The following is a 140,209-nucleotide window of genomic DNA, read 5'->3' on the forward strand; positions in this document are numbered from 1 at the left end:
ATGTCACGGGTAGCTTGCCAGGTTTTGCCACTCGGGTGAGATACTCTTGGTAGCTTGCCGGGCTCTCCGAGAGGGGCGGAAGATTCGAACCCGGCTCGGCCAGGCTGGCTGCGCGCAAGGCAAATGCCCTACTGCTGTGCTATCACAACAGCGGGTAGGGCGTTTGCCATTGGCATGGCCACAAAAATAATAAACAATAAAAGTTTAAAAACATAATATTGTCTATATGAAATAATAGATAATATCAGTTTACATGGGACTTTCACAAAAGGACACATTGAAAGACTGGACAAAAAGAGAAAGGAAAAAGAGACTGGACAAAAGTGGCCTGTAAGTTGATCGGATAAGGAATTGAGATAAAGTGTTCTGGGACTCATATTTGGGGATAGGGACAAAATATGGAAAAATTTAGATTTCATCAAATGAGAAAATATCAAGGGTAGAAAAAAAAGCTGAAAATACAGCAAATCCTCATGAGGGGAAAAGTGAAATTAGAAAAAGTAAATCTTAATGTTTAAAAAAAAATCAAGAAAGGAAATTCACATAGAAGACAAGACAGCAAAAATTTTTTAAAAACAGATGTTAGAAACAAATTCACATTTACCAATAACTGCAATTCTATTAACTCTTGAGTCAAAAGATGGAGAATTAGGTTTTCCAATATGGTTGCATTCTACTTATAAGTAGCATATCTAGAAGTCAAGAGAGATAATATTGTGGGCAAGGTTCTTGCCTTGCACACAACCAACCCAGGTTCGATCCCCAACTCTGCATATAGTCCCCCAAGCCTGCCAGAAGTGTTCTCTGAGCACAGAGCCAGGAGTAAACCTTGAGTGCAGCCTTGTGGACAGCACTGAGTCCACCATTAAGTAAAAAAGAAAGTGGAGTTATCTAGATTGTTATATATACAAAACATATACTTTCTGACAAAGGACATTAGAAATAAAGAGAATATACAGCAGTAAAAAGACAGTTTGAATATTGTAGAACTATGTGTATTTATAATAGTTTCAAAATACATAAAACAAAAGAGTGAAAGAAATAATGAATCTATCCATCATATTGGGAGGTTGCAACAAATGTGTCTACGTATTTATGCAAAACAACACAATCAGCTTGCTAGAAGAAGGAAGTTATAGTCAAGAAAATAAAATGAAACATATTGAACCATAAAGCAAATTTCAACAAATGTTTTAAAGTTTCATATAGATTACATTTTCTAAACATGGTACAAAAATGAAATATAAAACAAATGGGACTGGAGCAATAGTACCTCAGGTAGGGCATTTGTCTTGCATGCACCGACCCTGGTTCAACTCACGGCATCCCATATGGTCCCCAAGCACATCCAGGAGTAATTCCCGAGTCCAGAGCCAGGAGTATCACTGAGTGTGACCCAAAAAGCGAAATAAGTAAATAAATAACAAAGGAGTATATTTTAAATGCCCATATACTTTGAAAATTAAAATATCTGTACATTTCTAATAAGGCATTAACAAAGAGAAAACTATAAAATAATTTTTAGTTATAACTGCAGGGTATAATCTCCATATCAAAATTTTTGGATTACTGTAAAGAATTAATGCACCAAGAAAAACCCAAAAACCTAAGATTTTTGGGCTTAGAATATAAGAGTAGAAAGTAATGAAATAAAAATAAAGACATTCTAAAGAAGATTGACAAACCAAAGGTTAGTTTTTTATTAAGACTAATGGTACAGATCTTTATTAAGACTGATTTCTTTTTCTTCAAAGAGAAAACAAATAATTTTGGGTATAAAATAAGACAAAAAAGATTATAAACATTAAAGGTAAGAGAATACTACAAGCAAATTAATGTGATTAAATTGGAAAACTTGGAATGGATAACTTACCAAAATTGATCAAGAAAACAGAAAGTCTAAATATTCACAAAGTCATCAAATAAATTACATTAGTAGCTTAAAATCCACCCCCTAAACCCAAGGCCCAGATGGTTTAAAAGCAAAACTCGACTAAACTTTCAAGGAACAAATAATTCCATCTTCTATAAATCCTCTTCCAAAAATGATTTAGAAAAATAGACTCTTCTGCAACTCATTCCAAGAGAAAACAAGAGACCAAAAAAAAAAAAAAACTCTCCTTTTTTTTTTTCATTCAAAAGACCAGAACTGTCTTTTGACTGAGAAAGGAAAATTCCAGGCAATCTCACCCTCAAACATGAATGCAAAAATTCTAAAAGAATATATTCGCAAACTTAATCTTGTGATACATAAAAATATTCATCATGACTAAGTTGGACTTACTCCAGAGACTTTAGTATAGTTTCAACATAAGAAACCCTATATCATTGACTATATTAAGAGTTTGATGATCTAAAACAGATATAGAAAAAGCAAATGATAAACCTCAATACTCATTCATAACTTTTTAATGTGTTAACTAAGTAAGAATAGAAGGAAACTCACTTGAGCTGACAAAAATAATCTATCAAAAAATTACAGCAAAGAGGCTGAGCTGGGGTGATGGCTCAGTGGCAAGTATTATTCTCAATGGTCAAAGCCAATTTAAATTCACTTAAGGGCAGAAGAGAAAACACAAGGTGAAAGTGCTCGCCTTGAATGCTACTGATCACCTGCATTGTTTGTTTTTAAACCACCCAGTGATACTCAGGGGTTACTTCCAGTTCTGCACTCAGGATCACTCCTGATGGTGCTCAGGGGGCCATAGGGCACAGCCTGCAAGGCTAGCACCCTACCCGGTGCACTATCTCCCCAGCCCCTTTTATTTAAGATTGTACCAGAGGCAGTACCCGATGCAAAAGAAGACAATAATAAGATTAATTAATGGCATAAGTATTTCAGGAAAGAAAGGAGTTATTTACAAGCAACTATACTGAAGTTCCTGTTATTATTTATAAACAACATATCACTTCTGGTAAAACCAAGTGTATAAAATCCTTATAAATAAAAAATATTAGCAATTTTTCAATATGTCCAAAAGTTCACTAAAACCATGTCTGGAAAACCAAAGAAAGCACAAGAATGATGTATCACTAGAATATCAATAAAGAGACAGAAATCCACTACATGGCCTGATCTTGTACTTTTCCACTTCCAGAACTATGAGAAAATAAATTTGTTAATCATACCACACATTCTCTGGTATTTGTTATAGAAGTCTTAGCTGACTACAAACATGGAGGCCAGAAGGCGTAAAGATGATTCATTTAAAGTGCTTAAAGATAAAACCAGTCAACAAAGAATTCCATAGCCAACAAAACTATTCTTGAAAAACGAAAGAAAGGGGCAGAGAGATAGCACAGAGGGTAGGGCACTTGCTTTGCACACAGCTAAGGGAGGTTTGATCCCCAGATCCCCATATGCTTCCCCAAGCCCTGCCAGAAGTGATCCTTGAGCTCAGAGGCAGGAGTAAGCCCTGAGCAGAGTTGGGTATGGCAAGAAAGGGACAGGCCTGGCTTGGTGGGCAAGGCAAGGCCAGACGAGGCGAAGTGAAAGAAAGTTTGACTTCTGGCATAACCGTGTGAGGAGTTCCACTGACCAGCACCCCAATGAAAAGGGTAAAAATCATTGTTACAACAGGCATTTAAAGCCTCTGACACTGAAGCTGGAGCTATCTTGCAGAGGTCAAAGTACGCATGCAGCCAACCCAGGTTTGACTCTGACACCACAAATGGTCTGTTGAGCTCCCCAAGGAGTGGGCCTTGAGTGGGGAGCCAAGAATAGCCTCGGGGGGGGATGGGTGAGAGCCCTCCCCACCCCAAGGGACCCAGCTCCGGCAGCCTAAAACCTCCACAGTCCAACTGCCGCCATGCTCAAGGCCGTTCCCCACGCACTCGGATCGAACCTCACATATGAGTAAACATATTCCTGGACTGCACAGCCTCAAAAGCGGCCTGTGCAAAGACATCATAAAACACTCCCTACCCATTCTCCATAATTACCACACCATATTTGATGGGGTTCAGATAGTAGGTAACAAATCATAGAGGGAAATATATATATATATGCATATATACATACTTTCAGATATGTATACCAAAGCTCACACCACCCAAGCTTTAACAACATGTTAGTGATATCCTGTAGAACGTCTTAATGGTTCCTGCCAAAATAGGACAATCTTCACAGTTTCCTATATGAACATTTTTTGTAAGCATGTTCAGCAGTTCTTCATAACAGACAATATGAAATATATTACTTTGGTTATGTTTTGTGACAGGGATTGGGGTTTGGGATGGAAACATCCTGAATTTGGTGGAAGGAATATGTGATTATGGTGGGATTGGTGTTTAAATATTGAGTGTAATCAAAGGCAAAGGCAAATAGCAAATGAAGAGACATATGTTTAAAAATCTATCACAAATTTTGGTAAGAAAGGCAAGAATGTGTAGTTTAAGCCATAACCATCCCATTCCTCCTTCTACCAACTCAGGGAGGTGGTACTTCCAGAAAGCTGCCAAGAAGGATCCCTTTTCCTGAGCTCTCCATTAAAGAACTTTCTCTGAGGAACGTCAGCAGAATTTCAGCATTTATCATTCTCCCCACAACTGCCAATTACTGGTTCTATCGCCAGTCTCCTCCTTGATGGGAGATTGGATTTCCTTCCTACCCAGTCCATGCTCTGCCTGAGTGCAAAATCCTGAAAACAAAGGGTCAGCGATTGGCCTCATCCCCTCTTCTGTGCCAGAGAAGGTGGGTCACACTGCTGCCGCCACCCTCCCAGTATGATTACTCAGCTTTCGGAGTGAGGTAGAACTTAGGAGAGTGTGTTGTTACCCCACCCACAAGTCTAGATCCCTGTGGGGAAGACTTTGTCTGGCAGGCTGTAAAACAGACACCACCTAAGGGAGCTGACTTTATCTTCCATCAGCCAGGGAGAAGTTCAAGACTAAGGGTTTGTCAAGAACATTAAAGGTCTTGATAAAAATAGTACAGGAACTGCTTTTCTTTAATAAACGTCCCCTCCTGGCCCCAAGGGATCAAGCCCCTGCAGCCAAAAACCTCCAGAACTCAACCACCACCATGCTCACGACTGTTCTCCACAGGCTCAGGCCGAGCCTCACCCACGAGTGAACCCTTTCCTGGACCACACGGCCGTATTTGGATGGAATTCAAAGTAGGAGGCAACCAACCTTAAAGGGAAATACTATATTATTTTGGTTCTGCTTTGGGCAGGGATTGGGTTTTGTGATGGAAACACTTGAAATATGGTGGTGGGAAGGTGTGATGTTGGTGGGATTGGTGTTTGAATATTGACTGTAATCAAATACTGTGAACTACTTTATAAAATAAAAAATACATTTTTTTTAAAAAAGAAGCATCAAGAACAGTACAGACTTGAGGGGGGGTGGGGAAGCATTGGGAAGGAAGATCCGTGGATTTTTATAGAGATGCAGGCTGGAGCGATAGCACAGTGGTAGGGCGTTTGCCTTGCAAGCAGCCAACATGGCCGACCCGAGTTCGATTCCTCCGCCCCTCTCGGAGAGCCGGGCAAGCTGCCGAGAGTATTCGATATGCCAGACACAGTAACAACAAAGTCTCCAATGGAGACGTTACTGGGCCCGCTCGAGCAAATTGATGATCAACGGGAGGGCCTTTACCTTTTTACCTTACAGTCTGGACTATAGTCTGGCTAGTGTGTATGAGAGAACCGCAGAGTCTCAGGGCTGGAAGGAACCTTTATGGGGTCAGCACGAATAGCAAACACAAACCTAGAAATTATTCCTGCAAAAGTGCCCTGTCTAATTTATAGAACAAGTCATGCCTCGAGGCATTGTAAATGAAAGAGCAACAGCAGCTAGTAGAGTTTAAGCACTAGATATAATCTGAGAAAGAGATAAAGAGAGCCTTACCAATACCATTGACAACTATGGGCACATCCAAGTTGCGTCTCCCTGAGGAATAACATAAGAGGCTTAAAACTGTTTAGGAATGAGTAAGGGAGCTAGCTCAAAGGTCTAGAGAACATGCCAAGCACACACAAGATCCTGAGTTGAATCCCCAGCACTGCAAAGCCTTCCAAACACAGCTGAGTACAGCCCTGGCGGACTCCAACCTGACTGAGGAGAACCAAAATAAAATATACAAAAAGCAAAATAAAAAAATTAAGAAAATAGATATCTTTAAAATAACAGAGCCATTGGGGTCAGCTAATAGACAGATAAGTATTTACCACAGATCTCAAATGTACAGAGCCATGTGTTAGATAACCCCCAAACACACACAGAGAGAGAGAGAGAGAGAGAGAGAGAAATAATCCAGTTACCATTAATCTTTTAAATAACAGATTTTAAAATAACAAGCCCTGGGGTATGAGGAACACCAGTACCCAGAACTACTATGATGTATTACCTAAAATGTACAACAAAAATTTATGAAACATGCAAGAACCAGAAAAACATGAACAATACACCATGAAAAACAAACAAGCAAGGCAACAGAAACTGTTTTTGGAAAATGGCCAGATAAAGGATTTTTAGAAAAAGTCTTTGCCCCAAACAACCACCAAAAAATCAACATGAGCCCTGAGATATGGGAGAGGCAGTAGCACTGAGCACTGTCCTCCCGTTGTTCATCAATTTACTCAAGCAGGCACCAGTAACGTCTCCATTGTGAGACTTGTTGTTACTGGTTTTGGAATACTGCATACACCACGGGGAGTTTGCCAGGCTCTGCCATGCGGGCGGGATATGCTGGATAGCTTCCCAGGCTCTCAGAGAGGGGCGGAGGAATCGAACCAGGTCAGCCAAGTGCAAGGCAAATGCCCGACCCGCTGTGCTATTGCTCCCCCAGGCATGGCCCACCCATTGCCTCACACGGACACATAAATTTAAAAAAAAACCATTATGTGTTCAAAATTGGAGTGAAATGAGTTGACGAGAGTGCAGGGCTTTTGCACAGACTCCTATTCAATTCCCAGCATTGCAAGTGGTCACCAGGAGTAACCCAAGCACCCCTGTGACTCAACCCCCCCCCCAATATAATAATAACCCCTCAGAATGAAGGGAAAATGAAGACATTCAGAGGAGCAAAAGTAAGATGTTACCAGCAGAACTTACTTACATTATTTAACTAAAAGAAATTCTTCAGACTGAATTAAAAGGACACCAGATAATAACTCTTATTTCATAAAGAAATAACAGTAAAGATAATGACAGAAGCATATGTATATGCATGTATAACTATATTTGTTTTATTTTTGTGCTCTCTAAACTGATTTAAAATTGCACATAAAGAAAGAATTATGGGGCGGTGCAGAGGGCAGTTAGACTAGACAAGGGACCACGATAACAATAATAGTTGGAAGTGATCACTCTGGTGACTAGAACTGAGTGTTAAAAGTAGGTAAAGGGAGAACCTTTGAGTACCTGTACTTCAAACCACAATGCTTAAAAGGAAAGAAGAGAGAAGAGAGAGGAGAGAGAGAGAGAGAGGAGAGAGAGAGAGAGAGAGAGAGAGAGAGAGAGAAGTGACTACTATCGGGGCAGGTGGGAGAGGGGGAAGCAGGAGGGTAACTGGGGACACTGGTGGCGGGAAATGTACACTGGTGAAGGGACGAGTATTGGAACATTATATGACTGAAACCCAATCGTGAACAACTTGTAACTTTATCTCATGGTGATTCAGTTAAAAAATAAATTTTTAAAAGAGAAATAAAATAATGTGAAAACAAAAAAGGAATAATTATGTATCTATATTGATAGCCACATAATGCTTAATGACACAATTTGTACCAAAAAAATAGCACAAAGGAGAGAGGATAAATGGAATAATGTAGCATACTGATTCTAAATATTGATATAAGTCCATGTAATATAGCCTGTTAATGGAATAAAGGACAAAAATCATATAGTCATCTTTGTTTCCCCTTTTTTTAAAAAAATTTGATTGAGTCACCATGAGATAGATACAAGCTTGGGTTACAATCACAGAATGATCAAACACCCATCCCTCCACCAGTGCACATTCCCCACCACCAATATCCCCGGTATACCCCCCTTTCCCACCCTCCCCCTGCCTCCATGGCAGACATGATTCCCCATATTCTCCCTCTATTTGGGGGCATTATGTTTTGCAGTACAAACACTGAGAGGTTATCATGTTTGGCCTTAATCTACTTTCAGCACACATCTCCCAGCCCGACCAGTTCCTCAAGCCGTCATTTTCTTAGTGATCCCTTCTCTATTCCAGCTGCCTTCTCCCCCTTGCTTATGAGGCAGGCTTCCAGCTGTGGAGCAATTTTCCTGTCCCGTGTATCTACTATCCTTAGGTGTCAGCCTAAGTCACATGATAAAGCCCCAGGTTTGATCCCCAGCACTACCTGTTTCCAGAGCTTGGCTGGGGTGTGGTCCTGGTCTCCCCAGCACAGCAGCATAAGGCCCAAACATTTAACCATCAGGCCTGGAGGCAGCCAGGCCAAGGATCACCAGCAGTGACTCCCAGGCTCCCATGCCACTGGGGAACCGCAGCCCCCAAAATACACAACAAATTAGTAATGGAAGGGAATTTCTTTAACCTAACATCCATGAAAAACTATCTAATATCTTTATTAGTAAAAATATGAAGAAATTGGACTCTCATACATACTGGAATGCCAAGTGACTCCTCTACTTTGGAAAATTTTGGCAGTAACCAAAAAAGTTAGACGTAGAATACAGGAACAGAATTCAGTGGTAGGGTATGTGTTTTGAATGTGTAAGACCCTGGGTTTGATCTCTGACACAAAAAAATATCAAGCTGAACACGCACTTATCATTAAACCTTGCAACTGCACTATTAATTACAGTCATAATGGTATTTTTGTCTTTAATAACTAGGCTGCCATTTCTTAGCAGTGGGTATATGGGTACTGCAAGGAAGCTATAGGTGAAGACCTGTAAATGGGGCACCAGGAAAGGAAGGTAGAGGGCCACTGAGCAGGACATGGGAGCCACTGGTCAAAAGGAAGGAGAAAAAATAAGGAGGCCACAGGGGAAAGAGGTTGAAACACTGGTGCAGACTTCGGACTAAGTGAATAGGCTTACTCTCCAGGTCTGTCATTACTCACTGACATTGCGCAATTACAAAATTTCCTAACCATTTGTTTCTCGGAACACAGCCTATCATTAAGCAACACATGACTGCATATTCTCAACAGAATTTAGCACGTGTATATGAAACAGATGCACCAATATTTACTGCAGCATTATTCTCAATACCAAAAAAGTGGAAACCACCAAAAATGCCCATCAACTGAAAAATGAATAAAACTTGGCCTGATCATACAATGGGCTATTACTTAACAATGGAAAAGAGTGAAGTCCTAACATGTGCTGCAACAGAGATAAACCCTTACAACATGCCAAGCAAGGGGCCAGAGAAATAATACAGTGGGGAAGGTGCTGGCCTTGCACATAGCTGACCCAGGTTCAGCCCCCAGCACTCCATACAGTCCCCTAAGCACTACTAGGAGTAGTCCCTAAGCATCGAGCTTGGGGCAAGCTGAACACTGCTAGGTGGGACTCCAAAACAAAACAAAACAAAACAAAACAAAAACCATGATCATGCCAAGTGAAAGAAACCAAAGTCCATATTCTGTAATGGGCAAATGCACAGACAGAAAACAGACTGGGGCTTTTCATGGTTATTAAAGGCAAGGGAATGACTGGCCAGCAATAAGGTATGAGTTTCATTTTCTAGGTGATGAAAATGTTCTGGGTATGTATTGATAGTCGTGCAATGTGGCTATATGATATAGATCCTATAATCCTACAATTATATATATATATATGACAAAGGACTCAGGATGTGACTTGTTAAAAAGTACATGCTTTGTCTTTAAGGATGATACAGCACTGACCATGCAAGTGGAAGCAAACATAAACAAATGGGACTACATCAAACTAAGAAGCTTCTGCACTTCAAAAAAAGTGACCAAATTACAGAAAGAGCCCACTGAATGGTAAAGAATATTTACCCAATACCCATCTAATAAGGGATTAATATCCAGGATATACAAGACACTAGTAGAATTGTACCAAAAAAAAAAAACCCTCCAACCCTATCAAAAAATGGGGAGAAGAAAGCCAAAAGGCACATGAAAAATGCTCCATCGCTAGTCATCAGGGAGATGCAAATCAAAACAACAATGAGATATCATCTCACACCACAGAGATTGGCACACATTCAAAAGAACAAAAGCAACCAGTGCTGGCATGGATGTGGGGAAAAGGAATGATCTTTAAATGTTGGTGGGAATTCCCACTAGTCCAGCCTTTCTGGAAAACACTATGGACAGTCCTTCAAAAACTAGAAATTGAGCTTCCATATGACCCCACAATACCACTTCTGGGAAATATCCCAAGGATGCAAAAAAAGCACTGTAGAAATGACATCTGTACCTATATGTTCATTGCAGCACTGTTCACAATAGCTAAAATCTGAAAACAACCCAAGTGCCCTAGAATAGATGACTGGTTAAAGAAACTTTGGTACAACTACACAATGGAATACTATGCAGCTGTTAATTGAGATGAAGTCGTGAAATTTGCTTATAAATGGATAGACATGGAGAGTATCATGCTAAGTGAAATGAGTCAGAAAGAGAGGGACACAGAAGGACTACATTCATTTGTGGAGTATAAAACAACAACATGAGGCTGACACCTAAGGATAGCAGATACACGGGACAGGAATATTGCTCCATAGCTGGACGCCTGCCTCATGAGCAAGGGGGAGAAGGCAGCTGGAATAGAGAAGGGATCACTAAGGAAATGATGGCTTGAGGAACCAGTCGAGATGGGAGATGTATGCTGAAAGTAGATAATGGACCAAACATGATAACCTCTCAGGGTCTGCATTGAAACCATAATGCCCGAAAGTAGAGAGAGATTATGGCGAATCATGTCTGCCATGGAGGCAGGGGGAGGGTGGGAAAGGGGGGGACGGGTATACCGGGGATATTGGTGGTGGGGAATGTGCACTGGTGGAGGGATGGGTTTTGATCATTGTGTGATTGCAACCCAAACGTGAAAGCTTGTAACTATCTCACAGTGATTTGGTAAAATTTTAAAAAAAGTACATGCTTTGCATGCATAAGATCTGGGTTCTTGTTCTGGAAAGAGGAGTGGAGAGTTGTGGAGAGGAGAGGTGAAGAGGGAAGGGGAGTGGAGGGGCGTGGAGGAGAAAGGAGAAGAGGGAAGAGGAGAGGAGAGGAGGGGGAAGGAGAGGAAAGGGGAAACTCATAAAAAGAGGAAAAAGTGTAAAAGATAAACATATACAAAAACAGTTGGCTTCATTACTACTAGAGAAAATGCAAACAAACAAAAAGGAGATCAAAACTTCCCACCTGGCAGGCACAGAGACTTCAGAAGTCTGACAATACCAAATTCAAGCAAGGCTGTTAGTTCAGCTGCAACTTGGACTGCTGAATCTAGCAACAACTGCTGCAACTTCCTAAGGCAATTTAGCTCTGTCTTCTAATAGCAAGCATGTGTGAGCCTAAGGAGCCAGGGACTTCCCCACACTGTAGACTGACCCTTGAACCACACAGGTGAGCAGCTCAGGTCCACTGATAAGCCGATTATGGAGCACCCAAAACCCCTGTCGCTGGTTAACTCCTCAGTTATACAACTCAAGGAGATCAAAGGCCGCTCTGAGGAACACAGACTGCTTAGGTGTCTGCAGTAGTAAGGCTGGTGGGAGGCAGGGGTAGTGTCCCAAAACCAGTCCTCCAGACTGCAATTAAATCTGGGAGGACCCAAGCTGCAAACAAATTTTTTACTGAGTCTCTAATATGTTCCACATTCAACATCTATAAAGATATTCTGGGGGTGGGGAAGCAGTGGGGTAGACGGGCAGCTCAGTGGTAGAGCTCCCGCCTTGCATGTATGAGGCCTCAAGTTCCATTTCTGGCATTGCCCTGCCTTGCTGAGTGCTGTCTCAGTAATGCAAACTGGGATCCCCAGAATCACAAGTGTGATGACGGCAGTGAGAGCAACAACAGAGAGAAGGGAGAAGTCGTCATACAGATGCTGGGAAGGCAGCAAGCTTGATGGTGCAACTACCTTTATCTTTCCAAATCCCCCTGAAAGATCAACATACGGAGCAGCCAGGATTGCGAAACAAGTGCCCACGTGCAATGATGAGGACAGAGGAGGTGATGCTGAAACCCAAGTGGGCGCACGCACCTGCCATCCCCAAAACCCTGCAGCCACAGGAAGAGGCAACCGCCATGCAGACCTTCTGAAGAACGAACATCTGAAGAACCAAAAGGCACTGCACGGAGATATCACCAGAGTGCAGCAAGGAGGGTGCACATTGAGCGTAGGGGTCAGTCTGAACCCCTCACAGGGAAATACCAAAGTGAGTCTAACAGGTTCTGCAAAGACTGTGCCCCTAAACCCTTAGAACGGAGCAGCCCTGACTCTCATCAGGACAAACTCCCACCTGAGGAAAGACCATTCATGCACGTGGAAAACAGAAAAGAAACCAAGAGAACCCAGATAAAGGTGGGGTGCAGAGCAGAGGCAGATGTCCCCCGTGAGAAGCGATCATTCCCTAACACTCAACAAAGATCAGAAAGGAGTGCTAGCAAGGGGAGACCAGAACAAATCACAACTTCTCTCAGAGGTTCAAGAAGTCCAACATTGGGGGTATGGTGCTGCCAGCAGGTCAATCTGTACCTGTGAGTTGAGTGCATCAGCAGCCTGATGGCACCGTCAGACTTTCAGATACCCCAAAATTGCTGCTGTGCCTTTGGCCAGACTCCAAAAACTTGGGACAAAGTTTATCAAGAAAGTAAACGGCCAAAAGTTAGGTATGTGGGAGACACACCCACAAACCACCTCCGGCTCAGCTATATAATTGGAGGCATGGCCCCTCTGGTTCCTGATCAAAATGCGTCTGGGCCCCACAGTAGGTTACTGTTGCCGGGCCACCCCAGGGGGGAAAGGGTGCTGTCCCTCCACCTGCTCCCCCTTGGAGGCATGGGCCTCATGGGATGGGTATGGAGCCAGACCTTTTCCTCCCACCCCAACGAGACCCCAAGTCGCCACCAACGAACGGTCTCTCTGGCTCCTGATCAAGCCATTTAATGGCCATGATCCCAGAGACTCAGGAACAAATCACGGAACCCAGTGGCTTTTGGCAGAAATGCGTCCAGTCCCTGCAATAGGTTACTGGTGCTGGGCCACCACAGGTGGAAATAGGTTTTGTGCCCTGGCCTGTTCCCCCTGGCGACCCAGTGGCCGCCATCCTCTGGAGACCACTGGACAGTCAGGTTTGGGCCTGCAGTGATGAGACACACGGGGCCTCACGGGATGGGGGTAGAGCTGGCCCTTTCCTCCCCGTTCCAATGAGACCCCGAGTCGCCACCTACAAACGGCCTTTCTGGCTCCTGATCAAGCTGCTTAATGGCTATGATCCAAGAGACTCAGGAACAAAATTCGGAACCCAGCAGGTTTGGGTAGAAATCCCTCCAGATTTAATTGTTAAAATGTCAGAATTTCAAAATCACGTGGCCACTACTGCAGCCGCGTGACATCATATGTTATTCATAACCAGCATTAGAAAACAGATTGTCTACTGTTGCCTTTTCAGCAGATCTGAGTGTTGGGGTAAAATCCCAAATAATAATGGTGGATCTGGTGTCAAAATATTGAATGTGATCAAAGTAGAGAGAGAGTAATGTGGAAATCATCTGCCCCACAGGTAGGGGGAGGGTTTGGGATGGGAATATACTAGGTTTTTTTTGGGGTGGAGAATGGGCACTGGTGAAGGTATGAGTGTTTCATTGTATGACCGAGACTTAAACTGAAAGCTTTGTAACTGATCTCACGGTGATTCAATAAATACAACTTTAAAAAATGAAAAATAAAATAAGGTGGAGTTCATGCACAATTCAATCAGCTAATCAGTGGCTGAATAAATAGCAGTACTCCTATATTGAAAAAAAATCCAACATTATGCCAATCAAAGGATAAATAGATAAGAAGAGATAAGAAGATATCAAGAGATAAGATGATAAGAGGAGCCTCAGAGAAAGAGAGAGAGAGAGAGAGAGAGAGAGAGAGAGAGAGAGAGAGAGAGAGAACCAGAATCAAGATGCTTGCTGTTCATGTGGCCAACCCTGGTTAAATCTCTGGCCCTCATAAAGTCTCCCAAGCATTTCCAGAAGTATTGATACCTGAGCTCAGAGCTAGGAGTAAGCCTTGAGCCCCATTAGATGTGTCCTAAGCCCTCCTGGCCAAATAAAAAGTAATTAAAAGTATGTATCAGGGCTAGGGAGAGAGTACAGGGTTACTAAGGTATGTGTATTGCATGCTCCCACCAAGGTGGGGGCCCCAATCCACACTCCCACTGCCAGCATCAGCAGGGATAGCCCTGCTGGCCTCCCAGCACCACCAGGCAGAGCCCTGCCTCCTTGTCCAAAGCCCAGGCCATGGCATTGTCACTCACAAGACTCCTCTCTGTACTCCCCAGAAGGTGATTGCAGGCGACAGATGACTGGCCGCCACCTTGCCTCACAGTCCGGTGGGCAGAGCGTGCTTCATTTTCATGCATTTATTCCTTGAGCCACCAACATCCACAGAGGGGGCTGACTGCAAGGGTGGGCAACAGACTGGGGGTGCGGGCACCTCCACGCTTCCTGCTCTTCCTCCTCCTCCTCCTCCTCCTCCTCCTCCTCCTCCTCCTGCTCCTCCTCCTCTTCCTCCTCCTCTTCCTCCTGCTCCTCCTACTCCTGCTCCTCCTCCTGCTCCTCCTCCTCCTCCTCCTCCTCCTCCTTCTCCTCCTCCTCCATGTGGCCTTCGCAAACTAGCCCTACAAAGTGTTGGTCTCAGGGAGGGGGTGCCTTGATGGACAGGGTAAGGCCCCTGGGCTACCTCCCTGCCTGAGAGGATTAAGAGCAACGTACGGACGGCAGGGCTCCCTCCTGGGAGGACTGATGGCACCAAAATGCCAATACAGCCCTGCATAATCGGATCACCAGCCGACCAACACACACAGGAAGGAAAGATGAAAGAAACCATTGGAATTTCATAGCACAGAGCATGGTGAGAGCCGAGAGCCATCGGCCCAGACAGAGGAAACACCATTTCCCACCTCTGGAACCTCAAGGCTGAGGAAGGAAGGTGCACCTCGGTAGTTCTCCCTGCAGACAGTCTGCTTCCGAGTCTCTCTGTGTGGGTGAGGCTCAGGGGAGCTGCGAGCCCAGACACCTGAAGGGGTCCTTCTCCACCCCAGTAGTACTGAGGATGCCCCTCCCAAATGCAAGTGTGTCCAAGGGCCTCCTGGAAGGAGGTTTGGGCTCCTGGGAGATACTGGAGGTCAGCTCCCACCCTCGATGCTTCAGGCTAAATGTCAGAGGTGGTTCCAGGGGGCAGCATGGGTCTTTGGGGCTGCAGGCTGTGGGCCTTCACCTGTCCCCGACAATCACTTTTGTTTATGTAATGTGGCTAGCAGGGGTGCCGCTGCAAGCTCGCCCAGAGCTGCCTCCCATCCCTTCTCCCTGCGATCCCGGGCGAGCGGCCCAGGCGGTGGCAGCGATTCTACTCTCTCCTTCCTCCCTCTGTCCTTCTGTCACGCCTCCCTCCTGCTCCTACCTCGCCCCGCTCTCCTCTCGGTGCCCCGCTCTGGCGTTAGCAGAGTTTACAGAATGTGGAGGATTTTTCCACTGCTAAATGCCAGATTGCCAAACACAAAAACCAGCATCTGGGCTTTGACAAACAAGGACTGAATCTCGGGCATGGAGACCCACTTGGCTGTGTGGTGAAATTACCAGACTCTCAGGGTGCAACTAAGACCTTCAGAGCTGACTTGCATCTCGCTTTCCCGTGATGGGGATTGCACAGAATAAGGATTTTTCTCCCTCTGAACAGGGGTTTGGGGTGTGTGTGTGTAGGGGGGTGGGATTCCCAGGAGTCTGCCATGATTCAAGAATTGCAGCTTGAGCTTCTCTGGGACTGTCAGGCTTCATTCCTGGGCAGCTAGGTCTCCAGCAGAGCACGTGCACATCCACCTGGTGACAGAAGCCAGCCCTCGTTGCCCCGTGCATTGACTAGACACCTGAATATCTATTTTCATTTTTTTTTTCATTTCATCATCCTGTTATTCGTCGATTGCCTCGAGCAGGCCCCAGTAACGTCTCTTTCATCCTGGCCCTGAGATTATATTCAAGGCTATTTAGGAGAATGAGACCCTTCATTGTTACTGGTATCTGGCATATTTGGTACGCCACGGGGAGTTTGCCAGACTCTGCCCTGTGGGCAGGCTATATTCGATAGCCTGCAAGTTTTTCCAAAGTAGTAATGAGACAATAAGATGTCATAAAAAAAAAAGTTCTGATAAGATGTCGCGCGGCCGCAAATGCGGCCGCGCGGTTCCGGAATCTGGATTTTATAGTCTCTGAGTCTTGGCCGCTGATGGGATTACACGGCGCCAGGGGGCCAGGTGGTGGGTGTGACTCCCGCCTACTGGAATTTGGAGGATCTGGGTGGAAGATGCTCGACTCCAATTCGAGTAGGCTTGGAGGTCTCGGCCCCGGAACCCGCGTGGCTTTGTCCCTCTGCCAGTACCTTCATGTGTGCGGAGAGTGGTCTCAGCATGGTGGTGGCTGGTCCTGGAGGTCTTCGGCTGCCGGAGCCCTGGTCGGGGCGGGGAGGAAAGCTCAACCCGCTCCCCTCCAAGGCTCCGGGGAGGAACACCCAACTCGGGGGCAGAAGACTGCACTATTCTCGTCCGGAATCTGGATTTTATAGTCTCTGAATATCTATTTTTAAATTATTAAATTATTTTATTTAAATAATTTATTAAATTTAATAAATTATTTAAATTATTAAATATATTAAAATCCTGAATATCTATTTTTAAATAAATTTAAATGTCATTTTTGCAATGCCAGGTATTGAACCCAGGGCTTCACATAGGCAAGGCCGGTGCTCTATCACTGAGCTAGATTTCTGACCTAGACAGGAGAATATTTAATCTGGTAACACCATACCCTCAGCAGCAGCAGCAGCAATGTGACATAGTCACCCTGAGCCTAACGTTATTGATAAGGAAAACAGAAGCCAAGTAAATCTGAGAGTCCTATAAACATGAGCCTCTGCCCTTAGAACTGTATCACCAGGCCCAAGGATGTCCTTCGCCCCAAAGACCTCAACGAGTCACTTGATAGGTGTAATAATAATAATAATATATGTTCATATGTCTGTTTGGGGGCCACTCCTGGAAGTACGCAGGGATTACTCCTGGCTCTGTGCTCAGGGATCATTCCTACTCGTGCTCAGGAGACCATATGTGGTGCTGGGAGTAGAACTTGGGTCTGGTGCAGGCAAACCCAGTGCCCGACTTACCATTAGCTCTTACTTAGCACTCCAGCCTCACGGTTAGTCTAATAATTGATTTAGGCAAATATTGTCAAATTACTTCTGCCCTGGAGCGATAGCACAGCGGTAGGGCATTCGCCTTACAAGCGGCCAACATGGCCGACCCGAGTTCGATTCCTCCGCCCCTCTCGGAGAGCCCGGCAAGCTACCGGGAGTATTCGATATGCCAGACACAGTAACAACAAAGTCTCCAATGGAGACGTTACTGGGCCCGCTCGAGCAAATCGACGATCTACGGGAGGGCCTTTACCTTTACCTTACTTCTGCCCTGAACATACCGTCCCATGTTTTTTTCCGGTTGTTATTACAAGGGAAAATCTATATACATTAGATTGTGTTCATTTTGTACACCAGATAGCTGTTTCCAATCATTACAGCTAAAATATTTGTATGTTTGAAATAAATACAACAGAGTAGATAGAAAGAAATACACAAAGGTATTTGGCTACAGAATCTTATCATTGATAATTTTCTAAAGGATTTAACCTATAATTTCTCAAATTAATTTAAATTTAAATATTGCTTAGGGCCAGAGTGGTAGTACCTTACATATAGTCAACCCGAGTTCGATCCCCAGTACCCCATATGGTCCTGCAAGCACAACCAGAAGTAATTCCTTGGTGCAGATTCAGGAGTAACCCCTGAGCATCACTGGGTATGTGTCCCAGTCACCAAAAATAAATAAATATTGCTTAGTAGCATGATGTAAAAACCCTCTAAAATTTTGAGCTTCTACTCAGAACAGTGGCCAGAGACCTAAGACAGATTGGTGTTTCTGAGCTGTAAGGAAGAGACTGAGTATCTCTGGTCTAGGATGTACAGAAGGTCAGGTAAATGTCTCCTTCTGTACCAAAAGCCCAGTGCATCCTCATTAAGCCTGAGAACTCTTGCGGATTCCTCCTCAGGCTGCCTTCAACAAGGCAGATGCACTTGTTTGCCTCTTCTTCCTAAATGCTTAAAGATCAGTAATATGGCCAAGTCTAAAACCTCTTCAGATACATGCATACATACATAATATAAATTATCTACCGTGCATAAAATCATTAGAAAAGAACGACATAATAACTATCAGCTGACATTTTATTTAATGTGACAGCCTTCATCTCAGTGCAAAGTGACCTTAACTGTTTCCAAATGCCTTCCTTAGTTTTACTGCCAAAATCCCACACAGAAAGGAGAATTTTCTAGGGTCACACGCCTCAGAGGGATTGCTTTGGGGACATGCACAGCTTCTGGGGGCTTTGGAAAATGTCTCAGTAACTGCTTTATGGGGATGCCTCCTCCTAGGATCTGCCATTTCCTCTTCCTGTACCAACTCCTCATAGCAGGAACCACGTTTTCCCTGTCTTTTGCATCGCACCTCCGTACCTAGCCAACTCAAATCAGCAAATCCATTTTAAACAGGGGCTGCCTAGTCAATACCAAGTCAGGGCATAGACAGAATAGAAGAGCAGGAGAAATTGTAAACTTCCTGCTAGAGACACAGATAATCTCATTAGGCGATTTGGGCCCAGACTGAGTTATCTGGATATTACTGCTGGTATCTGAATTTCTTAATGTAAGTTCCAGAAAGCCCAGGAACTTTCAGAGGAGCAGATGATGTAAAAGCAAATAGGAAAAGCAAATCTATCCACTCATACATAAATAAAGAGGCCTGTGCATTGATCAGGTCCTGAGAAGGTTGGGCTGCGGCTATGAATAAGACCCCAAGCTCAGGGAGAGCCCTGTCTGGTTGGGGGAAATCTACCTCTGAAAAAGCTGGGGTGCAGGCAGGCATGAACCTCAGTAGTAGAGCACCTGCCTTGCATGCATGATGCTGAGAGTCTGAAACCCATCACCACCCCACATTGCTGAGTGTCATCCTGCAGATACCATAAAGAGAACTTTAAAAAAAAAAAAAGAAAAAAGAAAAGGAGGTAAGGGGGGTGAAAAAGTTAAAAAACAAACAACAAAAAAAGCCAGAGACTGGAGAAATGGGCACTTGCCTTGCATGCAGCTAACCCCAGCACCACATATGGTTCCCCAAATACTCCTAGGAGTGGTCCCTGAGCACAGAGTAACATTGAGAGCAGGGCCAGGAGTAATAGATGTGGCCCCAAAACAACAAAAGTGATGCCTGTTATGTTGTAGCTTAGCATACTCTAACTGCTCTAAGAGACTTTCCAGGGCCTAGTGAGGACCCCAGGAGACAGAATTGAGTGTCCCAACCATGAGGTGGTTGGAAGAAGGTCAGAAGGATCTCAGAGTGCTGATCCTGACTGGATCTCCCGAGGTGAATGCCGGTCTGGAGGAGAGGGAATGGAACATTCCAGAACAGAGCAAGAAACCTGAGGTATGTGTACAGAGAGAAAAAGTGAGGTAAGGGCTGGGAGGAAGTGCAAAAGAAAGATTGGTCGTGTGGCCAGAGTTCCCAAGGCCTGGCAAAGGGTGCACTGCATCCCACAGGAAATAAGGGCCTTTCCATGGTTTTAAATGAAGAAGGACATATTCATATTTTCATTCATCTTCCTTTTCTCAGGGAGCTTGGGGGAGGGGGTTTGGGGTCATACCTGACAGTACTCAGGGGCTACTCCTGACTCTAGGTTCAAGGATCATTCCTGTTGATGCTCGGGGGACCATATGCAGTGCCAATGATCAAAACAGGGTCAACAGCATACAAGACAAGGACCATACCCATTGCAGTATCTCTCTGGCCCTGGGTTTGCAAATTTTTACTTATTTTTGTTTTGTTTTGTTGCCCGCATGGCAAAGCCTGGCAAGCTACCCATGATGTATTAAATGTGCCAAACACAGTAACAAGTCTCACAATGTTACTGGGCCCGCTCAAGCAAATCGATGAATAACGGGAGGACAGTGATACAGTGATACAGATTTGTTGTTTGGGAGCCATGCCTGGTGGTGCTCAGGGCTCATTCCTAGTGCTCAGGGGGATCATATGCAGTATTTGGGACTAAATCCTGTTCAGCTACCTGCAAGCAGGTATCTTACCCCTTGCACTCTCTCCAGCCTCAAGATGTGCTTTTTTTTTTGCTTTTAGGGTCTCATACCCAGCGATGCTCAGGGGTTACTCCTGGCTCTGTGCTCAGGAATCACTCCTGGTGGTGCTTGGGGGACCATATGGGATGCTGGGGATTGAACCTGGGTCGGCCGCGTGCGAGGCAACTGCCCTATGCTCCGCCCCAGTCCCAGATGTGAATTTTTGAAAGCTCAGTCTCTCAACAAACATGACGACTGCACTTGGAGGACCGAAGCCTGCAGGTCAGGATAGCGAATGGGAGGGAGACTCGGTGGTCAACAGGAGAAGAGACAGGGCCCAAAGGGGGGCAGGAGCTTTGCCAGGAGAAGGGAAGGCATTCTTGACATTAGGATTCCAGAAATGAGTTGTCTCTGTGAGGAGCAGTGAGAGGAGAAGGAGCTCTATGTGACCAGGGTCAGGAAGATTTCTTTTCGCGCATTCCTCACAAAGTGAGCGTGAGCATGGGTAAAGCGAGTGCAGGCACGAATGCAGTGAGTGTGAGTGTGTGGGGAGGGAGTGTGAGCATGAGTGAAATGAGCACAAGTGTGGGGAAAGCCAGTGTGAACATGAGTTCCGATCAGGTGCTGCCCCCGCAACTCCGTGGCACCAGAAAGGTCAGGCCAAAAGACGGTTAAAGCAGTTGCAGTGGGGCCAGTTATTACTACTCGTAATTTTTAAAAATTTGGTCCAAAGTAAAGATATTTTAATTCTGGGGGTTGGCTCTCACTCAACTCTCCACTTCCGTGAAATGATCCTTTTAGACTCAAGCTGTGAGGCTCTGGTGTCCTGCCTTGGTGATTTGTTTAGGCAAATCGGTATCATGTGCACAAACTTGCAGTTACAGAGATGAGAGAAATGGCATGATTCTTCCATTTCTGAAGTTGAATTCCAAGTCCCATTCTGACTAAAATTTATGTATTGAATTATTGATTGGGTGTGGAGCGATAGCACAGCGGGAGGGCGTCTGCCTTGCACGCAGCCAACATGGCCGACCCGAGTTCGATTCCTCCGCCCCTCTCGGAGAGCCCGGCAAGCTACCAAGAGTATTCGATATGCCAGACACAGTAACAACAAAGTCTCCAATGGAGACGTTACTGGGCCCGCTCGAGCAAACCGATGATCAACGGGAGGGCCTTTACCTTATTATTGATGGTCGGATTGGAGGGGGGTGCCACGCCCAGGGATACTCAGGTGCTACGCCTCGCTTCATGCTCAGAAGGCTACTTCGTGCTCACGGGCTACTCCTGACTCGGCTGCTCAGGAAACCATGTGGACTGGAAAAGAACCCAGGGGCTCGCAATTGCCAGGCAAGTGCTCTACAATGGAAACCAGCTCCCAGGCCTCAGGCTTGGAGTTTTTACTAAGTCATTACTAAGCTCTATGAAGTCATCACTCAGTCATTATTAAGTCATTACTTAGCTCTTGACTGAGCTAAGCTTTACTTCCAAAGCTCAGGACACCGTTTCCAGAATTGCCTTTTCACCAGTGAAAGGACAGCTCCAAGGCCTTCCTTCCATGGAACAGAAAATTTTCTTACGCCAGTAGACTGGGAAGGGACAATCCCTTCAGTGGAACAAAGGAAGAGGCATGCCCTACATGGGCCTGGAAGCTTTAAACATAGAAGCGATTCAAACTCACTGCCACCTTTCCATTTCAATTAAAAATAATAATAATAATCTAGGTTGGAGAGATACAACTTTCCTTGCACACAGCCAACCCCAATTCAATCCCCAACACTGCACAGGACCCCCTGAGCACTGCCAGGAGTGATCTCTGAGAATTGAACTAGGAGTAAAACCCTGAGCACCACCAGGTGTGACCCAAAACACCCTCCCCCCACCACTGTGCACACAGTTACACACACACACACACACACACACACACACACACACACACACACACACACCCTTTGCAAATAAGCAGGGGAATTTTTTGCATTTGTTTTATTTTTTAATTAGTTTTTTTTACTTTCTTTTTTTTTAATTTTTATTAGTGAAACACCATGAGGTACAGCTGTAGATTTACAAATTTTTGTGCTTGGGTTTCAATTATACAATGATCAAGTACCCATCCCTCCACCAGTGCCCATTTTCAACCACCACGGGTCCCAGTATCCCTCCCACCCCCCCATCCCCCATCCCACCCTACCTCTGTGGCAGGGCGTTCCCTTTTGTTCTCTCTCTCCTTTTGGGTGTTGTGGTTTGCAAGAGAGGCATCGAGTGGCAATCATGTTCTGTCTATAGTCTACTTTCAGCATGCTTCTCCCACCCTGGGAGGATCCTCCCAACACCCTTTATTTGGTGCTGCCTTCTCTATCTGAGCTGCCTTTTCCCCTAGCATGTGCGGCTGGCCTCCAAGCCATGAAGCAAACCTCCTGGTACTAGTCTCGGCCACTCTTGGGTGTTAGTCTCCTATTTTGTTACTTTATGTTCCCCAGATGAATGCAATCTTTCTATGTCTATCTCTCTCTTTCTAACTCATTTCACTTTGCCTTTGTTTTAGAAACAAGTAAGATGGTGCCAGTCTCACTGACTAAAGTTCGCCAATGATGCAATTGTGCATTGACTTTAGAAATCAGTCCACAAGGTAGGCACTGCAGTCACACGATCACTTTTGAGCAGCAGCACATCGTCTCAATCCATCCAGCACATGGAGGACTGGACCCTCCGTTGAAGGACCCCAAGGCTGGTCTGACAGGACAACCAACCTACCCCGGCACCAGACTACAGCTGAGCCCTTGGCACCAGGAGTCCTGGAGGGTCAGGCAGACTCTGCTGACACCTGCTGGTGGCCAGGCTGAGAGCAGCTTTCTCCCTGTACCGCACGGGCCAGTGCCTGGAAGAGAATCAGCTGAAGCCATCTTGGCAGAGGTGTTGCATTGCCCTTGTGTTGGGGGAACAGCTGCTGTCGGAGATGCACGGTGAACAGTCTGGCGCCCGTCAGCACCCCATAGACTCCTTAGGCTAGAACTTCCAACAAAAAATAAAACCTGCCTTTAGAAGATTTTTCTTTCCAGAGATTCTATTTTTTTTTCTCTTTTTGGGGTTACACCTGGCGATGCACAGGGGCTACTCCTGGTTCATGTCATGCATTCAGAAATTACTCCTGGCAGTGCTCGGGGACCATATGGGATGCTGGGAATCGAACTCAGGTTGGCTGCGTGCAAGGCAAACACCCTACCAACTGTGCTATCACTCCAGCCCCCGAGATTCTATTTTTTAAAATAACCTCTGGATCCATTTATTATATCAAGCCTTCCCCTTTAACTTTTTTGGGGGAAGGGAACTAGAAGGGTTTGGGCTTGGGGGCCACACTCATAAGGCTTACTCCTGGCTCTGTGCTCTGTATTCCTGGAAAGGTTCAGGGGGCCATATGCAGTGCCAGTGGGGATCAAACCCAGATTGGCTGCAGGCAAGGCAAGTGTCCTACCCACTGTTCTACCTCTCTGCTCCCCACTTCTACCAAGTTATGTCTGGAGAGTAGACAAAGGGCTATGCCCTGTCTTTCAAAAAGGAAACACATTGTTCTGCTGTTGGGCGTTGCTAGTTGACTTCCAGATGGGGAAAAGGGACACACATAGGAAATATCAGATGAGCAATGAGGCTGAGTGAGGGTTAGCAGCACCCAAGGGAATGCGAAGGGAAGGATGCTTGAGAATAAAATAGGAGTCCTTCCTGGGGTCCCCAGAATATGACCAGGCTGTGCTGCTGGAACTGGCAGGTGAAGGAGAGAGAACTGGCAAAGGGGTAAGAGAGGCAAGGCCCAAGGGCTCACATGGAGGAGGGAGGACAACCTCCAAGAGGACAAAGAGTCTTTCTCCATCAAATAGCTGTGTGACAGTTCTCCTCCAGCGGAGGATGTGTGGGTGCCCAGTGTGGGAAGACCCAGAGCCCGGTCTTCCTGTTGACGTCCAGGCGCCATCTGGAAGTCCGTGTTCTTACCCCCACCAACTGTGGGAGAAACGAGCCTCCGAGAGGCTGCGCGGGCCCAAGGTCACAGCGCCTGCGAGCATCAGGGCCTGCGTGTCCCCCCACCCAGCGCTGCTGTCGGATTCCAAGCCGGCTCTCTCCTCCGCGTCACGCTTGCCGAAAGCAAACACAGAAAGATAAATAATTCCAATACATGCAAAAGTGCACCATTTGCCTTTTTCGGTTTGTATAATTTAAATGTCACCACAAGTTCGCTTCTAGGTCACTTTTAAAACAAGCAACTTTGCTTTAAGGCAACGAGGGAGGGGGGGTGGGTGAGGGTGGGAATCCTGCAGCAATCTGTACAGGGGTAGATGCCCCCGGTTCAGTTTTCTACTCAGGAGGGACAGTTCAGACAGAAACAGACGATAATCTAGGGCACTTACCTTGCCTATAGTGAAGAATCACCGCCGCCTTTTATCCCAGCTGGTAAAAAGCCCTCCTAGAGGTACCAACTAGCCTCCGGGCATGCACGGCAGCTGCACAGAGCGTCCGCTGCATGAATATGCAGGTGCACAAACTCCCAGGTGCTCACCCGCAGCCGCAGACTATTACCAAGACTTCTTTTGGGGTTTTGGTTGTTTTTTGGTTTTTCAGTTTTTTGTTTTGTTTAAGGGCTACACCCGGCAGTGCTCAGGGCTGACTCCTGGCTCTGTGTTCAGCGCCAATTCCTTCGTTACCTTCTCAACTCCTGGGCTGCCAGGCCATAGAACAAGTGCCCGGTCCAGTGGTCATCAGTGCATTTATCTGAATAACTATTCGCTAAGTTAAAAAGCTTCTAGCACTGAACCCATCAATAGGATTGATAAGCTTCAAGGAATGGTAAGGTTTTGCTTTCAAAATTCAGGGAACAGAGAGATAGCACAGTGGGTAGGGCATTTGCCTTGCATGTGGCTGACCAGTGTCCGTTCCCTGGCACTTTGTATAGTCCTTTGAGACCTCAAAAACAAGGAATGATTCCTGAGTGCAGAGTAAAAAGTAATCCTTGAGCACTGTCATGAGTGCCCTTCCCACCCAAAAAACAATTTTAAAAAGAACCCCAAATTTTCAAATAGAAGTTACAAAACATGCATTTGCTCTAAAAAAAAAAATTAGACCAGCCTACTAAGGACCAGGAGCCACTGTATATACTGAGGACTTATTAAAAGTAGAAGACAGAGAGAAGATTGAAGTTCACAGGCTGGAGAGATAGCACAAGGGTCTAGGTGCCTGCCTTGTACACAGCCAACCCTGGTTTAATAATCCCTGGCAGTGTGTCTGGTCCTCTGAGTACTGCCAGGACTGATCTCTGATCACCCGAACAAGAATCGGCCCTGAGCACCACCAGGGACCCCAAACTAAACCAAAACAACAAACAAAAAAACCCATTAAATCCAGTAGAGCCTGGTGTAGCTCAGTACATGTTTTACTTGCATAAGGCCCCACAAAACCCCAAATAGACGAATGAGAAATGCAGACTTTTTTTTTTACAGAGGGTGGCTTTTTTGCCAACAGAAATGAGGTGACAACACACATGAAATATCTGAGAGAGGGGCTGGAGCAATAGCACAGCGGGGAGGGCGTTTGCCTTGCACGTGGCTGACCCGGGTTCTATTCCCAGCATCCCATATGGTCCCCTGAGCACCGCCAGGAGTAATTCCTGAGTGAATGAGCCAGGAGTAGCCCCTGTGCATCACCAGGTGTGACCCAAAAACCAAAAAATACAAAAAACAAGAAATATCTGAGAGAAAAGGTGTTGCAAGAAGAGGGAAGAGCAAGATGAAAGCCTTTTGGCAGGGATAGCACATGCCAGGAGAGGACACTGCCCAGGCAGGGCCAAGGTGACCCCACAGAGGTAGGGGGAGGGGAGGGCCACTTGGGACCTTGTGAGGCTCAGAGGGAAAGTGGCTTTTCTCAAAGTGGTACATTCAGTAGGAGCATGGCAGGACCAGACTTGTGTTCTAGAAGAATCACTCTGACAGCCGGGTGGAGATTTGTCTTGGGCAGGAACGGGACAGGGAGCCCGGCTAGGTGACTGCACTAGTTCAGGCAAGTTGGGAGGATGCCTCAGAACAGGGATAAGTCTGTTCGATGCTAGACAGACTTGGTGAGCGAACAAGACCAGCAGGCCTTGATGTAGAGTATAAAGAGTGAAAGAAAAAGCCCCACGACCCTACAGTTTTTGCTCAGACCAAAGGACAGATAGAGTTCTTTGTATTGGAGGATGGGTTTGGGGAGAGAACTCGGTGGCTTGGCTTCTAATGTGTTCAAGTCCGTAACACCTTGTAAGCAATACCTGTTAGCTGCCTTAATGGAAATGTGGAGAGGCCACTTGGAGTCGGGCACACCTCTTAGCACACTTCATGCATGCTGCACGTTTTATATATTGAACTGTTCTGCCAACCCTGCACCCAGCCTATCTATGGCATCATTTCTCCAATGAAGATTCAGGTGATGGTTAGCATTTCTTTGCGGCATTTTCTTTTGTGGACGTCTTAGGGTATACACAGTGGTACTCAGTAGCTCAGTGCTCGGGGATGGCTCCTGACAAAGCCTTATTTGGTGCTGGGGATTGAAGCTGAGCACCAGATTCCCTGATCCTATCTCTCCAACCCCTAAAGTGTTCCTAATTAAGGTAAACACATTGTGTCTTAAGACACGATGTAATAGACTAGAGTCGCATTGGAAGTAACAGGCTACAGTCGCATTTCTCAGCCGGGGACCATATGGCCCCCAATTGACCCCTGGATATACCGAGGGGGTCAGAAGTGAAAAATCACGTAAGTAGAGGCTTGGTACAAAACTAGGGAGTCATAGTAGGACATGAGGGAGGGCACAGGAAGAAAACAAAGTCAAAAGGGGCTACAGTCAGAAAATTTTGGTAAACACTGGCTACAGCATAGCACAAATACACTCAGTGAAAATGTGGGGTGGCCAAGAAGCAGTGTGGGAGATGAAGCACATGCCTAGCAGTGCCAGGCCCCGGGTTTGGTCCTTCGCACTGCTGGGTGTGGCCCTGTTGGTACCGAAGTACCACATCATCAGATGGAGCACAGCAGGACTGAGCATCACCGTCAGTGACCCTAGAACTCCAGCACCACTGCACGTGGCTTCCGTTAAAAGGAAAATCAGTGCTTGCTTTTCCAGCTCGGGTTCTCTCTTGAACATTAATCTTGCTTGCTTGTCTCTTTGCTTGCTTTTTTCCACTCTGGAGGCTGCGTTCTCTCTTAAACATGTACTTGCTCTCTTTCTCTCATGTCTTTCCAGTAAGTTTTGTTCAATAAAAACTATCTGCAAAGGAAGGAAGGAAGGAAGGAAGGGAGGGAGGGAGGGAGGGAGGGAGGGAGGGAGGGAGGGAGGGAGGGAGGGAGGGAGGGAGGGGAGGGAGGGAGGGAGGAAGGGAGGAAGGGAGGAAGGGAGGGAGGGAGGGAGGGAGGGAGGGAGGGAGGGAGGAAGGGAGAGAGGGAGGGAAAATGGAGGGAGGGAGGGATCAGTAAACTGTTGGTCCAGAGGAGATGAAGAATGCTGGAGCAGGCACACAAGGGGGCAGATGGGTAGCAGAGGATGGAAGCAGGGAGCCCTGGGATGTGGTTAGCCACTGGCAGTGCTTATGGGAGCAGTGGCCACGGCCCAGCCTTTGGTTCCAACAAGGCCTTCCAGTTGTTCAGTGACTGGGAATTTGTCACTACAGAATCATCTCAGGAGCACTGGGGAGCCGCAGATCGTCAGCAGTGAGGGGAGGAGGCGCAGTGGCTGCAGCTGTCTGGAACAGGGGTACAAGGAGGTCAATATCAAGTCTATGACTAAGCCCGAAGCTGGGGGGCATGCGGAGGCCAGAATGGGCGATGGGGTTCCTGGCCTCTCTGGCTCTCCTTTCCCGACAAGTGAGAATGGCAGAAGCAGCCCCGTAATCTTAGCCTATTGCCACATCATCTTGACCTTTGGCCAGAGAGCGAGTACTGGTCCACGCAGATGAGGTGCGGTGTCTTGCATGAGGCTCAGTTCAAACTCCAGCACCACATATGGTGTATGATTCCTCAATCCCCTCTAGGAGAGATCCCTGTGTGCAAAGCCAATTGTAAGCCCCGAGTACTTGCAGGCCGTGGCCCCCAAACCAAATGAGATAAATAAATAAGAATCGGAGCCCTTCTATATCATTAATCATCAGGGAGATGCAGATCAAAACCACAATGAGATACCATCTCACACCTCAGAGACTGGCCCACATTCAAAAGAACAAAAGCAACCAATGCTGGCGCGGATGTGGCGAGAAAGGGACACTCCTTCACTGTTGGTGGGAATGCCGACTGGTTCAGCCCTTTTGGAAAACAGTATGGACGTTCCTCAAAAAATTAGAAATTGAGCTCCCATTTGACCCAGCAATACCACTCCTGGGAATATATCCCAGAGAGGCAAAAATGTATAGTCAAAGTGACATCTGCACTTCTTTGTTCATTGCAGCACTCTTTACAATAGCCAGAAACTGGAAGAAACCTGAATGCCCAAGAACAGATGACTGGTTAAAGAAACTTTGGTACATCTACACAATGGAGTACTACGTAGCTGTTGGAAAAGATGAAGTCATGAAATTTACATACAAGTGGTACAACATGGAAAGTATCATGCTAAGCGAAATGAGTCAGAAAGAGAGGGATAGACATAAAAAGATTGCATTCATCTGGGGGATATAAAGTAACAAAATATGAGATTAATACCCAAGAATAGCTGAGATCAGCACCAGGAGGATTACTCCATAACTTAGAGACCAGCCGGGTATCCTAGAGGAAAGGGCAGCTCAGATAGAGAAGGGAACACCAAATAAAGGGTGTTTGGAGGATCCTCCCAGGAGGGGAGATGCATGTAGACTATGGAGTGAACATGTTTGCCACTCACAGCCTCTTTTGCAGACCACAACACCCAAAAGGAGAGAGAGAACACAGGGGATTGCCCTGCCACAGAGACAGGGGGGATGGGGGGATGGGGGTGGGAGGGATATTATCCATGGTGGTGGAAAATGGGCACTGGTGGAGGGATGGGTATCTGATCATTGTATAATCAAACCCAAGCACAAAAATGTGTAAATCTACAACTGTACCTCATGGTGTTTCACTAATAAAAAAATAAAAATAAGAAAAAAAAAGAATCAGAGCCTTGAGGCAGCGAGGTGAGATTCACCAGCCAAAGTTCCATTCCTGGCACAGCATGATCCCCAGAACCCACCAGTTGTGAGCCCCAAGGACAGAGCCAGAGTAGTCTCCAATTCCACCCCTAATTCCCCCTCACTCAAAAAAAAATCAGAATCAGGAACCAGAAATAGTATAGCAGGTAGGGCACTTATCTTGCACATGACTGACCCAGGTTTGACCCCTCCAGTGTCCCATATGGTCCCTGGAGCCTGCCAGAATTGAATTCTGAGTGCAGAGCCAGAAGTCACCCCTAAGCACCACTGGGTGTGGCCCCAGATAAAAAAACTAAAACAAAAAATCAGGACCTTAAGAATACTAGAGTACTCTGACCAGTCTGGGAAGAGCTCATGGGGGCGCACACCTTGCACTGCACAAGAACCTCAGTTCCATCCCTGCTGCCACATGCCTTCACACCCCCAAGACACTCCCAGTATCCTGAGCACCAGCAAGATGGCCCAGATGGCCCTCAACACCTCTCACCTGGTCCAAGCACTGAGTCTCTGAAAAGCCAGCTGCAGTGTAAGGACTGAGCCTGTCCTTCAAGCTCTCCTTCCACGAGTGGACTAGCACCAACCGCTGCCCTGGCTTCCTCTGTGAACCCTCGAGACGAGTGTTTTCCACCTTCTACTGACCCCGACCCCAGCTGACCTTGGCTATTTGGGCCCTCGTTGAGAAACACTCTTCTAGAGCGCTGGGAGAACAGGTACATGGTCATAGAAGCCGAGAGCATCTTGACAAAAACCTTTATGGGCAGACAGGGAAACTGAGTCCCAGAGCAAAGACAGGGTCTTTCCATGGGTGTTCAGCTAGGATGAGAGCCCAGATCTTCTTTACACGAAGGAACGACTTCCAGCTTGGAGCTCAGATTCTCTACAAATAAGAGAAACAAACGCCAGATTGTCTGCCAAGGCTCCTTCAGCACTTCTTGGGAGGATGGGGAAAAAGAAAAAAGAGTGCTCGGTTCATTGCTTCGATTACTCGTGACAATGACGTGACCAGGGCTGGTGTTTTTCCTACAAATTGAACTTGGTAGGAATGAGGTAAAAAAAACTGAAAGCTTTCAGTTTCACAGGCATCTTCCCAACCCCTAGACTTGCCTCCACTGACTTCTCATCTTATCATCTGAGAGCCGAAGGCATTTTCTCCATCTTCGGGGTCCCAGATGAGTGATATCTCCATGAGATATTTCTGCAAGGTGCCCACAGCCCACAGGAGGGTTACAGCATAAGCCCACAGCCTCAACCCACATCCCAGAGGCTCCTCTGCTGCATGTCATCAGGGTGTCTCGCTGACCAGTGTTTGAAAAATGAGTCTCCGGAAGTCATTATGCAAAGTCGAGAGTCCCATTATAACCAGAAACACTTTGGGGATGGGGAGACGGGTCTCTGTTCTGAGTCATGAGTAAATTCATTTTCTTTGATGCAAAGAAATGACAGAAGCTGTGTTCTCGTCCCCCGAGCCCTCAGTTCCTATACCTGCAGGAACTGTGGTATATGGGTGCTGGAGGGAGGTGATGGTGACAGGGGTTCAAGCTGTGGAGTCAGTAGGGGAAATCACTACTTTTCAAGTCTAGGAGATCCAGAAGCCACTGTCCTCTTTTCTTTTTGGTTTTGCTCACACCTCACTGTGCTCAGGACTTACTCCTTCCTAGCTCTGCTTAGGGATCACTTTTGGTGATGTTCAGGGAACCCTACGCGGAGCCAGGGATTGAACAGCGGTCAGCCACGAGCAAAGCAAGTGCCCTAATCTCTATATTATGCCTCCAGCCCAAGCCACGGTCTTGAGGGTGGAGTTCAAAATAGGAACATCAGAAGAAAGAGAATACGGAGGTTAAAGTGAACGCCTTGCATGCTGACAACCCTGGTTCAATCCCCAGGACCACCCTGACACATCCCTGGGTGCAGCCCTGAGGGGCAGCCATCATCACAAGGTGTGGTCCTGAAAGCATCCAACACCACTGGGGTGATCTTGGTAATTCCCACACCGCAGAAATCCCACTAAACCTGCCGCCCACTTGGCTGAGTATCACTGGGAGCTTTAAAGGGAAAAAGCTTTTTTTAGTGGTTTTCTCTTCTATAACATCACTGTGAATTCCCTGACAAGCACTTCCTTCTGTAGGCAGCAACGGATTTTTTGGAGGCAGATTCTAAGTGAAAAGACTGGGTCAACAAAAGATGCACATTTGCTATTTCAGTAGATAACACACCAAATTGCTTGTCTGAGTGACTAAACATGAATTCAATCTCCTATTGGCAGTAGCCCTGCTCTTTTGGCCAACTTGGATGAAAATGGTACTTTCTTGAGTCTCCTTTATGATCTTTTCAAGTTCATAAGCCATGTATGTTTCCTTCCTAATGAATCTTTTCTCTATAATACCTGTCAATTTTTCTGTTGTATGTTTATCCATTTTTTTCCCACAGGAGTTCATCAACCCATAGGTGTTCTTTATAGATTCTGGAAATTAATCCTTTGCTTACTTTGTAAGTGTGAGTAGATTTTTCCCAGTCTTTGCTAGCCTTTCATCCTTTGCCTGTGTAATTTTTTAAAATTCAAATTGTGGTATTTGTACTTTGGTCTTAAAAGGTCTTCTCAATGCTGTTCATAAATATATATATTTTCAAATGTACTCATTCTCTTCTTTTTCGTGGTTAGCAAAAATTCTTCAGAAAATGTAGTGAATGGAGAAGCACAGCCCATGGTTCTTACCTTTATTATACAGTAAGTTTTCATGTATACCAAAGCTTCCATCTATGACCATGTATTATCTCTCCAGTTATGTCTTTTCCTCTAATTGTAACACTTCATAGATTTTGTGCACACTTCATTTTAATTTCATTATCAAGTACTCCTGAAACCTTTAGTAGTTTTCAAACATTGTCAGCTAAAGTGAATGTTTTACTTTCCTTTCCAATAGCTGTGGATTTTATTACTTTCATTTTCTTATTACACTGACTACAGGAAAAGTGGCAGATAATTCTGAACAGTCGTGGGAAGAGGGTGATCCTTGTCCTGTGTCTACTAGGTTTGCTTAGACATTTTTGCTAAGTTTGGATGGGAGATATAGTACAGTTGGTAAGGCATTTGCCTTGTTCTTGGTCCCCAGCACTACATATGGTCCGCCAAACCCTGCAAGGAGTAATCTCTGAGCAGAGAGCTACGCGTAAGCCCTGAACACAGCCAGGTGGGTTATCCACCCCTCATCTCCTAGTCCATCTGCTAGGTTATCTCTCTATTCCCAGGTTAAGGGAATTACATGCTATTCATAGCTTTTATTCATTTATGCGGTTGAATATCATTAAATGCTATTTTGACAGTTATCAAGATAAACATGATTTCCTTCTCCTTGAATCCATAGATTTTGGAATTAAACTGACACCACTTTCTATAGCTTTGAACTAGTTTTCCATTCCTAGAAAAGACCCTTTTTAGTTGTGTTTCTACATCTTAGAGCACAGCGGGTAGGGTGTTTGCTTTGCATGCGGTGACCCGGGTTCGATTCCTCCACTCCTCTCGAAGAGCCTGGCAAGCTACTGAGAGTATCCTGCTCACACAGCAGAGCCTGGCAAGCTCCCTGTGTTGTATTCGATATGCCAAAAACAGTAACAACAAGTCTCACAATAGAGACATTACTGGTGCCCTTTTGAGCAAACTGATGAACAACGGGAGGACAGTGCTACAGTGCTACAGATTTATGTCTGCATTTATTTAATTTTAAAAGCACAAGTAACTTTATAATAAAGAAAACTTCCACTAAAAAAGGAGCTACATGTTGCATTATTTCTTAAACAAAAAAAATATAAAGATATGCTTAAAGTTAGTTTAAAAAGAAAATCTTGCCTGTAAATGAAATGTTTGCAAAATGAACAAATGCAACGTGCTCTAAACTGTTCTACTTACTAAATTCTCTAAGTGGGATAATGTTAGCAAGGAATCAATGACCCCATTGTCAAAGTTTGGTTAATAGTTTTCTGTTTTGGGTTTTGGACTACATCCAGTGGTGCTCAGGGCTTACTCCTAGCTCTGCACTCAGGGATCACTCCTGGCAGGCTCGGGGTACCATATGGGGTGCAAGGGATGGAATCAGGTCAGCTGAGTGCAAGGCCAGTGCCTTACCTGTTGTGCTATCACTGCAGTCCCCTACTATTATACTTAAATTATTTATGCATCTTGACCCATTCATCAAGACAAAACACATGCTTTACTCCTTATTAACGCCCCAGGAGTCTGGATTATTTGTGCATTCAGTATTTTGCTTAATGGCTAAAACAATTAAAAAATAATAGAATTCTTATTTTAAAGAAAATTCTAGTAATCTTTCAACATAGCAAAGCACCTTCTGACTAAGCTAATTGAGCTTTCCAAGTTGACTTTTCAGAAATAATAAGTTTCCTTGAGTTAGTCAATATATATTCCTCACAGAAACTAATCTATCCCAGGGCAATTTTAAGGATTCCAGGAGTACTTCTAGAGGTAACCAACATCTCTACAAGTTCTAATTTGATATGATGGCTTTGAGGTCCCCTTGAAACCACAACTATTCACGTGCTGGGAGTCAGTGTTATTATAAACCAAAATTATTATTATTATTATTATTAAGTAATCCATAACTTAGATTTATTTTCATTGAAAAATATTTTTTTCCAAAAGAAAAAATATGCTGTTATCTTCTCTTCTAATGAGTTTGGTTTCATAACAGATTATTCCTAAAGTCATATAACATCTTGGGTGAGAGGGGGAATAATAATTGAGCAATGATACCAATGTAAGTTGGAAAATGGATAGAAAAAAAGAAGAAACTCTCTTTTTTTGCAGGAGGGAAGACATTCAGTGATGCTGAGGGATTAGCCTGTCTGGGCACTTAGGGATCACACCTGGCAGTGCTTAAGGGGCCATGTGGAATGTCAGGGATCAAACCTGGTTTAGTCATATGCAAGGCAAATGCCCTACCCCTCTGCTATCTCTCAAGCCTGCCCCAATAAGAAACTCTTTTACATCAGAAAAACCAGCCTAATATATACACATTTCAGTGTCATATGAGGGGGGCATCACTGTGATAATGATGGCACTGATGGCTGTAAGACACTGTCATAAAGGCCAAGGATGTGATTCAGTGTTAGAGCAAGTGTGCAGCATATGTGACGCCCCAAGTTCGGCCCTGAGCACTTCCAGATGTGACCCTTGTTAAAAGCAAACAAAAGTCCTCTTACACTCTTTAGCTGTAAAAGATAGTAAGTCTGGTCAATAATTTCATAGAAATTATTCAAATAAATATATATATTTTTAAAGACCCATTTTGTTTTTCAGCCACACCTCGAGATGCTCAGGGGTTACTCCTGGTCCTATGCTCAAGGGAACTGTATGTGGTACCAGGGATTGAACTGGGGTCAGCTGCCTGCAAAGCAAGTGCCTCTACCATGTTATCTCCTTAAACCCACATAGTCTTCTAAAAACACACACCATGCAAGTCTCCAAAATCACCCTGGATTTCCGAAAAATAGTTACAAACTATAAAGAACCAACATTCCCTGATAATTTTTTTTATTAACTTTCTTTCATTAAATTCAGGGGTTGGAGAGATAGCACAGTGGGCAGGGCATTTGCCTTGCACACGGCTGACCGGGTTTGATTCCCAGCATCCCATATGGTCCCCCAAGCACTGTCAGGAATAATTCCTGAGTGCAGAGCCAGGAGTAACCCCTGAGCATCGCTGGGTGTGACCCCAAAAGATAAATAAATAAATAAAAATAAATTCAGGGGCTGGAGTGATAGCACAGCAAGTAGAGCACTTGACCGTACGTGCAGCCGGCCTGGGTTCAATCCCCACCATCCCGTATGATCCTCAAGCACTACCAGGAGTGATCTCTAAATTCAGAAACTGGGGCAATCCCTGAGCATTGCTGGGTACGGTCCCAAAACAAAACAAAACCCAAAAAAACCACACAAATTCAAATAATACTTTACAACCAAAAGACAGAGAGAAAGAGAAGAGGGGTGGGGGGTCGGGGGAGATCTGTAAAGGGAAAACACCATAGACTGTAATTCAAATAGCAGAATTTGGGATTAATTTTGTAAATTTATTTGTCAATCTCAAAAACTCACAGTGGAATAAGGAGCTTAGTACAGGTATGCAAAAGGGAAACCCGTGAGGTTTTCACCAGGATGAACTGGGATTAGCTTTGTAGTTCCTGTAATCTTCTTCACAGAAGAATGCAATTTCAGTTTCATTGGCTATAAGAGAAAAGCAGAAAATGGGAAAATTATAATTTAAAACTTACAAAACTAGGTTTTAAACAAGTAAGGAAATCCCAATTATTCCGATTCAGTGCTTCAGATGCCTCAAATGAAAAAGATGAGTTACTTGTTGGGTTTTACATTTTTTATCAATAAGAAGTACAAGTTGGAGATAACATGAGTCTAGAATTCAAATAAATTAAAGGTGAAATGAAAATTAGGAAAAACAAGAGCAAACAAAAGAATCGGGTTTTCAGGAAATCATAAAACCACTCATTTATAGTCTCCATAACTATCTTAGAAAAAGACAATCTCTTTTTTTTTCCAGATTTGCTATTCAGTTACTGAAGGCAGACGAAAAACTCCTCCCCCCACCCTGAAATTAGCCTGTAGGTATAATAATTTAATACTTAGAGGATCAGTAGAATATTTTACAGATCACTTTACATTCTCCCTCATGACCCATCAAAATATGTGTCTGAAGAAGTTAATTTTTTGCCTGCTTATGATTAATTCATGAGGCTTCAACAATATGCAAAGTGAAAGACACAAATTGGCTTCTACTGCAATACCTTCAAATACCTCTAATTATTCACAGGGGATCCGGCATAGCTAAAGGACCCACAAAGGTTCAGAGCAGTCACCATTCTTTCAACCTAGCAGGTCAAGGACTCTGTCTTCTAAAACAATAAGTCAGCAACATTATTAATTCAGGCTGGAGACAAATCTGATGGAAAGCCTTCCAATTATTAAACATGCAATTCTTTAAGGTGTTGCGCCAACAAGTTCCACATTCATTTTTTAAAATTAAACCAGAAGTTAATACAGTCTGCTTAGCTTTTACAGAAAGAGCAAAAGGGCCTTCAGAATCCCGACAAGAAAACAGACAAGATTATTTGTAATGAATACTGAGCACTCAATTAACATATCCTCTTAAAAACAGACAAGTAAAACTCTTCAAGCCAAATAAATAGGATAAGGAAGGATGACAAGGATTACCACGCTCTCTTCACAACTCTCATCTCATCACTGGAATTTATCACAAAAGAATGGAATTAAAGAGCTTAGCGTGACATTTCATTACAGATGTTTCTGCTGGTATTAAAAATATCAAATTAAATGTTTCTCAATCTTAAGTTATATTTGTTCATTACAGAAAAACAGAAAACTACTGAAAGAAAATGAAGTCAGCACAGTCCGAGGCCCTTATTCCAGCCCTATTGTATCTTCAAGATTAAATAAAGATGAATCTTGATGAAAACCAGCTTGTGAATTTTTGGCAGAATAAACCGGGGGCTTGGGGGTGGGGGTCAGGCAGGGAGTTCTCTGCAGAGAAACTGGGAAATCGATAAGGGAGATGTAAACAAAAGCGCCCTGGACAAAAGGTAAATTCAAGTACAGTTACGTTTTACAAGAAAATGGCATTTCAAAGAATGGGTGAGATGCACCACACTGGGTATCAGTAAAAAGTTTTGTTCTGCTTATTTTAGAAATAAATAAAAGGAGGGTCCTCAAAAAATGCAATATTCAAAGGTAAAAACATTTTGAAACCCATCTTCTTAGAATTTCCTTTGGAAAGGAAAGAAAGCCCCGCAGGCAGACCTGTATCATTTGCAAATGATTCTAGTCATCTTCCTAATGGATGATGAGAGCAAACGCACCAGCTCTTAATAATCACAGAGCAAAGTCTTATCTACGATATGCTATTTACATACAGAACTTCACATAGTGCTTTGCCCACACAGCATTTAACTGGGTACAGGCAAACTGTAATTACAATCTTCACTTCCAGCCGTTGACATTTCTCTGTATCCCTTCAGAGAAACTAATACATCGTACAGCGCTTCAGAATAGTACTAACAGGTTCTGAATAAGCTGATGTAAAAGACTGACAAAGCATTTTTGTCTTGCCACTAGGTTCCCTTGGGCCTAACTAACTTATAGATGAATCCATTATTTATATAAAGAATTTATGCCACCTCTCATAAAACAGCTAAAATGAGATGATCTGGGGTCAAGATTTAATTCTTCCTCTCCTAATGAAAGGACTTTTGTTTCTAGAATAACAAATAGATTACACTTGAATACTTCTGATTGATAAAGCTGGTAAAAAAAAAAGCATTGTTTTCCCTGATATTTACATGGTGGAAAAAGTAATACTAATTAATAGTTTCTCAAAAGATTCTTTGACATAAAACGGATTTTAAGGTTTAGTAATGTGATCCCAAAATAGATATAAAGCGTTTTTTTTAATCTATAAAGCTCTGTTGAAAATGTTTGAGAAAGATTTCATGTACTTATCCTGTAAATTCACTGGCCAATTAAAGTAAAAATGAATCACAAAAGATGCTCAAGGACCTCTACATAATCACCCTTTCCACTATTATCCACATTCTTGTTTCCCAAATTCTACTTAAAATGGCTCCGGAAGAACCCTCAGGAAGTCTGCTGCGTGCCAGTCCCCCAGGGCACCTGATTTTAAATTAAATGTGCTGCGGGCGGTGCACGCGGATACAGAGTGCCTCGGCATGTGAATCCGAAATGAATGTGCAATCTAAAATCCAATAAATACACCGGTTCATCCCTTCGTCTCACTATCAAATGAAATCAAGTAAGAACCCTTCGAGTACATCTGTGGATCATTGTAATGCTGCCTTTCAAGCCTGATGATATGAATACAAGTTGGGACATTCAAATTTTGGATATGACGCTAATAATTTTGTGTTTCTGCACACATACCTTTTGAGAAAAGAAGGGCTTTAAATGAAAGAATCTAAGAAAAACTAACGTTAAATATAAAATATCCAGAAAAATTAAATGCAAGGTCCTGAAACTCTCAACTGACTCAACAGCAATAAACTTATCAACATTTTGTTGCAGTTTCTAAGTCCCTAGCCCCAGACGCTCTGGGTATGAAAGCAGTACCAAGGCACAGGCACGGCTGCCTGAGAACAGAGCAAACCCTGTACACTGTGTGCTACAATGAGTTAATGAGCAGGACAGGCTGTGCTGTAATGATAATTGCAGGTATGAGCCCAGCCAAACTGCACATGAAGGGGCAGGGCCTGGTTTCACAGCCATCCGAGATCTAAAGGACAAAGTTTCACTGTCCCTCCCGTTTAAGGACCTTCCTTCCAAATTCCACAAAACCTAATCGACAAGCCATTCATGATCAGGCTCCCTACCGAGTTACATTTCTCAGCTTTCAGGGAAGGAGGGCAGTAACCCAGAGTCAAATAAATGCCTGGTTACTGTGCGGAGAGCCGGCAAGCTACCGAGAGTATCCCGCCCGCACAGCAGAGCCTGGCAAGCTCCCCGTGGCGTATTCGATATGCCAAAAACAGTAACAACAAGTCTCACAATACAGACGTTGCTGGTGCCCGCTCAAGCTAATTGATGAAATAAATGGGAGGACAGTGCTACTCTGCATTTAATTTAATTTTCTACTTGTTTCAAACATCCGCTTTTAGATTAGCTGGAAGATTTCAGTGTAATGTGTGAAGAAATTAGCGGTGGGGGGAATCTATCCTCTGATAAGACTGTTCTCACGCCTGAGGTTACCAGGATGTGGAGGGGAGGATGGAAACGGAGGGATCACCTCCCTTGTTCTCCCCTGAGCTCTGGAATGCCAAAGTCCCTGGGGAACCCCTGTATCTGCTTCACTGAACCTAATTAAGGCCATGAGGATGTCAGTCTGCAGGACAATCCTCTAAACAAGCCGTGCAGGAAGAAAACCTGTTGCTGCCCTCAGACGCCACCTCCCCACCCCAAAGAGGAACAGAAAGGGCCCCAAATCACCAGGCAACAGAACTCAAACAGGCTCCGGATAAAGAAGAGGTCGGAGAACATCACCACCGTAGCTGTGTGAAGGAGAGGGCTGGCGACAGGACTCCGGATGCCGGTGACAGGCAGAACAGAGAGGAAACTAACCACAAGAGATCAGGTCCAGGTGGCACCCGAACTCTTCCCAGGTGGCTGGACGCCCACCGCGTCTAATATGAAAAATATTTTCAGGCAAACGTGACTGGTGTCAGGAGAGTTATCCTGGCACAATTTCTTTCCTAAACCGGGGGGAATTCAACAGAGAGAGAACCACAGGATGTAGCAAAACAAAAGAGGGGAAAACTAATACCCACCCCACAGAATGCTAAGGGGCCAGTGCATTACTGAAGGGAATTCATTTGTCAAGCTACAACTGTTAGCAACAAGGTAAGAATTTGTTCTAAGCAACAGTTCCTGTTAAAGCCGCCTTCTTTCTTCCTTTGGCAAGGCAAACCTTCTTCACTTATGTATCCTAGCACTAAGTCCACAAGCAAAAACTTCCCCTGCTGTCAGGCAGGGAATATACAATTGGGATCTGCAATGCAGATAAAAGGCCCAAGTAGGAATTGGGGAGTTTCTCTGGGAGAAAGAGAAATCATCAAACAAGTTTGTTACCCTAGTTTCTCCTGCACAGCTTTTCTTTGCCTTTCATGAATTTTGTCGAAAAGTCATAATGATAAATTTGTTACACTGGCATGATTCCCATGGCAACTGGCCGTGATGGACAAGGCACAGCTCTACAGCAGGATCAGTGGTAAAAAAGGAAGCGTGAAGGCTTAGAATTTTTTTTGGGGGTCAAACCCAGCAATGCACAAGGGTTACTCCTGGCTTTGCACTCAGAAATCACTCCTGGCGGTACTCGGGAGACCATATGGGATGCTGGGAATTGAACCCAGGTCAGCCGCATGCAAGGCAAACGCCCTACCTGCCGTGCTATCACTCCAGTCCCAGAATTTTTCTTATACTTCTTAAAATCCTAACCAAACATAAGCACCAAGGCAGGGGAAGTTCCCCAGAAAAATCACACACTTCAAGGGTTATTTTCTCAACTCGACTTCCACTTAAAGATTTTTCACTGCTTTTCAGCATTATCTGGTGCTTTTTTTCCCCCCAGAGCCCAGCAACAAGGCTCCAGGAAAGGAGGGGACAGCACAGGTGAGGGACACCCCCCACCCCAATCCATCATCCATTCACTCTCCTTCCACCCCCATGCACAAATACCTGAAATCACCCATGACCCAGGCTGCATGCTTTCGGAGCAGGAGGGCACTGTGAAACCCTTAAATCATTCCTCACAGTGAAGGAGAGTGGGCAGGGCTCGATTCTGATCAAAGACAGATTCCAACGAGCAAAAGCGACACAGAGGGATTTGGTTCCCGTACTTACAAGTGGCTCACTACATACATCTGAAATTAATGACAAAGGACAACTGAACCTTTCAAAAAATTCAAGGCATCTGTCAACTTCCCTCTCCAGAAATGGTTTCCAAATAAGAATTTCTGACAATGTTTATACACATTGCTCCCGGTAATAGTAAGTACATTCTTTTATTCAATCTGCATAACCCTTTAAAATAGACTTTATTATTTGTTTTGTTTTACAGAAATCAGGCCAGAGGATAGTACACCAGGTAGGGAGGGCATGTGCCTTGCAGGTGGCTGACCCAGGTTCAATCCTGGCATCCCATATAACCCCCCAAGCACCGCAAGGAGTGATTTCTGAGTGCAGAGCCAGGAGTGATCCCTAAGTATCACCTAGTGTGACCCAAAAAGAAAAAAGCAAAAAGTTGTTTTACAGAAATCAAGATAGAAGTTCAGAGAAGCTTAAACAGTTTACAGAAGATCACACAGGAAGTAAGTTTCAAGAGCCAAGTCTTTAAAATCGGCTTCTTAATTTACCAGTTATCTACATAAGCTATCGCACAAAATTTTAGACTAGAAGAAAGGGGGAAATGGGGAATCAGCATGGACACCCAGAGAAATCACTTCTACACTTTTGGTCGATGCTCTTTCCTCTACACACCTGCAGGCATGCACTTAGGAAGAGACACATTTAAAAACAATGGTAAATCACACAGCACACTCGACTTGCAGTCACTGAATAGTTACACACAGGGAGATGAAGCCCACCTGCTCTGTGGAAGAGCACCGCGCCCACAGGAAGGGGGACAGCCGAGGACACACATGCCTGTGGGCCAGGTAGCAGACAAGACAGAGAGTTGCGTAGGTCAGAGGCCCACAGAAAGCTAGGGGCTAAAGAGGAGTAGCACACGAGGGTCCATCTCTGGCACCCAAAGACAGGCTCCGACAGAGCGAGCAGTGTCAGGCCGGGAGGGCCACAGACTCCGCTGCCTCCTAACTGAACCGCCAACAACAGGGAGGCTCAATGTGCAGGAACATTTCTCTCTGTCCTAAGAAACGAACGATTTTTCACCAAATTTCAGCTATTTCGTTGATGGGAAGAATTTCTTGTTTCTTTTTCATGTCCATGAAAAGAGGTCTTTATAAAGTCAGGCCAGTAACTGCCTGTCATATGTGCTCAAACTATTTTTTTTTCATAGTTTACTGGTGCTCATTTAACTCTGTTAGTTTTCTGGGTGGCCCAATTGATCACTTCTCCCTGCTTTACGGCTGCTGCCTGTAAGATCTCGTTTAGAAGGTTCTTCTCAAGATTATGACACCACCGAGCTAAATTTAGCTTATCACATGGTCACATGTTAACATTTAACCCAGCTAGAACTGAATTTGGAATGAAGACTGAGATAGGATTTTAAGTTATTAACCAGAAGGCTTCAACAAACAGGCCAGACACCATTTCCTGGTGAACTCACTCTTTCTATGCTTGTTTGAGATATCCAAACTTTTATTAGATAGTAAAATCTTACCTTTTGTGTTGAGTTTGTTTTGAAATTTCTCAGTCTTTTCTATAGAGGTGACTGTCAATTCTCAGGTCAGGAAAGCCTGTTAGATTCATTATAACTAAGCCCTAACAACCAGTATACCTTCTCAGTGCCTTATGCTAAAAATGATACAATGTCTTTTTTTTTCTTTTTGGGTCACACCCAGCAATGCACTACTCCTGGCTTTGCACTCAGGAATTACCCTAGCAGTGCTCATACGGGATGCTGGGAATCGAACCTGGGTTGGCCATGTGCAAGGCAAATGCCCTACCCACTGTTCTACCACTCCAGCCCTGATACAGTATCTTTTGACGAGTTAAATCCCAAATAAAAAAGAGTGTTTTAAATAATAACCATCAACCCTATGCATTCATGGAAAGACACTAAATCTAGCACATAGTGTAGATAACAGAAAACATGTCTGAAATTTCGTACCATCCTACTTAAGACCCTATTTAAATTGGAAATTTTGCCAAAAACTCGCTTTAGCCACGTGTGCCGTTCAAAGCAAAAGCCTGATGTACAAGCTGAAAATAGCACAACGGAACATCCGTCATGAAATATCTCAAGCTTCCTCACAGGGCTCTCCTCTCCCAGTACACATAAATAATGGTCAAGTTCACGGTGATTTGTGATATTTCATTCGTCACAGACCACAAAGGACAGTCAGTCACAATACTTCCACTCTCCCGTAGCCCGCTTCAAATCTCCCCTCTGTTTGCCAGAGGAGCCTTGAGTGTGCATATCAGCAGAATTAGAGTGACATCTAATGGTCACAAAACACGTCACACAGCATTTCTTCACAATAGAACGACACGCATATTCCAGGCCGAAGGGCTAAGGCGGGCAATTTGTCAGCGGCACACACTAAGCTCCTACTTGAAATTCCATGACTAGGTCGGCCCCGAATGATCCTGGATGATGGTCGGAAACCACGCTGCATGTTAGACAAACAACATCTCACTTCATTATTCCATATTAGTTCTCCCAGGCTCGTTTCTCTCAAACCATCAGTTCAAACGCTGCTGATAACAGTAAGTAGGTTATTAAGGAAGTAATAACCTGTCAATCACTTAACATAACCCTCAGCAGAATTCTGAGCATACCTCCTGCAAAAGAACTATTTGCATTCTGCACACTTGGAGAGCAGGTATCTGCTGCCCTCGGTTGGATGATCTGAATGTACATCACTCTCATCTTCCTCCTCTGAATAATTAGCAGGTACCGCCAAGTGCCTGGGGGAGCACAGGGTTCGCACGAGCAATCCCAGCAGCCCCGGCCAGGTAGCCCAGACAGGCCAGGAGAGCAGGAGCCCTCTCAGCAGTACTCGGCTTTCTTGCTCACCGATTCCAGCGGCTTTCAGGGTGCTGTCTTCTTTCAGCAGGAGCCTGTCGTCATCCTCCAAACTCAACACAAGTTCGTTTGTCTAGAAAGCAAGAAAATTTGTATGTCATCCAGCTTTTGTAGTGTGTGTGAGTGTGTGTGTGTGTGTGAGAGAGAGAGAGAGAGAGAGAGAGAGAGAGAGAATTGAAACTCGGAGCCTCACGCATGCAAGGCAAGGGAGTATGTTATCTCCTGCTGAGCCCCATCCCCAGCCCTCAGTTCCTCAGTTCTTTCCTGTGACTCCGATTAAGAAAGGTTCCTCTGAGACAGGCCACAGTTCCTTCGGGTTGGAGTTCTAATCTAAGTCACATACTGCCCCACTGTCCTAAGGACGGACTTGGACAGAGACTGAGCACCTGCTGAGTTCACGCCCAATACAGGCCCGAAGAGCTCAGAGCTCCATCTGAAAAGTCAGGCTCCGCCCTGCTGAGCTGCGTGTTCTCTGCCCTAACCGCAAAATTGCAGCTTCCTCGGCTATCACAAAGGAGAGCGCAAGGGCGCCTTTTCCATTGGTGTGTCAGGGTGACAGAAGAGGAAGCACATGAAACTCCCAACACTGCTAGTGTTTACAGTTCTCTGTGTGTGTAGTCGGGGTGGGGGATGGGGTCCTCAGTATCGTCTCACCTCTTTCTCACGGTAACCCAGCAGGAATCAGAGGCTGAGATGCAGACCCAGACACTGTGGAACTAAGGTTGAAGCTCTGGCTCATCTGATGTTTAATTTCGTTGTTTGTTGGAGCCCTTCCCAGGAGGGCTTGGGAAGATCAAAGCAGGGGCCACTACATGCAAGGCCTGTGCGCTACTGCGGGAGTCACATCCCTGGCCCCCCAGTCTGACTTCGGAGAGTGGGAAGCTTGCCTCAAATGTCCAGCGTCTGCATCTTTAAAGAACCTTGCCCTACCTGGCAAATGCACTGTCTCATGCCCTACTGAAACAAGAACATCTCTGGGGAACTTCAGGTCGGGGAAGTTGAGTTTGTCCTCCGCTATGCGACAATTCAATTAAACAGCATACATTTAGGAGAAAATTCTGAGTGGGTGTCTATCCCCACATAGCACATGCTGGTGACCTCTAAAGCTGGGCACAGAAGAGCATGCAACCATTTAGCCACAAAATGCCGATCTTTGAACTATAGCTAGAACTGGAGAGAGAGAATGGGGCTAAGGTACTTGCCTTGCATGCCACCAGCCTTAGTTCAATCCCAGGCACTGAATATGGTCCCGCAAAGATAGCTCTCTCTCTCTCCAGCCCCACAAAGATTTTTTTATTTTTTTTTTGGGGGGGGGATGAATACCCAGTAGTGCTCAGGGCTTACTCCTGACTCTGAGCTCAGGGATCACTCCAGGCAGTGCTCGGAGGACCGTAAAGGATGCTGGCATCAAACTCGGGTCAGCCGCACCTGGATGGGAAAGGTGATAGGCTGGGCCCGTGAAGCTTCTAGGACAGAATGCAGAAGAGGAAAGAGCCGCAAGTGGAAGAGGCATAAATGGGGGCATGTCGGTGCATTGTTCTGGAGTTTTGATATTGTATTTGCAAAAACACATGGGCTCCTTTCCTGATAAAAGGCGAAGAGGACTCTTGACTCATTCCTAGGAGATACAGTCTGCATCGAACTAGAACTATTATGGGTTGGAAGAAAGCTTGTATAAAGTCAAATTCCCAAAATATTCAAAGTGGCTTAATTTATTTTAAGAATCCTTCCTTAAATAAATACATTGCTCAAGGCTGGAGGGTCAGGAAGCTTGCCTTGCATTTGGTCAACCCTGGTTCAATCCCCAGCACTACATGTGATACTCTGAGCACCACCAGGGGTCACTATGGAGCAAAGAACCTACTACAAAGGGGTAAGAGTTGGGTTGTTTAACGGAGAAGGCCAGAGAAGAGGATTTATGGCGCCATTATAATGGAAGTAAATTTGTTTTTGCACTAAGACAACCAACAGTGACTACTTGCTGCATGATACTGTATAGAACATATATATGAAGCTTACCTTTGATTTATGTGCTTGATGAATAATCTTTAGTTTATCTGAAAGAAAAAAAAACAAGTTGTCTTTTTAAAACCATTTCTAATGTTTTTAATGAGAGAGGGCAGTGGTTATGAAACTGCAAATTTTAAGTTAAAACCAGGCTCAAAACCTAGGATCCACTATAGCAAGGGAAACGACTCAGAGTGCTGGAACACCACCTTGCTCACAAGAGTCCCAGATTTGATTCCTGGCTGTGTATAGTGGGAATTCCCCACCCCCAGCACCCCCAAAATCTAGTGAACATTAAACAAAATTAAAATACTCTGTAGATTAAACATCAAGATATCACTGTATAAAGACATCATGAAACCTTGGTCTGTGACACACCTAACTAACCATTGGAGTACTCACCTTCATCCCCTCCTCCCTGTCTCTACCACACTGGCCCCACCCAAAGTTTCCAGAACGCCCAAGATAGGCTTTCTGGAGTATCAATGGGGCAGATAGTCTGGAGAATCACAGGAACTACTGTGGACAGGGAGGGAAAGAGGGGGATCAAAGGGGGTGAGAGAGGAGGAAAGGGAAGGAGGGAGAGAGGGAGGGAGAGGGAGAGGGAGAGGGAGAGGGAGAGATATCTTGGACAGAGAAAAATGACCAGACCCAAATCAAAAGGGACATGGGGAGGCCAACCCCCTTTTCCAAAACTGGAAGCCAAGGACATGTGGGCACAGAGGCAAGTCTCCTTTCCGGGGCACCCCTTACCTTGCCCCCAACTCTCAAGTGTCCTCTTACAATAAAGCCTTTAGTGTATCCCCTCAGCCAAATTCTTTTTTTTTTGCTTGTTTTTGTTTTTATTTTTGTATTCAGGCCACTCCTACTAATGCTCAGGGGATACTCCTGGCTCTGCGCTCAGATATTACTCCTGGTGGTGCTCAAGGGACCATATGGGACCATTTGACTTGGCATCGAACCCAGGCTGGCTGCACGCAAGGCAGTCTACCCACGGTACTATCTCATGAGCCCCTACCATTTAAATTCTTTACCTAGGTTTGAACAAAGATCTTGCCTTTGAGTGCCAAGAGGGTCCTCATCCTTCTACCCCACCACTACCATCAAAATATACTACTATGTCTATGTGCCCTAATCTGATGTCAACTTGGTAAGTTTTTGTTTTGTTTTGCTTTTTGGCTTTGCACTCAGATCACTCCTGGCAGTCCATGCGCAAGATAGGCACCCCAATCACCGTACCATCTTTCTAACTGGCTGAACCAGATTCAACTCCAGAAACTCCATATGGTCTTCCAAACCCATCAGGAGTGAGCCCTGAGTTTAGAACCAGGAGTGAGCCCTGGAAATCTTTCTGAATATGCCCCCCAAAACCAGATTGTCAAATAATATAAAAAATATTAAATTGACTTAAACATTAGTCAAAGCATGTGTAAATCCAAATGTGCACATGCACACACACACACACACACACACACACACACACACCCCTCAGAATAGATTCAGTGGAAGGAGGCCAGTCATCCCACAGCCGAGCTACTACTCACTGTTTAAAAAAAATTTCATTTGAGTAAATCTGAGATATAACTGACTTTATTAAATGATCTGTGAATCTCAAAACATCTCAGATGGCAAGTAGAAAGACACTCCCATGGAATGTGGGTGGGACAAGATTATTTTAGGTCCTGCAAGTTTAGCTTCTTTTGGAAAAGGTAGATTGATTTTTATCAGGAAGATTACCTCACAAGTTCTGAGCAGGAAATTCCAGACTAATTGGTTCAGAATGCCACCCTGAGGCCTGGGAGATAGTGTGTACAGTTGAACATGGTAGCCTGGCGAGCAGCTGACCAGGTGAGATACCCAGCACCTACCTCCCACACTGCACACGGTTACCCCAGCACCACCAGAGTGATCCTGAGCACAGAGCCAGGTGTAAGCCCTGAACACTGTTGGATGTGGCCCCAAAACCAAATACACAAAACGAAAGAGGCAGAATCTGCAGTGATGTTGCATATGAAGTCTGGGTTTGATGATAAGGAGCTTGGTACAAATGACTCGGGTTGGGCGGCTAAGTCTCCCCTTTTGAACTTCACTCTTAGAATTCAAACACTACCAAGGATCCCTGGTGACCTGTGAGCAGGGCTGCTTATATCCAGAAAAGGGCACCATCTGCTTCTTTGGGGTTCAAATATTGCACAAGATCACACCACTGGATGTGTGATATTCAACAATTTCTTCTTCACACTTTATTCTTTTAGTCTTAAAGTCAGGTCATGCTATAAATTCCCAGTTAGGAATTTCTCCACATTGAGGAAAATTCTAACTCCGCCAACATCAGCTTTTAATGATGTAACAGACATCATACAATCAATTTGATGTCAGAAGTTTCCAACGCTTCCCTCAGTTTTACTTATCCTAAAATGTATTTCCACCATGTCACTTGATTCAGTGAAAAATTCCAATATTGAAATGAAATGAAGGGATTTATATTTTAAAAGAGTCCTTGATTTAGCTATATTCTAATAAAACAGAATAGGGTGCCTAACACAGTTAAGGGAGACTCTGAATTACACATTAGTCATCTTTCAATTATCAACTGTAATTTTTAGCACAAGATCATTCAGTTACCGAAGGTAATTTAAGGTAGGATCTCAGCCAACCTCATACAGCTTTATGAGATGAATTAGCAGCCCCACCCTGCCAACAACCACCATTTACTGTGTACACTGCAGGGAAATAAAATCTGACATTCTGATTAAAAAATAGGTATCTGGCATGAGGATCATTTCCTAAGAGGGGATTTGAAGGTTGGGTGAAGGTTGTGCTTTTGTAAGAGACACAGGTGTCAAAGAAAGGGCTCCTCTCTGAAATTTTGCTTAAGACCTGACCTCCTGAACTCTTATCCATGGAGATGGTAATTACTTAAAGTATGCCAGGCCTAGTTTCTGGGCCTTCCCTGGTGATGGGTCCCCACTTTGGGCTCCTTTGTCTTTGTTGTTGCTGTTATGTTTTGGGGAAACACCCAGCAGTGCTCAAGGCATATTCTTGCTGTGCCACTTAGGGATCACCCCTGGCTCAGGGGACCCTCTGTAGTGCCAGGCAAGTACCTGAACCCCTTACTATCTCTTGGGTCCCTGGCTCATTTATTTTAGAAGTGATTTCATTGATGGCTGAGGCCATTTTGGTGAGTTACCCAGTTTTATCGCTGGAGCGATAGCACAGCGGGTAGGGCGTTCGCCTTACAAGCGGCCAACATGGCCGACCCGAGTTCGATTCCTCCGCCCCTCTCGGAGAGCCCGGCAAGCTACCGAGAGTATTCGATATGCCAGACACAGTAACAACAAAGTCTCCAATGGAGACGTTACTGGGCCCGCTCGAGCAAATCGGCGATCAACGGGAGGGCCTTTACCTTCACCTTTACCTTTACCCAGTTTTATAGTTTCTCTCATGTACAGTAGGGGTAAACATTTTACTATTAAACTTTCTCTCTCTCTCTTTCTCTCTCTCTCTCTCTCTCTCTCTCTCTCTCTCTCTCTCTCTCTCTCTCTCTGTGTGTGTGTGTATGTATCTTTTTTCTTTACAATCTGTTTGAAGCTATTTGCCTGCCATCAAAATATCTAGAGAGGTAGAAAGAAATTCCTCCTAAGCCCCCTTCCCACTCCTCCATATGCACACTGAGTAAGTGATTTAAAAATAAGAAAGCGTCCGGGCCAGAGTGATAGTACAGCGGGTAGGGCGTTTGCCTTGCACGTGGCCAACCTGGGTTCGAACCCGGCATCCCATATGGTCTCCCAAGCACCGCCGGGTGTAATTCCTGAGTGCAGAGCCAGGAGGAACCCCCGAGCATCACTGGTGTGACCCAAAAAGAAAAAAAAAACTCTTGTGCTTTAGAAACACCCAACTTGGTGAGGGAAAATCAATAATGGGTACGGGTACCAATAAAATTCAAGGAGCGGCTCTGAAAAAATCTGGCAGCAAGAAGTAGCACTTTGCATTAAGATCAGGGCGGTGGAGAGATGGACAGAAAGTGAAATCAGACTCAGAGCCCTTGCCCCTCTGGGGCGTCCAGCATGCTCTTCTTCCATGGAGCAGGGAGGAAGGGCTAAGTACAGGTGAAAAAGTAACACTTTGGCTTCTTTGCTGAACGAAGCAGCAGACTGTTAATGGGTCCAACATCAGAGTTTATCAAAACCTCTGGTGATTCTCGAATTTCTTTAGAGATAAATGTGTTCATTTATTTATTCTGCCAACTCATCTGAATAGTAAAGGAAGAAAGACTAGGACACAGGATAAGGTGGCATGATATAAAAGGTCCATTATCTACCACCATGATGATCAGCACCCACATATTCTTATGCTCTGGGTGGGGGGTTGGGAGGAGGCACACCTAGGGGTGCTCAGGGCTTCCTCTTGCTCTATGCTCAGGAATCTATCTTGGCATCTTTCAGGGGACCCTCTGTGGTGCTGGGACTAAATTTGGGCTGACTGTGTGCAAGTGCCTTAATCTTTGTACTATCTTCTCTGACCCTAGCTGATGCTTTTATTAATTAAAATGTATAGTTCAAAATAAGTTACATAACACTTGTTTGAACACACACATATACACACACCATGCAAGGAAGGAAACATGTAAATATTCTCATTTAAGTGACATCTGCAGGCTAATTCAAGTTTAAGGTTATTTCAAGTCATTGTACTTTGAAAGCGTGAACTAACATGTTTCATATTTACTTAATCATTTTTAACCATTCTCTTATTTAATATTGAGTATGCAAACTTTTTTTTAATTTTTATTAGTGAGACACCATGAGGTATAGTTGTAGACTTATAAATTTTGTGCTTGGGTTTCAATTATACAATAATCAAATACCCACCCCTCCACCAGTGCTAGTATGCAAACTTTTTATGTCCAATAAGTCTAAGTATTTTCCACTTGGTGCCTCCAATTTCTCATACACCCCTTATAACCTCACAGTTAGTCACCAGATATTAAAATGCAGACACACGATGAAGATTGTGATTTCCAAGTATTTTAGGTCATAAGTTGTTCTGCCAAATGAGAACAGAATTAAAAACCACTCCAAGAATTGATCTAAGCTAATCAAAAATTTATGCTCTGAAATGTCTGTACCAAGTAACAGAGATATTTATTGGGTTCAGCATAATTTCAAATAAAGTCTCAAATTCAAAGTTTGGTATCACTTAACTTTAGATTAATAAGTATATGATCTTTACACTGAAAAGTAAAACTAAGTTTTGCTATGTAACATGCTTAAACTTCTGCTTATTTCAATTTCTAATTATATTTAAATTTTTTTTTTAATCTTAGGCACCATAGTTTACAATACTGCTAATGGTAGGAGTCCACATATAACACATTCCAGTACCACATCCTCCACTACAGTTTCCTTTTCCCTCCACCATTGTCCCAGAGTAATTATTTTTTAACTCCCTGTCTTTAATAACTTTTACTTATCTTTTTACTTGGCAATGAAATTTATTTATTTAACAAAATACAGGATTCCTGCTTCTAAATAAACTTCCAAATTTGTTAAAACTCAACAGTTAAAAAAATTTGTTTAAGGGGCAGGGGATCTAATCAGATACGTCTTCAAAGAAGACACACAGATGCTGAATAGGCAGTGAAAAGACCATGATTATCTTTTTTTTTTTTTTGCTTTTTGGGTCACACCCGGTGATGCTCAGGGGTTACTCCTGGCTCATGCACTCAAGAATTGCTCCTGGCGGTGCTCAGGGGACCATATGGGGTGCTGGGAATCGAACCTGTGTCGGTCATGTTGGCTGCGTGCAAGGCAAACGCCCTACCCGCTGTGCTATCGCTCCAGCCCCAACCATGATTCTCTTTTAACTTTTAGGGAAACACAAATCAAAACAAGAAGGAGGTATCACCTCACCCCAGAGAGAATGGCTCTTTTCCAAAAGACAAGAAACAAGTGTGGGAGAGGATGAGGAGAGAAGGGAATCCACGTATACTCGGAGTCGGGATGCACGCTGGTGCCCCCATTATGGAAAGCAGTAGAGAGATTCTCCAAAATTAAAACTAGAAACCCCATACAATCCAGCTGTCCCATTTTTGCTACTTACAAAAACAATACAAAGGCACTGGTTCCAAGAGATACACGTATTGTGTCTGCATATGTGTACCCTCCTTGTAGCACTAAACATAGCCAAGAACTGGAGGCAACCCAAGTACCCACTCACTGTTGAATGGATAAAGACACAACACAGGGACACAATGGAATGCCGTTCACTTATAAAAATCCAGGGAATCCTGAGTTCACTTATGAAAGCACAGGGAATCCTGCTAGTCGCAATAACATGAACCCAATGCCTACAGAGTATTATCCTAGTGAAAAAGGCCAGACTGAGGACCGAAGCTGTATGATTTCACTCCTGTGAAGGAAACAAGTAAAGAGATGAATTACAGAAAACAAAATTACAGAAAAAAATTTCGGAGGTTAGACAGATTGTACAGCAAATAGGGCCCTTGCCTTGAATGTGGCCGACCCAGATTCAATCCCCGGCATCCCATATGGTCCCCTGAACCCACCAGGAGTGATTCCTGACTAAAAAGTCAGGAGTAACCCCTGAGCACCACTGGGGGTGGCCCCAAAAACATAAAATAAAGTAGCACTGTACTGTAGCACTGTCCTCCAGCTGTTCATCGATTTGCTCGAACGGGCCCAGTAACGTCTCCATTGTGAGACTTATTGTTACTGTGTGTGGCATATCCAATATGTCATGGGTAGCTTGCCAGGCTTTGCCGTGCGGGCAAGATACTCTCGGAAGCTTGACGGGCTATCCAAGAGGGGTGGAGGAATCGAACCCGGGTCACCCAGGTTGGTCACGTGCAAGGCAAACGCCCTACCCGCTGTGCTATCGTTTCAGCCCAAAATAAAATAAAACAGCTGCTGTTTACCGAAGGTGAAGAGGAAAGAAAGGTGGGTGGGTGAAGTGGAGAAGGAGGCCAGATGAATTACAGTGGACCACAGATCACACTGTTGCTTGTCATTTTAATGTCATTTATATGCATGTTGGTTTTCATTGACACACACCTGAAACTTGCATAACATTATCAAGCAGTTTCAACTTTAATAGAGCTAATAAAAATAAAATTAAAATTCACAGCAACAGTAAACCATAGACTATATTAACTTTTTTTGGAAGAGGCTAACAAAACTGTTTACCGTATTTATAACTTCTGAATGGAGGTGGCAGGCTGGTCCTTACAGGCACATCTAGAAGAGAGAGATTATTCTTATTATAAAATATTCAAACAGACACACACTACACGAATACAGAACAAACAGAATCTTTTGATTCTGTTCTACACATCCAGATGTGATACATGCTCCCTGGTGGCCTAGAGGTTAGGATTCGGCGCTCTCTAGGACAATGTCATACTCTGTTACGAGGACATTCTGGGGGTCAGAAGGATGGCACAGGGCCCAGGACATGTGTTGCAAGCACAGTCCCCTGCACTGTGACATGTCTCGGAGTGATCCTAAAGGCTCCACTGTTTGTGAGTGTTTGTGACTGGCAGCCCTACTGGTGGGGATCACTGTCCCACAGGAATTTCCAAGTTCCACAACCACAAGGGGTGATCCTTGATGAGCACCACAACTAAATGTGTGAGCACTAGAGCCCATGATGTGTGTGTGATCCCGTCATTGGAACAATAGGGAAGGGAAGGAAAGGGAGGGAAGGGAAGGGAAGGGGAGGGGAGGGGAGGGGAGGGGAAGGGAAGGGAAGGGAAGGGAAGGGAAGGGAAGGGAAGGGAAGGGAAGGGAAGGGAAGGGAAGGGAAGGGAAGGGAAGGGAAGGGAAGGGAAAAGAGGAAGGGTGGGGCAAGAGGGAGGAAAGCGGCGAGAGTGCAGGAGATAGGAGAGGAAGGGAAGGGGAGGGAAAGAGGAGAGAAAATAAAAATAGACCATCCAAATCTAAGGATGGTCTATTGGTAACCCCCAAACTTGGTACATATGGACGGTAAGATGTTGAGCTGTGACAAGATATAAATCTGAGGACTCTGCGGGTTATTATTGGTCAGCAGTAGTGAAACAAAAAAGATCTAGAACAATCATACTACTCGAAATAACCTATAAGTCCACACAATTGGTGGGGAGAGATAAGGTAAGGTAAAGGTAAAGGCCCTCCCGTTGATCGTCGATTTGCTCGAGCAGGCCCAGTAACGTCTCCATTGGAGACTTTGTTGTTACTGTGTCTGGCATATCGAATACTCTCGGTAGCTTGCCGGGCTCTCCGAGAGGGGCGGAGGAATCGAACTCGGGTCGGCCATGTTGGCCGCTTGTAAGGTGAACACCCTACCCGCTGTGCTATCGCTCCAGCCCTTTGTTGTTACTGTGTTTGGCATATCGAATACTCTCGGTAGCTTGCCGGGCTCAGAGAAGAGTAAAAAAATGCTTCAAATAGTGTTTCAGGGGGGCAATAGAATAGCACAGGGCCTCTAAGCCCTGCCCTGCAAGCACATGGTTACAAGCTCAAACCCCTGGTGTTCCACATGCCTGGGGTACGCTCCTGGCAAACATGCTGTCTGAGCCTGGCAGCTCTCCTGACCATGAGCCTCAAGCCCAGTTTCCAGCCATGCCATGGTCAGGTGTATATAAGCACTACAACAGGGGGTGCAAGGTCTGGTGGGCACCATCACTAAACAAGATTTGCAAGTGCCAGTACCAGGAAGTGTGACTTCTTGTGAGCACTGTAGTGGCCCTGGTAAGCACCACAACCATAACTCATGTGCCTCAACCAAGACTGGGTCCCCTGGCAAATACGTCTATAAGCACCACCATGCAAGCAATGCAGAACAGTGAACCCCACAGACGAGCAAACAAGCACCACAACCTGAGGAACAACCTCTGCTCTCATCACAAACTCAACAACAACAGTGGGAAGGGCAAGGGCAAACGGAATAAAAGAAAAAAAATCAGTCAAATAAAATCAAATAAGATACTACTTCTATTTAAAAAAAAAAGTGTTCCAAACAACAGTATTCATTTGGCTTTCTCATTTTTTTAAACTGTTATTATTTTGCTATCGCTCCAGCACAGCGGGTAGGGCGTCTGCCTTGCACGCAGCCAACATGGCCGACCCAAGTTCGATTCCTCCGCCCCTCTCGGAGACCCCGGCAAGCTACCGAGAGTATCTCGCCTGCACGGCAGAGCCTGGCAAGCTCCCCGTGACGTCTTCGATATGCCAGACACAGTAACAACAAAGTCTCCAATGGAGACGTTACTGGGCCCGCTCGAGCAAATCGATGATCAACGGGAGGGCGTTTACTTTACTATTATTTTGGGTTTGGGGCCACACCCAGCTCTGGCTCAGGGCTGACTTCTGGCTCTGTGCTCAAGGATTGCTCCTGGCAGAGCTCAGGGGATCACATGGGGTGCCAGGAATGGTACCTGGGTTAGCCATGTGCAAAGCAAGCACCCTACCCACTGTACTATCTCTCCAGCACTCACTGGCTTTTTTTTTCTTTTTGGGTCACACCCAGCGATGCACAGGGGTTACTCCTAGCTCTGCACTCAGGAATTACTCCCGGTGGTGCTCAGGGGACCATATGGGATGCTGGGAATCGAACCTGGGTTGGCCACATGCAAGGCAAATGCTCTACCTGCTGTGCTATCACTCCAGCCTCTCACTGACTTTTTTAATAAAAGCCACAGTCAATGGTGCCAGGGATGGAACTCAGGGTCATACGTATGCAAGGTGTATATTCTAGTACTTAGCCATATCTCCAGCTTTATTCTTTCAACAGTTCTGGCAGGAGTGTGGAGAGAAAGGAAACTTTATACACTGTTGGTGGAAATAGAAATTGACTTACCTTCTTATGGAAAACAATATACAGACAGTTCCCTAGACATCAAAAATAGATCTAACAGATAGCCAACAATTCCACTACCAGGTAACTGCTAGAAGAACATACATGCCAACTCAAAAAGACAAGTATGGGGCTGGAGAGCCAGTACAGAAGGTAAGGTGCTTACCTTGTGTGCATTAAACTGGATTCAATCTGTGGCACCCCTAAGGGTCCCCCTAAGCACCACCCCCTAAGCTCTTTGAATACAGAGCCAGGAGAAAGCCCCGAGCACAGCCAGATGTAACCCAAACTGCCCTTCCCCAGAAGAGATAAATGTGAATACCTCCATTCACTACTGTACTAGTATTCAAAATATAGAGGCAACCAAGAGCCCAACAACCATGCGGGGAAAAGAAGCTGTAAGATAAACACAGAATGAAATCACACTCAGCTCTGAGAAAAGATGAAACTCTGCCTGTTACAACCACGTAGGAGGGAATCATGCTAAGCAAAGTAAGTCAGAAGGTCAAAGATAAATTCCAGACATCACCCTCATATGCGGGATCTCAAAGCAATAGAGGCAGGGAACAAATATATCCAAAGAGAAACAAACCCGTAAAATTCAGCACAGCTAAAGGGTACCAGAGTGGGGAGGAGGAAACCCAACCGTACTTTAAGTCAAAATTGTGAAAATAAACAAGACACTGTTGTCAACACAAGGCTCTCTGGGGTCAGGATGCCTCTGCCAGAACCTCATTTGAAATTCTGGCTTAGTTCAACACAGATGCTTGATGTCACCCCTTTTATTTCACACTCACTTAGGAAATGTGGGCCAAAGAAATGTTAGTTACGTGCCAGAGAGATAGTATGGGGCAGCCAACCCCATGTTATGCTGGGTACACGGTTCCCTGCATCCAGGGCATCACAGGAAGCAGCCCTGGAGACCTCAGGGATTTGCAGGCGTGAGCACACAGCAGTGAACTGCCAACTGGCTGGCTGAGAATCACAGAATCACATGTTTTGCGGTTTTTTAGTTGCTTAAGGCATAAGAGTAAGTCATTAGATTCCTGTCATTCCACCTTGGCTAGAAAAGGTCTGCAATGCAGTTATAACAATCTGAGAACTGGGTCGGAGTAATGGTACAGCAGGTAGGGCATTCACCTTGCATGTGGCCGACCTGGGTTCTCTCCCTGGCAGCCCACATGAGCCTCCAGGCCAGCCAGGTGTGAGCCCTGAGTGCAGAGTCTGGAGTAATCTCTGAGCACCACCAGGCGTGGCTCCCAAAGGCAGAATAGATAGATAGATAGATAGATCAATCGATCGATTGATCTGGGAATGAGATCCATTTTGTAGTTTATTTTTAATTATTCTGCCATTGTGCCCTTGAACTTAATTTGGGGACCCAAACGATATATTTGGTTTGCCTGTTTATTTGTTTAGTGGTTCTGGAGATGGAAGCCAGGATCTGACCAATGTGAAGCATGTTCTCTGCTGCTGAACCTCATCCCTGGCCTGGGACGCAATGAATATTTTACAGAAGTACTCAGAATTGCAGAATTCTTTTTTTAAAAAAATTGAATTGGGGCTGGAGCAATAGCACAGCGGGTAGGGCATTCGTCTTGCACATGGCCGACCCAGGTTCGATTCCCAGCATCCTATATGGTCCCCTAAGCACCGCTGGGGTAATTCCTGAGCGCAGAGCCAGGAGTAACCCCTGTGCATTGCCAGGTGTGACCCAAAAAGCACCAAAAAAAATTGAATATTCATTATCAAAAAGGAACAGGAGACCAGGAATATAGCTCACAGGGAAGTATTTGCCTAGCAAGTCTGAGGTCCTGGGTTCAATCCCCAGCACCACCAAAAAAAAAAAAAAAAGAAAATTAATAAAAAAGGAGTATCACGAGAAGGCAACAGAGACGTAACTGATTCATTTAGCTCTCCATAAAAGAGATTCATAGAAAAATTATTCTATGAGCAACCTGAAATTAATTATGAATTAAACATAGAACTTTAATCATTCTATGAAAATGTGACTTATGTTCTATCAAAAAAACAAAGCAACTTAATACACACAATTGATTACAGAAAGGAGTCTGCAATGTTAAAGCCCACATTTCAGTAGAAAAATCAATGAAGTCTGGAAACTTATTAAAATATTAATAGACAAAAGAGTAATATTCTACCTCATAGTAAAAGCTTAAAATATAGATGTGGTGCTATTTATAACTTTTTATTAGGTGCTGGGATGACATCTGAAAACTTTTAGGGAAAGCATAAGCACCTAATAGGAAAAAGAAATTGAAATAAGATAGTATGGTCATGAAGCCACTTGCTTTGTATGGGGCTGACGTGGGTCTGATTCCCAGCAATACATATGGTTCCTTGAGCACTGCCAGGAGTGACCCCTGAGGCAGAGTCAGGAGTAAGCCCTGAGCACCTCCAGATGCAGCCCACACTCATGCCTGGAGAATGACCCCAGCTGCTCTGCTATGGTCACACTCAGCCTTAGCACGTAATTTCCAGTCACAGTCAGGTATGTGTGAGCATTTCAGGGAGTAGTATTTAGCCCCTGACAAGCACCAAAATTAAAATGATGCATGAGCACTGCAGTGAGGAATGCAACCTCCAAAGAGCAAATGTGTGAGCACTACAATGATCCCAGGGGAGCACAACACCTGAAGGAGAGCATCTCCTGGTCAACACTGTGATCAGACTCCATACACACTGTATCAAAGTCTGGTCTAAAATCTCCAAGAATGTCACTGAAATCTTGATGGGAATTGCACTGAACCTACATGTTTTAGGTAGGATGCCCATTTTGAGCATACTAATTCCCCTAATCTATAAACATGAAAATTTTTTCATTTTCTGACGTCTTCTTCGATTTCTTTCAGGAGCAAACTGTAGTCTTAAATGTACACATCTTTCACATGTTTTTAAAAGTTGATTCTAAGAAAGAGAGAAAGAGACAGACAGAAAGAAAAGGAAAGAGAAGAAAATTGTCTGTCATAGAGGTGGGGAGGGTGGACTAGGACCATTGGTGGTGGGAAATGTACACTGGTGAAGGGGCAGGTGCTGGAACATTCTGTGACTAAAACCCAATCATGAACAACTTTGTAATTGTGTATATCACTGTAATTCAACGGGGGAAAAAAGGTGATTCCTAGCCTAGTAATCAAAATGGCATGATACTGGAATAAAAATGGCCTAAAATAAAGATAAACTAGACCTGAGATCCCAGTTAATAAAGTCTCAGTTAATTTATGGAGAGTTAGTTTATGACAAAGGAACTGGAGCGAGGAACGCTTCTTCAACAAAAGGTATTGGGAAAACTGTACAGCCACATGCAAAAATAATAAAAGTTAATTTGTATTGCACACCATACACAAGAGTTCATTATCACACAATATGCACACAAAAGTTCATTCAAAGTGGATAAAAGACCTCAATATTAGGCCAGAATCCCTAAAATAGACTGAGAAAATATAGGTAGAATTCTCCAGGATAAGACTTCAGAGGTGTCTTCAATGATTTTATTCCTACACCAAAGATAAAAATAAATGGTATTTTATATCAAAGTTAAAAGTTTTACTCTGGCAAAAGAAACTCAGGCTAAAATAAAGACACTCAACTGAATAGGAGAAGACACCTATATACTATACATCAGATAAAGGTCTAATATCCAAATGTATAAAAAGTATTCACACAGCTCAACAAAAAGAATTTAATAGTCCCACCAAACAGAAAGGAGGGGAGGTGAACAGACACTTCTACAAACAGGACATACGGTTGGCTGGCTACCAGGCATACAGAGAAGCATTTATCACCGCTAACTACCAGGGCAATGCAAATCATAGCAGCAATGGGATGTAATCTCACACTAGTGAAAATGACCAATATCAAAAGGACGGGAAGTCAGTGGAGGTGGGAGGCATGTAGGGAAAAAGAAACCCTCTTCGCTGTTTCTGAGAATGCCAATGCCTCGTCCCAATGGAAAACAGGAGAGTGATTTCTCAAAAAAAGCAAGAGTAGAGCTCCCATTCCACCCAGAAATCCAACTCCTTGGTACCTACTCACCCCTCCCCGCCCACCCTCCCCACACACACACACACGCACAAAACAAAAACATTGATTTGAGAAGTCACCTGCATACCCATGCTCACTGCAGCACTTAGTACAATAACCAAGACAATGAAACAATCCAAATGTCCAAGGATGAGTGGTTAAAGAAGTTGTGGGCTCTATATACAGTAAAATGTGACTGCAGAAAACATGCAATGTTGCAGTTCGTTGAGACGTGGATGGAACTAGAGGCCACCATGCTACATACACTGAATCAGAGGACCGACCAATCCTGGATGATTTCAATCGTCTGCATAGAGAGAAACAAGACGCAGGAATAGGCAGTCTAGAATGATGATAAGCCCCTGGTGCTGGATTACAGAAGTGAGAATTTGTAGGGGGGGATGAAGAGGGGACAGGGAGTAACATTGCTGAAGGGTTTTGGGCACTTCTGGTGGTAGGGCAGTGTGGTGTCTGTGTACATCAACACCAAGAATGTCCACACTGTTGAAAACATGTGACAATAATTACCATGTTAGAAATTTTATTTTATTTTATTTTTTGCTTTTTGGGTCACACCCAGCATTTCTCAGGGCTTACTCCTGGCTCTGCACTCAGGAATTACTCCTGGTGGTGCTCAGGGGGACCATATGGGATGCTGGGAATCGAACCCGGGTCGGCCGCGTGCAAGGCAAACGCTCTACCCACTGTACTATTGCTCCAGTTACCACTTTAGAAAATTTTTTTAGAAATTTTTTTTAGTCCTAGTAATAAACAGTTTAGTCTCATTGTATATATAACTTATGAAAGGTTAAGTGTGCAGCCTGCCACGCTGACAGAGCTCTACAACACCTCCTGTCAGGGGACCTCACTAGGGCTGATTTCCACATTCACAGAGCCCACAACTCACAAGGTCTGTATTCCCAGCTCACCTTTTAGTCTGTGGCGACCATGGCCTTCACGCACTGAAGGGAGCAGGGATAGCATGCTATGAATACAGATGACAGGTGTGATATGCTCACCCCTGCTGACGGGGAAGCATTCTCCTCCCCCGAATCCAAGGAGGAACAGGGTAACAGTGGCCTGGGAAGAACATTCCTTCCCCACTCTGACAGTTTGGTAATGACTCGTTACTCTCAAGAACTTCAAGACGAACCAACCTATTTTGTTCTGTGCAAGAACATCATGGCCTTCAGTGATTCAGTACCAAGACACACTGTAGCCCACTATCCATAAAAGGATTTTAACAATATGAAACATGGGAATTGTGTAGCTCAGGGTAGAGCATTAGCTTTTTAGGGGGCTTGAGTTATAGTACAGCAGGTAGAGCATTTGCCTTGCACATGGCCGACCCGGGTTCGATCCCTGACATCCCAAATGGTCCCCCGAGCACCGCCAGGAGTAATTCCTGAGTGCAGAGGCAGGAATAGCCCCTGAGCATCTCCGAGTGTGACCCCAAAAAGCCAAACAACAACAAAAATCATCAGACTTGTATGTGTGAGGGCTTGAGTTCATTACCCAGCACTGTCAAAAAAAAAAAATTCCAATAAAACCTCAAAATGCTTTTGATGACGTGCTTTCAAAAACAGGACACTCAGGGGGCCAGGGATACAGAGGAGCCAGTAAGATGCTGGCCTTGCATCTGACCCACATTAGACTCTCTGAGCACAGTCAGATGTGGCAACAAAAACCAAAAAGAGACACTCTATAACTGCCATTATACCTTAGCACCAATTCTTAATCTTCCCTGAAAATCTGGAAACAGGGCAAGAAATGCATCTACTATAAGAAAGCTTATGATCATTTTAAAAATTATATATTCTCCTTGGGAAATGTTTTATAAGCATTACAAGCAGATTGACTGCTCTGTGGATTTACAGACCTACATATTCCATACTCAGGTAATACAAGTCAGTGAAAGCACCCAAAGTTAGAGAGAGAGAGGGAGAGAGAGAGAAGAGAGAGAGAGAGAGAGAGAGAGAGAGAGAGAGAGAGAGAGAGAAGGGGGAAAGAGCTCCAATTATTTACAAAGTCCAGCTGGGACTGTAACTCAGGGGAAGACTCATCTTATAGCACGGGTGAGGCCCTGGGTTTGATCCCCTGCAGCCACCAAAAGAAAGGCTTTTTTTTTTAACAAAATAAACGGAAAATGTCAGAATTCAATGCATTTTTAAAAAGTATTATAATCACCTAAGTAAAATAATCCATGTATCCACAGCCACGTAAACAAATGATAAAATAAATGGAGGAAGGATATAATAGTTCTTTCTTACTTCAGAAAAGTAAATAATATCTGTAAAAGGAATGACAGAATAAGAAAATAATCGCCATTTCCCACCAACTATAATAACTGAATGAAACAAGAACCAAGAATGGTCATCTGGGGCTGAAGCCACAGAACTGCAAGTTGGGCGCTTGCCTTAATGCAGCCGGGCTTGGATCCCCACCATCCCAAAAGATTCCCTGAGCACCGCTAAGAGCTATCCCCAAGTGCAGAGTCAGGAGTAACCCCTGAGAACCACCGTATGTGGTCAAAATTTTTTTTTAAAAAGTGGTAAATCTGGTGGTGAAAGATTGAGAAATAGTTGGGTATTCAGTACACACACACACACACACACACACACACACACACACACGGAGAGAGTTTTCAATTATAATTAAAATTCTCTCTCTCTCTCTCTCTCTCACACACACACACACACACACACACACACATACACACACACGTGTTATTAAAATTCACAGAGGAGAAACCCAGCAGAGAGCACCTTAAGCAACTGATCAAAGTAACCATTATTGTCCATGGGATTAGATAAATGCCTTGAGGAATCAATCAGGCTCACTTCTGTGACATCCCTGCCAAAAGACATAACTCAATCTAATCATGGGAGCTGGGTTTTATAGTCTCTGGGTCTTGGCCGTTGATAGGATTACATGACTATAAAACCCAGTTCCTGGAAGAGAACAGCACAGAGTCTCCTGCCTCTGCACCTGGCTGTCCTCACTGGGGCCCTTTGGAGGAGGGTAGGTTGAGTTTCCCTCCCCACCCCCAGCAGAGCCCCGGCAGCTGAAGACCTCCGGTTCCAGCCACAGCCATGCTTAAGACCACTCTCCACACGTTCAGACAAGCCTCATGCATGAAGGAACCGGCAGAGGAACCCAGATGTGCGGGACCTGGGGCATAGATCTCCAAGCCTGCTCGGATTGGGACTGGGCCTCCTCCACCCAGAACCCCCATTTTCCAGTATGTAGGCATTACACCCACCAACTGCCCCCGGCGCCGTGTAATCCCATCAATGGCCAAGACCCAGAGACTATAAAACCCAGCTCCTGGAAGCGCGTGGCCACGTGACATCTTATTATCTTGTTCTTACTCTGGAGAACCTGGCAGGCTACCAAAATTATCCTGCCCACATGGCAGAGTCTGGCAAACTCCCCGTGACGTGTTCAATATGCCAAAAACCAGTAACAATGATGGGTCTCATTCTCCTGACCCTGAAAGAGCCTCAAATGTGGCACTTTCCAAAATCTCAGGGCTAGGACGAAGGAGACGTTACTGATGCCTGCTCGAGGAAATCGATGAACAACAGGATAACAGTGACAGTAAATCATGGGAGAACATCAGAAAAAAAAAAAAACTGCAGTGAAGAAACGCTGTGAAAGAACTGGCCTGCACTATTCAAAACGGCCAGTATTACAAAATATAATAAAAGACTCCAGAATACAGGAATTCCATTTGGGGGCTCTGGGGTGTGACTCGGGGGCAGAGAATTCACACTGCATGCGGGGGACGAGTTCAACCCTGGCACTGACCCACATCACATCACCTGGCATCAGACTGGCTCTACATGCTACACCCCACTGTTAAAACGCTGTGACCAGCCTGGGGGGAGCCCAGGCAACACCACCTCCACTGCCAAGAGGGAAAAATAAGGTTGGATGCACAAAAGTAACGGCAGAAATAGAAAAAGGAATAGAAAAAGGATAGCCTCCGACTGAAGTCATTTGTAACCCTTTCTGTTCCAAAAAGACTTTACTGTTACAATTAAAATCTGTAGGTCAGATGACAGTATGGTTTCCGTATGAAATCCCTGCTCTGCCTCACTATGTTATTTGTGTCAAGAATTCCTTGTACTCAGGAAATACACGTAGGAACATTGAATGAAATAAAAGGAATCTTATCAGCAACATACTTATAAATCAGTGCAGCAGTGCTTTCCAAGGGGGGCGGGGTTATGCTGGAACAACATTGGGGGGAGGGCAGTAGGGAAAAATTCCTGTTTGTTCCTTCCTAAAGAGGGGGTCAATTTCCAAGGGGGACTGAGTTGTTTTCTAAAAAAAAAAAAAAAAAGTGGCAAACCAAAAAAGTGGTTCTAAGACGAAGAAGAGGGTGAGGTTCAGTGGCTGATTATTGGCCTTGCATGCTTGGGGCTGGGTTTGATCTCCGGCAAAGAAGGTCTCCCACACATCTCCGGAGGCAACCCTGATGCCCCCCTCCCACCTCCAAACCACAGTGTAACAAAGTGTGAACTTTGGGAGATCTCTGTGAAGGCCACTCAGGAATTCTTGGTCCAGTTTTTGCAACTTCTCTGTGTCTGAAACTATGACAAAGTTTAAAAACAAAATAAAAGATGGATATGGGGGCAACAGTCCAGCAGAGAGGGCTTGCAGCTTGCAGCTGACCAGGATTCAATCCCCAGATATGGTTCCCCCAAGCACCACCAGGGGTAATTCCTGAGTGTAGAGCCAGGAGTAACTCTTGAGCATCGCCAGGTGTGACCCAAAAAGCCAAAAAAAAAATTTTTAAAAATAGATTATAAAGTGATACCTTTGTCAAAACTCATGAGCAGTACAACAGGATCTGTACACTGCATCAGGTGAAATTTGGTTTCAGTCAAGAATTTTTTTTCCCCGGTGTAGATAATCAGGACACAGATGTTAGAAGCCCACCCACAGTCTATCAACATGAAGATGAATGCCCCGCTTGCTGTATTGGTAGTTGCAAATGAAAAAAGGCCTTCCAGATAGTGTGGTCACTTCTGGGAGCACCTGACAGTCTCCTGCAAATAGGAAAACAGACACCTTCCTGCTTCCTCCTCCAAGGGCTTGGCAGATAACAAACATAATTTGCTGCAAATCACCCCCTTATGAACCAACTTCCAAGATAAGCTCATTACCAGAAAACCCAGACCTGACCATTTTTAAATCTTAAATAAGGGCGAGGAGGAGCCAAATGGATGACACTACTCTCTGGGGAAGAGTCGCACTGCTGAGTCTGTGGGAGGAACTTCTACCACAAAGAGGCCTGACTTAAACTGAAATAAATGCCTTCCAAAGTATTTCTGAAAAGACTGTTAAATGTATTAGTCAATTTCCCCCACCCCACCCCCCCAATACTAACAAAAAGGGCAAAAACATAACTCATACCTTGCTTAAGAAAGACTATAAATTCCTTTACGGTTTGGTCCAAATTAACTTTGTGGTAAACTACAGGCTTGAAGTTTCGATGCTCAAAGGAACGAATGAGGCGGACTGTAATGGTCACTCCTTCCGAAGCCATGTGAAGAAGTTCCTGGACAAGGGATACAAAAAAGAATCAACTCCCGATGAAGCCCAAACATGCACTTCCTTGTGCAGTTCCCGACATCCATACGGTTCCTACAGTGGACTCCCATACCTTGGTCAGATTCCTGGCTATCTATCAGGATCCCAAGGTCAGTGCCACCTGTCCACTGTGCTCCTGGACAGCTGTTACAGTCACTGCTGTGGCACAAAGCTGTCAGGCACTGGGGCTAGAGCAATAGCACAGCAGGTAGGGCGTTTGCCTTGCACGCAGCCGACCCGGGTTCGATTCCCAGCATCCCATACGGTTCCCCCCACCCCCCCCCTCCCCTGAGCATCGCCAGGAGTGATTCCTGAGTGAGAGCCGGGAGTGACCCCTGTGCATCATCGCTGGGTGTGACCCAAAAAGCAATCACTGTAGCACTGTCCTCCCATTGTTTATCGATTTGCTTGAGTGGGCACTAGTAACACCTCCATTGTGAGACTTGTTGTTACTGTGTTTGGCATATGGAATACACCACGGGGAGCTTGTCAGGCTTTGCGGTGCAGACAGGACACTCTTGGTAGCTTCCCAGGCTCTATGAGAGCAACGGAGGAATCGAACCCGAGTCAGCTGCATGCAAGGCAAACACCCTACCTGCTGTGCTATCGCTCTAGCCCAAAAAGCAAAAATAAAATAAATAAAATAAAAAAGCTGTCAGGCACAGAAGAACACAGCACGGAGTGTGAGTATGGGGAGCGGTGACGATGGCTGCCAGTTGCATGCGCGTGACCACATGACCTCTCAGGATCTGCCCTCCTCACTGAGTATCGGCGTGTTAGGGGAGGGCTGGAAAGGGGTGGGGGGCTGTACTGGAGACATTGGTGGTGCAGAATGTGCAATGGTGGAGGGATGGGTGTTTGACCATTGTATGACTTAAACTCCAATATGAATGCTTGCAGCTGTTTCTCACGGTGATTCAATAAAAAAAAAATAAATAAATGACAAGAGAAAGACAGAACTGCACGTAGGGCATTTGCCTTGCACAGGGTCGACCCAGATGGAATTCCCAGCACCACATATGGTCCCCTGAGCACTGCCAGGAGTGATGCCTGGGTACAGAGCCAGAAATCAGTCTTGAGTGTGATCCCCTTCACCCCACCCCGCCAAAAAAATAAATAAATAAATAAAATTTAAAAATTAAGAAAATAAAATGACAACAATCCATTCAGGGTCAGGACGTAACTTAATGGCAGAGCATTTGCCTTGGGTATATAGAACCCTGTGTTCCATCCCTGGCACATACACATACATACACACACACACACACACACACACACACACACACACACACACACACACCCCACACCACACCACATCACAGTCGACTCTCACAGGCAGCATTTTATTTCTGATCTTTCTGGGTTTTTTGTTTGTTTGTTTGGAGGGAGGGTACCACAACTTAATGTTACTCAGGTCTTACTCCTGGCTCTGTGCTCAGGAATCCCACCAGGTAGGGGTCGGGGGACCATACATGGTGCTGGGGACCATGCAAGGCAAATGCCCTGCCTGTTGTACTATCTCTCTGGCCCCCAAGTTGCATTTTAATCTCCTACGTGCTGCCAGCATTTACAGATAATTTAATTCTATGTCATGTTATTATCCATCATTTACACAATTGTTGAGCTTATTGGAGCTTATTTCATCCTAAATATACCTACAAGCGCCAGTTTTTTACACCATGTATATTGGCCATATGGGTGATGCAGGAAAATGTGGAGGTCACAAAAATTTTATTTCAAAGGAAATGTGTGAGGGCTGGAATGGTAGAATAAGGATTAAGATGCCTGACTTGCAAACAACAAATCCCTGGTTGATTCTGGGCACTGCACATGGTCCAACCAAGCACTGCCAGGAGTGTTCTCTGAGCACAGCTGGGAGTAAGCCATGAGCACAGCTGGAAGTGGCCCAACCCACCCCCAAACCCAAATAAACATTTAATTATGGAGCTGGAGAAGCAGTTCAGGGATTAATACATTTGCCTTGCATGTAACTAGTCCAGTTTGACCTGTGGCACCACGGGTACCCCCAGGAGTGAGCCCTGAGCACAGAGTCAAGAGCAGCCTCTGAATACTGCCAGGTGTGACCCCAACTCCCTCACCACCACCACCAATAATGTAAGTTTATGGGGCAGAAGAGATAGTATGGGGATAAGATCTCCATATGGCGAACTTGGTTCCATCCCCAGCACCACATATGGCCCCCTGAGCAAAGTCAGAAGTGACCCTGGAGCAAAGAGCCAAGAATACCCCTCTTAGCACCCCTGGATATGGCCCCCAAGCCAAAAATGAAACAAGTTTATGATTTGTTTTTGCCAGTAAATGTTCGATTTTTGTACCTGGGGTAGCATCAAAAGTTCTTACATGAAAAGGTGTAGTGAGTGGAAATGTTTCAAGAAGCTCTGCACGGGCCTATTTGCCAATTTCTCCATGCTACATCATTTAATTCTCTCTCCAAACTAGATGAGCAAACAGACTAGGAGAGAGTTAACAAATGGCCCAAGGTCATAAAGCTGATAAAAAAAAAAGGAGTCTGGAGCCAGGATTTAAGCATTATTTAATGTCCAAAGTCCATGTTCATGTCCATAACTAGATAATCACCCAAATCATTTACTCAAAAGTCTGCAAAGGTACAGAATATTTAAGATACAATTGTTATATCTTCTTAACTGGTATAACCATACCATGATACTTTCAAGTCTCTACATAATTTTAAACCATAATGTATAATTAACTGGAAAATATCGATATTACCAATAAATCATGTGAACCATGAGCAATCTCATTAGTGACCAGAAGTTCAAAATGACTGACAAGAACTCTGATAATACCTAGTACTGGCAAGGGTGAAGGAGAGAGCCAAGTGGCAACCACTATGAGCATCAATTTGGAAGTTTCTAGCATACTGAAAAGACACATACCTTTCTCTCTAGTAATTTCAGTCCAGGTAGGGGACTCACATTTGTGTACCAGGAGAACTGTAAAAACACATTATTAGGAACATGGTCAGTGCAAAAACTGGAAAAAAAATAAATGCCCATTCATAGGAGACTAGATTAGATAGCAAATTATGACATACTTCAACAATGGAACAGTTCAGCAATAATAACGAACTAGCATGTTACACATCAACATAAAGGCACCTCACAGATAATACAGTAGCATGCAAGTCTGCAGCTCAGAGTTTGGTTACTGGCACCACTCCTGTGCTGCGAATGATCCCTCGTCCCACAACAAAATGTTCAGTTTCTGGCACACTATGGCCAGGTCTGTGCAAGGACAATTTAAGGCAGTGATGCCTAGAAAGTACCAACACCTGTACTGACACGCTGGTCACTGAAGCAACAACGACCCCAATGACTGACAAAGGAGACAATTTTCACAGCTAAATAAAAAACAGGAAAGTGGCCAAAGAATACTACTGTTCATACAAAGTTCAAAAACATGGTTTTTGTGATGTTTCAAAAGCAGAATTAGAGCTGGAGTCACAGAGCAGCAAGTAAGGCGCTTGCTTGCCGTGCACGTGGCTGGCCCAAGTTCAATCCCCAGTACCCCATTCGGTCCCATGAGCATGGCCAGGAGTAATTCCTTAGTGTAGAGCCAGGAATAACCCGAGTAACCATCACTGGGTGTGGCCCTAAAACAAACAACAGGGACTGGAGCCATAGTACAGCAGGTAGGGCGTTTGCCTTGCACGCGACTGACCCAGGTTCAATTCCCAGCATCCCATATGGTCCCCTGAGCACCGCCAGGAGTAATTCCTTGCCAGGAGCCAAAATGTAAGTACAGCCTGACCTGCAATATAAGACTAATCTCTTCTTGGAAAAGTGTTAAAATAATTGTGTAAGTTTTTGAGCTATGCATGGGATAAGTGCCATGAGCCCACCGCTAGGGCTCACACCATGATTTATTGAAAATCTGCATGCTTTGTTAATTTCCCACTTTTGCCCACTTCCTCATGTAATTAATTGTAAAAGGCTAGCTTGGGAGAAATAAATTTGGAGCTTGATCAGAGTCTTGACTTGCTCCCATGCTTCTCTCTCTCTCTCTCTCTCTCTCTCTCTCTCTCTCCCCCCCCCCCCCCACTCGCACACCCTCTCCTGGTTATCCACGTTGACTAGTCTCGTGGGTCGGGGCAATTCCTGAGTGCATGAGCCAGGAGTAAACCCTGTGCATTGCCAGGTGTGACCCAAAAAGCAAAAAACAAACAAACAAACAACAAATTCAAAGCAAAATTGTTCTCTTAGATGGAAAGGAATGAATTATGGATTATAAAATTAAGCAAAAGGATGAGAGTCCTTCAATTACTGTGGCAATATTTTACACCTTAAAAATATTCTATGTAGGGGGGCTGGAGCTATAGCACAGCAGGTAGGGTGTTTGCCTTGCACGCAGCCAACATGGCCGATACAGGTTCGATTTCCAGCATCCCATAGGGTCCCCCGAGCACTGCCAGGAGTGATTCCTGAGTGCATGAGCCAGGAGTAACCCCTGAGCATCGCCAGGTGTGACCCAAAAAGCAATATATATATATATATATATATTTTATGTAGGGCCAGAAATATTCCATGTAGGGGTTAAGGTGTCTGCCTTTCTTGATCCCAGTTTGATCTCTGGCACCATATATGGTTCCCCAAGCACTGCAAGGAGTAACCACTGAGCACTGCTGGGTGTGGCCCAATCCCCACTCAAATATTCGGTGTAAGGATACTATCCCATTCCTTATGCCTTTGGTGTATCTGAAATATTTCATAATATACACAAGTAATACTAATATTTTATTAAGTTTGAGACTACGTAGCATATTTATATATAAAAGCTAGAGATGCTTTAATGTATAAAATAATTTCCATTATAATTTTTATAATTAGTATAATTAATGAGTGTTTGCCTTGAACAAGACTGACCTGGATTTCATCCCCAGTACTCCATACGATACCCCCAGCCCACCAGGAGTGATCTGAGCCCAGAGCCAGGAGTCAATCCTGCACACTGCTGGGTGTGGTCCCAAAACAAAACAAACAAACAAAAAAGTAGCTGCTTCTATGAATAGTTGAGTAGAAATAGAACATGTTTGAGCATAAAGGCCTTCGTGTAGGGGGCAGACACCCAGGAGTACTGCTATGAATCATATCAAATGGTCCAAACCAGACTGGCTAGAACACGCAGGCTTTAGAAAACTTTTTATAATTGTAGGCTTCTCCCCCAAGCCTTCCACTTAATAAAGTGCTGCTCAAGTGTCACACTTAATTAGCTGAAATTTTCCATTTAAAACACCAGATTTGCATTTATCTCATTTTGGTCAGCAATGTATGTATTGTGAGCTTTCATCAGAAATGTGCTGTAATTTTCACTCAGTTACTACTGATAATAATAGCCACTGTCAGGAGGAAGCCAAAATCCTGATTTGCCTTGGGGACTGTGGGAAATACAACTTGTTGCTTTGGGGAGGCTTACAGCACGGAATGTCGATAGTATTGATCTGCTTTGAAAAAGAAAGAATCCGATAAAAATGTTAAAGGCATTACTCAAATGAAGAGGCAGAGAAACCGAAAACAATAAACTTGGGGATAATTTAATAAAATATTATCAAGGACATAAAAAAAAGAGCTGAATGAATGAGAGAACACTGTACAAAACCATGAAAGCTTAGAGGCAAAAAGAAATCAATTCTCCCAAGGTCAGGGAGATAGTACCGTGGATGAGGCGCTTGCTAGCTTGCTTGCCTTACCCGCTGTACAGCTGACCCTGTTTTGACCTCCGACACCACGTATGGTTCCCTGAGCACTGCCCTCAGCATAGAGGCAGGAGTAAGCCCTGAGCACCATGAGGTGTGACCCAATGCCCCCACCCCACAAGTGAAATAAGTCGCCCCTAAATTTACAAATAAAGCCTCATTCAAAATGTGAAAGGATAATTTGGGGGAACTTGTCGTAAATATTTCTAAAATTCTCACGGAAAATAAAAGTTGCAAACAAAGACACCAAAAAGAAAGGGCGGGGGGGAAGAACAGCAGCCCTAGTTATAAAACATAAAGGAGTAGGACCAGAGGTACAGTGTCGGGGCTGGAGCAATCGCACAGCAGGTAGGGCGTTTGCCTTGCATGCAGCGGACCCGGGTTCGATTCCCAGCATCCCATAGGGTCCCCCGAGCACCGCCAGGAGTAATTCCTGAGTGCATGAGCCAGGAGTAACCCTGTGCATTACCGGGGCTGCCCATCAGGTTTCGGTGCTCATATACTCAGCTACAGTGCTCCCCAAGGTTTGCACTGTAATAGTCAAGACGCTTGCACACACATATTCACCAGAGCTTGCACTCCAGCTGAGGTGTGCAAATTCCTGCTGAGAAGCTCTGCTGCGGTGCTCAAACCTGTGAGCACTGTGGTGAGGGGTGACACCCCCTGGCCACTGTGCTCACATGTCTTCTTAGTCGTGATGCTCACCTGGGGGGTCTCACCCCTCTGTGGTGCCTGCACATACTTGGCTGCAGCGCCAGCCAGGGGTACACTCAGCACGTGTGGCAACCCTGGGTAGGTGTGGGATGGGGGAGCAGGGGCTGCACTCGTGACCCCACTAGACTTGCAGGGCAGGTGGTCAACGCGACTGTGCCACCGTTCAGATGAGTACCGCTGGGGCAGGGAGATGGGGGCCGGGGGGCAGCAGAAGTCTGTGGCTGAAAGGAAGAGTGAGCGATCCTGGTGACTGTTCTCATTTGACTGTGGTGTCACCCACATTTACCTACCTATGTGGTGGAACTGCATAGAACTAAATGCACATGCAAACAGAACTCAATGCCTCTGCACGCAGAACAAACACAAGGGCAGGGAGAGGTTAGTGAAACCCGAAGACTGTCCATGGGTTTCCTCAGTGTCCGTTCCCTGACCATGACAGGGAACTCGGCTCAAGCACGGTGTTCGCACTGGGGAAACTGAGGAAGAGAGCCGTCTGGAAATGCACAGGCACAACTGTCCAGGCACAACTGGACAGAAAGGGGCTTTATCGGCAAGAAACCAACTTAAGCCAGGAAGGCTGTCCGCCAGCACCACGCACCAGCACCACCAGCTCTGAGAAGAGGGGACGGGGTCTCACTGGGTGAGGAAACTCAGACAGGAGGGAGAATGGGAGCATGCAGCATTGAGAAGCAATAAATATATGTCACAGGTCAAGAAAATGTGTCTCTGGTATGGTAACAGAGAGGCAGGAGGCTAGAATTTGAGGAGGGCTTCACTGCCCAGTTTCCACTGATCATCAGCTAGAATGGTCACACTGGGGACTGAAGATTCTTGATTCTTATCAGTACAAAAGCTGTCTTGGTTTGACCAGAACCAAGAGAAGGTTTCAGCAACTTCTCCCAGAGGAGTGTCACACCTTCAGTTATCCTCAGGACAGTCTGTCTCAGTGTTTTTTTCTAACCCCAGAGAATCCTTCTAAATTGGTGGGGGGAAACGGGCAAAGAGAAGTAAATTTGCAAAAAGCTTTGATAAGGGCATAAAGGAACTCTCTGGCTCATTTCTTACAAATACACCTGGATCTATGATGCTCACAAAACCAAAAGTGGAGTCATCATTTTGAAAGTCCTCGTGAAGTAATGAACGTAGGCAATGATCATAAAGGGAAGAAAAGTCAATGGACAGAAGATGAGAAATTTTCAGATGACTAACACCTGGGGATGACAAACACGAGAGCTGACTCATCAACCTTACCCAGAGAGCCTTCGGGGCCCCAATGTGTGGGGAAGAACATGTCCATCAGGAAGATGAGACAACTTCCAGTGAATAAATAAAGTGGTCTTTCTAACGCATATCATGAGAAATAAGGGAGAGGGAGTTATAACTTAAGAGATCTTTGGAAGAGCTGTGTTGATAGATGCTACATTTAAATGTTGCATGGCTTCACATATTAGTCACATTATACTAGAGGGAGGAGGCTCAGTGGTAGAACCTTGGGTGCAATGCCCACACCACCCCAAAAATTAAATTATATTTGAAACTAATGTTAATTCTGTTTGACAGTATTACTTTGGAGTTCTCAATGTAAAAACAAGGCGGCAGGGGTGGGGGTCGGGAGAGTTGGGCCACACCCAGAGAAGTGTTCAGGGCTTACTCCTCACTCCATGCTCAAGAATCTCTCCTGACAGTGCTCAGGGGACCATATACTCTGCCAGGGATCAAACCAGAGTTGGCCACATGCAAGGCAAGCACTTTAACCCCTAAACTATCTCTCTGTTCTGGATTTCTTAACTTAAAAAAAGTAGAGTCCTTTACTTTAAAAAGTAAAGTATGCCATGGTGGTGGAAAATGGGCACTGGTGGAGGGATGGGTATCTGATCATTGTATAATCGAAACCCATGCACAAAAAACTGTAAATCTACAACTGTACCTCATGGTGTTTCACTAATAATAAAAAAAAGTAAAGTATGTCCTTAACTTTAATAAAGAAAAAAACAGGGGGCTGGAGTAGTAGTATAGCAGGTAAGGTGTTTGCCTTGCATGTGGCCAATCCAGGTTCAATCCCCAGCATCCCATATGGTCCCCTGAGCACTGCCAGGAGTAATCCCTGAGGGAAGAGGGAGGAGTAACCCCCGAGCATTGCTGGGTGTAACCCCCAAAAAACAAACAAACAAAAAATAGATTCCAGAAAGTACAGTAGATAGGGCACTTGCCTTACATGCAAAAGACCCGAGTTCAATCCCTAGTACCACATATGGTTCTCTGAGCTGGGAATAACATGAGCACGACCAGGTACAACACAGAAACGAAGAAGCAGAGCACATACTGATGAGATGACCTGATTGGAGTTTGTGTCCAAGTACTCTGAAAGAGGAAACACGATGTTGAGAGTGTGCATTTTTCAGAATGTTGTAACAGTCTTACTAGCACCTCCTCATACTATTCTATTTTTGTACACGCGGAGACTTTTTATATTAAAAAGGGCATATGAGAAGTGCACAATAATGTATATTCAAGAAAGATTTTTTAAATGAAGTGTTTGTCAAAGAGACCAAAAATTGAATTTATTTAAATGCCCATCAATGAAGAACTATTTAAATAAATTATGTCACCCCATTAAAAAAAAAAAGGCTTGTGCAGCCACGGCCCCACCCACAGATACTAACTAACTCTGACAAGGCTCTGACATACAAGCAACTGTAAAGGCAAGAGGGGAAGTGTCTGTTCTCCTCAGGGCCGGGGAGAGGCATCCAGAATGAAGCTTCGTGCTTACCAAATGCTGACAACAGTGGCATTTCTGAGGGATAGAAAGCCAAGAGAATTGTTTCATCTGAGAGAGAAAGAGAGAGAGAGAGAGAGAGAGAGAGAAACAAAAATACTTAACAGTTAACAATGTCATGGTCTTGGATTGGTTTTGTAGCCACACCCAGCCCATGTTCGGAACTCACTCCTGGCTCTGTGTTCAGGGCTCACTCCTGGTGGTGTTCAGGGGACCGTATACAGTACCAGGGATCAAATAAACCCAGCTCAGGTGCATGCAAGGCAAACCCCTTACCCACTTCACTGTATCTCCAGCCTCCAATATGAGTGTTTTAATTAAGTTATTGCTCCGCAGTTATTTACCTTTATATTTGGCGCTACGTTTTTCTGTCGTATTTGTTAAGCATCAACAAAAAGTTATTTGTAAAACAAAGCTAGATCCATTACTTAGAAATGAAAGGAGGGAGACAGAGAGAGAGAGAGAGAGAGAGAGAGAGAGAGAGAGATGTAATGATGAAACAATAAAGAACTTGTCCTTTACTTACACTGTAAAAGACAAAGAGGGCTCATTATACTGCTAATACACTTAGTGCATTACCAAATAAATCCAAAAATGCAGACAGCACCAAAGCAGGAGAAGTGGGTCACATCGCAGGATGAGTTTGAACTTGTCCCAGCCGGCAGGCAAGTCTCCCACGCTCTGTGTCTCCCCGCCTCTCTGCTGCTGTCACCGCCACGGCTGTCTTGGACTCGTGGCTCCGGCAGCTAGGACGGCCCCGGCTTCTCTACCAAGCTGGTTCAGAGTCTCTGCCGCACCTCTCTGCTCCCAGCTTCCCTCCCAAGACTCCAAGCACCCCAGCTCTTCATCTCACCATGCAGGGGAACACTCAAACCTCAGCTCAGGGCTTGAGCAACAGCAGAGCAGAACAGGGCTCTAGCCTGACACACCGCCACAGACCCAGGTTTGAACCCCGGTATGGTCCCCCATGTGCCACTTGGTCTAAGCCCTGAGCACATCCGGGTGTGTCCCCTGAACCAAAAGCAAACACACTTGGCCCAGGACAAGCCACACTAAAGCGTCCTGCTCCGGGTGCTAGTATGCAAGCGACCAGAGTGAATCAAGACTCTGTGGCGTGGTTTGGGTTCTATCTGGGGGCCACACCCAGCGACGCTCAAGGCTGACTCCTGGCTCTGCACTCAGGCATCACTCCTGGTGGTGCTCGGGGGACCCTATGGGAGGCTGAACATCAAACCTGAGAAGCAAATCAAGTGCCTTACTTGCTGTACTCTCCTCTGTGTGGCTCAGTCTGAAATACCTAGAAACACCCATGGCGCACGGCACCTCAGCATAGGCGGACAGCTGGGACAGTGCTGAGCAGCTGGGGAGAGTCTCAACTCTCTTCTGCAAGGCCACGAGGCCACGTGGGGCCTGTCCCACAGCCAGAGAATTGAGACTCTCTGAGCTTTCCAGAGGCCATGAAAACACTCAAGGCGTGGAAAAGAAAAAAACCCAAAATCCTTCCTTCTCCAGGATCAAAAATAATATCTATTTAAATGTGTGGAACACAGGACATTTCAACAGCCCCTCATCTCTAGTCAAAGCCAGATATATGTGTGTGTGTGTGTGGGTGTGTGTGCGTGCATGCGTATGTGTGTGTGTGTGTGTGTGTGTGTGTTCATTTGACATAGCCTAAGGCTTAGGAAGGTCTCTAAACCAAAAATGCAGGGAACGAAACACTGAGACCCAGCACTGATATACAGAAATGTTAACAGGCCTAGGGCTGCAGAGCGGCTTCAGACCACCTTCCCTTGAAGATGGCATCTAACCCAGTAGGCTTAGATAATGAACTGGGGTGGGGGCAAGTCACATCCAAAGGAAAACAGAAATCTGAAAAACAAACGAACAGTCCAGAGGATGCAACTATGAGCTATGATACACAGTTCCAATGTGTGGCCCTGTTCCCATCCCTCCCATCCCTCCCATCCCCGCTATTAAAAACAAAGTAGCACACACACACACACACAGCCCAATACACACAAAACCAAACATCACACATACACAACCAAACACAAAAAGTCCGTGTAGAAATCACACACACACACACAGCCCAATACACACAAAACCAAACAGCACACATACACAACCAAACACAAAAAGTCCGTATAGAAATCACACACACACACACACACACAGCCCAATACACACAAAACCAAACAGCACACATACACAACCAAAAACAAAAAGTCCGTGTAGAAATCACACACACACACACACACACACACACACACACAGCCCAATACACACAAAACCAAACAGCACACATACACGACCAAAAATTAAAAGTCCGTGTAGAAATCTCTCTCTCACACACACACACACACACACACACACACACACACACACACGCGCGCGCTCTGTCTCCCCACACCCCCAGCAAAACAGAAAATCCATGTTAAAAATTCCCCTCATTCTCTCCCCCACACCCCCATTCTCTCCCAGCAAAACAAACAGAAACTCCACGGAAACCCTGAGCAGTCACCAGCGCCAAGGGTGCTGCCCAGCGCTGCCCCTCCCCCCAGCCTGGACCACAATCCCCTGGTCCTTACAGGTCACACGGGGGCGGCTTCTTCAAGTGCAGGCTCCAGGGGGGTGAACAGGAAGGTGGGAGTTGAGCAAGGACTGGTCAGAGAAAGCCACAACAAGATGCAAGGATGCAGGCATCCAAGCGCGCTCCCTCCCCAGCTGGCTCCCTTCCCACCTCAGAGCGGGCAGCTGGTGAGCTGAGAAACAGCTGAGGCCTCCTTCCAAGGAAAAAAAACACAGGGTGGCTGGCTCGGCAGTAAGGCACATGCTCTGCCACATGCAAGGCCCTGCAAAATGGGAACAGTACCAGACACAAAATAAAAGCTCAGTGCCCGGCACCATGGTTAAGACAAGACACACATATTCCTGAAATCCCTCCGTGCCGACTTCAGGCTCCCTACAGCTTAAAGAAACGTTCTGGGGGACAAGAAGATGACCCCAAGGCGGTAGTGCATGCTCTGTGGGGGAGCCCACGGCTCATTCTCCAGCACCCCGTGGAATCCTGCACATCTCTGAGGGGCCCCTGGGCACAGCCAGGAAGGCTCTGGCGGTCCACAGCACCCACCAGCCAGCCCAGTGGCTGGGAATTGTGGGAGGAACAGCCCTCAGGGCTTCCTGTGCACCGCTTCAGGGGATCAAAAAGAGGTAAGAGTGAAAATAAAAGTAACAAAGATAAGTTGGGGCTGGAGAGACGCACAACAGGGAGGGTGCCTGCTCTGCACTGGGCCAGCCTGAGTTAGACCCCTGGCATCCCATATGATCCCCGGAGCACTGCCAGGAGTGACTCTTGAGCTCAGGGCTAGGAGTAAACCCTGAGCATCACCACCTGTGGCCTAAAAACAAATTGAACAACAAAAGATAGTTCTACGAAGATGAAAATCATTAACTCTTTAAACAGTTCTGATTATCACACCTTGAGAGTGTCACAATGGAGTAGATCCTATCTACTACTATCATCAAAACATTCAGCTTAACAAAACAACAAAAGATAAAGGCCAGGATGGGAACAAGAAACGCCATTTTTTTTTATGGTGGAATGGGCAGAACCCCCTGCCCCTGCCCGGCATCAGGCCGTCTTTACCGGGGCCCTCGGAGGGGGCTGGGCTGAGTTTCCCTCCCCACCCCAAGCAGAACCCCGACAGTTGCCAACAGTTGAAAACCTCCAGAACCCAGCCACAACCAAGCTCAAGGCCACTCTCCACACGCTCGGACGAGCCTCACACATGAAGGAACCAGCAGAGGAACCCAGGTATGCAGGACTCAGGGCCGAGGTCTCCAAGCCTGCGCAGATCGGGACTGGGCCTCCTCCACTCAGATACCCCGTTTTCCAGAAGTTCAGCTGTCACACCTACAAACTGCCCCCGGCACCATGTGATCTCATCAATGGCCAAGATCCAGAGACTATAAAACAAAGAACCTGGAAGAAAGAGACAGTTTTTCCTGGAGCGCCTCCGTCCCTCTCAGAGAGCCCAGCGAGCTACGGAGAGGGTCCCATGCACACAGCAGAGCCTGGCAAGCTCCTTGTGGCATATTCGATATGCCAAAACCAGTAACAATAACGGGTCTCATCCCCCTGACCCTGAAAGAGCCTCCAACAGGGCAGCACTGGGAAAGACAAGGAGAGGCTGCTAAAATCTCAGTCCTGGGACGAATGGAGACATTAGTGGCGCCCGCCTGAGTAAATCAATGAACAACGGGATGATAGTGATACAGTGATGGTGGGGTGGGGGGGGCACATTAAGCAGTGCTCATGGGTTACTCCTAGCTCTGTGCTCTGGGATCACTCGTGGAGGGACCATATGGGATGCCAGGGGTTGAACCCAGGTCTGCTGCCTGCAAGTGCCTTTACCCACGGTACCACCTCTCTATCCTCCTTCCTATACAATTCCTAATGAGTTCGGAGAGAATGACAAATTACAGGGCTCGTGAGATGGTTTATGTGTCAGAGCACATGCCTGGCATGTATGAAGCCTTGAGTTTAATCCCTGGCACAAGCCTAACCACCTCCAATCCCCAAACACCAGTGGTACCATGCGGGTGGACCCCACGTAGTTCTGCATAGCTGTGCCAAGCACCAAATCCATCATGCCTACCTGCAGGGCTCAGCACCCCCAGAAATGCTCCCCAGGACAGAGAGAGAGAGAGAGAGAGAGAGAGAGAGACTTCCTGGGTAGGGTTAGGGGGTTACTTGGGTCATGACTAGTGGTGCTCAGAGGCTACTCCTGGCTCTATGCTCAAGGGTCACTCCTGGCAGTGCTTGGGGGACCATGTGCAGAGCTGGGGGTCAAACCAGTGTTGGCAACATGTAAGTCCCTTAACCCCAGTACTACCTGTCCAGTCCAGCTTTTTTTTCTTAAGTGACAAAGCATAATCAAATCACAAATCACATTTAAGACATTGACCAAATACGAAATGCTGCTTCCACTTTAATCTATCCTGGCCTACTTTAAAAGCATGATTTGTTTCTTTTTAACTCCTGAGAACAAGAATTTATTCTAATAATAATTTTAAGCAACAATGAAATACCAAGAGCCAAGTATTATAATAAAAGGGGAAAAATGAACCTGTTTTAAATTTTAAAAAGGAACTTGTTTTAAATTTTTTTCAAAAGCCTAATTTTTAAGGCATGAGGAAAAGTATAATTTATAAACTAGTACCCCCATGGGAGAACTGAATAGATGTCAGAAAATCTCTTGGCCTTTTTCTTCCAAAAATTTAGTAATTTAATTCAAATCAACGCACTATTGGGAAAAATATCATTTTATTCTCTTTTTAAAGGTGAAGTTTTCAGAAAGATAGAAGTTTTCAGAAAGATATGTTTAGTGCATTAACTTATCAACTTTTTTTTTTAGCTAGGTTTAAAAACTGATCAATTTTTAGGAGGCTGGAGCGATAGTACATTGGGTAGGGCATTTGCCTTGCACGCAGCTGACCCGGATTCAATTCCCAGCATCCCATATGGTCCCCTGAGCACCGCCAGGAGTAATTCCTGAGTGTAAAACCAGGAGTAAGCCCTGTGCATCACCGGGTGTGACCCAAAAAGGAAAAAAAATATGATCTTTCACCCTTGATGCGTAGATAGCATAGGAATTACAAAATAAGTATTAGCTAAATGTAATGGCTAAATAAATAGCTAAAACTTGATGCCACCAATATTTCCCCAGGTTATTACTACACTATTATATAACAGCATAACATTAAGCAGCCAGCCTGTCATGCCCAAGTGTCATACTTCTAACAAACTACTGACTGCTGTTCCCTCCAAGTATGCGAACTACCAACAAATCAGCACCTACAATCCCACAGACCTGCACTTGTGACCTCTCATTTGAGACAAAGATCCAGAATCTTTGTTTCTTCTGTTTAAAATGGTTTAAGACTCTCAGAGAACTATTCTTAACAGTTGAGTGAGCCGAGGGTTAGCGATGTAACCATCTGCAAAGAATATTTCACGTACTTTCCTTCATTCTTCTGCTTTCTTAGGCCACACCAGGTGGTGCTCAGGGGTTACTCCTGGCCCTGAATTCAGGAATTTCTCCTGGCGGTGCTTGGGAGACCATATGGGATGCAGGGGATTGAACCCAGGAGAGCCACGTGCAAGCCAAGCACCCTACCCGTAGCTCCGGCCCCACTTATTTTCCTTCTTAAGTAAGCTACATGGAATAAATTCTCTTTCTGTGATTTGTGACCAGGATTGGCAGAAGACCCTCACCCAGTGGTAATGCCCAGGGCCTATTCCTGGCTCTGTGCTCAAGAGTGATTCCTGGGGGTGCTCGGACAAACATATGTAATGCTGGGGGTTGAACTGGTGTCAGCCTCATGCAAGGCAAGAGCCCTAACCCTAGTACTATCTCTCCAACCTTAAATCCTCATTTCTTGAGTGAAAACCAGCAGTTAGGATGTTAACCCTAGCATGTGCAGTGGCATAGAAACAATTCTCCCCGGGTCTCCCTTGCTGCTTTCTGCAAATCTAACAAACAGAGGCACCAGCAGTTTTTGTTCTGCCCTATCTCTTCAAGAATATGTGAGTCTAGCAAACAGGCTAGGAAAACAGCAAGCTAATCTCCCTCCCAAGGATCAAATTTGTTCACTATAATAAAAATCACGCCACCCCACCCCCAACCCAGGGATAAGACTAAACAGTCTAGTCCTTTATCTGAGTTTCGTTAAGCTAAGCTGAGGGGGGAATTCTATAGTTGTGGGTAGGAGGGCAAGAGGAAATGATATAGCAGGAAGTTCATGCTTTGGGGTACGTTGGTTCAATTCTCTGTCTCTGACCCAGGAATTTTATGTCTTCTGCAGCATGGGCTGGAGCGATAGCACAGAGGGTAGGGTGTTTGCCTTGCACGAGGCCGACCCAGGTTCAATTCCTCCGCCCTTCTTGGAGAGCCTGGCAAGCTCCCAAGGTATCCCACCCACATGGCAGAGCCTGGCAAGCTCCCTGTGACGTTTCCGATATGCCAAAAACAGTAACAAGTCTCACAATGGAGACGTTACTGGTGCCCGCTCGAGCAAATCGATGAACAACGGGAGGACAGTGCTGTAGCACTATAGTGCTGCCAGCATGAAGATGAGGATTCCCTGCAGTTGGGGTGCTTCTGCTGTACCTGAGCTATGTGTGGGCTGTGTCTAGCTGAGACTCTCTGCACTTGCCCCCTGTGGGACGCGCAGAACAGGACAAACTGTGAAACACACCAAGCTCAAGCCTATGGTCATCCTTTTCCTTAGACTCTGTCAATGCCTCTCTTCTCTTCTGCAGCACCCAGGACTGTGGTGAGCTGACAGTACTGGAGGAGGGTAAAAAAGTCTCACTCCTCACAGCTCTCCACAGTTGCTGATGACAGAGACAGGATAAGGACAGAAGCAGAGCTTTATGGAACAGGAAAGCCAAAGACCCGATGGGCCTAAGAAACAGAAGTTCCCCTGGGATGAGGCAGCAAAGATTCTTGTGCAAGTGGTGGCTTAGGGAGAGTTAAGAGTGAATTTATGCTGGCCGGAAATAGAGCACAGCAGGAAAGGCACTTGCCTTTCGTGCAGCTTACCGGACTGGATCCTTAAATACCACAAATGGTTCCCTGAGCCCTGCCAGGTGTGATCCCAGGGTACGGCTAGGGGTGTTCCCAAAAAAAAAAAAAAACCAGAGTGACTTAATGTATAAAAGACAAACCTCAAAAGGAAAGATTGAAACCAGCTGCTCTGCAGTGCCTGTGCTGTTGGTCATTCTCTTTGGGACCGGACAAGAGAGCAACGTCAGCACGACCAGGAGGTCCAGGCCCCAGGCTCTAGCTGCGGGCTCAAGGAATCCCCAGCGCTAGAGTGATGCACATCGAGAGCTTTGGGTTATTGAAAAGTTCACTCCGTTGAGCCATGAATGGCCACCGGGTCCTTTGGGACCCACAGCAAATGTGCCTTCCCTGCCACATGCCCCTGACGCCTCCCCTTACACTGCTACCCACAGAAGGAGGAGCATTCAAGGGAGGCCAGTCTCACTTTCTCCAAGAGATACTGAAGGTCTTTGTCCCTGGCACACTGATGAAGTTTAGTGGCAACATAAGGGATCCTTGATGATGAAATGTTCTGTATCTTAAGCACACCCATGTTGATGTGCTGCATTAACACAGGACAATATTGCAAACTGCTGTAACTGGAATTAACAAACAGTGAGTACATCTCTAACATTTATTTTATTTTTGGTGTTTCGGGGTCACACCTGGCTGCTCAGGTATTCACGGGTTAGTCCTGGTTCTGTGTTTAGGAATCATTCCTAGTGGGGCTCGGGGGACCACATGTGGTGTCAGGGATCAAATCCAGCTCGGCCACATGCAAGGCAAGAAGCATCTTACTCACTGTACTCCAGTCCAAGGGTCTCTAGTATTTCTTTTTTTTGGGGGGGGGGAGGTTTATCTATATATATATATTTTTTTTAATTTTTATTAGTGAAACACTATGAGGTACAGTTGTAGACTTACAAATTTTTGTGCTTGGATTTCAATTATGGGTCTCTACTATTTCTTAATTGCATATGATTCTAGAATTATCACAAAATAATGAGGAGTTTTAAACAGCATTTTCTTATTTTTTTAAATTGCTTTTTCTCCAGACCAGAGAGATAGCTAAAAATGCTAGTATGTAGGGCTGGAGTGACAGTACAGCAGGTGGGGCATTTGCCTTGCACGAGTTCAACCCAGGTTCAATCCCAGGCATCCCATATGGTCCCCCTAGTACCACCAGGAGTAATTCCTAAATACAAAGCCAGGAATAACCCCTGAGCACCACCAGGTGTGGCCAAAACAAAACAAAAAGCTAGTATTATCTGTGTGGGGGAACAACGGTTTGATGTCTGGCACTGCAAGGTCCCCTTTATAGCCTCTGGGAGCAATTCCTGAGCACAGAGCTAAGAGTCACTCCTGAGCACCACCAGGTGTGGCTGAAAAAAATACATGAGAAAAAAAAAGACTTTGTCTCCAAATGAATTACCAAAATATTTGTCATCAGAGTTTAATAATTTTGATTCTCTTGATGGCAGGTAATAAGAGAACTCACTTGAAAATTTATCACTGAGCTCCAAATAATTTACCAAGTTCTGGCCACATGCAATTTAAGAGCTAAGATGCAGAAGATGTAGTTTTAGAAGAGTTCAAGAGAAAAAGATACTAATAACTTAAAGGGCTAGAGTACATGTCCTGCACAGAGATGGTCCTGGGTTTGATCCTTGGCAATGTATAGCCTCCCAAGCACCACTGGGTTTAGCCATGATTACTGGGGTAGAGTCCCCACCAAAACCCAGAAATGCTCTGTTTAGGGTAAGGGATGGTGCTCAATGGCAAAGCAAAAGCTTTGCACGCATAAGACCTAGGTCCTATGCCCAGAAACCACACAAAAATAAGATTCCGTTTCTATAAACTTGAATAAGAACTTTGGTAATGAACTGAAGTATCTGCACAGGACATTTCATTATGCCTGCCCACAATCACAAGTATTTCTAGAAAGAGTATAGGCCACAACAGTGTACGAGCAACTTCTGCACAAGCGGTTCTAAAAAAAGTCTTCTACCTTCCTTACACCCAGTGTAGACCACACGCACACACACGGCTGAGAGAGGAGAGAACAAGAAAGATGCGAGTCACCCACATGTATGACTCACTTTCTCACAGCCCACTTGCTGCTGTCCTCTGAACACCCCAAGAAAGAAGGGAGGACAAAGGGGGACCAGGGCAGTTCAGGACCACCAGCTGCCAGGCCTTCTCTCACCCGTTACACCACCCAAGAAGGAAAAGAGACAAAGGAGGGGAAAAGAGAGAAAAGGGAAGGGCAGGAACTACACTACAGCAGGCAGGCTCTTGCCTTGCACACAGCCGATCCAGGTTCACTCTCAGGCATCCCAAATGGTTCCCCGGAGCTTGCCAGGAGTGATTTCTGAGTGCAGAGCCAGAAGTAATCCCTGAGCATCACTGGGCTTGCCACCCCCCCACCCCCAAATAAAGGGAAGGCGGTTCCTTCTACTTCCAGACCCCCAGCTCTTAACTGTCTTACTCTCTCAATCTCCCCTAAGCACAGGGTCCTCCCAACAGAGCCCATCTCCCCCAGTCCTATCTCAGAAGCATTTCCCAAATCTTCCTTCCCTCAAAAAAACACAGGAGTCTCCACCTGGCTCTGCTGAAGTCATGCCTTAGAAGTCACATTCCAAGAATCTGCAAAATAAATACCAAACGAATGCAACTCATCACTTGTGATTGTGCTAACCTTTGCCTTTGAGTAAAGCTTTGCTGTAACTGTAGTCCATTTTTTAATGATTAGGTTACTTTAAGAAATTAGAGGTTTAGCTTATAGCAAGAAACCTAGTATTAAAGCTACGATTCACATCCACTGGGCAAGAACTGCTTTTGCCTGTTACTATAATAGCCTGTCACTCTGGCTTTATGCTGAGCCCCAGTAAGTGAAGTGGAGTAGCCCAAGGATGTGGGGGCCAGGTACAACCGGAAGGATCTCTGTTCCAAGTGGGAGGGCTGGTGAGGCTGCCTGGCTGGCTCATCAGGTTCCCCCTCTCTGCTTAATCTGTCAGGTGTTCTGTACTCAGGGTCAGAAGTGGCACAACCACAAAGTCCTTGTATCAATCAGACTTCCTCTCTCTTCCTCTCTCTTCCTCAAGCCCACAGTTTCACGTTCAGTTCTGATTCACTTCATTGGTTTCCAGGTTCACGGCGAAGCAGAAGGAATACATTTCAAATAGAGAAGAGCACTTGCTTCATTCAGTGGGGGCCTAAAAGGTGCCAGTCACTAAGGGGGAGGGTGGGAAAGGGGGGGTATACTGGGGATATTGGTGGTGGGGAATGTGCATTGGTGGTGGGACGGGTGTTTGATCACTGTGTGACTGTAGCCCAAACATGAAAACTTGTAACTATCTCATGATGATTCAATAAAATTTTTTTTTAATTTTAAAAATTTAAAAAAAAATAAGATAGAGCACTGGACCTATACAGAGCAGTCCCTCTCCTCCATGGCTTATTTGAGAGGAAGGGGCTCCTACCAAAGGGTGAATTTAAATGCAGATAAAATAACTGTGGGGCCCGAGCGAAAGAGCAGCAGGTAGGGTGTTTGCCTTGTACACGGTCAACCTAGGTTCAATCCCCAGCATCCCATATGGTTCCTCAAGCACCGCCAGGAGTAATTCCTGAGTGCAAAACCAGAAATAACCCTTGAGCAATGCTGGGTGTCACCAAAAAAGGCAAAACAAACTAACAAACAAAAAATAAAAAAAAAACCTGTGGTGTGATCAGTGCATACAAGGATGTAAACAGAGCCAAGGACCTCGCATTGCTCAGGAATAATTTCCTTTCGAATACTGTGTAAATATCTAATTTTTTAAAAATCCAGCTTCCAAAGCAGAGAGGACCCCAACGCCCCACCCCCAAGAGAACATGCCTCTCACAAAGGATTTCTTCTATCCCTCCTAGAAAATACTGGCCCCAACCCTCACATCCTGGACATGAAATGCCCACGGAGTCTCTAGCCAGGCACAAAGAGCAAGTTGGTGTGTCAGCTGCTCCCCCATTCTCTGCCAGACTGCCGGAGGAAAAGCGAGCCTTGCAGGGGGACGTGCCCGCAAAAGGAACGAGCACGGGACGCAGCCTGCATCAAGAACGGGAAACCGTCATCAGAAGCCCATTCTGGATGAAAATCAAATTCTTATTAACTCCACTGGCCCCAAATTAACTCCAAAATTCACTTCTCAAAATTAAAAGCTCATATGCTGGCTTGTTGGCATACTTCTTTTCTGTTAGAAACTGGATGCCAGCCTAAGTCCTGGGGGAAGCACACCTCAACCTTTTCCTGCGCCTGCACCCACACTCACACCGTTCAGGGACCTGACCAGGCCCTGGAAAAGTAAAGTGACAAAGGGAGGAGGTAAAGTGGCCTTGCCCCAGGTGGCATTTAGCCAAAGGATCACTGGGGACAGGAGGGACACAGAAAAATAGGTCAAAGAGCATGCCTTCCGCTATTATGAAATCGGGTCTGGGATGAACCCTTTCTTGTGAAGCATTTTGTACGCAGTATTGCCTTGGAGTCCACTATCCTCTCCAATGATTCCAATAAACTAGTTTCTTCAACTGTTTGAAGCAACTTTCCTAGATTTACCTCAACAACAACAACAACAAAAATACCACGATGTGGGGAAAAAAACCTTTTTTCCTTCTGAAAAAAGTTTAGTGTACTCCAAACAAGTGGCACTTACACTAGAGACTGCCAGGCTAATTTCAAACACTTGTTTCCTACGGTAGCACTGCACTGTTCATCAATTTGCTCGAGCGGGCACCAGTAATGTCTTCAAGGTGAGATTTGTTGTTACTGTGTTTGGCATCTCGAATACACCATGGGGAGCTTGCCAGGCTTTGCCCTGTGGGCGGGACACTCTCGGTAGCTTGCCGGGCTCTCCGAGAGGGACGGAGGAATCAAACCTGGGTAGGTTGCGCACAAGACAAAGGCCCTACTCGCTGCATTATTGCTATAGCCCTTTATTGATAATAAGCTGGCAAAATGAACTATGACAAAGTTGTTGAAACCTAAGGTGGTCAGATGCTAGCATTTTAAGGTCAAGACCAGTTCTGAGGCAGGGAGCTAGTATCTTCTTATCAGACATGGGGATAGGCTGCCTTAGTGACACACTTCTTCGTTCCTGATATTAAACGGTTAACCATATGATCTTGCATTTTCCTGCCTCCTCTGCTTTGATAATCCTATTTCTTCTGCTTCCTGAAAAAAAAAAGATCTAACTGCAAAATGGTCTGGTAATACAAACTGCCTTTCTTCCCTGTGCTCTACTTTATACTCAGGCCATGTGGTGCTACAGAGGTCAAGATGCTCCTTATCCAAACTATCTAGTTGGAAGCTTTAAAAAACTTGTTTCCGGGTCTGGAGCAATAGCACAGCAGGTAAGGCATTTGCCTTGCACGCAGCCAACCCAGGTTCGATTCCCAGCATCCCATATGGTCCCCTGAGCACCACCAGGGGTGATTCCTGAGTGCAGAACCAGGAGTAACCCCTATGCATCTCCAGGTGTGACCCAAAAAGCAGAAAATGATAAATAAATAAATAACTTGTTTCCTACAATGTGACTAACTCCAGTTAAAAATGCAGTCATACCAATCTCTCTGTCACTGTTCTCCCGTTGTTCATCGATTTTGCTCGAGCAGGTCCAGTAACATCTCCATTTTGAGACTTGTTGCTACTGTGTTTTGCATATCGAATACATCATGGGGAGCTTGCCAGGCTTTGCCGTGCAGGCGAGATACTCTCAGTAGCTTGCCGGGCTCTCCAAGAGGGGCAGAGGAATCAAACCCGGCTCAGCCGGGCTGGCTGTGCGCAAGGCAAACGCCCTACCACTGTGCTATCGCTCCATACCAATCTCTAAGGAAAATAAAGAAAATTACATTTCCAGAGGTGTCTAATATTTTCACAAGTGCTAAACACAACAAGGTAACCTGCTGACAGGCCAGAGTGACAGGTGCAGCAGGAAAGCACATGCCTCTACCTGTGAGACCCTGGGTTCGATTCCTGACACAGGAATGAAGGGAAGAAAGGGGGAGGGAAGGGAAAGGAATGGAGGAGAGGGAAAGGCTGAGAAAAAGAGGGGAAAGAAAGGAAGGGAGAGGGAGAGGGAAACGAGAGGAGAGGAGGGGAAAGATAGGGGAGGGGTAGGGAGGGGAGAGGAGAGAGAGAGGGAAGACCAGAAGGGCAGAGGGACGGGGAAACGGCTCAGAGGACTTTGCAGGCAGATCTGGGTTTGATCCCCAGCTCTGCACGTTCCCCCAAGCAGCACGCTGAAGTGACACCTAAGTGTCTCCAGGTATGGCCCAAAACACCAGAAACAAACCAAAAAAACTCTACTGATGCTAGGGCCAGGGGTGTGACTCAGTGGTAAGAGTGCATGCCTGTCTGTGTGAGGCCCTGGGTTTGAAGCTCAGCATGACCAAAATCAAAAAACAAGAACTACTACTGACTGGGAGATGCATGTGACTGCAAAAGTGACCCACCTACAATATAACAGAAATATTATGTATATTAATATATATGAGGGGAAACAGGGGCCAGGACGTCAGGTCAATGGTTAGACGCTTGCCACAAGAGCGTGGGGGGGAGGTGGGGGCGGAGCTGGAGAGACAGCACAGCGGGTAGGGCATTTGCCTTGCATGCAGCTGACCCGGGTTCGATTTCCAGCATCCCATATGGTCCCCTGAGCACTGCCAGGAGTAATTCCTGAGTGCAAAGCCAGGAGTAACCCCTGTGCATAGCCAGGTGTGACCCAAAAAGAAAAAAAAAAAAAGGAGTGTGTGGGGAGTGAAGGGCACAGGTAAAGGGATATACCTGATAATCTTTCATTATCTGTATTGCAAACCATAAGACCCAAAAGGAGAGAGAGAGAGAGAGAGAGAGAGAGAGAGAGAGAGAGAGAGAGAAAGTGCCTGCCACGGTGCTGCCATAGTGGCAGGCAGTGGGACAGGGAGTAGAGGGGTGTGTGTGGGGGGGGTGTTGGGCAGGAGGGAAACTGAGGCCATTGGTGGTGGGAAAAGTACACAGGTGAAGGAACGGGTGTTGGAACATTGTATGACTGAAATTCGGTCATGAACAACTTTTTTAAATGTGTATATCACTGTGATTCAATTTTTTTAAAAATTAAAATAAATTTAAATAAATAAACAATTAAAATTTAAAAAAATTTTAAAAAGTGACCCCCCTGGGTAACCGTCTTCAGAATTTCTGCTAAGAAATTGTAAGCACTAGATGTTAGAGCAAAAACAAATTCAGGAACCACCAGAACCTTAGAAGAAAACCCTGAATTGTCATTTTGGAAGAAACCCCACATCTTTCACATCAGATATAAATTCCCCAAATGTAACTTTTGAGATGTAGCTAATTTGGCTTTGTTTTCTCAATCAGAATTAGTCATGAACAAAATTCATGTATTTACTTTGTTTTTTGGACCACACCTGGCATCACTCCTGGCAGTGCTCAGGAGACCATATAGGTGCTGGCAATCAAACCCAGGTCGGCCATGTGCGCGGCAAGTGTCCTACCTGATGTACTGCTCTTCTGGCCTGCCCTAAGATTCACTGCTATTCCAGTTTCACGTCTTACCAAGAATTTTATAAAGTTTAATCTACATTAAGTTAGGAAGTTAGACCTGAAAGATTCCATCTGGTCTTTCCTTCAATACACCCACAGTGATCAACTGTATGTGGGGGTCGAGGGCAGGGGCGGGGGGAGGATGAGTCCATGTAGTTCACATAGATAAACTCAAGCAGAACGGAAGACAAATGACCATGGTCAATGATCTTCCAAAAACTGTCAATTCCTTCACCCCACCCAGCTCCTAGTAACCACTGCCAGACCGTTCTCGTTCTCCTCTTAGTCTGTTTGAAATGCTCCCAAACTCTTCCACCCATCCATTCTGCACTCCCTGTCCAGCCCCTAACAGCCTTTCAAAACCTGCCGTCACCTCAGCCTCGTCACTTTCAAGATCTGTCCACCACCTTGGCCTCATCAGCTTCTGTTCAAAACCTTCTGATGACGCCCCACCTGGGAATAAAAGCTAAAGAACAAGGTCTGCAACCAACACCTAGCTTTTACCTACTGCATTCTCCTCTTCTCTTTCCCTTAGTCCCTAATAACAATTAACTATTTCTATAGGAATGTTCCCTCATTTTGGTGAAGAGGCACACCCTGCCATCTCATGGGTTACTCCCGGCTCTGCATTCATAATTACTCCTGGTAGTGCTCAGGGAACCACACGGGATGCCAGGGATCGAACCGTGGTTGGCTGCATGCAAGGCTAGCACCCTACCCATGAACTATCTCTCTGGCCCCACTCCTTCCTTGTTTTTGCTGCTGTTTTTTTGCTACGAGCTCCAGGAATCATGCAATGCTTATTTCCTTGCATTGCAAAGCAAGCACCTCTCCCAGGTCCCTTTATCCTCCCTTTAAGCGGCTCTCTCCATATCAGCTTCCCCAAACCTCCCCACTTCCGATTTTCTTAGGCCCTAACAAAGCCTTTACTGAGCCCATCAACTCCTTACGTCCACTCTAGGTTGCAGAAATCAACGGACTTGTTCTGTCCTGTTGTCCTCTCAAAAGTCCCCCTGCCCAGCAGCGCAAGTGACCAGAGTTCAGTGAACTATTCGTGACTTGAGGCAGTCCTTCATTTATCACATGTTTGCCGGGCCCTTAATTCAGGTCAAGAAGACTGTGAGGTCAAAGACCAGACACTGATGCTACCTTGGGTGACCCAGATGGGAACACAGGCCACACCCCCACCTCACCCCAAGCCCCCCAAAAGAAAAGCGCACCCAAAACTGCAGGCTCAGACCCGGGCCAGGTCCCAGTACCAGCTCAGAGCGAACAAAAAAAAAAGAGAGGGAGAGAGAGATAAGGCCTTTGCCTCTCCAGGGACTGTGTCAGCTTCCACCGTCCCGCTGCTTTTTAGGGATCCTGCCCCGAGGATCTCTGCTAGGGACCCCCCAAAAGAAGAAGCATCACGCGCGCTCCCCTCCGCCCGGGGGGTTAACTGGTCCGATTGGCCCAAAGTGCAACTTCCTACATCGTCACGCCGGGCCCGAGACTGAACAAGTGTTCAAGCTTCTGCCCTTCGGCCCTGGCCCCCTGCCCCCTGGCCCCCTGCCCCCTGGCCCCTGGCCCCTGGCCGCCGCGGCCCACCCCGGCCACCCGCGGCCCGCGCGCCCGCCTTCCGCGCTGCCCCACCTGCTCCCGGCGTCCCCTCCGGCTCCTCCCCGCGCCTGCGCCCGCGAGCCCACGTGGGCCCGGGCGGCGCTGACCAGGGCCGGGGCGCTGGACACACCCCTGCTCGCGTCGAGCGCGCGTCTGATTGGCCGTTCCCCGCTCGCGCGAGCCGCCTCTGCCCGCCGCGGCCGCTCCCCTAAAGGCGCTGCCGTTGCCTTTGCTGCTGCTGCTGCTGCTGCAACCCTGCCCCGCGCTGTCCTCTCCGCCGGCGTCCACCCCGGAGCCCCCGCCGCCCGCCGACATGTCCCAGGTAGGACGCGCGCCCCGCGGGCCGCGGGCAGGACCCCCGGGGACCCGCGTCCAGCCCGGGACCGCCTTGGGAGCGCGACTTCCCGAGCTGGAACCGCCGTCCGCCGCCGCCCGGGAGAGTCGCGCTTAACGGGGAGCGTGGACTTCTGCAAGCCCCGCGGGGTAACGGGGCTGGGGGCGCGGCGGGAGGGGGAGTCGAGCATCCGATCGGAACCCCCGGGGCGGAAGGAAGGGCTGGACGGGCAGCGCCGCGCGGCGCGGGGAAGCGGGGCGGCCAGCGCCGAGCTTGGCGGCCAGGGGGAAGTGGACGCCAGGAGTCCTGAGTGCGGAACGGGCGCGGAGGAGCTGGGGGCCTGGGGGAGGGGAGGAAGGGGGGTCCTGCTCTTCGACTGTGCCGCTTTTCTGGGGCCGAGTTGCTCGAACCTGACCTCTGGCTCCTCTCGCCTCTCTGCGATCTGGGCACGGGGACAGAGGTCAGCGAGCGCTGGACACCGCAGCAGCCCCTGGAGGAAGGGACAGCCGCTGGCACCACGGCGCGCCCGTGCTGGTGTCTCCTGGAACGCGCTGTGCTCGCCTGGCTGGACTGGAGACCCAGATCGGGCCCAGTGGGGTGACCGGGCAGTGAGGGACGCTGCTTTCCACCCACCCACCCACCCCCCCACACACACACCACCGCACCCCTCCCCTAGGAAGTGCGGCCGCAATCTCCAACGCTTGGTGTTGGCGCGGTGCGTGGTCAGCGGAAAGCGCCCGAAACTAAGTTGCTCATCTAGGGAGTGAATGTGCTCCTGCAACTTTTTTTTCCCCCCGTGAACTCTTTCTAGCCACTCAGTGTATTGTGGGATGGGGGATGCACTTGATCGCTCCCCCCTCCCCACCCCCACTTACACTTTTCCAGTCCCTCCTTTCCTTTACTGAACTCTGCTCTCGCCTCTCTAGGCTGAGTTCGACAAGGCTGCCGAGGAGGTGAAGAACCTCAAATCCAAGCCCACCGACGAGGAGATGCTGTTCATCTACAGCCATTTCAAGCAGGCAACTGTGGGTGACGTGAATACAGGTGAATGTCGGGCCAGCTGGGCCTCTGCTCATCACAGCAGAAGAGCCAGACCTTGTCGGTGTGCCGGAATCTCCCTCATGAAACCCACTGTGGGGAGTTGCTCCTGGCAGGTCGTGGCGAGGGGGGCTGGTGGTGGAGTTCCCCGGGCTTTGCGCTGGAATTATGTTCCGGCCTAGTGTTCGCAGACTCTGTGTTGTTATTGGTTTTCTTGGCGTTTCAAGTAGGAGAACTCAAGTCCTAGTTTTGTTGGGGTTTTTTGTATGTCCGGGCACCACCCGCCGACAATGCTCAGGGGTCACTCCCAGTGGGGCTCAGGAACCGAGATGAGGGGTCTCGGATTGAAACTGGGTCAGCAGTGTGCAAAGCGAGTGCCTCACCCACTGCACTCTCGCTCCGGCCCCCAAGTCCTAGTATTGGAAGGGTGTTATTCATTATCACCCAGTGGTTTCTTCCTAGTTGAGATCCTACAAACAGGGGCCACCCACAGGCTTGAAAGAGACTTGCTCCCAACTCTCCACTCTGTCCTTATGGAGCCACCTGGGAGCTGCCCCCAGATGGGCAGGATCAAAGCCAAAGCAGCTTCCCGGGACACTTCCTGGGAAGTGCTCCACACTCATCATGCCCTGACGTGAAGCCTGGGTATAAACTTTGAGGGCACCATTCGGACCACCGTAATCCGGATGACCATGTTTCTCGCCTCGACTCGTTTTCATTCTGCTCAAGTCCTTGGAACTCTGTGCATACGCAGACAGTTACACAGTTCACAGTGGGGTATTTGCAAGGACCCAGGTGGGTAGCCATGGCAGTGTGGAAGTAGGTGGTCCCTCACCCCATCCCCACTCCCCAGCCCTGTTCCGGCACTTAGGCACGATCCCCGATTCGTTGCAGTTGGTGTGGAGTGTGGAGCAGCGGGCTGGATGCCAGCCAGCTGGAAGCAAAGACACACTTTGCCTAGAGCGAAGAAGGATCACAGGCAGCGCCAAACCCAGTGCAGGCTCAGAGAAGACCTAGTTGAGAAAGCCCTTGTGGCAAAGGGGAGTTTTCGACTTAGCTTCTGAACGGCTCTCTCACAGAGATGTGAGGTTTGGGTGGCCAGAGGAGTCAAGATGCTTTTTTGCCAAACTGCCTTCGCAGAGATGCTTACATGAGTGTGGGGAGCTGAGCACTGACCCTGCCAAGGCCTGCGCAGGACCTCTGCCCTCCGGGGCTGCTCCCTGCCCTGGAGTGTGACACCCACTAGTCCCATGAGGCATGCTTGATTTCAACTGAATGCAGTGCAGGGAAATTAAGGCAGAAATTTGGGGGCTGAAGCAATAATAGAGAACATAGGGCCCTTGCCTCACACGCGGCTGACCCTAGTTTCATCACCAGCATCCCAAATGGGCCCCTGAGTACTGCCAGGAGTAATTCCTGCGTAAGCTCTGAGCACCTCCTGGTGTGGCCCAATCAATCCCCCGCCCCACTGCCCTCTAAAAAATAAACAGAAGTTCAGTCCGTGGGCACACAGGTCACATTTCAGGTTTTCAGTGACCACCTAGAGCAAGTGGTCCCTGCATTGGACACTGAAACATGGCCCTACTTCCATGGTCACCAAGGGGACTCTAGATTCTAATGCTGAGTCAGGTGTGGGCGGCCCCTCAGGTGTTCCCAGGATCACCTCCCAGAAAGGGTTGAGGGAGACTGAACTTCCCCAGACACCATGACCTGGGCTGTGGGTGCACCATGGCTACCCTAAGGGTTGGCTGTCAGCATGGCAAGGAAATGGGACATCAAGGAAGTAAGTGGTGAGTGCTTGTCCCAACTGCAACCGAAACCAGTCGATGAGGACAAAATTATGATAGCCCCTAGAAAAGTGTGCCCTTGGGAAAACACTCCCGCATACTCAGATATAGGCTAACAGTTTGGTTTGGTCTTTTAATGGGGCATGCACATGAGTGGACGGAAGGGGTGTAGGAAACTGATCTCAAAATGCATGAGGGAGGGCCGGGGAGACTGCTCTGGGATCTGGGACCTTGTGTGCACAAGAGTCCAAGTTCAATCCCTGGCATCACATGGACCCCTAGTGGTAGCCCAAGTGGTACCACATCTCTGGACCCCAGCCTTGGACGATCTATCCCAGTTGGCTGAGCGTCCCCACACATGGCCACCAGACTCTGCAGCATTGCTTGGGAGCCCGAAAAAAATAACTGAAAGTAACGTATGAGGGAGAGAAATGAGGTGGCTGGACTCCAGACTTCAAGAGAAACTTTGAGAAGTTGGCTTTATAGGTTTGAAATCTAGGCCTTGTGGACGGTGGATGTGGTACTTCTTAGAGTGCAGTCTTTAGAAGGAGGAAATTCAGAGTTAAGTTGTAAGGCAGGATTGTCCGATAGTAAGTGTTTCCACGGGGCCATAAGGTGGAAATAGTATCATCGGGTGCTTGCCCTGCACACAACTGACCCAGATTCATTCTCCAGAATCCTGTATGGTCCTCTGAGCCCCTCCAGGAGTGATCCCTGAGTGCAGAGCCAGGAGTAAGCCCTGAGCTTACTTTTGGGTGTAAAAGTAAGCAAAAGTTTTTTAAGTTTTTTTTTTTAAGCAAAAACTTAAAAAAAAAAAAAGGAATAAGGTTTCCTCTCTATTTTGGAGACGTTTCATTTGGGTTTCTGTACATCCACCTTTCTGAAGGTCGAGTATAGCTGATTCTGAGTACTAGCTGATTGTGCCACTGAGTCCAGGAGACGTAGCTATAATACAGGATGCTTTACATAGCCAGGAGGGTAATAAAGTTCTTCCTCCCACCTGGAGGCAGCTCTGATATCTTTCTTCTCCTTGTTTCAGAGCGGCCTGGCATGTTGGACTTCAAAGGCAAGGCCAAGTGGGATGCCTGGAACGGGCTGAAAGGTAACGGTTGTGATCATTTCTCCTGGTGGGTGAAGCCAGTGCGGAAATGCTCTTCACAGTGAATTCTTAGAGAAGAGGAGAGAAAACGGAGCTTCTGTGAGGCACATGCTGGAAACCAGCTTAGCCTGTGCCAGGAGAGGGGGCCTGACCCAGCCACCTACTTCTTCTCCCTACCCTATTTACAGTAGTCATCCTCTGGAGTGGACAGACCACTAAAACAGCAGACTGGAGGGGGGAGGGGGGCGATATTAATCAGCAGGGCCTTTGTGTGTGTTCAGGGTGAAGGGTGATTTCCCACCCACCCCACCTCTTCCCCACAAGGCCAGGCAGTGACTCCTCGGCCCAAGTAGCCCTCTCCCGCTCCTCCCACCCAGAGCTACATGAACGAAGGAATGAGCTCATGTGAGCCGGGCTGGACAACACAGGCCCAGAAAATGAAGTGATTCCGGGCAAAAGAACAGCAGCCAGGAAGTGTCCTGGCACCATCTTAATCATGTGCCACCTGCCGTAGCGAGACCTCACAGTTGGCACCAAAGCGCCTGCCGGCTTTGTGCTCTGGCTGGCTGGTTTCTGAATAGGCCCTCTGTCTTACTGCAAATAAGAAACCCTTGAATGCAGAAGGGGCCAGAATACAATAAAGACACTCCTGGGATTCTCAGATAACTGGAGGGGGAATGCCCGCCAGCCTCTCGGTTTTCCTTGGGTGCTTCCACACCATTCTCCGGCCCTGCGTGCTGTCCAGGGCTCAGAACATGCCTGGACTCCCAGTGTGTCTGGGAGTGAGAGCCCGCGGGGGGGCGGGGGAGGAGGGTCGCAATCTTGGCTGGAGTCTGCGTCCCATATCATAGCAAGGAGGCCGTGAGTTGCCTCTTTCTCCTGCCTGTGCTTAAGAGTTCTGGAATCTTCTCTCTGGGGAGAAGAAGGTGCCTGGCTTTGTCTTGATGCTGCTTGCTCAGCCACTCCGGGAGGTAACTCCAGGAACTCACAGAGAAAGACACGGTGGGCACAAACTCATGGCAAGAGTCAAGTGCCCCGAAGTCACCACAGCTCCCTGCGGTGGTCTGGGCCTGTCTGGAGCCGCCCAGTCGTTTGCCACTCACTGTCAGCCCACAAGCCCGACAGGCTCTCGGTCAGCCCTGCCTCCCCTCTGACCTGTGAACTTCTTGCTTCCCTCCAGGGACTTCCAAGGACAGTGCCATGAAAGCCTACGTTGAAAAAGTAGAAGAGCTCAAGGGCAAATATGGAATATAAGGACTGGGTTTGGCTGCCAGCCACACATTTCATCTCGACATAATTTTATAACGCCTCGTTTTTCTAATACTGCGGATGAAGTGAAATAATGAAAATAACCGGTTAACCAACTTCTTCAGACTCTGCAGAGTAGGGACTGAAGCAGCCTTTGCAAAGTAGTTTTTATCTGTAGATTATTAAAAGTACATTTGCTACTTAATGCTTTTGGTGATATGGAAAATAATTGACTCTGTTTCAGTCTCTCTCTCTCTCTCTCTCTCTACCTTTTCTTCAAGAATTGGTTGAGTTTTTATCAACTAGAGTGATTTTAGTGTGTCTGTGTGTGAGTGAGTCTGTGTGTGTGTGAGTGAGTGAGTGTGTGTGTTGGTACCAAGGACCCAGGGTCTCATACATGCAAAATGCTTGCTGTGCCAGTGTCCTGAGCCCCCGGAGAGATTTTAGGAGTGGTCTTTCCCTCTCCTTCTCCCCAGTACCACAACCCAGGAGGCTGCCTGAGCCTGCAGGTGCTGCACACCTCTTTCTTGTCCCCTCTGGCCTTGTGCACTGAGGAAAGCAGAGTTGGCACACATTCGAGATTTCATATGAGATTCAGTTAGTCCACGGTTCCAAAGCAAACAGGCCAGAGTAGAGCCTGGAGTCAGAGATGACCTATACCATGACCATATTCCTGGAACTCCCATGGGAGTGTGGCCAAAACAGCTGGGCAGGCCGGCGTTGAGCCTAGGGTGAGAATGCTCAGTGGAGAGAAGGCTGATCGGACATGGGGAGACCCAGGGGGTGCAGAGGACAAAGCAGCTTGGCCCTGGAGGAGGCGGCAGAGCTGGAAATGAGAAGAAGGAAAAGTGAAAGCTCTGATCTTGGATGTAGTCCAGCATCACCCCAGAAAAGCAGCCCAGCACGGCTCTCCCGAGTTCAGATGCCCACCTCACCTACGGTGACCTGCAGTGTAACAGAAACAGGGACAGCAGGGAGGGTACTGTGGTCTATGCAGAAAGTGGGATCTCTCTGTGTCTGTCTGTCTGTCTGTCTCTCTCTCTCTCTCTCTCTCTCTCTCCTCTCCTCTCTCTCCCACTGTCCCTCCTGCCTCCAGTTACAGGCAGCAAGCTGGAGATGGTGACTTTGCTTCTGCAAAGCAGTGGGGGACACTGTCCAGCAGCCCAAACTCGGTGGGAGGGTCATTTACGGACATAGCAGTTAGTTCCTCCCGGGTGCTCAAGTGAGTGACAGAGGGTCGATGAGGCCGCGATCCCAGGGTCCTGCTCTCCTCCCTCTCAGCTCCACACAAGGCTGCCACAACCACCTACTCCCAGACATCCACAAGCCCCATGAATGCAGTAATGAGCCCTGGCCACACCTGCACCTGTATCTGAGTCATCTTTGCTCACTTTTTGATTATTACTGGGGAAAACCAGTCAGGGATAGTAGTTCCGGGGACAACATCTACAGTGCACAGGGCTCACTCCTGACTTTGCACTTACGAGGGCTCACTACTGGCAGTCGGTGGTGCTGGGGATTGAATTGAGATCTACTGTGTGCAAAGCAAGTGTCTTCACCCCTGTACCTTTTCTCTAGCATTGGGAAAACCAATTTTTTTTTTAATAATTGAATCACCGTGAGATAGCATTACAAAGCTGTTCATAGTAGGTTTCAGTCATACACCCGTCCCTCCACCAGTGTAATTTCCCAGCACCAGTGTCCCCAAATTTCCTCCCATCACCCCTACCCACCCCCTCCATAACCTGCACATCTCTGTGTCTCTCTGTCTCTCTCTGTCTCTGTCTTTCACACACACATTTTAGGCTTGCAATAAATGTGGTTTATTGCACATTATGGTTTGCAATACAAATGGTGACAATTCTGTTTATCTTTTTACCTACTTTCAACACTAAGTTCTTGTCCAGAGTGATCATTTCCAACTATATTGTCATACTGGACCCTCTTTTATCTTGATTACCCTCCATCCCCCCCCATACCTGTGGTAATTTCCAACTATTACCAATCCTCCTGGTCCCCTGGGGAAAAACAATTCTAAATGAAGTTTACATGGATGGTTTTGATCCACAGGCTTAAATCTGGGGTCAGACTAATCTGCCTACCAGGGTGGAGAACATTAAATGAGATGGGACAAGATACTCTGGGCATTGGTGTGTGCTAATATGTAGCATTTCATGATTGATTTTTTTTCCCTGCCAACTTTCAAACTAGATCCCTGGCAAACTACATCTTTGGCAGCACCGGTCAAAGTCGGGGACCTGGGGGCTGGAGCAATAGCACAGCAGGTAGGGCATTTGCCTTGCACGCAGCTGACTCAGGTTCGATTCCCATATGGTCCCCCAAGCACTGCCAGAAGTAATTCTCGAGTAGCCAGGAGTAACAACTGTGCATTGCTGGGTGTGACCCCCCCCAAAAAAAAAAACAAAGTTGGGGACCTGCCAGGAGCCAGTAATCCCTCCCTCCTTCGGAGTCCTGGAGACGAGAACAAAAAGCATGTACCCACCCACACTCTGCCCTGCTTCTAGCATGTGAGCCAGCCAGGGCCGGGCAGGTGTGCAGGTGTGTCCTAATACTGGCTACCTCACTGCTGGCTAGAATCAGAGAAAAAGGGGAAGTCCTGTTAAAGCGCAGCCTTGCCCTGAGCTCTCCCACGGTCCCCGCCACATGACAGCTGTCAAAGGCGCATTCACCACCACTTTGATCTTGATGGAGGACAGGGAAACCCAACTGTCCCCTTCCATCACACACCCTCTCGTGACATCTGGGCTCTGCCTCTCCACTGAGACCATCCTCCAACCTAATGCTGTGAAATGCCCCCCATCCCCCTGCCAGCTTTGGAAGGATCTGCAAAAAAAAGCAGATCCCATTGCCATTGCCGAGGCTAGGAGGGAGCTTTGCGGAGATGTTCTTCCTCTTTTTTAATTTTAAATGTTTTGTCACCAGAGCAATGGCACAGTGGGTGAGGCAGTTGCCTTGCACGCAGCCGACATGGCCGACCCCAGGTTCGATTCCTCTGCCCCTCTCAGAGAGCCCGGCAAGCTACCGAGAGTATCTCACCGGCACGGCAAAGCCTGGCAAGCTACCCGTGACGTATTCAATATGCCAAAAACAGTAACAACAAGTCTCACAGTTTGTTGTGAGACGTTACTGGTGGCTGCTTGAGCAAATCAATGAACAACGGGAAGACAGTGCTACTACAGTGCTTTCCAGTTTTACAGTCCTGTCACAGGTTGAGTTTCATGTATCCGACATACCACAGCTCCACCAGGTTGTCCACTTCCTACCATTTCCTGCCACCACTGTCTCGGGGTCTCCCTGTCACACCATTCCCACCCTCTTTCCCACCACTCACTATAATGGAAAGCTCTGTGCTATAGACTAGCTCTTAGATGCTGCAGCTTTGGGCCGGTTGCTACCCCCTTACCATGCTTCTTTATATCCACATACGAGCATGTCTCAGGACTGAGGCGATCATACAGCAGGTCAGGCGTTTGCCTTGCACACAGCTAACCCAGGTTCGATCCCGGGCATCACATATGGTCGCCTGAGCCTACCAGGAGTAATTCCTAAATGCAGAGTCAAGAATAACCCCTGAGCACTGCTGATTGTGGTTCTCGAATAAGAACAAAACGAAAAGTATCTCTCACCTACGTGTGTTCTTTTAAGCACCTCAGGTGGTGCAGGAGCTGACAAGGGTTTGAAGGACCCACCCCACCCCTGAAGTGGTGGTACCAGTTTCTCAGAGAATATTGTGGGCGTGGCTGCTTGAGGAAACCTCTCCAGCCTCTCCAGCAAGCAGATGACTTGAGAAACTGGGCAAAACTACTGGAGTGACTGGATTCTCTGCATCCAGGTGAGATAGACCTGGAGGGAAGGGTACCTGGGTGAGCCTCGGTTTCTCTAGCAATAGCCCGTGTACTCAGGAAGGAAAGCAAGCCCAGGCAGAGGAAAGAGAAGGCCCGGAGTGTGGGTGGTTGACAGGAGTCAGCTGAGAAGCTGTGAGGGGGCGGTTCAGCGGGGAGGTGGCTGAGTCAGAGAAGCAGAATAAGCAGGCATTTTTGCAGAGCTGTGTTTGGAGACCCGGGTCAAGGGTCAGGGTGGCCACCCCCTCCGCATCCCCAAGGGATGCTCAGCATGTTATTTATTCCTTTACTTAGAAATTAAGGACACAATGTTTAAGAATAGGAAGTCATAATACATGTTTGCATTGGGGGTAAGGGGTGTGTGTGTTTGCACACCACTTTTCAAAGAAGACTTGGAGTAGCTTAGAACAAACCAAAAATTAAGCAGCGTCCAGTGCAGAACCGTCGGCTTTTAAGATGACTCCAACCCTTGATGTGAAGGAGTTGGGGGTCCCATGCCATGTGGTATGAAAGTGTCCTGGGAAAGCCCCTCTCTTGTATGCATCGGGGACCCTGATCTCTGGGATTTTACTCAACCCAGAGAAGTCCAGGGATTAGTATGGTCTTTTATGTGTCATGATATTTTTTTTAACAAGTATCCCTACTAAGTAATAAATGGCCATAGGTTCAGATAGTGTTTTCATTTTCATGCAGCTGTAAAGAGAGCCCCCATAAGACTGGGGAGATGGCACAACAGGCTAAGTACATGCTTTGCAGGCAGGAAGACAAGCTCAACCCCCAGCACTGTATGCATCACTGAGCACTGCTGGGAGAGAACCTCCAGCACAGAACAGGAAACACCACCCCACCACCACTCACCCACCAAAGCACTGCCCAGTGCGGCCCTAAATCAAACAAACAAAAAGATAGTCTCATCTAGACCTTTATGAAATTAGTGAGCTATCAAAGATAATGCAGAGCTCTCCACTTTATTGTGTTGAGTCGCCGAGGGTGAGGTTTGTGGAGCCCCAACTCTGCTGCAGTGGGTTGAAATTAGGTCTGTGTCCCTCAGATAGATATGGCCACCCCCTGACCCCTCATCCCACCTTCCCAGTGGATGTGACCTTCCATAGAAAGCATGTTGTAGATGGAATTGATGTACAGAAGTGGACATGATGGTCCTGGATTGAAGGTGGGCCCTCATGCAAGGACTAATAATAGTTTTTTCTTTGTCTTTCTTTTTCAAAATGTAAATCTCTTATTTAAATGTTTGTAGTTGTATTTACTCCTTTGTATTGCCTCCCTCTATGTTATTAGAACAACTCAGATCTCACATGCACCGTTGTGCTTGCTGTGAGGGGTGCACATCAGGCTGCAGTGCTCATATAGTCCACCATGGTGCTCACGGGGTTGGCACCACTTAGTTGTAGCGCGTGCCCGTGTGCTCCCCAAAACAAGAGCTCTCAATTGAGGCATGTAAGTTGTGGTTGTGGCATGTGCTTACCAGAGCATGCATTTGTATATCTTTTTAGTTGTGGCACTCACCATTAGTTGCAAACCTTTTTTTTTTTTAATTTACTTGGTTTTTTTTTTAAATTTTTATTAGTGAGGTACAGTTGTAGACTTACAAATTTTTGTGCTTGGGTTTCAATTATACAATGATCAAATACCCATCCCTCCACCAGTGCCCATTTCCCACCACCACGGATCCCAGTATCCCTCCCACCCCCCATTCCCCCCATCCCACCCTGCCTCTGTGGCAGGGCATTCCCTTTTGTTCTCTCTCTCCTTTTGGGTGTTGTGGTTTACAAAGGAGGCAATGGGTGACAATCATGTTTGGTCTATAGTCTACTTTCAGCATGCTTCTCCCATCCTGGGAGGATCCTCCCAACACCCTTTATTTGGTGTTCCCTTCTCTATCTGAGCTCCCTTTTCCCCTAGCATGTGTGGTTGGCCTCCAAGCCATGGAGTAAAATTCCTGGCCAAGCAAGTGAAAACAGAAATAGACAAATGGGACTATCTTAAACTAAGAAGCTTCTGCACCTCAAAAGAAACAGTGACCAAAATACAAAGACAGTCTACAGAATGGGAAAGGATATTCGCCAAATACACATCTGATAAGGGGTTGATATCCAGGATATACAAAATACTGGTTGAACTCCACAAGAAGAAAACATCCAACCCCATAAAAAAATGGGGAGATGAAATGAATAGAAACTTTCACGAAGAAGAAATCCGTATGGCTAAAAGGCACATGAGAAAATGCTCCACATCATTAATCATCAGGGAGATGCAGATCAAAACCACAATGAGATATCACTTCACACCACACAGACTGGTCCATATCCACAAGAACAAAAGCAACTGGTGCTGGCGCGGATGTGGCAAGAAAGGGACCATCCTTCACTGCTGGTGGGAATGCCGATTTGTTCAGCCCTTTTGGAAAATAGTATGGACGATTCTCAAAAAATTAGAAATTGAGCTCCCATTTGACCCAGCAATACCACTCCTGGGAATATGTCCCAGAGAGGCAAAAAAGTATAGTTGAAGTGACATCTGCACTTGTTTGTTCATTGCAGCACTGTGTACAATAGCCAGAATCTGGAAAAAACCTGTGTGCCCCAGAACAAATGACTGGTTAAAGAAACTTTGGTACATTTACACAATGGAGTACTATGTAGCTGTTAGAAAAGATGAAGTCGTGAAATTTACATACAAGTGGTACTACATGGAAAGTATCATGCTAAGCGAAATGACTCAGAAAGGGATAGACATAGAAAGATTGCATTCATCTGGGGAACATAAAGTAACAAAATAGGAGACTAACACCCAAATTGCAAGCCTTTTTTTGTGATGCTCATACATGCCTGGGAGCTAGTGATCACCTGTGGCATCAGGGAATTACAGACAGCAGAGCTGTCAACTTCAAGCCACAAGGCAATCGCGCTTGTAGTCAGCACACATGGGATACCAGGGATTTGAACCCATGACCAAATGCAAGGCTCTAAGAACCTGCACTATTCCCCCTGGGGCCCTGATGCCCTTTAAACAAGAAGAGAGGAAGATTTGAGACAAAGACAATGGATTCTAGAGTCTCCGGAAGAAACCAAGGCTGCCAATACCTGGAATTTGAACTTCAAGTGTCCATGTTGCAAGGATAAATTATGGCTGTTTCAGGGCAACTAAATTCATGTAAATTATCGCAGCAATGCAGAGAAATATGCCCACTCAACCACAGTGTGGCTGCCTATGGGCTGGCCTAACCTTATACAGATAAGGATGAAGGTCTCTTGGTCTTAACGTGATCGTGTTCCCTCTCGTAAACATTTGATTGGTTTCATCTCTATTTAGCTATCAGGGAATCCTGGAAGTGTAGAAGTGTGAATTCTGCAGCATCACTGGGTTCTGGGTACAGCTATGCATGACACTAATTCTACCCTTAACTTCCATAAATATGAGTCAGTCCAGTCCTTTTTCATCTTGCTAAGAGTCAGCTTCTCAATAGAAAGACGAGAAAACACTATCCATAACTTATTCTCCTCCATTGGATAACCTGAAATTAACTGGTTTTCTTTTTTATTTTGTTTTGCTTTGTTTTTCACTATTATAGTGCTCTGTAAAAAAATTTCCCAACTTCACTTATAAAAACAAGTATGCATTTCTCATTTGTGGGTCTGAAGTTTGACTGTGAGCCTGATGGATTTCCCTGGCCTCAGCTAAGCCTGACTCCAGATTTACCTGATGTTGAAAATCTATTCCACACAGCTTCTCATTCTGGAACCACAGAATTCGGCCCTGGAAAGATTAGAGAACATACCACGCCAAGATGTACAGGTGATCACATCTTATTAATCAAAACAAATCTCATGGTCTGGGATATGCTCAATGGTAGAGCAAATTCCTTGCATATATGAGGTCCTGGTTTGATGCCCAACAGCCCCCACCCCAAAAAAGCAACAACAACAAAAAAACTTTCATATCTAAGCCCCAAATCTACATACAAGGTGATATGGTCACTATGTTTACTACACTGAAAGACACTACAGAGTTTTTTGGCCAATGACATGGATATGTAATTCTGTAATAGGGAGGATGAGAACAACCTAGAAAAGGCCAAGGGGAATGTCTCAAAGGTAGAGCACATGTTTTGCATGAGAGAGGCCCAGGTTCAGTCTCCTGCACCAATTGGGCCCTTGAGCACCTCCATGAGTAGTTCCTGAGCTTTGTGCCTGAATGATGCCCCCTTCCCACAAGCACCACTAGGTATGACCCCCCCAAAAAAAGAAATTAGGAAAAGAGAATAATTTATATTAGGAGATAGGATGCTCTGATTTTGCAGTACTGGGGATCATGCCCAGGTCCTCCACAAAGGTATATGCCCTGCCACTGAGCCACAAAGCCAGCTCTATAGCTGACTTCTTATACCTCACTGAAAGAATGTCATTTAAACATCTGTCTAATGATAGATTTGTCAATGAGCATCAATGCGAAAGGCACAGAGGCACGTCATGTTGCTTCTTTGTTCTAGCAGGATTGTTTGTGGTTTCCCAATGCATGTAGGTTATGGTATATTGGCTTCATTTCTGGACTAGAATTAAGTCAGTCATGGGCCCAGATGACAAAACTTAATGGAAAACGGAGTCACTCCTGTGCAAGGCAGCCCTATGATAGGCCAAAGCAGCATTCATGTTTTCTTGAAGTAAAGAAACAGTAGACGAACAAATGATACCCTAAACTTGCCTTCCTCCTAAAAGCAGGAATTTTCTCTGGCCCTCTCTGTGCCTTGTTGAAAGCCAGATCTAAACCTCTATGTGAAGATTATTCTCTAGCTCAGATGGAAGGACACTCCATCATCAGAGACACCTCATCATCAGAGACACCCTATCATCAGAGACACAGTTGGGAGGTATATATGAAACTCTGTGTAGTACACTAAATTAGTTCTGCAAATCCAAACTTCCAAGAGCTTCTTATCCTGTTCTTTCCAAGGTTTGGAGATCTCAGCCCCAAGGCCCATGCACCTGGGTTCTTCTGCAGGTTCCTTCACGTGCGAGGCTCATCCAAGCATGTGAAGAGTGGCCTTGAGCATGGCTGTGGCTGGGTACCGAAGGCCTTCAGCTGCCGGGGCTCTGCTCGGGGCAGAGAGGAAAACTCAACCCGCCCCCCTCCGAGGGGTCCCGGTGAAGACAGCATGGTGCGTGGGCAGGAGACTCTGCCAAGCCTGCTCGGATTGGGACAGGGCCTCCTCCACCCAGATCCCCCATTTTCCAGTAGCTAGGCAGTCACACCCACAAACTGCCTCCGGCTCCATAAAACCCCATCAATGGCCAAGATCCAGAGACTATAAAACAAAGCTCCCGGAAGTGACCTCTTATAGTCTAGGTCTCCTTCTCGGAAAACCCAGCAAGCTACTGAGAGTATCCTGCCCGCATGGCAGAGCCTGGCAAGCTCCCATGGTATATTCGATATGCCAAAAACAGTAACAATGATGTGTCTCATTCCCCTGACCCTGAAAGAGCTTCCAATGTGGCACCATTGGGAAGGACGAGTAAGGAGAGGCTGCTAAAATCTCAGGGCTAGGACGAATGCAGATGTTACTGGTGCCCGCTGGAGCAAATCGATGAACAACAGGATGACGGTGATACAGTGACAGTTCTTCTCAAAGGTTTTGTGTCATTATCTAAAAACTATATAAATTAGCTGTTTCAATTGTTCCCTAGGTTTTGTATTTTTCAGGCTCCCATGTGCACAAATTTTAAGTTCATGTTTTCTCTCTTGGCAATTTCTCATGTCCATTTCTGAACCAAATAAATGAATTAAAGCCAGTGAGGAGTGCCCCAATCCTCCCCCACCTCCAAATTCTCCTGTAAGCCATACATGGCTTTCCATGCATCTCAGACCGCCTTTCTTAGTTTCCACAGTGAGTGGCCCTGTCTGGGTGCCACGTTTGGTAACCTACTTCTCATGCCACACAGCATCACTTCCGCCATGGAGGACATAACTCAGCTGTTCAGTGGCCACAAGCCTGAGCTCAACCGCCAACTGAGACACACAGAGTCGGGACAGATTTTTCAAGGTTTTATTCACACACCAAAACACACTAATGCAAGGGACTATGTTAAGGACACTCATACAAAGGATTCAGCACTGAAGGTTTGCAAGCTGGGACTGTTTCCTGGGTTTGGGACCCCAGTCACCCTCAGGGAGAGGTTTTTAAGTCCTGTGCCCTCCTGCCTACATGCCTGGGTGCATGCCTGCATGTCTAGTTTCCTCTGCCATGTGCATTCTCATGATCTTGAGCAAGCTAATGGAGATATGGAAGCAAAACAGAGCAGTTAACACATCTCGTTACATTTACTTAATCATCCTTGTTATCTGTGATCAAAGATACGGGAATTTATGTCCGTGCCTTAGGAGTCTGGCATGTTTTTCTTACTAGGTTGTAAACTCATGATCCTAAAGCACAAAATAGAGTCTGACTTTCCAAAATGAAGTCGCGGTGGTTCTTTCATCAGCCCAGTTCAAGGAGGGAGCAGAGACCTATTTGTTTGTTTTTTTTAAGTGAAGCAGAATAATTCCTATTGAGCGAAACTTGCTTAGAAAAACGTTAGAAAAAGAGCTAGAACAAGAGTACAGTGGATAGAGTGCTTACCTTGTGGATCAAGGTTGATCCCTGGCATCCCACATAGTTCACAAGCACTGTTAAAAATGACCCCTGAGACTAGTATGACAACAACAGTTGCAAATGATCACGCTGGACTAGAGTGGAGTCTTAAAAGTAGGTAAAGAGATATACACAGCAACCTTTCAGTATCTGTATTACAAATCACAATGCCCAAAATGACAGAGACAGACAGACAGACAGACAGAGAAGTGCCTACCATAGATGCAGGCTGGGGGTGGAGTGGGGATGATGGGAGGGGAATTGGGGACACTGGTGATGGGGAATGTATACTTGTGGAGGGATGGGCATTGGAACACTATATGGCTGAAACCAAATCATAAACAGTTTTGCAAGGGTCTATCTCACAGTGATTCAATAAAGTAAATAAGTAGATAGATAAATAAATAAGAATGACCCCTGAGCATAGAGCCAGGAATAACCCCTGAACATCACCAGATATGTTCCAAAAACAAGAGGAAAAGAGAGAGAGGGGAAAGAGAGAGCAAGAGGAAGAGAACATGGGCTTGACAAGCAAGCCGAGACCTCATCTCTTGAAGGGAAATGTGGTGCCATTGGAGATAGAGCCTGTGGGAGAGAGCATAGACTTCGTCTCATGAGGGAAACTATGTCAGAGAACAGGGAAGAAGGGCTGTTGGGTCTAAATGCCTTTGCTGCTCTTCAGTGAGAATAGAACCTGCCAGAGAGGGGCACGAGGCATCCGTCCAGCGCCCCTTCCTGGATAGCCAAACCATCCATGTACCCTCCTTTTGCTCAGTGCAGTGTGAGATGAGCTTAGATCACTTTCTGGGTACAACATGATAGTGCTCAAAGGACACTTGGGCTGCTCAAAGGACCAGACAAGCAAACGGTTAGCAAAGTCCTGTTACAGTGAGGAGAGGAGGACAAGGTCTTGCCATTCCTGTTCCCTCCCTTCTAGGACCCCTCACTATCTCTATGGATGTTTGAAATGGGTAACTAATGCCATCTCTGTTGTAAGACCAAAGTAGCAAAAATTATCACCGTGCGCAGCTCATGCCCTTGACTTGCAAGTACACACTGGCCACCACTGTAACCATCGCTCCAGTCCACTGCTCACAGAGTTCTTCTCTTTGGCAGTCTTTGATTTTCCACTCGTGACTTGCTCTTCTCACCAATAGATTCTAAACTGCAACCTTGCAATTGTTGGCATCAACCATAAGCGTGTGGGGGCCTGAGGGTAGGGATGATAAAGGATCAGGATGACAACAATAGCTGAAAATGATCATACTGGACAAGAACAGAGGGCGGGGGGGGGGGGGGAGAGAGAAGGAGAGGGAGAGGGAGAGGGAGAGGAGGAAGAGGGAGAGGGAGAGGGAGAGGAGGAAGAAGGAGAGGGAGAGGGAGAGGGAGGGAGGAAAAGGGAAAGAGAAAGAAAGAAAGAAAGAAAGAAAGAAAGAAAGAAAGAAAGAAAGAAAGAAAGAAGAAAGAGAGAAAGAGAGAAAGAGAGAAAGAAAGAAAGAAAGAAAGAAAGAAAGAAAGAAAGAAAGAAAGAAAGAAAGAAAGAAAGAGAGAGAAGAAAAATACCTGCCAGAGAGGCAGGCCAGGTGGGGGTGGGGGGGAGGTGATTGATGGGAGGGAAACTTGAGGTCACTGGTGCTGAGAAATGGGCACTGGCAGAGGGATGGGTTTTGGGACACTATGACCGAAGCCTAATTATGAACATATTTGTAAAGATCTATCTCACAGTGATTCTCAATAATTCACGGTCACGGTCCTCCCGTTGTTCATCGATTTGCTCGAGAGTGCCCAGTAACGTCTCCGTTTTGAGACTTGTTGTTACTGTGTTTGGCAAATTGAATACGTCACGGGGAGCTCGCCAGGCTCTGCCGAGCGGGCGAGATACTCTCGGTAGCTTGCCGGGCTCTCCGAGAGGGGCGGAGGAATCGAACTCGGGTTGGCCATGTTGGCTGCGTGCAAGGCAAACGCCCTACCGCTGTGCTATCTTTAAAAAAATAAAAATAAACTGTAACCTTGTACTATCTCCATGTATAAGCAAGAGATATTTGAAATTGCTTTTTAAGAGATTTTTTTTTTTAACCAGGCTTTTAAGATACAGTTTCTTTACAAAGCATTGTAGCCAGGGTCAGAGAGGCAGCTCAATGGACTGGAGCACATGCTTTGCCTGCAGGAGGCCTGGGTTCAACTCCCAGACTCCCAACACCTCCCTCCACTGTTCAACAACCCCCCACCCCTACCCCAAACCCAGCCACACTAGTCTGGATGTAGCCCCCCGAGGACAGCAGGGTGTGGCCCCAAAAACAGAACCAAAAAAGTGGGAGGGGTCAGTATTCATCATCACCTTAAGTCATTTCTGTTATCACTTGGAATTCTGTTGAACTTTTGGAGAAGAAAAGAAATTGAGCGGGAAGTAAGATGAGGAAGGAGAGGAGGTGGGGGGTGGGGAGCAGAGCTCAAAGGTCTCAGGTACATCAAGAATGGCAGGGAGTACAAAGCACAGAGTCAGCAGCACTGAAAATAAAGATCAAATCACAGCCACCCACCTCCATAAGGTGCCTGTCAATGTGGCAGGCTGTGGAGGGCCCGTGGGGGAAGGAACCGGAGGACACTGGTGGGGGGAAGTTGACACACGGGTGGTGGGATTGGCTACAATGTTGTATGTCTAAAGCTCAACTATCAACAATAACTTTGTAACTCACAGTTCTTTAACAAAAGAGAAGTATATTTGAAAATCCGGTAAGCTTTTAGGGCCAGAGCAATAGTTCAGCAGGCAGGCTGCATAACTTACTTGCAGCGAACCCTGGTTCCATCCCTCCCCCCATATGGTCCTCTCGGAGTCCACCAGGAGTGGTTCCTGAGCACGGAGCCGGGAGTACCCCCCGAGCACCATCAGATGTGGCCCCAAAATGCACTGCACTGCACTGCACTGTCCTCTGACTGTTCATCAATTTGCTCTAGCGGGCACCAGTAACGTTGTTGTTGTTACCGTGTTCCAATACTCCAATACGCCACGGGGAGCTTGCCAGGCTCTGCCATGCTGGCAAGATACTCTCGGTAGCTTGGATGGCAGCTTGGGAGGGGCGCAGGAAGGCCTCAAAATGAACAAACAAAATCCGTTCAGTTTTTATTATTTCTGGGGTTAAAACAATGTATATTGGTTTCTTGAAGCTCTGAAAAGACTCCTTGTAGAGGAAGGTTCCAGGGAACAGTGTCAAGAGCTTCAGAGACAGAGTGCCCAGTGTGTCTCCCACTGCCCCTCGTCCTCTTCCTCTAGGCCACCTTGCACAATCCCTGATTTCTGAGCCTTGGTTTTCCTTCCGTGGAGCTCTGGAGGGGCTGAGGGGCAGGGAGGCGCGTTGCGGGGAGGAGTTAGGGGTGCTAGAGGCTCCTCCCTTTGCCAGGGCAGCACCGCTGGCACCCAGAAGTCGGTCTGAGGCCTCAGTCGGGTGAGGAGCAACCGCCCTCCGTGGCACCCATGGTCGAGGCTGGGCTGTGCAGAGGAAATATTTGCAAAGCGTAGAGACCGTGGAACCCAGAGGCAGAGAGAGAGGGGCTGCGGGACAGAAACGCTGGGTCTGCTTATCATCACGCTGGCTGAACTTCAGAGGACTTAAAACTTTGGTCAGGCCAGGCTGAGCTCAGCGGCTGCTCCCTGGCCTGTGTTGCGGGTTGTTTCAGCTGTGCTGGGATCAGGACCTTGTGGTGCTCTGCGCTGTTTTAAGGTCTGGCTCAGCACCTCTGGGTGCCAAGCACGCGCCGGACAGATAATAAGAATTTAGGTATTTGCCATGCTTTCTGCTACTCCAGCTCAATCCGGGTCTGTACCTCACATATGTACCGCTGGGAGTGATCCCTGAGCACAGAGCCAGGAGTAAGCCCTGAGATGTGGAGGGTGTAGCACTCAAACCTCTCCCTCCCTACCATTCCCCCCCCCCAAAAAAAAAGTACAAACACCTGTGCCCAGTCCTTTGAGCTACTTCTTTGGCCCAGAATTTAACCTCTTCCCACTAACGGCATCTGGCACCTTATAAGAGTATTAAGAGCCATGATCTAGAGACTCACAGATAAATCTCTGAAGAGGTCAATAAGCTGCAGAGTTGCCTTCAGACCCCAAAGTCACCATTCCGTTAAAAATTTTTAACTCCAGCTGCATCACCCTATTTTAAAGTTTAGAATTCCTGGAGTACGTGCCCATGTTCATGGCTGTTCGATAGCTCATGCTCTACACCACTGATGTACTGGGAGTAGCACACCACATTGGACCAGGGGTAAAGTAGTTTGTAACCAAACTCCATAAGGTAAAGGTAAGGTAAGGTAAAGGCCCTCCCGTTGATCGTCGATTTGCTCGAGCGGGCCCAGTAACGTCTCCATTGGAGACTTTGTTGTTACTGTGTTTGGCATACCGAATACTCTCGGTAGCTTGCCGGGGCTAACTCCATAAAATAAATTATATGTGTGTGTGTGTGTGTGTGTGTGTGTGTGTGTGTTAGCAGGGTGAGATACAAGAATCTTCACACATTTTCTTCACACATTTTTTGATCACTTTTACAGGATTATTCATAAAAAACAATATAAAATAAATTATTTAGGGCCTAAAATTGGGGCAGGCTTGGGTGGTGGCTGGAAAATTTTAAATAATTGTGGGGGAAGGTGTAATGGTGGTGGGATTGGTGTTGGAATATTGAATGTAATAAATTACTGTGAACAACTTTATAAAAATATTTTTTAAAAAAAGAAGTCAACTCTTCATTTCTGTTCATTTTGCAATAAAACTTATCAAACATACTGAAAATCTGACTTTACAATGAACAGCCAGGTATCCACACAGAGTTTACCCTAGCATTGGTTCTAAGCTGATTCATCATACAGCAATCCCTCCATCCACTACCAATGTGACAACCTGAGGTATTTTTAGAAGTACATTTCACAGTAAATATCAGGTATCAGCATGCTTCCCCCAAAATAGTGATGTATATTATGCCTAGAGTTCATTTTTATAATTTTTTAGGGGGGATGAATTTATATATCACAAAATTGAAAAAAACTTACATTTGATAAGTCTAAATGCACAGACCTGTACAACCTGACCTCTATCAAGATATAGAACACTATTCTCAACCCTGAAAGTTTCTTCAAACTGAGTGTTGGAAGTAGGTAAAGGGATATACATGATAATCTTTCAGCATCTGTATTGCAAACCATAAGACCCAAAAGGAAAGACAGAGAGAGAGAAAGAGAGAGAGAAAGAAAGAAAGAGAGAGAGAAGAAAAATGCCTGCCATAAAGGCAGGCTGGGGGGGGGGGAACATTGGTGGTGGATAATGTACACTGGTGAAGGAATGTGTGTTATATATATATACACACACACACACACAGACACACACATACACATACACACACTATATAATTGAAATCCAGTCATGAACAAACTTGTAACTGTATATCTCACTGTACTGTGATTCAATAAAAAAAAAAATTACAAAAGGAAAGTTCCTTCATACTTCTTCCCAGTCAATACCCGTCTCCATGCTCTAGTTTCTCTACCATCAGCTAGTCTTACCTGTTCTACAACTTCCTGCTGATGCTGTCATACATTTAAATTTTTTACTTTGAAGCTCTGTGTTTTACAATACTGATACTGGCAGGGTTTCATGCGTTAAACATTCCAACCCCAACCCCACACTCTCCACCGGAATGCCCTCTTCCCTTCACCACTGTCTCAGGACCCCTCCCACCCACCCTCCACTCCCGGCGTCATTTTTTTTCTTTGTGGGTCACACCCAGCAATGCTCAGGGGTTATGCCCGGCTCGACACCAAGGATTTATTCCTGGCGACGCTTGAGGGACCATATAAGATGCCGGGGACTGAACCTAGGTCAGCTGCGTGCAAGGCACATGTCCTACCGTCTGTACCATGGCTCCTGCCCCTCCCTGGTATCATTTTTATCCTTCAGGTGAAGGACACTTTTTCCTTGGCATGAATAAGAGGGCACCTCCGAGGTCCTCTTGGTCATGCTCTGGGGATCATGAGGTGCTGGTTTTTGAACCTAGGTCTTCCTCATGCAGCATGCACCCAGGGCCTTTGAGTCATCTCCACAGTCCCAAGCACATTTAACAATGCAGGAGGAAACTGGCCAGCTATAAAGCCTATTGGGAACCCAGTTTTCATTTGGGAACAAGAAAAATATATTTTCCATTAAGTACAATTTTAAATGACAATAGCTGAGGGGAGATGAAAGAGATAGTACAGTGAGTAAGGTGCTTGCCTCGCACACAGCTAACTCAGGGTCAGTTCCCAGCTGCCGTAAGCCCTGAGCACAGCTGGGTGTGTTCCTCATCCCCCCCACCAAAAAAAGATATCAATTCTTTTTTTAAAGTTTTGGAGCCATCCCTTACTGTAATCCCAGCTCTGCACTCAAGGATCACTCCTGGCTGGGCTCAGAGGGCCATATGGAATGCCAGGGATCAAATCCAGGTCAGCCGTGTAAAAGCCAGTGCCCTATTCACTATAATAATATTGCTCCAGCCCAATTGATTTTAAAACAAAGTGGTGTTTAATGGGAAACCATTAAGAGAGGGCAAGTGGGAAGATACGCTTGCATTTAGAAAGAGAGAAGCCCTAGAGAGAGAAAATAAGAAGACATAACCCAAAGGGGGACATGACTGAGAGAATTCTGTTCGCCAGGCTGAAAAAGCACAGGGAAGTGCACTCATGACTAAGGAAGTTCATTTTATTTCTTATAACTTGTTTTCTTTCCCTTACTCCTCCCTTTTGCCTTTACTGTCGCTGGTGGCGGTGTGCGGTGCCTGCTGGTGGCTGGAATTTACTCTCTTCGGTCGAGGGAGGGACACAAGTCACAGTGGAGCTTCCCAAGGGTTGCTGCACCATTCAAACACCTGCTCGCCAAAGGTCACACTTCCTGGCTGGGCAACTAGCATCTTTTTTGGTTATAGCCCTTGCTGAGGGTTGCACTCTCTTCTTATTGAATGGCGCTAGCAGACACCTGGTTGTGGTACAGCTGGAAACTGCCTGCAGTGCCAGGAATCACAGAAAACAGAGCGGCCGGGATCATACTTGGCACATGCGAGACGCCAGGGATATGAACTCATGATCATACAGTTGTCAGGCTTTAAGCTCCTGTGCTATTTCTCCAGATCCCATTAAGAAAACTTGATTTGGGGTCCATGACCACTGTGCTCAGGGTTTATTTCTGGCTCTGTGCTCAGGAATCACTCCTGACAGTGCTCAGGATGAACATATGTGGTGTTGGGAATTGAACTAGGGTTGGCCTCAAACGAGGCAAGTGGCTTACCTGCAGTTCTGTCTCTACAGCCTTCTCTGCCCACTCAGGAAATTTATACAGAAACCAGAATAGCAAAATAAAAAGGGGGGGAAATGCCAAGAGTTGGCAAGGATACAGAGCAACCAAAACTCTCACATACTGGCAGTGTTTTTTCAGCACAAATATTTTACCTCAAATATTTTATACAATGGTTTGGAAGCATCAACTAAATCTAAACATATTTCTACTCTTATGACCCAGCAATTCGGCTCCTCGTTATATCGCCAACGGAACTGTACATACATCTGTTCAGAAAAAAAAAAAGACACGCAAAAACATTCAGAACAGCACTATTCGTCAGAATAGCTCTAAATGGAAACAATCTGCATTCATCACCAGTCTAGAAGGAACGGGGTCCAGAAGATGGCTCAGGGGATGCCAAAGCTCCCAAAGGCAGCGTGAGCTGTGAGCTCAGGCCTCATGCCGCACCACTCTGCGCCGTCCTCACAACCTCACTGTCTGTGGGTCCCTGTGAGGGAAGCAAAGGAATCGTCACACCATGGAGGAGCGTAAATCGGGACTGAACAAACTGCAACCTCATGCAACAAACATTAATCTCACACAATAGCAAAAAAAATAAAATTAAAAGAAAAGAATAATCCCATTAAGAGCCAGAGGGAGACCACAGCAGGCTGAGTCCGTGCTGAAGGCTCATCACCTCCTGGTCCCCGAAACATGGCCGGGAGCTACCCCTGAGCCAAGAGTAGGAAGTAGCACTGCTGCTGGTGTGATCCAAAATAAATATCGGGAAAAAAATAAATAAAAGGCAGGCGGCTGGGGATGTATCTCAGTAGGAGAATTCTCACAGGCAGGAGGCCCTGGGCTCAATCCCTAGCATCCCAAAAGAATAAATAATTTTTTTAAAGTTTAATGGTTTGGAAGCATCAACTAAATCTGAACAAATTTCTACTCTTAGGACCAGAGGATCTGACAAACACTCTCTCAAGAAAACATACACATGGTGAACACGTGCATGAAGAGGTGCTCCACATCAGTGACGTAATCATCGGCGAAGAGCAGGTCAAGCACCACGAGAGGGCACGTTGCACTTATTACATTGGCTCTAGCAGAAAGCCAGAACGTTGCAAGTGTTGCTGAGGATGTGGAGAGAGGGACTCCCTGTGCAGAGAGGATGTGAGCCCACAGCCGCTACGGAAAACTGCGTGGGGCCCACTCAAAAGCTAGAAATAAAACTGCTGGATGACCCGGCAATTTCCCCCTCTAAAATGGCAAAGGAAGTGAAAACACCGACTAGAAAACGTGCGTGCACCACTGTGTTCATCGTAATTTTCTTTACAACAGCCAAGACACGAAAGCACCTAAGTACCCATCGATGAAATGGATAAAGAAAATAGGCTCTCTCTGTCTCTCTCTCTCTCTCTCTCTCTCTCTCTCTCTCTCTCTCTCTCTCTCTCTCTCTCACACACACACACACACACACACACGGAGGTGGGCTGGGCCTGGACATGAATTCTGCAACAGGCAAGATGAGGGTGTACGTCCTGAGCAACAGAAATGTGACAGGGGCTGTGTGGATAAAGGAGGGGAGGGGTCTCACGTGGAGATGAGGAAGGCCAGCTGTCCTACTGCAGATATGGGTTTCCCTTCTAGAAAGCTTATTTGGGGTCAAGCAAAACACCAGTTTTGAGTAATACTTTTAATCAGTTGCATTCTTTTAGACAGCTGAGGGAGGGGCAGCTTCCCGGGAGCCTGCAGGACCTGGCATGGCATGCCGATGATGCGCCTGGCAGGCCTGCTCCCAGGATACCCCGAGCACCCCATGATGTGGTTCTCCTCAGGGCCAGCAGGTTGGACCCCAGTTCTTGCTCTGCCACTCTCTCCTCAAGCTCTCTGAGGATCCACTTACTCGTCTGGCAAGTCACTATGATGACAGAATGAATTTAACTGCATTCAGAAGCATGGTGCCATTTTCACTGTGAGGCAAGAGCAAGGGCTCAGTACCGAACTTCAGGTGAGGACTAGATCTGTCTACTTAGTATGCACATAGAGTAACCCCTTTCTCTTCCTCCATCCCTTCCTTCCTTCATTCCTTCTGCCCCTCCTTCCTCCCCTCCCTCCCTCCCTCCTTCCTTCCTTCCTTCCTTCCTTCTTCCATTTTCTGTTTCAGGGTCATACCCCACAGTGCTCAGGGATGACTTCTAATTTGGTGCCATGGAACCAAGCAACACCAGGGAACAAACTCAGGGCTCAGGCATTAAAAGGAGGAGCTCCATTCCATTGAGCTATTTCCCCAGCCCCTCTTCCTCCTCTTCTTTTTCTTCTTCTCCTCCTCTTCCTCCTCCTTCACTGATCTTGTTTTGTTTTGTTTTTGTCTAGGATCAAAGCCCGGTTCTCACACACATAAGGCAAGACCCTCAGTCCAGCCAACCCTTTTTTTCTGAGTTGCTGGGTATCCTACATACTTGTCTGACAAAATACAGGCCACAGCGGAGAATCCGAATGATCTGTTCCTGGGTCTGCTCTCCCCTCCTGGAGCTCTGGTCTGGAACAGCTTCTCCATCAGAGGTCATTCATGTGGGCCTTGGTGGGGCCCCAGGAAGTTTCAAGGGAGGGTCACAGTGAGGATCACATTAAGGAAGAGGAGTCACAGAACAAGAATAGGGTGGCAGCCAGTCAGATGGGAGTGGGGGAAGCCACAGGAAGGAAACTGTGATCTCTCAAAAGGCCACAGTCCTGAGGAAAGTTGAAAATCCTTGGGCTCCAGCTCTCTCTCAAGAGTGGGAACCCAAGTGAGCCTTTTTAGGAAGTGTTGGAGCTCCCTCTGGAGGCCAAGCAGTGAACTACCAGGGTGCCAATCATCACTGTAGGAGTCCCCTGCTGCGTACTTGCAGTCCTAGTGCCTAGCTCCTGATGCAGCCTCAGCCTCTTAGGATGGCTCCAAGGGATGCTGTGAGAGTAGACGCGGGTTGAATCCTGAACTTTTTACGCAGTTCTCAATCCTGACCCCTCCACCTGCTTCTTCTCACCTGAATGGTGGGCCCTGAGGAGCATCTCCTCCTCCAGCAAGCCTTGTGCGTTCCTTCCCAGCAGACCTCGTGGGTTCCTTCTCAGCTCAGCCTCTCCATACATGAATCCCTTCCTCTCACAGGACTCCCTGTGCTGCACCACAGGTAACACAGTTGCCTGCGCAGTCCTGGGTGAGGTCCCTAACACAGAGCTGTGACTGGTCTATGTGTCCTTGGAACTTAGCCACATAAATACTCAGTGGATCCCAACTCCTTGCCTCTCTCTGCCCTACTGCCTTCAACAATACTTCCAAAAAGTGTACAAAAAGTGTATATCATTAACCCTACACTGGTCTCAGACACTACCATAACTACGTGAAAAGACTCAGGTCTAGCAATCAGGAAACTACAGGGATCTGCCCAGTTTCTATTTTTTTTTAATTTTTTCTTTTTTTACCATTTCAGTTTCCTTTATTTGTGGCATTAAAGACAGACAGTAGATACAGTGAGACTCGGAGCTATTGGCTAGACACTCCTGCCATAGTGAGAAAGGCAACGCCTTTCATCAGACAACAAAGAGCCTAGTTTCCATTCTATTGGATCAGAAATAGTTTTTTGAAACAGTAAAGTGATCTCACCAAGTTTGTTGTTTCCTTAAGATTGGAACTTGATTTCGAATTCCTCTTGATTCCTATTAATCTCCTAAAGAGATCTTATTTCAGTATAACAAAATGTTTTAGATCTAGATGTGATAAATTATTCTTTAAGCATTATTATAAATACTAGTGGCTGAATATTATGAGAGATCTGCCATAGGACGCGGGGAACTTTGTGAGCAAAAGCATAAGGAATGAAACCCCGTTGTGAAATATTAGCACAAGTTGATCCAATCTCGGTGACACAGACTCCTGCCCTGCCTTGTTCCCCATCCCGCTCTGGCCAGGCACGACTGTCAAGGCTCCTAGGGAAGTCAAGGGGTCCATACGTGGCTTTCCTTGGAGAAATCTGCTCTCCCTTACGGCCGCTGGGAAGAGCTGTCGAGTTTGGAGGTCAGCTACATGGATTCCACTGTCATTCTGACACCGGTCATCACGGTATTTAGAGACTTAATAAACATGCCCCGGCCCATATGTCATGTGAGTTTTTATTTGGATGAACACAGTTGATTTAAAAAATATAGTTGAACCAGGAGGATTACTCCATATCTTAGAGGCCAGCCGGGTATTCTAGGGGAAAGGACAGCTCAGATAGAGAAGGGAGCACCAAATAAAGGGTGTTTGGAGGATCCTCCCAGGAGGGGAGATGCATGTCGAAAGTAGACTATGGACTGAACATGTTTGCCACTCAATGCCTCTTTTGCAGACCACAACACCCAAAAGGAGAGAGAGAACAAAAGGGAATGCCCTGCCACAGAGACAGGGTGGGATGCGGGGGATGGGAGGGGAGGGATATTATCCATGGTGGTGGAAAATGGGGACTGGTGGAGGGATGGGTACTTGATCATTGTATGACCGAAACCCAAGCACAAAATTTGTAAATCTACAACTGTACCTCATGGTGTTTCACTAATAAAAATATATATATATAGTTGATCAGATTATGATCAGTGACCCTCCGTGAAGCTTTAACACCACATTTTTGAGGAATAAACAATCCAATAGTTTCACTCAACAAAATCACCTTTGAAAATGCCTCCCCTTTTTTCTTACTATCAAGATTTATATGTCTACATATATACATATAGTACCATGCAGCATGATGATAGTCTGATTATTTCCATTGATTGATGTATTTCCCCTAGAATTTAAGATTTTAAATAACTAGATTCTGCCCAGTTTTTAAATAAAGTTTTATTAGTGCACAGTGATACCCTTGCTCAGAGGATGTCCATAGCTACCATGGTTCCCCAAAATCAAATCTTTGCAACAGAGACTGTAGCGATTGCAAGGCCTAAAACATTTGCTCTCTGCATTTTTGATCAAAACATGCAAAGCAAAATAAATACTTACGTGTCCAGTGACCACAAAACTACTACATTTACATGGCAACTTGTTTTACCATTTCAACTCCATGGGATTCGTCTTATAGCCATGCCCCTTACCTTTGTAGGGTTATGGTGGGGTTTATTTGCGCGTTTGGGTAGGGTTTTTTTTGTTGGCTTTCGGTTTCAGTTTGTGGGACCACACCCAACTGTACTCAAACTACACCCAGTTTCTGCCCGTTGAGTTCTCTTCAAGTCCCACTGGTCCTTATTTTAATAACCTCTGGGTAAATAGTGGGAAAACTAAGGAAAGGGAAAGGAAAGAAGAAGGAAGAGGAGAGAAAAGAGAAGGAAGATGAGGCAAAGAAGGGAATGAGGGAGGAGGAGTGGAAGGAGGAAAGGAATACTTACTTGATTAGGACTTACTTTAACGAACTAGACCAACAAAGATTCCGCCTCCCAGAACTCAGGAAATTACGTGAAGGGCCGTTGGTTCTCTTCTTTTGGGAACTTGCCAAATCTAGCCGCATGTGGACTTCTCTCTATGTGGCAACTTGGCTTACCTGATGTTCCCTACTCTCTCTGGTCACTTCTGGTCTGCTCTTGGTCCTCTCTCCCTATTTTCCCCACTTGCAAACAGAGAACAGGTTAGACATTATTTTGTAAGCAAACTTCTTAAGAAATAAGAAAAATAAGAGATTAGAGATATGACTCGCTAGTAAGATATTTGTCTTGTATGTGTGAGACTCAGGGTTTGGCTCCCAGAACTGCAAAAAGCCAAAAAAAGAAAAGAAAAGGAAATGAGATTCATGCATATCGACACCCTTCTTCCTACTGAAATGTATCCTAAGTGCTGTATTTTTGCATTTTATATAATAAGCCTTACTCACTCGCATACCATTATAGCCTCGTATGTTCTTAGACTGAAGTTACTCTCAATTAAGATTCACTTTTCACTTTTGTGGTAGGTCACTACCATTTCCTAGCTTGGTCAAGCCGTCCCTTTGAAATGTGCCCACTGCATGCCCTCCGTGCTCACCCCATCTCTGAACCCACCTGCTGCATGTGGCGCCAAAGGGATAGTCTAGACCTTAAGATCTTGTCCAACTCCCAGGACTTGGAATCCATTGCCTTGAAACAGACTTCTGACTCCTCCGGTATAGGGTCATATTAGAGTACAAAACTGACAGAGGCACATCAAATTTAAACAAAATATTCCTGCTCTCATTGGCTGGGGGGTGGGGGCTGGGGAATCTACCAAGAGCTGCTAAGGATGTCTAGGGACCCGTCCCTGAAATTCTCGGTCAACCAGGTCAGCTTTTGATGCTTGGGCCAGAGGATGCATTGCTGGGTAGGTCCTGCAGTGCTGCCCAGGCCACAACCAGAGGAGCACAGGGCCTCCAGGTCTGTATCCGACAGTGTCTGGGGACCATTTCGTACTGGGGATGGAAAGGGGGTTGGCCACTCTATACTATTTCCTTTCTCTTTTTTTTAAAAAAAAATTAAATCCCCAGGAGATGCAGTTACAAAGCTTTAATGATTGCATTTCGGTCATAAAATGATCGAACACCCAACTCTCTTCCAGTGTACATTTTCTACCTGTATCCCTCCCACCACCCCCACCAGACCACAACCCCTGCCTCTATGGCAGACAATTTCCTTCTTACTTTCTCTACTTTTTTTTGAGAGAGTCACACCCGGTGATGCTCAGGGATCACTCCTGGCTCTGCACTCAGGAATTACTCCTGGTGGTGCTCGGGGAACCATACGGGAGGCTGGGAATTGAACCCGGGTTAGTCACGTGCAAGGTAAACGCCCTACCCGCTGGACTATGGACTATAGCTCCAGCCTCCTCCTCCTCCTCCTCTTCCTCCTCCTCCTCCTCCTCCTCCTCCTCCTCCTCCTCCTCCCTTCTCTCTCTCTCTCTCTCTCTCTCTCTCTCTCTCTCTCTCTCTCTCTCTCTCTCTCCCCCCCGCCCCCTTTTTGACCTATACTATGTCTCTGGTCCCGGCTATCACTTTTGAAATTTACAGAAGTGGAAAAGAAAGTCCTTTGGACTGGGGAGACAGTGCCTTGGGTTAGGAGTTTGCCTGGCCTTGCTGGGTTTCCACCCTCAGTGTTCTGGAGGCAGACAAGTTGTAATGGGATGAGCAACGGGATCCGAACTTCATCCGGGTATCCCCCAGGCCTTTTCTTGCGCCTCCTTTCTGGCCTGGTCCTTAGTGAGGTGGAACTGCCACTGGACAGGGATTGATTGGGGTTGAGGGCCCCTGAGCGGTTGGGGACCCAAACGGGAATCCTGGACCGCGGCCCTGGCTGTGTTGCAGGCTCTTGGCCTCTAGAGGGCGCGCCGAGGCTTCGCTTGCTTTCCAGGGTTCTTGGCCAGCCACTGACCACGGCTGCAGGAGCAGAAGCTGTTCCCCATCCCTGCCCAGTTCTCTCAGCCTCGAGCCCCCGGAAGCTTTGCATGGGGCTTGACTTCTCTAGGCTTTCATGCTCGCAGGAGGATTTTCCCCTCTTCTGAACAGAAGTATAGAAGTTCGTCATTTGAATGTGTTTGCTAAACACCAAGTCCCTTCTCACCTGCAGATCTCCCTCTCTCTCTAGCTCTCTCGCTCGCTCTCACTCTCTCTCTCTCTCTGAGTCACTCAAGGAGGGGTCAGAGCTGAGCATGACCCTCAGCATCTGCCTCCAGAGCCCTAAGCAAACCACCTGGCCTCCCTTGGGGCTCCTTGTCCAGAGGAGGAAATGGTGAGGCCACACCTGCTTTCACCTCCACCGGGAAAGAACTATCCTGAGTGGACCCCACTACCTGCCCAAGTTAGGGCAGCACCAGGGTCAGAAAGAGACATTGAGTTAGGGTGCCTCCCGCCGACTGTAAGTGAGGTGTCCTGAGAAAGGCAGGGCCAGGTGCTTACTTTCTGGGAGGCAGCTGGTTTGGAAGCAAAGGGGTCCAAGGTCCCTGAAATGCGGGAGTTCTGAGAAGGCCTGGAGGAATGGAAACAGAGCTATCCCTCCCTGAGATAATCAGTAAGGGACCACCGCTCCACCTTCATCTCCTCAGAGATCACCACCCTGAATCTGATCAAGACTCTAGGTAAGGAGCTGAGCCCCAGGACAGCCTGTAAGTCTCTTGCTTTGTGGACAGCCGACTAGGGTTCGATCTCCAACACCACATATGGTCCCCTGAGCCCCACCAGAAGTGATCCCTGAGTGCGGAGCTAAAAGGAGGCCCTGAGCAAGGCTGGGTGTGGCTCATAACTCAAAGAAGACTCCAGGTATGGTTGTGGATTTACAGGAAATACCGAGAACCCAGGAGACACGTGACAGACCTCTTAGGGATGCCACAGATGGCACAAGCCCCATAGGGTCGAATTCGGTTTTGAGACTCTAGGATATTGTGATTAGATCCTGACTTGATCCTGAGAGCAATCTTCTACCTGTGAAGGTGGCAGCTGATATCCAGTAGCACTGTAGCACTGTCCTCCCGTTGCTCATCGATTTGCTCGAGCGGGCCCAGTAATGTCTCCATTGTGAGACTTCTTGTTACTGTGTTTGGCATATCGAATACATCTCGGGCAGCTTGCCAGGCTCTGCCGTGCGGGCGAGATACTCTCGGTAGCTTGCCGGGCTCTTCGAGAGGGGTGGAGGAATCGAACTCAGGTCTGCCAGGTTGGCTGTGTGCAAGGCAAACGCCCTACGGCTGTGCTATCGCTCCAGCCCTGAGAACAATCACGATCATGATCATCCTGTTGTTCCTGGATTGCCTCGAGCAGGCACCAGTAACATCTCCTTCGTCCTAGCCCTGAGATTTTAAAAAGTGCCATATTCAAGGCTCTTTTGGGGTTAGGAGAATGAGACACATCATTGTTACTGGTATTTGGCATATTGGGAAAACGCCACGGGGAGTTTGCCAGACTCTGCCAAGAACAATAGCTCTTAAAAAAAAAAAAAGTCATGAGGGACTAGGGATATAACTCTGTGGTAGAACACTTGACTCATTGACTCATTTGATTCCCAGCAACTGGAGAGAGAGAGAGAGAGAGAGAGAGAGAGAGAGAGAGAGACTTTTATGTGAGAGGCAAAAAAATTCTTTTAATAAATTTTAAAAAATCATTTCAAGGATCTACGTAAGAATGTTGGGCCCCGAACAAAGAAATCCATGCAAGTCTATGTTCAGTGCAGCCCTATTTACAATGGTCTAGAATTGGAAGCAGCCTAAGTGTCCGTCAAAAAATGAATGAAAAAGATGTCATTTGTGCACACAGTGGAATACTCCTTGGCTCTCAGGAATGATGAAGCGGTGCCTTTTGTTTTAAGAAGGCTGGAACTGGGGGGGTCCTGCTAGGTCAGAATGAGAAGGACAAACATCAGTGATCTCAATCATACGCAGGAGACAAACAAGAAAGATACAAGCAAGGAAGCAGGAAAAAACAAATCCAAACAAATCCTGGATTTTGACTAGAACTGAGGTTACAGAAACCTGGGGGAGCAAAGGGTGAGGGGTGAGCTGGAGGGCTACTAGTACCTCGGTGAGGCGGAGGGTGCTGGCACATTTGAAAAGCGAGGAATCTGTGCTCCTGGACACTCAGCGTTGCAAACCAGCATCGCAATTTTTTTAAAAAAATAGTGACGGGTGAAAATAGACTTTGGGTGGTCGACATAGTATGATCTCTACAGGTGCTGACTTATAATGTAAAATGCTCATTTCTGAAAGCCATGTGTGTTATAAACTAAAATAAAACATTTTTCCCCATCTTCAAGACACTTTAATTTTTTTTCCAATGTAGTACTGCTATTTATTCAGCCATTGACTCAGCTGTTGTTTCTTTTTTTTTTTTTTTTGATTAAGCTATTTGAATTGGGCATGAACTCCACATTACTACTTTTTTTTTAATTGAATCACCGTGAGATAGTTACAAGGCTTTCATGTTCGAGATTCAGCCGTACAATGATTGAACGCCCATCCCTCCGCCAGTGCACACTTTCCACCATATGTCCCCAGAATAACCCCAAATAACCCCCCACACACACCATCCCAGTCCTCACCCTGCCTCCATGGCAGTCAATTTCCCCAACACTCTCTCTCTACTTTTGGGCGTTATGTTCTGCTCAGATTTTCCCACCACCATTCAAGCCTGCTTGCCGGGGCAGACGCTAGATCATTTATTGTCCATCGCTCATTTTGAATATCCTGGGTGCGACAGCTGTGCACTTCTGGAATCCTAGATTATAAATGGTTGGGCTCCAGAGACGCTTCTGAAGGGCACTAATCCATATTGGGATCCAATTGGGTGTCTCTGGACCAGGGCCCCAAGGCACGTTGTGAGGGTGACAGCCAGGCCGACAAGCGGGAGGGGAGCCGGGGAGGAGCAGTCCAGTGCCTCTGCCACCATGCTGCATGGAGATTTAGTTCTGGAACCCACATACCTGGACTTTGCTTGTGGAAGTTCTTGGTTGCCGGGATTCCATCTGGAGTAGGCGGGGAGGATGCACCTGCTCCATCTGGGGTGCCCCGGTGAAGCGGGCTTGGTATGGGACCCAGAGAGATCTCCGGCTCTGTGGTGTCTTCTAGGACTCGCTGCTGTGTCTCTGGCTTTTGATATCTTTGGAGATTTATTTAGGGGGTCTCTGAAGCAAGGCCAGTTATAGAGTTTACAGGGTGGTGCTGGAGTTGATTTGTGGGGGTGCTGCTGGTGCTTCCATGTGTACTGGGAAGTGGTGGGAGGTAGCCCACCCCAACTCTGTAAAAGCCTGGAGATTTCAGTCACAAAACCCGCATACCCAAATCAATTTTCAGCAGATTATATCTTGGTGAGGTCCGTCCTGAGATGGTGGAGTCAGGCTGAGGGTATGGCGGCAATTTTGGATTGTGGAAGCAAATGGCTGTTGGGGTTCTGCTTGGGCAGGCCACAGGCCAACCTGCCCCCCCCAATTTACCCCAATCTGTTCAGCCATGCTTGGGTCCGAGATTAACTGTGGCTTCTGGTCTCTTTCGAGATTTATTTGTAGGTCTCTGAGATCAGGTCAATAAATGGTCTTATATAGCTGAGTCAGAGGTGATTTGTGGACATGGCTCCCACATACCTAACTTTCGGCTGTTTAATTTCTTGGTAAATTTGGTCCCAAGTTGTTGGGATCCGACCAAAGGCCCAGTGGCAATTTTGGGGTGTCAGGAAGCCTGAAGGCACCATCAGATGCTGATGCACTCGCCCCACAGGGACAGGTTGACCTGTTGGCGGCATCATACCCCCACAATAAAACATTTTACGTGATGATCTAACTGGAGAAATTAAATACTGACATAACATTGATGCTATCCAGGAATTACTATTTTGGAATGGGTATCATTAGTTTGATATTAAGATATTAGTATGATGTTAAGATAAGAAATTCTTGACTTTACACTTTAAGGTTCTGTTTTGTTGTGTTGGTTTCTAAGCCACATCTCAGGGGACCACAAGGGGTGGAACCTTGGTCACACTCCATCCCAATGACCACCTCTGCCCTTAACATAAACCCACTCGCTGATAGTTTCTTTATCAGACAGCACATAAATCAGGCCTCCAAACAGCACCCCAGCAGCCGTGGAGAAAATCCTTTTGAAGTGTCTTGCGGGCAGGTCCCTGTGTTCTTAAGCAAGTGTGAACAAACTTCCTATGGATCTGAGGTCACAGGCACAGCAATCCATGTGACAAGTGTTAAAATGGAAAACAGCCTTGAAAATTCCCTCCAGAGATAAAACCAGTTTAGTCACACAAGCACGGCTTAAATTACCTTATTTCGTCACGCGAATTTGACCTCGGTCACTCTTGCTTGTGCCTCTGAAAAATCACAAACACGGTTTGAACTCTTGCCCCGAATTGAGATGAGCTGACCATTAACCAATTCTTCCACCAGCTGAGAAAATTCTAGGGCCCAGGACGGCCCATTGAGAAATGACTTGGTGAGTGTGAGGCCTTGAGTTTTATCCCCGAGCCGGCCCATAAGAACAGATCTCAGCAGTGCTGCCATCTGGGATCCCCAGCACCTCGACGAAGTACAGAGCTCTGGCGCATCTCAACAAGGCGGAAGGCGCACTCAGAGAGAGCTGAAACCCGAATACACAAGCACAAATGGAGAGTGTGGACGGGCTGGAGAGGGAGCACAAGGGCGGGGCATGTGTCTCCCATGCAGGTGCCCCGGGCTCAGTCCTGGCCACCACACATGGTTCCCTGAGCGTGGTTCCCTGCTGGGTGTGGTCCAACAACCCTCCACATTCCCTCCCCCCCAAATAAAGTAAGAAAGGGAAGAGGGAGGGGGGGGAGAAGGAAAGAAGGAAGGAAGGAAGGAAGGAAGGAAGGGAGGGAGGGAGGGAGGGAGGGAGGGAGGGAGGAAGGAAAGACAGAAGAAAGGAGAAAAGGAGGGAAGGAAGGAGGAAGGAGGGGAGGGGGAGAGGAGGAAGGAAGGGGGGAATGAGAAGGAAGGAAGGAAGGAAGGAAGGAAGGAAGGAAGGAAGGGAGGGAGGGAGGGAGGGAGGGAGGGAGGGAGGGAAGGAGGGAGGGAGGAAGGAAAGACAGAAGAAAGGAGAAAAGGAGGGAAGGAAGGAGGAAGGAGGGGAGGGGGAGAGGAGGAAGGAAGGGGGAATGAGAAGGAAGGAAGGAAGGAAGGAAGGAAGGAAGGAAGGAAGGGAGGGAGGGAGGGAGGGAGGGAGGGAGGGAAGGAGGGAGGGAGGAAGGAAAGACAGAAGAAAGGAGAAAAGGAGGGAAGGAAGGAGGAAGGAGGGGAGGGGGAGAGGAGGAAGGAAGGGGGAATGAGAAGGAAGGAAGGAAGGAAGGAAGGAAGGAAGGAAGGAGCAAGGGAGGGGAAAAAGGGAGGAGGGAGGGAGGGAGGGAGGGAAGGAAGGGAGGGTGCAAAGGAAGGGAGGAGGGAGGAGGGAAGGAGGGAGGGAGGGAAGGAAGGAAGGAAGGAAGGAAGGAAGGAAGGAAGGAAGGAAGGAAGGAAGGAAGGAGCAAGGGAGGGAAAAAAGGGAGGAGGGAGGGAGGGAGGGAAGAAACTCAGGGCAGGGAGAGAGCTCCCAGGTGTGCATGCAGGGGGCTGGGGTCTGTTCTCCAGTACCATGTGGTTCCCCAAGCGCCACCAGAGTGGTCCTCAAGCACAGACCAGGAGTATCCCCAAAGCACTGCTGGGTGTGCCAGCACCCAAATGTAAGAAATCAGCAAGGAAAATCATGGTATTAGAGCAAACCCCTGCGTGGGCAAGACTAGCCACTCCTCTCCCACTGCACGGGCTGCTGCGTTACATCTGTATACCAGCCTTGCTCCATATTCCGGTTTGAACCTCCCAGCACGCACAGTCTTTTTCTGGTGTGGACGTAATTCAACAACAAACTTCTCCCCAAGCTAGGGAAGGAAAACGGAGCCTCAGCCAGGAGAAGCACGTGCTCTACCCCTGAGAACACACATCCCAATCCAATAGACGTTTACTAATTACTAAAATTTCCAGCGATTCACTTGTTTCACTTCTGTTATTTCTGAAACTATGATGTAAGTTAATCCGATAATGTTTCAGAAACTCAGTTTGATTGTTGAGGAACTTTGGGCGGGGATGGGTTCACACCTGTTGAGACAGGTGTGATTGTCGCATAAACGGTATACGGCCACACAATGACAACTTCTGTCTCGGATGATGTGTGTGTGAACAAATGTAGCTGTGTAGATCACCACTGTGCACACACATACACATACATACAAACACACATATGTGCACGCACACACACACACACACACACTCCTACTCACAAGAACCCACATGCAGGGCTCTCTCCCACCTTTCACATGGCTCTGAACAATTAATTGTAAGCAAACTAAAGACCAAGCCAAAACATTGTGAACCCAGACACAGAAGAGAGCAGGGCAAGAAGGTGAGTGAAACAGAAGCCTCACATTAAGTCTCTGGGCAGGGAGCCAGAGAGATAGCACAGTGAGCAAGGCACTTGCTTTGCACACAGCTGACCGGCGCCCCATATGGTCCCCTGAGCCCTGCCAGGAGTGATCCCTGAGCACAGAGCCAGGAGTGCCCCTACCCCACAAAAACAATCTTGGCAGCAGCATCAGGTGTTCGATAACATTGGTTTGCCTTAATCCTCTCACAGGAAGCTTGGGTTTATTGAATTGCTCCCACTACAGTACTCCTGAGACACACCCAATTCCATCAGACACTCCTGATTCTATATTGCTTTTCTCTTTCCTTTATGTCCTTTGCGTGATTTAACAGTGTCCTTCTTGCATAGACACAGGCAGACAGTTGATGCTATGCGTTTACAACATGGGAGTTAACTGACTCTGAATAATATTTACTCCTGGGCATCCATCATATGTACTTGCCTCAGTTGCCCTCGGTTCCTACCACACCAAAATGGGGGTCCCTTCAAGCGTCTTGGATGGACCCAGGGCAAGCTGTAAGCTGCTCTGGCATGGGAAAGAGACAGGTTAAGTGCCATAAGAAATACAATAAGTTAAGATCACGGTCATGAAACAAACTCTGTCATGACCCAAAAATAAGTAACTGAATAAGGCCCCTGCCCGGATTAGGAAAGAATCACCTAGCCTGAGGACTGTAGTCTGGGATGTATAATGAGATGTCCTCAGGAACAGCCAAACTTTAAGCTTAATAAATCTCTTATTGTGTTCATACAAAATGACTAGCGATATTGGTAAGAAGTAAATTGACTATGATTGTTTAAATGGATTACTAGGAAAGGAAAGGAGAAAGCAATACACCCTTAGATGGAATCCCGCCTTTGAGCGGATCTCCTGGTAATCTAGACTGCTGAACCCCCAGATGAGATTTTGTCCTTGAATTAATCTCCTAGAACTTCTCCTGAAGGAGTGGCTTTACACCACTTTATTGTTATGACAACGGTCAGCCGCACCCATGTGTACCCCCACCCTTCATGATTTCTATGTAACTAACACTGTGAGATGGGAATAAACGGTCACTGATTACCAACCAGTCTGTGGCCATTACTTCATTCGTCCATCCCTGTCCACTGGCCCTGTGGGAACCATTCTCTGCCACTGAACGCACCCGCACTTTGAACTCACAGTCAGGGGTGGGTAGAGCGATCTTTTGTGGGGTGGAAAGGCACTGGGACTTTGGTGGTGGGAGAGTGGAACTGAACAGTGAATCCTAGACACAGGAATGTGAAGTTGTACCCTTGAAGTGCCGCAACATTGTAAACTCAGGAGAACGCAATGAAATATAAATAATGAAATTACTTGGGGAGCTTTAAGTGCTCCTGAGACCTCTATCACAGAGCTCCTGGGAGTCTCAGGTTTCTACAATACCAGATAGTCCTTAGGTTAGAGATCGAGAGATCTAGCCTTGCAAACCAGTTAGAGGTCTACTTCCTGGAGGAAAAAAAACCAGGTCACTTACAACTTAATGCTAAGTAGCTCCTACCTGATTAGCATGAGTTTCTGTTAATTGACTTCCAGGGCAATGCAGAGACAATTGTGGAGGTCTTGGGCACTTTTGTGGTGGTGAAGATGCAGTAACTTGATACATTAAAACCATAAACGTTAGTGGCTGGAGAGATAGTATAGCCTGTCGGTCACTAGCTTCCTTGCATGCAGCTGACCCAGGGTTCGATCCCTGGCACCCTATATAGTTCCCTGAGCATCATCAGGAGTAATTCCTGAGCACAGAACAGGAGTAAGCCCTAAGGATTGCCGGGGGTGGCCCCCAAAATCAACCAAACAAAAAGAACCCCCATAATGTTAACATAAATGTCAACATTACCTATAATTCTCATTATATTTTAAGTAAGTATAAGTTAATATAAGTTATATTTATAGGAATATAAGTTAAAAAAAAAAAGGTGGAGCAGAGAGAGCAGAGAGATAGTACAGTGAGAAAGGCATACTGCGGAGCAAAGAACTGGTTAGCAAGATGAAAATTGTAATCATGTACCACCTATGCATCTATTTACACACATACCAAAGGGACTCAGGGAAGGAATCTCAGACTTACACATTTTCCTAATAGAAAAGGAACAGGAAATTGTAACTTGTGGGTGATTAGAAAGATAGACAGGCTCTTAGGGGAACAGATGGAAGGAAGATTTGTCAGTCTTTAACTAGTGTGATGCTGACTTCTCTTGTGATCAGTCCCTCTTGCCTAACTCCTCCTGGGCGAGGAATGATGACAAATGAGTTTAAAGGGTAGAAGAGTAAGCTACCCCCAAATATGGCATATTGGCTCAAGAATCGTTTTAAGCTGAAGGCAGCGGAGAAGCAGAGGAAGCAAAGAGCCCTTTTTCCTTCCCCTGTTTGCCTAGAATTAGGACATAGGTACCCAGAGAAGTCATTCAAGTGACAGAGTACAGACCCAGAGTGGACACAGAGTTTGATTCCTGATTTCGCGTGAGTATCCAGGCATTGCTGAGTATGGCCCTGGTGGCACTTGCACCTATGATAATAATGATGATGGCAATAATAATAAATTAAAGGTAGGAAGTGCATAAACTTGTAAAGTTACCACACCTTTTCCTCTTTCCCGGAGAAAACTAAGGTCGATCACAGGAGAAAACTCTAAATCCTTATCAGTCCAAAGAAGGCGCCAGAAGAACTGCCTGACCAACTTTATTAATTAGCCCTTATCTTCCATTTCTCCCCCACATTTTCCCCTTCCAACATTTTGCTGCCATAGAAACTCAGCCTATCTTGTCACTTTTCTAGAACGATATTACCTCATTAAGATGCTGTATAAGGATCAATCAAGGACTTCTCCCAGGCATGTGGGGTCATAGTCTAGTAGTCTTTAGTTGGCTTTTCTCTGGTTAATCAATCTTTTTTTTTTTTTAATCAGTCTAATATAGAGACTCCCAGCTAATGAATCAAAAACAGGCAGGGTAAAACAGTTTTCCTTCTCTGTATGTTTCGGGATTTTGTTTGTTTGGATGACTCTGCTTTCAGGTAGGTAAGGAAAACAAAAATCTATTCTCAAATGCTTTGATTTTTTTTTTTTTTTGCGTCAGTGGTGAATTCTGGATTCCTCCAAGATGAAACTCTTCACCTGTCCTCAGGTAAAAGAATAGACACTTCCTTATTTCCCTCACATAATTAAGAATCCTATGGGAAGCACAGGGCTCATAACACAACCTTAACTGACAGGGCCTGTTCACTGTGGCCCTATGGATAATAAATATTCATCATTATTATTTTGTCTGTGTGTTTTGGGGACACACCTGATAGTACTCATAGTTTATTCCTGTCTCTGCACTCAGGGATCATTCCTGGAAGGCTTGCGGGACTAAGGGTAGTCCCAGGGATTCAACCCGGTTTGGCTGCATGCAAGAAAAGCTCCTTACCGGCTTCTTTATCTCTCCTGCCCCATGATCAATTCTTTTTTAATTTTTTGGGGAAGGGTGGCAGTGGGAGGAGGAGAAGTAAAACAAGATAGTTTTTTGATTGATTTAAACTTGCTTAGAAAGATGTGAGAAGAGATTAATTGGGGAAACGTATTTAAGAGGGAACACAAGTTTCTCCAGATTAGAAATAAGCAAGCAGAGAAGCATAGAAACAAGCGAGAGAGATCCGTGTTCAGGGAGAGCACATGCTTAAGAGGAAGCCATGACCTGTGAGCCCAAGGGTGGGTGCATTTGGTGGTCGAGAACTGTCCATCAGATGGCCGACAGCGACGGAAAATGAAGGAACGGGGCTACAGGCTGGTTGGTAATCTGTGACCATTTATTCCCATCTCACAGCATTAGTTCTACAGAAATCTTGAAGGGTGGAGGTACATACAGGTGTGGTTGATCATTGACATAACAATAAACAGATGTAAAGTCCTTCCTCCAGTGGAAGTTCTTGTAGGAGATTAACTCAAGGGCAAACCCTCGTATCTGGGACTTCAGCAGCCTCGATTACTAGGAGATCTGCTCAAGGGCAGGATTCCATCTAAGGGCATATTGCTCTCTCCTCTCCTCAGCTAGTAATCCAATTATTTCTAGTCATTTTGTCTGAACACACTAAGAGATAAATTAAGCCTGAAGTGTGGCTCTTCCACATCTCACTGTATATCCCAGACTACAGTCCTCAGGCCGGGTTAGTTTTTCCTAATCCCATCAGGGTCCTTTACCCAGTTACTTCTTTTGGGGTCACGAGAGTTTGTTCCATGACTGTGCTCTTAACTTATTGTACTTTTATGGTTCTTAGCCTGTCTCTCTCCAATGCCAGGGTAGCTTACAGCTTGCCCTGGATCCATCCAAGTCCCTCCGAGGCACCCCCATTTTGGGGTGGCAGGAACTAAGGGCAAATGAGGCTTAAGTCAAGTAAATTGATGGATGCCTGGGAGTAAATATTCAGTATCATTATCACTGTCACTATCACCCCGCTGTTCATCGATTTGCCAGTAATGTCTCCATTCATCCCTGTCACGTGCTAGTGTAGCCCGATGGCATACTGGGGGCTCTTTCAGGATCAGGGAAATGAGGACCATCATTGTTACTGTTTTTGGCATATCGAGTACGCCATGGGTAGCTTGCCAGGCTCTGCCGTGCAGGCGGGATACTCTCGGTAGCTTATGGGGCTCTCTGAGAGGGATGGAGGCTTTGAGGGAAGCCTCTATTAAATATTAGTATTACTTAATATTACATTATTACTATTATTATTAAATTATTATTGCTATTATATTATTAATAAATATTCACTGTCACTGTCACTGTCCTCCCATTGTTCATTGATTTGCTTGAGCGGGCCCAGTAACATCTCCATTGTGAGACTTGTAAATATTAAATATTTATTATTTTATTTATTAATATAATTATTATTTTATTGTATTATGATAAATATGTTATAAATATTATTTATAATATAATTATGATATAATTATATTATATATTACCAAGAGTAAATATTATTCAGAGTCAACTAACTCCCATGTTGCAAAAGCACAGCATCAACTGTCTTCCTGTGTCTATGCAAAAAGGACATTGTTAAACCATGCAAAGGACATAAAGGAAAGAGGAAAGCAATATAGGATTAGGAGTGTCTGATGGAATTGGGTGTGCCTTGGGAGCACTGTAGGGGGAGTAACTCAATACACCTAAGCTCCCTGTGGGAGAAGCAAGGGTAAACCAATGTAATCCAACAATGACCAACTTTTAAGAGAAGAGGTATTGCATACCCAGGGCGAGAAACTTCCAGAAGGAAGTTTGAAGGTAAAAAAATAAGAGAAAAGTTGGAAACAGCGGAATAGTACAGGGTTTATGGCTCCTGCCATGCAGAAGTGTTTGGTCACCAGTTCAAATCCCTGGTGCCCAACATGCACACGATTCTGCTAGCTCTGCCGTCTGCGATCTCTGCTCAGCACAAGCAATTTCTGGTTGCACCATAGCCAACTGTGTATGAGAACCATAAAAAAGGGGTGTAGTCCACAGCAAACGTCACCACGGAGGAAAAGTCTCCTCCGTCAGCACCCTAGCCAGAAAGGGCAACCTCAGGCAAGCATGTGTGAGAGATTTCCATGAGGACCTGGTGAGTACCACACCCAGAACCTGCCTCAGTTAAGAGTGTGAGCCCCCAAGACAGGAGAGACAGCACAGCGGGTATACTTCACTTATCTCCTCGCATGCCCCCCACATATATCTGTGCCCCTACCACCCTAGAGCACACACCAGTCGGTCTCTAGACAGACTGTACACACCGATTTGATAATCAAAGTCCATAGTTTAGATCAGTGGCTTCCAACCTGTATGTTCCTGCAGAGGGGCCCTGTCCTCATTCCAATTATGGGAGCTAGCGATTCCAATTTGCTCGAGCGGGCCCAGTAACGAGTAACGTCTCCATTGGAGACTTTGTTGTTACTGTGTCTGGCATATCGAATACGTCACGGGGAGCTTGCCAGGCCCTGCCGTGCGGGCGAGATACTCTCGGTAGCTTGCCGGGCTTTCCGATCTATGGGAGGCAGAACTAGGAAGGCATTTTTCAAAAAGTCTGAATATCCACAGGCAGGAATGGGGAGCGACACAAGGGCTGGAGAGCATGCCTTGCATGGAGGGGGGCGGGGGTCTCAGGTTCCATCCATGATACCCTGGGGTCCCTAGAGTACCCTCGGAGGCAACCCCCCAAAACCAATCCAGGAGTGTTCCCTGCGCACCACTGGGGGGACCCCCCAAAACATGAAACAAAGCAAAAACATAAATAAAGTAAATACCAGACAGAGCACATGCAAAGCATGCAGTAGGCCCACGTTGGGTCCTCAACACTCTGTGGTCCCCTGAAGACGAGACTGGGAGGAAGAGACCAGAAAAGCATCACAGATATAGCCCAAAAGCCAAACAAGCAAATGGAAAGTCCACATGCAAATAATGTATTTTTGTTCATCAAGAAATTATTGGGGGCTGGAGTGATAACACAGTGGGTAGGGTATTTAACCCGGGTTTGATCCCTGGCATCCAATATGGTTCCCTGAGCACCACCAGGAGTAATTCCTGAGTGCAGAGCCAGGAGTAACCCCTGAACACCACCAGGTGTGGACACACACACACACACACACACACACACACACACACACAAACAACAACAAAAAGAAATTATCATGTAGAATAATTTTTAAGATTTTTATTGAGGTGTAACGGACATACATGAATTATGGAAGTACTACATAAATAATTGATCTTATCCTAGTTATTTACAAATTAAATGCTCATGGCCAGTCCAGGTTACCATTCATTACACATATTTTTCCTTATAAAGAGAAATTTTCAGAAAAATTTTTTTGGAGGGGTGCTGGAGCGACAGCACAGCGGGTAGGGCAAACATTTGCCTTGCACACAGCTAACCCGGGTTCGATTTCTCTGTCCCTCTCGGAGAAACTGACAAACTACTGAGATATCCCGCCCGCATGGCAGAGCCTGGCAAGCTCCCCGTGGCATATTCAATATGCCAAAAACAGTAACAACAAGTCTCCCAATGGAGACATTACTGGTGCCCGCACGAGCAAATCGATGAACAACAGGACGACAGTGCTACTGTGCTAACGGGAAATTTTAGGTTTAATCTTTTAGCATTTTTCAACTATAGGGTAAGCAACTACAACTGCCATTCTGCACGTAGCATCCCATGACTAAAAGTTTTTCCTTTTCTTTTTTTTTCTTTCTCTCTTTTTTTTTCAGACCAAACCTGAAGATGCTTAGGGGTTATTCTTGGCTCTGCACTCAGAAATTACTACTGAGAGTGTTTGGGGGACCATCTGAGGTGCCAAGGATTGAACCCGGGCAGCCATTGCAAGACAAGCGTCCTACCCACTGTATTATCACTCCAGCCCCTAAAAGTTTTTCAAGTTATAAAAAATGTCTTTTTATTTATTTATTTATTTTGTTTTTTGGGTCATACCCGGCGATGCTCAGGGGTTACTCCTGGCTCATGCGCTCAGGAATTGCTCCTGGCGGTGCCCAGGGGACCATATGGGATGCTGGGAATCGAACCTGGGTCGGCCATGTTGGCTGCGTGCAAGGCAAATGCCCTACCCGCTGTGCTATCGCTCCAGCAAAATGTCTTTTTATGTTAAAAAATTGCTTTTGTTTTGGGGGCATATCTGGGTGGTGCTCAGTGCTTACTTCTAGCTCTGTGCTCAGGGGTCATTCCTGGTGATGTACGGGGGATGATATGCAGTGCTGGGTTGGGACTGGGTTCAACAGAGTTCAAGCTAATTGCTTAACACCTGCACTATCTCTCTGTCCCAATTTTTAATTGTTATGGGGCAATTCCTGGCACTGCTCAGGGGCCATGAAGGCCATGCCCAGGGGTGCTCAGAGGACCGTGTGGTACCCAGATCTCAAACACGTGAGGCATGTACTCTACCACTTGAGCCATACCCCAGACCCCAAATACCTTGTTTAAATCCCATCAAAACATTTAACATTAAACGTCCCAATTTTGAAATTGACAAAGTTATTTTTGTTTGTTTGGGGGACACACCCAGTGATGTTCAGGGGCTACTCCTGGCTTAGGGATCATTCTTGGAAGCGCTTGGGGAACCATATGGGATGCCAGGATCAAAGCTGGGTCAGCCACATGCAAGGCAAGCTCCCTACCTGCTGTCCTGCTGTTCAATCTCTCCAGTCCCAAACTTTTTTTTTTTTTGGGTCAGGAACATTCTTCAAACAAAACAAAATATGTGCACTGAAGCTGGGAGCAGCCAGCAATCCCCCACCCTCACCGGGACAATTCCCTGGAGATCTCTGCCTCCCTTATCACTCCTGGAATCCTTTGGCCCAGCTGCCTTCTCACCTTGCGAATGGAATGAACAGGCCCATCGGAGGTTTCCTGGGTCTTCCAGAGCTTAGGTGGAGCCAGGTCCCAACCATGTGACTACCATTGTCATCACTGTGTGCTCAAAGGCTAACGCTGGAGCCTCCGGTCTTTCCTGGGTGCTTTGATCTCTGCAGGATGCTCTGATTGGGGATAGCATACGCCAACCACCACCCCCTCAGTGAGAAAGGAGAGGTGGGCTGTCTTGGGTTAAAGTATGCATGTGGAGGGTGGAGGGGGTGGCAGGGATGGAGGTGGGGAGCGCGGACAGAGGTGGACAAGTCAGTGCCCAAGCTGCAAGGACAACACCAACCGCATGGTAGACGTGATCCAAAAAAGGGCAAAGAAAGTCTGGACTGATAGTACAAGGGTAAGGGGATTTGCCTTGCACGCAGCCGACCCAAGTTTGATCCCCAGCACCATATTCCATCTTCCGACCCTACCAGGAGGGATCGGAAGTGCTCGAGCACTTCCAGGTGTGGCCCCTAAAATGGAAAAAAAAAATTTTTAAAGGGAAAAGAAAAGAAAGCAGAGACCCTACCACAGGAAACCCCTCCTACTTCATTCCCTTATCGATTTAGAAAAAGTGTGTGTTGGGGAAGGGAAATGGGGGGGGGGGTGTTGCTATATAGAGTTCAGAAAGGAGACCTACCTAGTTCCTGCTTCATTCATTCCCCTTCATTCCTACTTCATTCATTCCCCCTCCCTAGTTCCTGCTTCATTCATTCCCCTTCATTCCTGCTTCATTCATTCCCCTTCATTCCTACTTCATTCCTACTTCATTCATTCCCCCTCCCTAGTTCCTGCTTCATTCATTCCCCTTCATTCCCCTTCATTCCTACTTCATTCATTCCCCCTCCCTAGTTCCTGCTTCATTCGTTTCCCCCCCCTCCCCTGCCTAGAGGCATTCTCCAGGGCTGGGTAAATAGCACTTCAGAGGCCTTGCAGCGCCCAGGAGGGAAGGCGCGGCTGAGCGAGCCCTGGGCCCCAGGCGCTCTAGACAGCTGTAAACAATGTCTGCATGTTGCAATCCGTAGCAGTGGCCAGTGACCAGGTCCAAATGCCTGGCTGGAGCTCTAGGAGAGGAGGCAAAGGGCAGGAAGGAGGGCGAGTGGAGGGAATGGAGCTGGGGTGGAGGGAACAGGCTGGAATCAGGGAGCTGGAGGAGGGGGGTGCATGGGTGGACCTGGGAGAGGCTGTGGGCTGCTGCCGGCGCAGACCAGGCTGACGGGAAGCTGGAGAGGTCAGATGTCCAAGCCCTGGGCAGACAGGGTTAGGCATCAGCTCCGAAGCTACGGGCGAGCCAGAACGCACAAAGCCTGGGGGCCGGCCTCCACGTGCCTCTAAGACGGGGAACCCCTATCCCAAAACCAGTTCCCCTTGGGAAAACGCAGGCGTTAGTGGGATAGCTGAAAGTCCCGAAAGTTCCTGTCCTCCAAACATCTGGTTGGTTCTCTTGGCAATCAGCCTCAAGGGAATTAGCTCAGTGCCAGGAAGTGGGAAGACCCAATCCATATTCCTTAGCCTGAATCACCTTCTGACCTGGACAAGGGGGGAGAGATGAGTAGGGTTGTTCTTCCTCCAGGGGCTGCCCTGATGGGCTGAATCTCAGCTCCTCATCAAAGGGGCAAAGTGATGGTCTTCACTTTGAAGAGCCTATGGAAGGTCATCCCTGGCCAAGGAGGCAGCAGGCACACAGGCCCCAAGTGAGACAGCATCTGCTGATCGGGGACAGTGATCTGGCACCACTGATGAGGACCTGTAACCCAATCCTGGAATTCAGAGTGGGGGTCCTAATGATCAGATAAGAGTGACCAGAGGGGTCAAGCAGGGTAACCTCCATTCTGCATGTCACCCCTCTGTCCTCAAGACTGGTGGGCCTGTAAGCAGGGACAGGGGTGGACGTGTGTGAACGGATGCCCCACTGTCTTCAGAGAAGGCAGAGAAGAAAGTACAGAAATTGGCTGGGTTCTGTGGCTGCCATCCTCCAGAGGCCATTGGACAGTCAGGTTTGGGCCCTCAGTGTTGAGACACGCGGGACCTTACGGGATTGGGGTGGAACTGGCCCTTTCCTTCCCATCCCAACGAGACTCTGAGTCACCACCAACTAATGGCCTTTCTGACTCCTGATCAAGCTGCTTAACGGCCATGATCCCAGAGACTCAGGAACAAATCTCGAAACTCAGCAGGTTATGGTAGAAATCCCTCCAGATTTAATTGTTAAAATTTTGGAATTTCAAAATCTCGCGGCCACTCACTGTAGCCACGCGACATCATATGCTATTCTATAACCAGCAATATAAAACAAATTCTCTACGGTTGCCTTTTCAGCAGATCTGAGTGTTGGGGTAAAATCCCAAATAATATGGTGGGTCTGGTGTCAAAATATTGAATGTAATCAAAGTAGAGAGAGAGTAATGTGGAAATCATCTGCCCCACAGGTAGGGGGAGGGTGTGGAATGGGGGTATACTGGGGTTTTGGGGGGTAGAGAATGGGCACTGGTGAAGGTACAGGTGTTTCATTGTATGATCGAGACTTAAACCTAAAAGCTCTGTAACTGCTCTCACAGTGATTCAATAAATAAAATTATAAAAAATGAAAATAAAAAAGTAAGGTGGAGTTCATGCCCAATTCAATCAGCTAATCATCAGTGGCTGAATAAATAGCAGTACTCCTACATTAAAAGATATATAATTAGAGGTAAAAAAAAAAAAGAGGAGACTGGGTTTTGTGCATCTCCCTAGCCTTAACCCTTGGGGGTTCCACTTCATCTTCCTACTTCCTACTTCTGTCTCTGACATGACCCTGTGGCCCAGGGAACCCCTGGTCCTCTGAACAGGAGTGTTCCTGGCAAGTTGATGCCCATCTCCCTGTGTTTGGACCACATGCCAGGCATGGTACAGCCACACTCCTCTGCCCCAAAACCGCACTGAGGCAGAACTCGGAAACTCGCCCCTAAAATGCAGGGAACCGGTTCCTAGATTTGACGTCTGGGACTTAGCACACAGCTCCTGACCCCAGCCTGTGTCCTGGTCTTGTTATGACCATAAAATGACGAGGCCTGGACAGTCACTTCCTCATTTTTCCTATACTATTTCTGCTTCTCCCAGCTATCTTGCTGACAAGTTGCTGTAAATTCCATGATTCAAGAACTTTCTGTTCTTACTGATGAAACTGTAGAGATACCCTAGCCCAAAACATGTCTGCTTATACATCAAATCTCAGAGGCACAGTCGAGAAGTTTCCAACCTGACGTTAATGATTTTGATTCTAGGTGTT

At 46.4% G+C, this 140,209-nt stretch overlaps 2 protein-coding genes across 5 annotated transcripts; one reads left to right on the top strand and one right to left on the bottom strand.

The window, feature by feature from the left end:
* Window positions 1-35,576: 35,576 nt before the first annotated feature.
* CUNH2orf76 (chromosome unknown C2orf76 homolog) lies at window positions 35,577-91,437 on the bottom strand. 4 transcript variants are annotated; one of them, XM_056117601.1, is made up of 7 exons: window positions 91,368-91,437; window positions 68,244-68,300; window positions 65,149-65,293; window positions 53,034-53,084; window positions 45,841-45,878; window positions 43,813-43,894; window positions 35,577-35,744 (listed from the first exon to the last, which is right to left on the bottom strand). In XM_056117601.1, exons 3-7 carry the CDS (start codon window positions 65,279-65,281, stop codon window positions 35,668-35,670), a joined length of 381 nt encoding a protein of 126 aa, XP_055973576.1. In that variant the 5' UTR covers window positions 65,282-65,293; window positions 68,244-68,300; window positions 91,368-91,437; the 3' UTR covers window positions 35,577-35,667. The 4 variants fall into 4 exon arrangements, with proteins under 4 accessions (XP_055973576.1, XP_055973574.1, XP_055973573.1 ...); XM_056117599.1 differs by lacking the exon at window positions 91,368-91,437 and adding an exon at window positions 90,686-90,733; XM_056117598.1 differs by lacking the exons at window positions 53,034-53,084; window positions 91,368-91,437 and adding exons at window positions 74,097-74,134; window positions 74,544-74,573.
* A 94-nt stretch (window positions 91,438-91,531) lies between these two features.
* Window positions 91,532-97,045, top strand: DBI (diazepam binding inhibitor, acyl-CoA binding protein). Its single transcript, XM_056117603.1, has 4 exons — window positions 91,532-91,656; window positions 92,595-92,712; window positions 95,533-95,595; window positions 96,773-97,045. Exons 1-4 carry the CDS (start codon window positions 91,648-91,650, stop codon window positions 96,844-96,846), a joined length of 264 nt encoding a protein of 87 aa, XP_055973578.1. The 5' UTR covers window positions 91,532-91,647; the 3' UTR covers window positions 96,847-97,045.
* The last annotated feature ends 43,164 nt before the right edge of the window (window positions 97,046-140,209 follow it).

The sequence above is a fragment of the Sorex fumeus genome, unplaced genomic scaffold (genome assembly GCF_029834395.1).
Source record: "Sorex fumeus unplaced genomic scaffold, SorFum_2.1 ptg000035l, whole genome shotgun sequence".
Lineage (NCBI taxonomy): Eukaryota > Metazoa > Chordata > Mammalia > Eulipotyphla > Soricidae > Sorex > Sorex fumeus.

Bases quoted from the DNA above. Each gene is read 5' to 3' on its own strand.
- CUNH2orf76 (XM_056117598.1), bottom strand. From the start codon at position 74,565: ATGCCACTGTTGTCAGCATTTG. The intron at 45,879-65,148 runs GTATGAGTTATG...TTTTTCTTTCAG, and splicing joins TATAGTCTTTCTTAAGCAAG to ATAAACTAAAGATTATTCAT. The intron at 43,895-45,840 runs GTAAGCTTCATA...CTTGCTTTCTAG, and splicing joins ATCAAGCACATAAATCAAAG to ACAAACGAACTTGTGTTGAG.
- DBI (XM_056117603.1), top strand. The intron at 92,713-95,532 runs GTGAATGTCGGG...TCCTTGTTTCAG, and splicing joins TGTGGGTGACGTGAATACAG to AGCGGCCTGGCATGTTGGAC. The intron at 95,596-96,772 runs GTAACGGTTGTG...GCTTCCCTCCAG, and splicing joins TGCCTGGAACGGGCTGAAAG to GGACTTCCAAGGACAGTGCC.